The following is a 144,179-nucleotide window of genomic DNA, read 5'->3' as shown; positions in this document are numbered from 1 at the left end:
TAACAACTATGTACTAACATTTGAATTAATCATTTGATACAATGCACTTATTGTGTACATACATGCATTTACATTGTATTTTTATTTTTAAAAATACCTGCATATAATTACTGTTGTAAATAATTTATGTTACTACATTTTAAATTACAAAGTTGGCACTTCCCTTACACCTAACCGTACCCTTAAACCTACCCATACTACCACACCTGTCCCTAAGTTTACTCGTATCCCACCTCAATATCTGCAAAAGTGTTTTGCAATAGAATCTGAACACAAAAAGTACATTGTACTTACTCTTTGAGGTAAAGTACTTAGTATTTAAGGCCACCTAATATAAAGTGGGACCAAATACTGCAATGAAGTTAGATAAATGGCATCCGCTGTACTCCAATCCTGAAACATAACTAACTAATCCATTATATACTGTATATAATTGTGCAAATATTAGAAATTGTAGTGCTGAAGATCACACTATGGAAAATTAAAATGGGTATTAAAATGGTTTGTATCTAGTCATGAAATATTTTTAGTAATTGCATTCTTTGACCTGAAATAAAGGAAATGACTTGAATTCTTCAAAGTGTCATACAAAAGATAATGCACCGATCAAACGTAATTTTTATAAATATAAAATGTGTCTCTGAAAGAGTAATTGTTGTTTGTCTGACACTGGTAATTCATCTGTACGCCCCCATCTCATCTGCTGATGAGCAACACTTTACAGTCAAAGCACCTCATGATGTTGATTCATCGCTGTCCCAGTGTTAATTAGGGTCATTCTCAACATGCTTCCTTTATAATGACAAGAAAGATCACACACACACACACACACACACACACACACACACACACACACACACACACACACACACACACACACACACACACACACACACACACACACACACACACACACACACACACACACACACACACACACACACACACACACATTCTGTTCTCACATGCACACACATACATACATGTTGGTGCATCTATCATTATGAGGACATTTACATATACAGCACAAACTATAGTCTATCTTGTTGTTACACTAATCCTACCGCTAAACCCATGCTGACATTGTAATACCAGTGTAATACCATTGCCATTATACACATTTGTCATAAATAACAAAAACACCCACATATTCTTAAATATATGGTTTATGGTTATACTGTACATGTAGGGTTGTATACTGTACAAACTATATTATTTTCACTTACACTAACGCTACCCTCTACCCATCACAGAAAACTGTTGGCATTATTTGAATTTAAGAAAACACTGTTTAGTATGGTTTTTTTTTGTTTGTTTGTTTGTTTTTTTAAACCATTTGGTTAAGGTAGACACTGGATGTTCATTATACACATTTGTGTCCTCATATACAGGTCCTTCTAAAAAAAATAGCATAATATGAATAAATTGTGATAAAGTTCATTATTTTCCATAATGTAATGATAAAAATTAAACTTTCATATATTTTAGCTTCATTGCATCCCAACTAGGGATGTCAGCGATTAATCGATGATCGATTAATTCTCGATTAGACATTTGATCGATAAGACTTATCGATCATCGATTAAGCAGGGTCATGCGCGTGCGTGAGGAATCGGGAGGAAAAATGATGCGAGCGTGCCCGAGTTCTATTTGGAACCATTTTACAGCTGGAGTTACACCTTCATCATTACTGCAAGTTTGCATGTGCATTCGCAGCCTTTTGTTTTGTGCAAATGTAAGTTGTAATATTGTGTTTATTTTGTGCAGGCCAATCTTTAGCTGATTTATCTCATAAGGATGCATTTGGTTAATAATTAACGTTAGAGGTGAGCGGTAGTAAAAGCGTGGCTGTGATCAGCTTCAGTGTGCAGCTCCAACAGCACTAATAATGACTATGATTGGGACTTTCATATTACACCACATTAATGAGAACACTATTGTAGCCTAATAAAACATTGTGATTGTTAATTATTTGGGTTTATTTGCCGTGTGTTTCATTGCGTTGATCCAGGAAGAGCGCATGCACAACATGAGTCACGCATTCTGACTCGCGCATGTCGCTTAGTTCACTTGTGCATTCGCATCAGATTGTGCTGAAGTAATTTGTAATATTACATTTATTTTGTGACGTTATATATGTGATCAATCATATAGGATGCGTTTCTTTCAAGCGAAATAAAACGCACTAACAAATGGCTTCAGTCAGTGATGGCTACCGGTTTTCATTCAGTGTTTCGGCTTTAGCGCATGCAGAGCAATGCATAATAACGATGATTGGGACGATCATATTATATAACAGAAATGAGAACACTATTTTAATAAATGGTTGTAAAGTCATTGGGTTTAGGTGCCGTGTTCAGAGCGTTGTTCCTAGAGCGCGTGAACACCACGCGTCTCCCATTCTGAAGATGAATATCAGCAACTCAATTTAAGTTCACTTGTCCATTCGCATCATTTTGTGAAGATATATAATTTGTAATATTTTGTTAACTTTATATAAATCTGATTAATCTCATATAGAAAGCTTTTTGTTGAGTTAAATAACGTGCTAGCAAAGTTTCAGTGTAACCAGTGTTGATTCAGCGCATCCACTTCAGCTCGCGCAGTTCAAACAGCAACGCACGACTAATAATAACTATGATTGGGACTGTCACATTACATAACATTAATGAAAACAATATTTTAATAAATCCTTTTGAATTAACTGGGTTTAGGTGACGTTTCAGCACGTTGCTCTTGCAAGTGCGTCCACAAATTCTGAATAACAGATCTGAGGCGGCGTTCGTGTTGTATTACATGTTATATTTGGTTATTAAATAAGTAGCCTAATTTAATTAAATTATAAATAACATCGACTAATTTTACAATCCCATAGCCCTTTGTTTAGATAAAAATCCTTCTCATTCATTTGGTGAAGAACATGGCGTTTTGAGCAGCATTGCACTAAGGCCTACTATCATAGTGTCAGCTATAAGCCACTGCTGTAGACGCATATTTCAGTATTATGGTTAACGATTAATCGATTAATTGATCGTTAATTTAAACGACGATCGATCATGGGAATTTGTGAAAATTGACATCCCTAATCCCAATTGAAATATTTCAGGTCTTTTATTGTTTTAATACTGATGATTTTGGCATACAGCTCATGAAAACCCAAAACTGTCACATGCCTGTCCTGTCGTGTGTGCACTTGTGGGTTTTGTTATGTTGAGCATGTGCTCGTGTCCCTGTCAGTTCCCTCCCCCTTGTTATCTGATTATTGGTTAATTTGCCCCACCTGTTCTCCCTCATTATCTGCCTTGTTTGTTCCCTTTATAATCTCCTTGTGTTTGTCAGTCTGTGTTGGATCCTTGTGTAATGTCTGCGTCTCCCGTTCTCCCTGTGATTCTGTTGGTTTGTTTAAGTTTATATTTTATTATTCTATTGTGTGTTTTTCCCCCTCGTGGGTTTTGTTTTGAGTTTATGTTTATTTTGTAATAAATTATCTTTCTCTGCACTTGAGTCCTCGCACATTTTCCTTTGTCTGTGACGTGACAGAAGGATCCAACCATGTTGAGGACTCAGCAGAGAGAGGACTCGATCCCGGAGTCGCTCACCACCTGTCCTCACTATGAGCGGATTCTACGGTTTCGAGTCCTCCACCTACTTCACCAGGAGGGAATGGAGATTAGGAATTTTGCAAAGAAGTTCCTGGAGACCGCCAAGGGGCTGAGGCTCAGTGACTCTGCACTCAAGGACCTTTTTAATTATGCCCTAGATGAGCCCATGGAGTGGTGGCTCAGAAGGGCATATGACGGAGGCACATTTGAGGCAATGGTGGAAGCTATCGCCTGCCAGCAGGAGAGAGCTGCCAGGGAGATGGCCCCTGCCCTGGCAGTCCCAAGATCGGTGGTCCCTGCTCCAGTGGTCCTGAAACGGAGGAGGAGAAGGAAGTCTCCCTCCGTGCCTGTGCCGGTGGTCCCTGTGCCGGTGGTCCCAGTGCCAGCGGATCGTGTTCCGGTGGTCCCAATGCTGGCGGATCGTATTCCGGTGGTCCCTATGCCGGTGGACTGTGTTCCGGTGGTCCCTATTCCGGTGGATCGTGTTCCGGAGGTCCCTGTACCGGTGGATCGTGTTCCGGTGGTCCCTATGCCGGTGGACCGTGTTCCGGTGGTCCCTGCTCCGGTGGTCCCGAAACGGAGGAGGAGGAGAAAGGCTCCCTCCGTACCTGCTCCGGTGGTCCCGATTCCAGGGGTCCCAGTACCGGTGGATCGGATTCCGGTGGTCTCTTTGCCGGCGGATCGTATTCCGGTGGTCCCTATGCTGGCGGATCGTATTCCGGTGGTTCCAGTACCGGCGGAGCGTGCGCCGGTGGTCCCTGTGCCGGTGGATCATGTTCCGGTGGTCCCTGTGCCGGTGGATCGTGCTCCGGTGGTCCCTGTGCCGGTGGATCGTGTTCCGGTGGTCCCTGTGCCGGTGGATCGTGTTCCGGTGGTCCCTGTGCCGGTGGATCGTGTTCCGGTGGTCCCTGTGCCGGTGGATCGTGTTCCGGTGGTCCCTGTGCCGGTGGATCGTGTTCCGGTGGTCCCGAGTCCGGAAACGGCCTGGAGGGCTGTGATGGGATGCTTTGTGGTGGCAGTCCTGCATGCGTGGAAGGAGCACAGGGCTTTATCCGAAGCCCCGGAGGCAGTTCCGGTGGTCCCAGTTCCGGTGGATCGTGTGCCGGTGGTCTCAGTTCCGGTGGATCGTGTTCCGGTGGTCCCTGTGCCGGTGGATCGTGTTCCGGTGGTCCCAGTTCCGGCAGATCATGTTCCGGTGGTCCCAATGCCAGCAGATCGTATTCCGGTGGTCCCAGTGCCGGTGGATACTGCTGGACTGGAGAAGTTTCCCCAACGCCCTGCCTGCGCCGCTGAGGCGCCCTGCTCTCCCTGCGCCGCTGAGGCGCCCTGCTCTCCCTGCGCCCCTGAGGCGCCCAGCTCTCCCTGCGCCCCTGAGCAGTCCTGCTCTCCCTGCGCCGCTGAGGCGTCCTGCTCTCCATGCGCCGCTGAGGCGTCCTGCTCTCCGTGCGCCGCTGAGGCGTCCTGCTCTCCGTGCGCCGCTGAGGCGTCCTGCTCTCCGTGCGCCACTGAGGCGTCCTGCTCTCCGTGCGCCGCTGAGGCGTCCTGCTCTCCGTGCGCCGCTGAGGCGTCCTGCTCTCCGTGCGCCGCTGAGGCGTCCTGCTCTCCGTGCGCCGCTGAGGCGTCCTGCTCTCCGTGCGCCGCTGAGGCGTCCTGCTCTCCGTGCGCCGCTGAGGCGTCCTGCTCTCCGTGCGCCGCTGAGGCGTCCTGCTCTCCGTGCGCCGCTGAGGCGTCCTGCTCTCCGTGCGCCGCTGAGGCGTCCTGCTCTCCGTGCGCCGCTGAGGCGTCCTGCTCTCCGTGCGCCGCTGAGGCGTCCTGCTCTCCGTGCGCCGCTGAGGCGTCCTGCTCTCCGTGCGCCGCTGAGGCGTCCTGCTCTCCGTGCGCCGCTGAGGCGTCCTGCTCTCCGTGCGCCGCTGAGGCGTCCTGCTCTCCGTGCGCCGCTGAGGCGTCCTGCTCTCCGTGCGCCGCTGAGGCGTCCTGCTCTCCGTGCGCCGCTGAGGCGTCCTGCTCTCCGTGCGCCGCTGAGGCGTCCTGCTCTCCGTGCGCCGCTGAGGCGTCCTGCTCTCACCGCGCCACTGAAGCGTGCTGCTCTCACCGCGCCTCCCTGGCGCCCCCTGCACTCACCGCGCCTCTCTGGCGCCCTGCTCTCACCGCGCCTCCCTGGCGCCCTGCTCTACCCGCACTGCCCTGGCTGCCTGAACTCTATGGGCCGCCCCGGCCGCTTGAACTGGGTGGGCCTCCCGAACTCGGTGGGCCGCCCTGGCCATTCGAACTTTGTGGGCCACCATGGCCTCCTGAACTTTTTGTTTTCCTCGTTCCTCCCTTGTTTACCCCTCCCTTGTCTGTACCTTCTTTGTCTGTCCCTCCCGTGCCCCCCTGGTCTGTCCCTCCCGTGCCCCCCTGGTCTGTCCCTCCCGTGCCCCCCTGGTCTGTCCCTCCCGTCCCTCCCTGGTCTGTCCCTCCCGTTCCTCCCTGGTCTGTCCCTCCCGTCCCTCCCTGGTCTGTCCCTCCCGTCCCTCCCTGGTCTGTCCCTCCCGTCCCTAGTGGAGCGTCTGGTAGCCGCTCCTTAAGGAGGGGGTAATGTCACATGCCTGTCCTGTCGTGTGTGCACTTGTGGGTTTTGTTATGTTGAGCATGTGCTCGTGTCCCTGTCAGTTCCCTCCCCCTTGTTATCTGATTATTGGTTAATTTGCCCCACCTGTTCTCCCTCATTATCTGCCTTGTTTGTTCCCTTTATAATCTCCTTGTGTTTGTCAGTCTGTGTTGGATCCTTGTGTAATGTCTGCGTCTCCCGTTCTCCCTGTGATTCTGTTGGTTTGTTTAAGTTTATATTTTATTATTCTATTGTGTGTTTTTCCCCCTCGTGGGTTTTGTTTTGAGTTTATGTTTATTTTGTAATAAATTATCTTTCTCTGCACTTGAGTCCTCGCACATTTTCCTTTGTCTGTGACGTGACAAAAACTCCTTAAAAAATTAGCATATCATGAAAAGGTTCTCTAAACGAGCTATTAACCTAATCAACTGAATCAACTAATTAACTCTAAACACCTGCAAAAGATTCCTGAGGCTTTTAAAAACTCACAGCCTGGTTCATTACTCAAAACCACAATCATGGATAAGACTGCCGACCTGACTGCTGTCCAGAAGTCCATCATTGACACCCTCAAGCGAGGGTAAGACACAGAAATAAATTTCTGAACGAATAGGCTGTTCCCAGAGTTCTGTATCAAGGCATCTCAGTGGGAAGTCTGTGGGAAGGAAAAAGTGTGGCAAAAAACGCTGCACAACGAGAAGAGGTGACCGGACCCTGAGGAAGATTGTGGAGAAGGACCGATTCCAGACCTTGGGGGACCTGCGGAGGCAGTGGACTGAGTCTGGAGTAGAAACATCACGAGCCACCGTGCACAGGCGTGTGCAGGAAATGGGCTACAGGTGCCGCATTCCCCAGGTCAAGCCATTTTGGGCTACAGAGAAGCAGCACTGGACTGTTGCTCAGTGGTCCAAAGTACTTTTTTTCGGATGAAAGCAAATTTTGCATGTCATCCGGAAATCAAGGTGCCAGAGTCTGGAGGAAGACTGGGGAGAAGGAAATGCCAAAATGCCTGAAGTCCAGTGTCAAGTACCCACAGTCAGTGATGGTCTGGGGTGCCATGTCAGCTGCTGGTGTTGGTCCACTGTGTTTTATCAAGGGTAGGGTCAATGCAGCTAGCTATCAGGAGATTTTAGAGCACTTCATGCTTCCATCTGCAGAAAAGCTTTATGGAGATGAAGATTTGGTTTTTCAGCACGACCTGGCACCTGCTCACAGTGCCAAAACCACTGGTAAATGGCTTACTGACCATGGTATTGCTGTGCTCAATTGGCCTGCCAACTCTCCTGACCTGAACCCCATAGAGAATCTGTGGGATATTGTGAAGAGAAAGTTGAGAGACGCAAGACCCAACACTCTGGATGATCTTAAGGCCGCTATCGAAGCATCCTGGGCCTCCATAACACCTCAGCAGTGCCACAGGCTGATCGCCTCCATGCCACGCCGCATTGAAGCAGTCATTTCTGCAAAAGGATTCCCGACCAAGTATTGAGTGCATAACTGAACATAATTATTTGAAGGTTGACTTTTTTTGTATTAAAAACACTGTTCTTTTATTGGTCGGATGAAATATGCATTTTTTTTTTTAGATAGGAATTTTGGGATTTTATGAGCTGTATACCAAAATCATCAGTATTAAAACAATAAAAGACCTGAAATATTTCAGTTGGTGTGCAATGAATCTAAAATATATGAAAGTTTAATTTTATACATTATGGAAAATAATGAACTTTATCACAATATGCAATTTTTTTGAGAAGGACTTATACTCTATTTTGCCAAAAGATTTAGGACACCCCTCCAAATCATTGGATTCAGGTGTTCCAGTCACTCCATTTGCTACGGGTGTAAAAAAAAAATCAAGCATGCAAACTGCTTCTACAAACATTTGTAAAAAAGGGGTCGCTCTCAGGAGCTCAATTAATTCAAGCGTGGTACCGTGATAGGTTTCCACATGTGCTATAAGCCCATTCGTGAGATTTCCCCACGCCTTTTCCATGGTCAACTGTTAGCAATTTAATTTTCGAAATTGACAACAACTGCCTACAGTTCTAGTTTATGCATTTATATAATAAATAAATATAGGCTTGCATTTGCATGTAATTTAGAGAAATGCTGAATGAGAGTTTTATAGGCTAATTCAAAGGATCTACAATCAGTGTCAATTGCTTTTTCTGTTGCCTCCCAACCGGACGGAAAAAAGAAAAAAAGCTGTACTCAAATATAGAAATATATATCAATACCATAAGCAATAGCACTAATAAAAATAAATTACATTTCAATGCGTATGGACTGCTGACATAAATGAATTGCTGCCCAAGCATCCAGTGTATTCTTATGATGAGAAATATTTCAAAAAGGCCTCACAAATTAAATATCCTCATAAGTCAAATTAATTAATATGTTGCATTTTTATATAAAGAATTAATACACAACATGATTTCTCTAGATACATATATTACATTTTATACAGCTTTCATACATGATATAATGTATGTCCGTTTCTCAATTCAAACATTGTAATGAAAGGCTAAAGTTAATTGTGGTTCTGGTTCCAGTCTCAGAGAATAGTTGCTGCATTTTTTTGTTTAAAGAGAGGTCATGATGTCTGAGCAACATGCAAATGAATCAGCGGTTAGATCAGTGAATCTCAGTCTAATTGGTGCCTGAGATGTATGAGGATATAAGATATATTACATCTAATGTTCTCTCTCTCTCTCTCTCTTTCTCTCTCTCTCTCTCTCTCTCTCTCTCTCTCTCTCTCTCTCTCTCTCTCTCTCTCTCTCTCTCTCTCTCTCTCTCAACTGTAATTTTGCTATAAGAATATTATAGATATTATATATCTTAAATATTATCATATTTGTTTACTTGAAGAGTTAATTTCTGTATTCATATAAAATAATATAACTCAGGTCTGTGCCCGTCTTATCTCTGTCTTTCATTAAATACACAGATTAAATCTCGCCTGAAAATTAAATCTGTGAAATATTTTAATTTAATCTAGATTAATTTCACACTTCAATGTCAATACTGGTTATATTATCAGCAGGCACAAGACATTGTTGGATGATAATATTTGATTTTCAATTTGTAGTTTTATTGAGAAATTATGCACATTTATTAGAACATATTATATTTTTCAGTGACAAATCCATCAATCATTTTAAAAATAAGACCATTTTGATTAGCTTTGATAAACCCTCAGTTAGAGTGTTAGTGATAATTTGATGTGAGCATCATGCAGATATTAATATTTCTACAAACAGTATTAGGAAAAAAATAAATAAAACCAAAACATCTGCTAAATATATAACATTTGACAGTGAATCACTTCATCACTTCATCGCTTTAAAATGATTATTCCTTTTTAATAATAATCATCGTGCCACAGTGGTGTGTGCGTTTTGTGATTTGAAAACCCAAATGCAATGTTTGATTTAAGTCTGGCAGAAAGATGTCCCTGAAAGTGCTGAAGCAACAAACATGTGGCTGTTGTAATTAATCACTGGAGATAGATATTTAGACAGAGATGATTGAGCAATTATTTTGCCAGCAAATATCATGATCTAGAACGTTACACAACCAATGTGCTTTCCGACATACTCCATTTTCACATGGCCATGTTTCATCTCCTTGTAAAAATGGTTAGGTTTCAAGCCTCAATACTTTCCAAACATGAAAAAAATACCAGAAGTTTGCTTCAGAATATTACATTCGTTACACATTCGAGTTCAAAGTGAAATTCTCAGGGTATCAAACTGTGGCACGGTCTTAGCCAGTTCCCTTTCAAATCTCTCTGCTCCTTTGCTTCTTTCGAATTACACACCGAAAACAAAACTTGATAAAGAAATGTAGCACTTTACAGCTTTGAACAGGGAAGCTGTAAATCTGGCATTCTTGCCTGCGCAATAAAGCTTCATTTTCATTTTCCATTTCTTTTGGCCTTACGAGAGTTTTTTTTTTTTTTCTTAGTGATGTTTCACACAGTTTGACTGGAACTGTATTTTTATCAAGGACAGACCAGACCAAGTGCATATTTGATCCATCCCTGACTGGGAATCTTTGAAGGAAAATTGGATTGTTAAGAAATACAATATGTTTGTATAGCTGCCATAATACACAATTTTCAGTGGTAGATCATAGCAGCTGGTACCTATACAAATCCCTTCAGTGAGGTCACGTATGCTGTGTTCTATCAGAGCCCAAGACTCAGAGTCCATGAGTGTAAATATTTTCTGTTACATGAGTTTATTTCATGTTGACATTCTTCTCAGATGAGGGGATGGGAGCTTTGTGCTCTTGAATTAAAGATGATTTCCTCAGTGTTAAAGCAGCATGAAATTGCATCTGTTTGAAAGTGCTTCCCGAGACCTACATTTCTCCAGTCGATTCTCATGTCATTGCCCAAATGGTTCCTAGGGAAGCTGGGGGCATGGACTTTTTCAATTAGAAACTCTTGCTGGTTGCTGGTTTCTCAGCATTGAAAGGGCATGGCAAAGCCAGGTAGACCAAATTCATGATTAATTCTCTCTTCACTCTTAAAAATAAAGGTTCCAAAAGGGGATGTTTGCAGCAATGCCATAAGAGCCATTTTTGGTTCCCCAAATAACCTTTCAGTGAGTGTGTTTACATGCATGTTCTTAAGCCGATTATGCTTAAGAATCCGACAATGCAAGTGGTCATTTGAGCACGGTAACCCGTTTTATTTTATCGGAGTAAGATCATAAACGGCTTAAGCATAAACCGAATGACACAGGTAGATTTTTGACTCTTGCTCCGATATCACGCGGCATGTAAATACATTAACTTGCTTTCTGCCGTCTTATTAAAGTGCACATGTATGTTAGGTGACAAATACTTAGAGCAGATTTAAACGCATCCAGACAGAGTGAGCATTTTGCATGAAAGATAGGACATATATCACAAGCGAGGACTCTTTTACTCAGAAAATTATAAAAATGTGTTCTCATCTCATGCAGCAGAAGTAGAAGAGGTTCAGTCAAAATGCTGCATCTGCAACTGCATGAGGGATAATATGAGCCGTAAATTCCCCGCTGACATGTTTGCCAGTTTTATTTAACATCAAAACTGACATAACATTTGGAGTCAGATACAGAAATTATTATTTTTGACGTCACTAGGAAATAGGTTAAACTACAAGGTTTATTAATAAAGTCATGTAAACGTAGTTTACTTGCGTTGTCAAGGTTTGCATGTAAATGAGGAAAACTGATTATTTCAATAAGCTGATATTTGTGAGTTATCAGCGTTCTGGTTCTCTTTTCAACTCTTTTCAAATCAGATAACTATATTTAAGTTGCTAGTTAGCACCAGCCTTTTTAATATTTTGATACAAATTCTGTTGTATGTAAACATATTGAAATAAAGAACAAAGCATTGATCAATCAATCAATCAATCAATCAATCAATCAATCAATCAATCAATCAATCAATCAATCAATCAATCAATCAATCAATCAATCAATCAATCAATCGATCAAACGACCAATCGATCGATCAATCAACCAGTCAGTCTGTCCGTCCGTCCGTCCGTCCGTCCTTCCGTCTGTCCATCAACCAATCAACCAGTCCATTCATCCATCCATCCATCCATCCATCCATCCATCCATCCATCCATCCATCCATCCATCCATCCATCCATCCATCAATAAATCAAGCTAGCAAGTGAGCTTCATCCATTTTTATGAACATTTAAAGGTGGAAAAGTAAAAAAAAAAAAAAACAAACAAACAAAAAAATCTAAAAGCTGAGAAAGACCGGCTTAATTCAGAATGATGATCAGATGAAAAAAAGAATCAATTATGTATAGTCGATTAATGCTTGCATAGTCACATACCTCTAGATGGGATTTGAAATGTTTATATCTTTATTTATATGCTTTTGCATGTTTGGTGATCATGTTAGCTTAATAACGTAAATAACTTCTTTCTGCTCTTTTTTGGCTGCTTCTGAAATCACCCCTTGTATCCTTAAATAGGGCACTGTAGTTGTGTCTGAAACCATAGTGGACATTAATGCCCCAAAATAATGATTGTACAACTGATCTTAAAATATGCTAAATAATACCCATAATGCACTGTGAGGGTCAGGCTGAATTAATGCCAGCATCTTGCCAGAAGATGGTGTCTGCGGCAGAATCATCAATTCATCTTGACTGGGTAAACCCAGCCTGATCTGCCAGTGACTTGATTTTGCCCGGCAACTCAGTTTGGAAACCTGTACATTCATTTCTACTGCTTCTGTTACACTTTTGCGGTAACCAATCACAGACTGGCTTATCCACCTAGCTTGCTATTGGTGGGTTTAACACGATGACAGATTACATCACGCCTCCTGTGGTCTGATTGGTTGAAGGACTACCCAACTGCGTAGTTATTTGAATAATGCCAGTTGATCACACCTCTTGTGCAATAGAATATACATAGCAGACTCTCCAGACCAATTTTAAATTTAAAATTGTAATAATAACATGAAATAATACATTTTAAATTTGTATATTTTTTCAAACCACTGTTCCAATGTGGCTACAGCATAATATTGTAGGGTAAAAAAGAAGAACAAAAATACTGATTATTCAATTATTAAATTAACATATATAAATGCTAGTTTCCATGATATAATTAAATATAAATATTTTCATTATTACTGGAGCTGCCAATTTCCACTTTTCAAAAAATTATTAAAAAAAAAAAAACCCCCCCAAAAAAAAAAACGGTGCATTCACTCACTTGTTTTCAGTGAATTATGTTGAGTTATGTAGGGGGGTGATTGTGAACACAGCCCTTGTGAGAAACATGACAGAATATCACACTACTTAGGTATTTAGCAGTGAAATTGTCAGGCTTTTCTAATTACAGCAAAGTAAGCAAATTGCCTGGAAAATATGATAGCATTATGATATAACAATACAATATGTAATGATGAAGTTTACAGTGGCTTCATTAATGAATTAAAAACATAAAAAGCTAAACACACCTGACACATATCTCTTGTTAGTAAAGTTTAGAAACCTTGCTGTATTTTTTGTGTAATTAATTAAGAGAAATTACACCGCCATATTACTTCGATTAAAGGGACTGGAACACACCTGCCATCGCAAACACGACTTACCACCTGGTAAATACGAATTTCCCAGGAGGACCCATTATTTCAGAATACACTTTACTCGCTGGCAACTTGTCTTGCTGTATAAAGGGGCTAAACTCTGATTAACAAGGGGAGATAACTTTTATCTCTTTGTCACGTCACGTCTAGGACACAGTGTAAGGGGTTAGGCCAACAACTCTGTTTACACTTGCAGATATTCCCATTTCTGATAAGCTTAGAACATGCAGAACAATGCAGAGCTTGATTAAATGTTTGACAACTGGCATGAGACTGAAGTCATTTGTATGCTAATTGCATGCTACCTTTCTTGCCTATATTTGCATTTTGAGGAAAACATATCAAGAGTTTTATTATTAGCATGTTTTATTACTGAGGAAAAGTTTAATAAAATGATGAGCACTACGTGTTTGCATATTAGAATTTGCCAAAAGACATGCAAATTCAATCCATTTACATCAACGTAGCTATATTATTTGCTCGGATAAATTTCCTGAGACACACTCCCAGGACCTTGGCTGAAATATCAACCAAGAACTCACTCCAAACTTTAAAATAAAAAATTGTGATGGCCATGTCTCTGCCAGTGATGCCAATTAGACTCCCATAAAGCAGTTTGACATACAGAGAATGTCAATCCATCACTAGCAAGCCACCCCAAATGGGAGCCATCCTCAAGAGAGGCAAGCTGCAATGAGTTGAGGATTATGAAAAAAATATATTTATAAATAGTAATCTTGCCAAACTAAGCTGTCCTCTGGTGAGTTACCCAGCGGTATCTGTGGTGCCTTATCCAGATAGCTGGCTAACATGTCTGAGCAAGGCAATTAGCTGCTGCTCTAGAGAGCATTATTCTTCTCTAATAGATCTCTTTTTCTCCTTTTTTACTGTAAATACCTTACTTAAGGTTGTCTCACAAATGTTCATAATGAAAAAATGTGGAATTTATATGTACTCTTAAGTTCCAAATCACCGTAAAAAATGACGATTTGCAGGAATACATTTTAGTTAATCATTAAAACTTACAGGCATCATATGGAAAAGGTAGGCAGGGCCTTATATTTCCTGCAACTAAATATTGTATGGAACAGTTTTAGTTAAACCAAAAAGGACAGCCAAGCTATCTGTTGGTCCCCTTGGAATATGAGCCAAGCTCGGTGTCCACACTATAATCATTTTGTGTAACCAAAGGCAAACAAGTCCATTGCAGGTGGACAAAACTGATGACAGTGGGAAATTTTGAATAACAAGCAGTGCCAAAGTTTATAATAGTGAGTTGCACCTGTCAGTGGATGAGTTCGTGAAAATGTTGTTGGTAATGTTAAGTTCTGCTGGCAATGCTAAAAAAACAAACAAACAACAGTGCTAATTTTGTATGTAATATACAGGTACAGTGCCATTCAAAGCTTCGGTTTGGTAAGTTTTTTTTTTTCTTCTATTTTTTAAAAATGTTTTTGAAAAAGTGTTAACCTCGTTAAGGTTTCATTTATTTGATAAAAAAAAAAAAACAGTTAAAACAAGGCTAATATTTTTAAATGTTCAATTTAATATAATGTTTTTTGTTGTAATATATTTAAAAGTGTTTTTGTGTGTTTCTTTTTTCTGTCAAGGCTAAGCTACATGTTCAGTGTGACACGATCCCTCAGCAATCATTGTAATGCTGATCTGGTGCAAACAGGTGGCCAGTCAAGTCAAGTCACCTTTATTTAAATGGCACTTTTTACAATGCTGATTGTTTCAAAACAGCATCACAGTGTTAACTGGAAAATAATGCATCAAACGCTCTGGAGAGAACGGTGATGTTATCAGCTCATTTCAATTGTTAAATAGCGACAATGTGGGTGGATCGGTAATATAATTCATATAGTTAATTTAGTTTAGTAATTCAATTTATTTCAAAATTTAGTTGAAAATGCAGTGTCCCCAATTGAGCAAGTCAAGCCAAATGCAGACAGTGGTAAGAAACCAAAAGCTGTTTTTTTTTTTCTTTTTTTTTTTTCTTTTTTACAAAAGGGTGCAAACCTTGGTTTTGACACACACAAAAAAAGGTTTTACCATGTAGGGACACAAATCATGAATGTTATTCAAAAAGGTTCAATTTCATCTAGTGGGAACATGTGGTGCTGTGCCCAAACAAAATCTTACTGAAAACTAATTTTCTAAATTTCAACCTCAAATCTGGAGCACAACTTGTTTAAACATAGCACTGATTTTCAGTTTTACAGTAAGCATGTTTTGTCAAATATATATTTCATGTAAAATTAAATAACATTTTTGTTAATTATTTTATTATAATTTGTAGGTACCTAATAATAACTTTTTTTTTTTTTTATTTTATACTTAAGCAATAATCTGCCAAGAGTCTTCTCTAAAATTAAAATTAAGTCTGTGCTTCAAAGCAGTCAAGATTTACAAGTTTAAGTTGAAAATGTCCTTTTCAGTTAGCCTATATGCTCAAAAAGTGGTGAACAGGTAATACATGGATATTAACATAAATGTATTTAGTACCATACAATCTCCTAAAAGTACAAAATATTAAATAACAAAAAAAATAAAAATAAAATAAAAATAACATCATAATTTAAACTGATATGGCTTTAAAATGCATATCAGTTTGTTGTTTTGTTTGTTGTTAGTTTTTTGTTGATTTCTAATAATAATAATAATAATACAAAAAATGACTATTATTTTGCTTTTCAGGAACACTAAACCGTGTTTAAGAATGAAAAGGCAACAACAACAAACAAAAAAAAAACTTAAATATATGTTTTCAGTCTAAAATATTTATTTTCAACACATCAAAGAAAAGATGCTGCTAGCAAAGCACACCTGTAAAGCCAGTGTACTTCCACGTGGCTTGCAGTGCTATCCAACCAGAATAACTAAATTCTGCAATAATATCGTCGCCACCTGTGAGCTGCCTAGTTTGGGTCTCAAAGCTCTTGCCTTTCAAGAAATTTCAGGGTAAAACTGTTCCCTCCACGAGTGACTCAGGAGAGGTTGAATAAGTAATCAGTCAGTGCCAGAAGGACTTGTGAATTCAGCATTAATGAGTCTGCAGCTTGACTGTGCTCACTCAAGAGCAACCTTGCTTTGTGAAACAAAGAGCACTCTAATTCCTCTAGAATGGCAAATGCTATTATATCAATAAATGTCCTACATGCTGATAGTTGACTCACCTCTACACCTAGTCAAAGAAGACACGTGTAGCAAATTTGTATTATTTATATGACTGATGCCATGCACAAACAAGAAACCTGAACAACTGCAGAGCTGCTTTTTCATGTTCAATTACAAAAAAATGTGCCAGTATAATTTAGCTTGAATGTCTAATCAATTGATTATTTTTATTATTTTTTAGCTTGTCTACGTTCTGCGAGCGAGTTAGACAGCCCTTGAGGAGATGATCTGTAGGGTAATGAATTCAAAGACAAAGTTTTCTCTTTCATTGTCAAGAAATCCATGAATAAATTGTATTGTAGACAGTGTTGTGTACTAACACGTTTGACGTGGCATATGTCTCCTTTCACCTGAAAGCACAAGTCTAAACATCAATCAAAGTCCTTGCCTATTTTTGTTAAATAAACTTTCTTCTCCCCTTTGTTCTGTTTTCTTCTCTCAGGCAGGTGACAGCATCTCCAGGAGAACGGCTCAAGGAGGGGGTTCCTTAATAATGCAATGCTGAATATTTCACTCTTTCTTTATTATCCTTTTTTTTGAGTAGTAAATGGAAAGCTAAGCTTTTAGTCTAGAAGAGTATAATTAAATGGTTCAAAGTAGTTTTGTAGACCAATATAGATCAGCTGGATATTACGAAAAATGCGCATAAATAGTACGAGTGTGCAATGTCGTGGAATGTATACGCCAAAACTCATTTTGGCGTGCATATGATACGCTGTATTTCGCGTGCATATGATACGCACTTTATGCCGTATTATACATATGAACCCCCCACCCCACTACCCTAAACCTACCCAAGAGCGTGTCATACATATGCCATAAAGTGCGTATCATATGCACGTTAAAAACAGCGTATCATATGCACGCCAAAATGAGTTTTAGAGTATACATTCCACAAAATTGCACACTCGTACTATTCATACGCATTTATGTGTGATCGGGTTATATAGATAGTTCCCATACATTTTATTCATTTTATTTCATGTTATAAGCAGTTTCCATCCATTTTTTTCCAACAATATTGTTTACAAATTATTTCAGATGAAAGAATCTAAAATATATTCCAACAATTTCATGACTTTATGTTCTAAAAGGTGGAAAATAATGATGTGTCTAATAATTGTAATGTATGCTGGCCTTATCACAATTTTGTAGTCATTGTTTTATCTTGCCTTTATCTTGATGCCAACAAATTTTAAAGGCACAATATTGTTTTTCGCCGAGGTTGCCTATTTAAAACAAAGGCTTAGCTTAATGAGGCAAGATTGAGCATGGAATCTCTGATGTTGCCGTCCTCACCTCACTGGTAAATGAGCTCTGGCGAGGACAGTGATGATGGTATAAAACATCTGCTCAAACTGAATCCTTCCAAGGTCCAAACGGAAACGAAATGTTTATTTTTTTTCTTCTATAATTGTTACTCTAACTTCATAAGTTTTATATATTATCGCGACAGGTACAGATCTATCCATGTTAGATATAGATACAGGTTGCTAAATATGTAAGAATGTTTGGCGAAACAGTCATGTATTTTTAAAATTGCTTATTTCTCTGGAATTAAACATCTTGGTACATAATTTAAGGACACAACATTTTTAACACTGCTCTAGCGGTTTTTCGATATTTCAATCGAAAAATCGTACATATTGTGCCTTTAAATAAAATTGTGTGCTTATGGGAAAATGTTGTCAGTGTTGTGATTTGACTTCATGTTTACATGCAAATCAATCTAAGGATTGGATAAAAATTAATCATAACCCCATAATCTGCAAAAAGTCTCTCAATCTTTTACCATAATTCCATGATGAGAACATTTGCCTCTCAAATCTGTTATTTAATAACAGGATGAGAGGAGGATTTTCTTCAGTCTTCAAAGTGTAATTAATTTGTTAATATTGATTTCAAATAAAACATGAAGCATGTAACAGATGTGTGGCAGTGGAACAAAAGAGGGCTATTGTACAACACTCTTCATTTTATACTAATGATTTTGCCCTAATGACTTGAGATATTACTGATCATATGCTCTCATTTTTTTGCAGATTAGAGAAAATGGATTATGTTCAGTCTAACCTGGACATATTCTGCTCTAGGAAAGGTAGCCAACAATGGCAGAAGTTACAACATTTGAGGGCAGGCAGACATTGGACGTAACATAGAATGATTATATAATTACTAGGATAAAGCATGGAAAGCCATACATTTATTGCAGCATTAACTATCATCTATTTACTGTGTGAGCAAACTCTGACTTCCACCTTTCATATATTTCTAATAGAATTAAGCATATTAGTGGCATACGGACTCCTATGAAATGATATAAGATATTCCAGTTCAAAGCCCTCTGATTGATGCAGTCAAAGGGATCTAATTAACACAAGCCAACGATCCAAACTATCTTCATCCTTTTTATCCCGGAAGACTTTGCTTTCCCAGTGAGAGAGAAGCCTTGGGCAAGGACTTGGGTCTCCGTGGAGGATGAAAGTGAAGGGTACGGACTGAAAGGTGGGGGAGAGCCAGGTGGGGTGCCTTCCTGCCCTCTTCTCCCATCTTCAATAGCATACCCAGAAAGCTTTGATTGACATTTGTTGATTTTTCTCCTTGAAGAGCGACAAAGACAGGGGAGCTCTTCCATCATAGCATGACTTAGACTTTATGTGTATATTGCAAATGCAGTCCTGTGATCCAGACATACCCAGAGTGTACACTGAACTCTGCTTTCGTCATCATGCCTTGTCAGAATAGTTATTTTTATATATATCTGCAGAAATTAAATGTTTGAGAATGCAAAGTGCATGACTAATGATCATTTGGTTGTGCAATAGCACTTTTTCAAGTAAATTTCAAGCGCATTTTTTCATAATGACCTTTAATTAGTGTTCATTTACAACACATCAGTTCTAAAGCTCAAAAACATTATACATATAGTATTTAAAGCAATTATTTTAAATGCAATGTACAAAAAGATTCCAAAAAATTGGGACACTGTAGAAATTGTGAATAAAAAACAGAATGCAATGATGTGGACGTTACACATTTCAATATTTTATTTAGGTTACAAGGTAGATGACATATCACATGTTTATACAGAAAATGTATAATTTTATGGCAAAAATAAGTTAATTTAAAATTTCATGGCATCAACACATCTCAACAAAGTTGGGACATGGCCATGTTTACGACTTAGGCATCCCCTCTTCTTTTTATAACAGTCTGTAAACGTCTGGGGTCTGAGGAGACAAGTTTCGGAATAGGAATGTTGTCCCATGCTTGTCTAATACAGGCTTATAGTTGCTCAGCTGTCTTAGGTCTTCTTTGCCGCAGCTTCCTCTTTATGATGTGCCAAATGTTTTCTATGTTTTCATCTACAACCTATGTTGTAATTGATGCAGTATGTGGTCTGGCATTGTCATGTTGTGTTAGCCAACAATGTTTTCTGGAAGTATTCCTAAGCCCATGTTGTGATTTCCATTACAGTAGCATTCCTGTATAGCCCCTTTCACACTGCGATTCCGGCAAATACACGGATAATGCGACCCGGCATTTGTTCCCGGGCCGCTAGATTTGGTCCATTCACACAGCCAGCGAAATGCCGTAATATGTGCGGTTTCACACACAACGCTTAACGGTCCCGGATCGAGTTGACACGTGACATCCTGATGTGGCGTGTAATGGCGAGCGATCTCAGCTTCAGCGCGGATAGTAAGGAGCTCTGTGGTCTCGACTTGTGTCCAGTTTGTACACATTTCTGCTTGTTTAATTTTAGTTTATTTTGTATACGAACACTCTCTGCGTTTAAAACACTGACTAGCTCTTCTGGCACTGCAGGGTTGTATTATTGAAAAAACAAGCTCTAGGAGTCGCACGATAACTACGTACACGTTGCGGCATATGTTACGGCTTTTGTTCACACAGCGCTCGTCCCGGGTCGAATACCGCAATATTACTAGGTCTCCGACCCGGGTCGAATTCGGTAATCAATCCCGGATGTGGTTGCTTTCACACAGTAGGTGACCCGGCAATGTTCCGGGAATATTGCGGGTCTGACGTGCAGTGTGAAAGGGGCTAATGTGATGCAGTGCTGTCTAGGGGCCCGAAGATCACATGCATCCAGTATGGTTTTCCAGCCTTACACACAGAGATTGTTCCAGATTCTCAGAATCTTTGGCTGATATTATGCACTGCAGATGATGATAACTTCAAACTCTTTGAATTTTTTTCTTTGAGAAACGCCTTTCTGATATTGCTCCACTATTTTTCACCGCAGCATTGGTGGAATTGGTGATCCTCTGCCCATCTTGACTTCTGAGAGACACTGCCACTCTGAGAGGTTCTTTTTATAACCAATCATGTTTCCAATTGACCTAATAAGTTGCAAATTGGTCCTCCAGCTGTTCCTTATGTGTACATTTAAATTTTCTGGCCTCTTATTGCTACCTATCCAAACTTTTGTGGAATGTGTAGCTCTCATGAAATCCAAAATGAGTGAGACATTGTGTCATTTCACAGTGTCTCACTTTCAACATTTGATGTTATCTATATTCTATTGTGAATAAAATATTAGTTTATGAAATTTGTAAATTATTGCATTCCTTTTTATACACAATTTGTACAGTGTCCCAACTTGTTTTGGAATTAGGTTAGTAGTTTATTCATTAGTTCTGAAAATCTAACTAAATAAAAAATGACTCTGAAAAAAAAACAAAAAAAAACATGTTACTTTTTTATTATAAATGCATTAAACACGCTGATCCGACATCCATTCTCTTTGTTGTGAATATAGTAGGCCTATGTTATGAGACTTCTAATGGCATGGCTTATGAATGAATCCTTCCATGATCAAAAGATATTTCTGAAAATCTTGGAAATGGTTGTCAGCACTAATGAGGCTGGAAAGGGTTACAAAACAATTGCTACTAAAAAAGACTAAGGCATTCATTAATCCTCTGTCAAACATATGAGAAGATTTTACACACCACTCCTATTCGGATCAACTTCCAGCTAAAATCACTACAAGGACAAGTTGAAGGAAGCTTCAGGAGGATTACAGACATTTCATAAAATTCTACCCACGTATGTAGTCAAATCATGAAACTCGAAGTCTATTTGAGCATCATTAACAAATAATATTTTACAATCTGCACAGAAAAAGTACTGACATTACATGTACATTGATTTGCTACATACCTTTATTCTAATGTTAGGTGTGCTAGATTTAAAGGTGAACTGCACATACTTATTGGTGTATGACATCAAAGTATCGTGAGAGCAATTCGACACCAGTGTATATATAGATACATCTTTAGCGGCTGTTTCAGTCAGCCGCTGTACAAAAGCCATTTGCCATATTGGAAAAGTCAAAGCTAGTCCGTGAACACAAAAGATGACTGTGTCTTCAAGAGTATTTTGACACTAATATCTATATCTGCAATATATTTAAGCAGGTGATCTTGCAAAACTAACACAATACAACAAGAGGAAGGCATCAGCTAACACAAAAATTGTAGCATAGTCAACCTGTAATATTGAAAACTAAATCCAAGGTAATCTAATCTTACTCGGCTAATCTTATAACAGGTTTGTTTCTCCAACATTCATTTCTATGGTATCCCCAAACAGTGATTGACTGCCGCACAACTCTAAACGAAATGTAATGACCTCATTGCTGTAATGTGATTGGTTATCAAGGCACACGTGATCCAAGTTAGCCGTTAAACTTTCTCCAATGCATAAAAATGTATGAAACGTATCTGACAAATATTCATAGGTGATAAAGTATGAGCAAGCATGTGCAAGCATCACTACAGGAAGCAGAAACTGTCCGACTTGACATGTTTTGTTTTCATCTCCTTCCCAGACTGCAAGCGGCAAATCTCATTGATCGGTTACATCCAGCCGCAGCCAAAGTCAGACCCACCAGTTGACGAATTCTAAATGAGGGAGTGTGTGCCTACAGCTACTCATTTGCATAAAACACACCAAAACCATGTTCATATTCCTTAAAAAAATGAATATGCATATGCCTTTTCATCACTAATTCTTCCCTGTGTGTCTTTAGTAAATGCTGACAGCAGTTCACACCAAAAGAGGTAAATAAATCTGGCTCTTTCTCTTCTGCATGCTAACACTCTCTCATCCGATTTCAAATTACTGTAAGCAATATAATAGGCTACATGTGTTTCTGATCTCCCATTTTACAGTGAATTGCCTATCGTCAGTGTATGTATCATGCCATTTAATTTACTTTTACTCTGAAATAATTAATACTTTTGGAGAATCACATAACCGTTAAATTTTCGAATGCATTTTTAAAAAAATGTTTAATACTGCTTATATTAAGAAGATAAAAAGGCCATCGGGAGTATTTGGTTTCTGGCATACCTTAAAATGTTCATTAAACCACCAGGAGGAAACCCGAAGAGAAGTATACACAGAAGGATGTAATGAGGGAGAACATTAACGCATATCCCAGGACCCAGACAGCTTGAAATCTTTGAGGGAACAATTCATTCTGAACTGAAGCTTAGAATTAATTGTTAGTTGGAGCCAAAATGTGGGTCAAAGTTTGGCAATAGCTCTAAACAGACAAGTAGCAGCTGAAGAAGCAGAGGGATTTTCACATATTGGAAAGGCAGAGTCCAGACCTAAAGACATCTGAAATGTTGTGCCATGACCTGAAGTGAGCAGTTGATACAAGACAGTCTAAAAATATCTATGACCTGAAACAGTTTTAGAAAGAAGAGGGATGGGAACATCTGGTTGGAATCATGCCTTGAGCTCCAGCAAGTGCCACATGTCAGGTTTACATGTTTTGGTAAAGCCAGTTAGTTTTGAAGCTTTCTTCCAAAACCTAGTCACCTTCTGTGCTCCCTATTACCTACATAAACAGCGGCATTCTAAGGCAGCATCCTAACTACCATGAAACCTTATAAGTGTCAGTGCTGGAATGTGTTTCATAGGCAGCAACACTCTGCACACATATTGATTTCAAAAGAGTATGATGAGTGATGCTAAGCTAACTGTGCTAAAAATACATAGCAAACATAATAATCAATTTTTAAAGGGTTAGTTCACCCAATAGTTCAAATTCTGTTATTAATTACTCACACTCTTGTCGTTCGAAACCCGTAAGACTTGCCATTTTATTTGAGGTCCGGAAGTTCTGTTGTGAAGCAACTATGCTCTAACCAGAGCTGTTCGGACCAATCAAATTGTCAGGGCGGGCTTCATATGATGATTGACAGATGACCAACAGTAACGTTATAATTCACCACACCAAAAAGTGATTGGGTTTAATTTGCTCTAATCCTGAATGTAGAACTTCTTCGTATATGCATTCATCTTTACTATTTCTCTCAAAAATGATGATTGTGTTTGTATGTAGGCTACTCCGTGTATCCTTAAATTATTTTTACAACACCAACAAAGATCGTTTACACTCATTTTCTTCTTATTTCACTATGCATGCAGTTGAGTTCTGTTGACAACTATGCATTAGTGATGTGTCATTCTTTTTGAACTATTTTTAAATTTATGACTCAGGAACAACGAGCTGTCAGAGAGGTGACCTAATCAATTCTGTTTTCGGGACTGCATGAACTGCATATGGGCTGTCCCGGCCCGGATCATATACTGATGACGGAACTATCGACTCAAACCCGAATACAGGAGAGATGTACTAATCTTTCCAGGGAACAGACGTGATTAAATGCAAAGTGACAAATGAAAGAGCAACTCGGGTTCGGAGGTGAGATTACCTAACAAACCGCATAGCCGGAAGACTCAGCTAAGCAATTAATTAATAGAAAATTGAAAAGTTTGGCCTTGGCTGCATTAGCTTATAATAATTGTTTTATTCCAAATGTGATCAACATTTGCATAAGTACTAGATGTGTTTCTGAATTTGTATTGTATTAATTAGGCTATATTGTGCTGCAATGAACGATATGACTTCTGAGATCCGAGTCCGTAAAATCATCTTCTTACTACTATGCATCGCTCAACATATGTCACTTACTCCATTGCTCTGATTGGTTGTAAGTCTATCCAATTGAGTACAGAGGCATTTTCTTTCCTGGTTCGGTTGAAACACGCCCCATAATCACAGCCCAATCGAGCAGTATCAGACTCATATTCTGACTAGAATCTGAGTATGACAACGTCAGGCTATAGAGATGGTCTAAAATGCTGTATTTGCATGTCAATGTTGCTCGATTCCTCTGCTTCATTCCATTCAGCCATAAATACTGTTGAAAATTCAGCTCACAAGTCATTATGCAATGACGGTCATCTCAGATTATGTCAAAATAACCGAACAATTCTGACTAACTATCCGTCACAACTCCTGAAGTGACTGAATATCTTTACATTTTAAATAAATTCTGGGAGAAGAGAATCGCATGCCTCTATCCTGATGGTTAAGATGATTGCGTAATCTTGGCAAGTCTGTCTGTTTGGCCACCGCAGTGAGACATCACTGTCTGATTTTCACAGAATAAGTGTCAGAGGCACCTCTCCATTCCAGCCAACGCCAACCAAACAACTTTAAAGCAGGCTATCACCTGATAACAGATGACAGCTCAGAAAACCAAAGAGCCAACCCTCTCAGACTTAAATTAATTTCTCTCAGCAGTTCAATTATGCTGTATTAGTATTTTTTTTTTCTTTAATCTGCACAGAATCAAGGTTAGTAGGCTCCCATCACATTACCCTCCAATTCAAAACAACCATTCACGAGAGTTTAGCGCCACTGTCAAGGTTAGAGCATTTCCAATCAGTGTATTTTAAATTCACATCTTTATTTGGTTTACTTCTGCTTGAGTGGTAAATGAGGGACCTGTAGGGACTCTTTGAATTAAATGAGTGTGTGCTTTTAGATGCCTGTGTCTATCTGACTTTGTTGTAACCAGTGAAATGGCAAATACCCATGTCACTAAACAATTTGTTTATGCTAAAGAAATGAATTCCATTAAACCCCATTACCTCACGCAAGAACTGAGTGCACCACAAAAGGAACCAATTAACATTTCACAAAGAGTGTAAAAAGGTTAAGCGTTCTCCTTAACACTCCATAATGACACTGTACGGTGAAGTTTTTAAAGCCTGTTGTATACTGGGAAGTGGTTGAGGCAGTTACAGGGGCGGCAATTTTTAAATATGCCATGTTAAATCTTTTCCATCATTTAAAGGAGCGAAGACAGAGTCGTGACACTTAAAGGGATCCCATGGTGTTGAGACTTGTATGGCTTAATATAACATAAATGATGTCTCTTACTGAATTATGTGGTAGAAAACCCATGAAAGATCTACGTTATTTAAAAAATCGATTTTATATTTGGACCATGGGCGGCGCCATTTTGTTTGCGTTCTAGGTTGATGACGTAGAGTGGTTGAACTCCTCAATCAGCTGGCGTTACCCGTTGCTATTTTTACCACAACGCAACTCGAAAATTGTTTCAGAGTTAAACAAAACAAATGAATTGCTTTGTAATTGTACTTAAAACACATTCAAACATACATGTGCACACAAACTCACCTACACAAGTCACAAACAGATCGGCGGGCGCGCACACACACACCTCTGACAGACTGCTCTGTCTCAATCGCATGCATCATCACCAAAACATCCTGCCTCTCTTCCTCACGTTACTTTATCCCATCGTCCTACCTAGATATTTCCCTCTGCTGGTCACATTAGGCATTATAGTTAATCTACTATCAACAGTCTATCTAGGGAACAGGATGTGTTGAACAGGATCAACACAGGGAATAGATTGAGGGTTATGTATGCGCGCACGCAGTGCGTGCGTGTGTGTGTGTGTTCGCGCCGATCTGTTGGGGTGTGTGTGTGTTCGCGCCGATCTGTTGGGGGATGTGTGTGTGTGTGTGTGTGTGTGTGTGTGTGTGTTCGCGCCGATCTGTTGGGGTGTGTGTGAGTCTGTGTGAGAGAGAGAGTTTGTGTGCACATGTATGTTTGAGTGCGTGAAGTCGGACAGCTGTTTGTAAATCGGCTTTACAATCGTTATTGCGGTGGAACGTGAGACTGAATGACTGCACTCGAACATGTCCACTATGGTGTCGGACAACACTACAAATGTCCGTCCCTTCAAATAATGCCCTATTTAAGGGTATAGGGTCGATTTCAGATTCAGCCCCTGTCGTGGAGACTGAGCAGCCCAACATCTCGATTGAGACAGAGCCTGTCGTGTGCGCGCCCGCCGATCTGTTTGTGACTTGTGTAGGTGAGTTTGTGTGCACATGTATGTTTGAGTGTGTTTTAAGTATAATTACAAAGGAATTCATTGGTTTTGTTTAACAATTTTCGAGTTGCGTTGTGGTAAAAATAGCTACGGGTAACGCCAGCTGATTGAGGAGTTCAACCACTCTACGTCATCAACCTAGAACGCAAACAAAATGGCGCCGCCCATGGTCCAAATATAAAATCGATTTTTAAAATAACGTAGATCTTTCATGGGTTTTCTACTACATAATTCAGTAAGGGACATCATTTATGTTATATTAAGCCATACAAGTCTCAACACCATGGGATCCCTTTAAAGGCATCATTATTTGAAAAATCAGTCAGGACATAAATACAGCACTTACTCTGTACAATACACTCATACTGTGCATAATATATCTTTGGCTGTGGTCTTGAACCAATCCATGCATTTTTCATGTGACGGCAGATGAGATTGCAGTGACATAAATGAAAAAGCCAGGTGCTCCAGTTTAATAGATGTTTGTTTACTTTAAGTAGATGAAACCACAGCTTTCTATGCTCCTGCTTGAGACACTCCTAACATTCTAGCACTCCTATTCTTTTTTTAACTATCTAAACGAAGGACACCTCAAGTATTGTGTATGCATCTCATTTCTAATTTAACAGCTGGCAATGAATAATGCGACAAAGGCTCATCTCCTGCAAAACTCTTTGCTACAGGATTGTTGTGTATAGATGTTTAATATTTATTGGCAAAATTATTTGGACACCCCTCCAAATTATTGAATTCACATGTTCCAATCCCTTCCATGGCCACAGGTGTATAAAGTCAAGCACCTAGACATTCAGACTGCTTCTACAAACATTTGTGAAAGAATGACACAAAAGCAAGGTTTATAAAGACATGGATGAGCGAGTTTGATGTGGATGAACTTAAATGGCCTGCACAGAGTCCTGACCTCAACCCGACAGAAAACTTTTGGGATTAATTAGAGTAGAGACTGCGAGCCGGACCTTCGCCTCCAACATCAGTGACTGACTTCACAAACGTCCTTCTAGAAGAATGGTCAAAAATTCATAAACCTTGTGGAACGCCTTTCCAGAAGAGTCAAAGCTTTTATAGCCGCAAAGGGTGGGCCAACTCCATTTTAAACCCTAAGGATTAAGAATGGGATGCCATTAAAGTTCATGTACATGTAAAGGCAGGCGTCCCAAAACTTTTGGCAATATGATGTATACTGTTACTGTGAAGAACATATTAAACAGCTGCAATATCAGGACTTGAGTTGTTTACTGACAGTCTTAAAATCTGTGCATCAAGGTATTTTAAGGATTTCGCTATAGGACAAGGTCAGTTTGATGTCACCACCTTTCTAAGAATATTATATTCATGAAGCATATTGCACCATGTTTACAAGATGTCACTCAACGTCTGGTTTAAATCCTATAGTAATCTAACAACCTTCTAGCTTTCATAATAAATATTCCATCCATTAAATGTCAGAAAGAATAGTTTCATGGAACTATGTGTCCTGAAATAATAAAACAGTAGGTCTACTTTACCCTGCTATGACTGCCACCCTAGTCTTTAATCTATCTGGGCACAGTCGAGTCCCACAGGAGACATGTTGATGTCTAGGAATTCTTCAAAGTGCCCTTTATAATTATTTAATGGTGCATGCATTAACGCTTCTGCTTCTAATTGTGGCAAAATAGCATATGGCTTAGAGTGGCATGCAGCAAAGGCTTTTCTTTTCATTTCTGGTTTTATTTTGACAAAAGACAATACAATAAACTTGTTTTTCTTCTTTCATGTTTTCCATAAAAGAACACAAATTGTGTGAAGTAAAATAAGCCTGAGTGATAACAGTTCTCTTTAAAAGCTAATCCAACATATTTTTTTGTTTTTTAAAATAAATACTGCCTAAATCAAACACATGCAGGTGACATGCACATATTTCTGTCCATATTAAATATGCTCTATGTAATGTCTGAAGGATGACTCTCAATAAACATACGTGAATTACGAGCTTACAAGCGTGATTTATTATGCCTCCGAGAAATCAATATTGTGCAGTCCACAGTAAGAGAAAATGTGGACATTTTTCAGTTTTATTACGTAGCCACAGGTAAGAACATATAACCAGACATACTGGAGAATTTTTTATGTACTCCAAAGTCTGCTCAAAATATTGCACAGGCCTGTGATGTGTGCAATGACATAAAGAACAATTTCATCTTGACGACATATCAGCAAACCTCTGATGACTTCCATGACTCAAGAATGTTCAACATAGACTATTTCCATTACAGCTAACATATTTCTCACATTGAAGAAAAAAAAAAAAAACAACCTTGGAGAGAGAAAATGTAACCAGGTCTTTTAAAACAACTTTAAAGGTGTTTGTGAGTGATTGAATGATTGATGAGCTTAACTGTGTGTGTCCCCTGTTCTTCATTGTCATTTAGGAGATATGGCATGCTAAGTCAAGTCAATTAAATGATTGGGTAAAGGAGGTGGTTATCAGTCAGCCTGGGATTCCTAAAATATCCTTGTATCCTTATATCCCCGTTGCTTTGGTCCATCATTTGTCCTCTAATTATCTTTTCTTAAAACCAGCGCTGATAAAGGCACTGACCAATGAACACACTCTCTTATCTTTCCTTTCAATTACCCTGATCATTTGATGAGGGCCAAAGGGAGTATTGATACGTTTTCTTCGAATAAAATCATTTCTCATGCATTTTGAAGTAAATAAATTTTAAGAAATTAGTATCATAGCTATACTATTATAAAATAGAACAAGATACTGACACAGTTGTAAAATTGAACAATATAGCATAGTTCACCCAAAAATTACTCCATGGTTTACTCACCCTCAAGCCAACCTAGGTGCATATGACATTCTTCTTTCTGACGAATACAGTCAGAGTTATATCAAAAATATCCTGGTGCTTCCAAGCTTTATAATGGCATCCCAAAATATGAAGCCCAAAAGAGTGCTTCCATCCATTTTAAAAGTAATCCACACGGCTCTGGGGGTTAATAAAGGCCTTCTGAAGTGAATCAATGGGTTTGTGTAAGAACAATATCAATATTTAAAACTTCATAAAGTAAAATATCTAGCTTCCGGCGGACAGCCTTCTGTATTCAACCTGACGGAGAAAGTTTTACGCCTCTCACATTTCAAAATGCTTATGCTACGTCTGACGTCATAGTTATACCAGTTACGTTTTTTTTTTTCATAAGTTGAATACAGAAGGCAGTCTGCCGGAAGCTACCCTCTAAAAAAATGCTTGGTTAAAAACAACTGAAGTTGGGTTGAAAATGGACAAACCCAGCAAATTGTTTTTTTGTTTTTTTAAACTCAGTGATTGGGTTGTTTTAAGCAAACATTTAAACCAACCGCTGGTCTAAAACAACCCTATTGCTGGGTTTTCCATTTTCAACCCAACTTCAGTTGTTTTTAACCCAGCATTTTTTAGAGTATTTATATTTTACTTTATAAAATTTTAAATATGGATATTTTTCCTACACAAACCCATTGGTTTGCTTCAGAATGCCTTTAGCAGATTACTTTTATAAAAGATGGATGCACTTTTTGAGCTTCAAATTTTGGGCTGCGATTCACTGGCATTATTGGAAAAGCCTTAATATAACTCTGTATTTGTCTGAAATAAGAATGTCATAAATGGCTTGAGGGTGAGTAAATCATGTGCTAATTTTCATTTTTGGGTGAACTATCCCTTTATGGAATTAAAATTCCAAGTTTAGTCTTTACAACAATTTTAAGAAAATGAGACCCACCTTATATTAGGTGGCCTTAACAACTATGTACTATTAATAAATTGATACATGTTCTTATTGTGTACATACATTTTTACATTGCACTTACATTTTAAAAATGACCTGAATGTAAAACACATCAATAATTAATTTCTGTACTTACATTTTTACACCGTTGACAGCTACTTTAAACTTACCCATACCACCACACCTGTCCCTAACTGTACTCAAATCCCATCTTAGTATCAGCAAAAGTGTTTTGCAATACAATATGAAGACAATAGGTACATTTATTTTAATGAAAGTGCATAGTAGTTAAAAAAGTTTTTAGGAATATAATCATTCATCATTGATGGTTAAGAGATGCCCTGAAATCGGTTTGAGTTATTAATAATCAATATCTAGCCTAATGAATAAAATGTGTAATCTTATCTGTGATATTTTATCTGCAGTAACATTCTGAACTTTTATAAAGATGTGAACAGAACAAATAGCAGATCAGCACGCTACTTGTATTCTTTCCAATCCAGTGGGGATAATAGTTTGAGTGATGTAAAGTTAATTAAATAAAATGTACCGTGTGTATGCAAGGATGTTAACTGTGACAGGATGATTGACAGGCAGAATTCTCAGTGACAGAAGGCAATGTAATTCATATTTTTAGGGTGTTGTTTAAGTAGGCGAATTGTTGTTCATCACTTTGCATATTATCCAATCACCATACTTCAGCGAAATTATACTTCTATCGAAACCGACTGCTCTGAAACTTTCAGAAAGAGTGTCCTACTACAAATGCACTCTGTTGCACTATGCAACAAAACTAACAAAGCAAACTAAGAAACAGATCAGAGAGACATCAGAGAGATGTGGGAGTGGGCTTTTTTTAGGCCTTTATGCAACAAAGCATAACACCCTAACAGCTGCATAAAAATTCAAAACAAGAAAATCTTAGAAATTCTAGAGCAATGTCATAAAAAAACCCTAGCGACAACGCAACAGTAAGCTAAAACCCATTAGGAACTCTTTGGCAACTGTATAGCAATGCTAACCACTCACATTTCCTTCACTGTAAAAAAAAAAAAAAAAAAAAAAAATCAGGTCTCCATTTGAAAATTGTCTAGTGACTGATCACATCTAAATTGAACAGTTGGCCAAATTGAATTTCTGTGAATTGATGCAATTTATTTCACAGAAATTAAATTTTGCCAACTAAAATGTTTAGATGTGATCAGTCAGTAGACATTTTTCCTTTGGAGACCTTTTTTTTTTTTTTTTTTTTTTTTTTTTTTTACAGTGTTTAGAAAATATATTTGTTCTAGGGCCGGGACTTTAACGCGTTAATTAAGATTAATTAATTACGTGACTTTAACGCGTTAATTAATTACGAAAAAAAACAAACAAAAAAAAACATTTAAAAATTAACCACACTTATTTTTGCACCGCGGAACGTTTTTCAATGAATGAGTTTCGACGGACCGATTATACTGGAACACTAGCGCTCGCTCCGGAGTCACGGCAACAACAAACCATGAGTGCGTCTCAATCAGCTCCCTAGTTCAGTAGTCAGGACACTGATCAGGGAGTCAGCCCATTGACTTATGTCCTGATCAGTGCCCTGACTAGTGAACTAGGGAGCTGATTGAGACGCAGGGCATGAGTGAACATGAACGAAGAAGCTGATCAGACTGCTTTGCTTGGCCCCGTGGATGGGAAATTTTGTTTTAAAAAACGAAAGAATGGAAGCGTCGTCAAGAGCATGGTTGTGTGCAAGCTATACAACAAGGAATGAGCGTATCACCGCAGCACATCGAGCCTCAAATTTCACAAATATGCTTTTGCTATACTTAATGGCAAACATTGCGCTGGTCTTCTGGACTGAAATAAATAAACAATATTGTGTTGATTAAGCTTATGTATTCAGTCATTATTCAATGGTATACTAAAAATACATGCGAAAAAATACTTCTCATTGTTCTCAGGTCAAATATTTATATGCAATTAAAATGCGATTAATTTCGATTAATTAATTACAAAGCCTCTTAATTAGATTAATTTTTTTAATCGAGTCCCGGCCCTAATTTGTTCATATTGAAATAATATTGTATTTTTAAGTTAAGTTAAGTTTCTCAATGTTAAGTGGTCTCTTAATTTTTTCCAGACCATGGTGGTCATAAAGGGATGGACATGGTCAGAAACAATGCTTCAGGTAGGCTGTGGCATTTATATAATCCCATTTGGCACTAAGGGGCCCAAAGTGTGCCAAGAAAACATCCCGCACACCATTACACCACCACCACCAGCCTGCACAGTAGAAACAAGACATGATGGATCCATGTTCTCCTTCTGTTTACGCAAAATTCTGACTCTACCATCTGAATGTCTAAACAGAAATCGAGACTCATCAGCTCATGAACATTTTTCCAGTCTTCATCTGTTCAGTTTTGTAGTCGCCTATTTGTAGTGGAGATGAGTGATACCCATTGTTGTCTTCTGCTGTTGTAGCCCATCCGCCTCAAGGTTGTGCGTGTTGTGGCTTCACAAATGCTTTGCCGCATACCTCAGTTGTAACGAGGGGTTATTTCAGTCAAAGTTGCTCTTCTATCAGCTTGAATCAGTCGGCCCATTCTCCTCTGACCTCTAGCATCAACAAGGAATTTTCACCCACAGGACTGCTGCATAATGGATGTTTTTCCTTTTTCACACCATTCTTTGTAAACTCTAGAAATGATTGTGCATGAAAATCACAGTAATTGAGCAGATTGTGAAATACTCAGACCGGCCCGTCTGGCACCAACAACCATGCCATGCTCAAAAGTGCTTAAATCACCTTTCTTTCCCATTCTGACATTCAGTTTGGAGTTCAGGAGATTGTCTTGACCAGGATCACACCCCTAAATGCGTTTATATATATATATATATATATATATATATATATATATATATATATATATATATATATATATATATATAGATAGATAGATAGATAGATAGATAGATAGATAGATAGATAGATAGATAGATAGATAGATAGATAGATAGATAGATAGATAGATAGATAGATAGATAGATAGATAGATAGATAGATAGATAGATAGATAACAAGGTGATAATTAAACACAGCTGAACCTAACAAACTCATAATGAAGTGTGACCATGGAGACCAAAGACAGGCAGGACCTCAAAGGAATATATGTGATCAATAACAATCTAAAGGTCCATGAAAACTAAACTAAGAATGAACATAGCTGAACCAAGACACATTTCACAATACTAATAATTCTTAAGACAACAATGCCTGACACATGATCAGTGTCTTCTCTTTAGATCCACAGACCAGTTAGATTGCATGTTGTTCGGTGTGTTCGGTGTCATTTTTTACTATTATTATATAAAGTCACAATAAGTTGTCACTTTTATTTGTCTGAATGACACATCTAAGGTATTCTGTTCTGATTTATATAAACTGCAAGTGTTATTAAAATAAGAGTGCTTGGTTTTTAGATTACACTAATGACTATGCATATGAATCATTCATTAGTGAAGAAGGGATCTTAAAAGGTGAATCACACTGTGTGATCTAATGTTTGCTCGAGACTAATGATCTCAGATGCATTGTCCCTGTTGTTGCAGAGTCTGACAGGTTGCATCTGACTAAGAAAGAAGTACAAATGCTCTAATAAAATCAATGAATATAAAATGCTTTTTCTAGATCGTGTATCATAGTTATAACTTTAAAAAGATAAGTCCAATTCCATTCATCAGCTAACGCTGTGGCTTTAATTTCACTCCTGATAACAGCTCTTCCATTAAAAGCTTCAAGCCTCCATCAGTGTCCTCACATGCCATGATGCTGGAATTAATCACACAACTCACGAAAAAACAATTGAGTAAAACTAAATTAGCAAAGCAGTGAGAGAGGCTAACACAGCCTGTCCCATTGACACAGAGGCACTGATGTCAAAATAAACATATCTAGTGCTGAATATTCCCTCTTTGGCAGACCAAGTATTCATAAGGCTGAGCATCTGGGTCTGTGTTAATTAACTTGGCATTATCCACGTTCATTTTGTTTAGCACCAGGCTCATGGGTCTGTTTTAGAACTGTTAATTTAGGCCTGAGGAACATGGGGATGCCCATGCCTGATTTGAGGAGAATGCAGTCAGTCCTCCCAAGTGGCTTAGGCTCTCCTGGAATTTCGCAGTAATTTAACTGTGCTGTCAATCACGGTTTGCTCAACGTCCCTCTATGTCTCTGCAGTAACAGGAAAAGAGAATAACAGGGATGGGGAAGAGGAAACAATGGTCATTGCGCACATTTCCCAATGGCAGAACAGGTGTCTGCCTCCTAATGCCAACAAATTAATAAGGAATTGGATGGAATGCAATTGTGGCCTGATGTGATATTTTAAACACCAACATATTTGGAAAACTCCAGGAGAGCCCTTCTGTTGATTATGAAAGTATGTTTCTGTATTGCAGTTCTCAAACAAAAATATGTTAAAATTGACAATAATACATTTTTCAAAAGTGTGTAAAGGCCAGTGCTTTATTCAGTCACAATAACTTTAATGCATTATATTTAGTTTTAGCATTTTATTATCTATATTTTTTATAAATTATTTATATGTGCATATCTGGTGATGGAAAAAGGTCCTTTTAAAAATAATATATATTGTATTACTCCCTTAAAACGTAACTAATTGTGTTACTTTAGTAACTAATTGAGTTACTTTAATGGAAAGTAACTGTTACTTATTTGAAAAAGTAACTCAGATGTTTCGTTGTAAATATAAAAGTAATGTGTTACTTTAGTTACTTGAAAAAAAAGTTATCTGATTACGGAACTCACGTTACTTGTAATGAATCACCCCACAACAATGTGCACATCATTATTGTTTATAAAATATATCTGCCCTATACCATCCTCTCCCTCTTACAGAGACATCACTTCTCTGATGATCTGTTTACTGGGGCTAAGGCAAGACAACCTGTCACTCACATGAAATCACAGTAATCGCAAACCACAACGATCCAACGATCTAATTCCAGATAGACAAAATCAAGACCTGCCCTACATTTTTCTTGTTCGATAAGCTGTTTCACTCGGATATGCATCACGAAGACTTTCGCAAATTCCTTTTCATGCTGATTTTAATAAGAGACTGAATGATGTTTATCAACCAAAATGAAAATTCTATCCAGGAAGGACTACAAAAGGAAAACCCAACTAATGCGCACAACACAAGCAAGACAAGAACTTAACACATCAGCATGCTGTTCGCCCATTCAATGATCGGCACCACATATAGATAAGGATACATGTATGTATATATATATATATATATATATATATATATATATATATATATATATATATATATATATATATATATATATATATATATATATATATATATATATATATATATATATATAAATAAATAAACCTGGGTAAAGATGTAAACATGGAAAATGATAACAGAGGATTTTGAATGAACCCAGCGTTTAGAATGACCCGTCCCAGGCTTAACAATTTTAAGTGTGAAAAGCCTTAAAATCCAGTCAAGAACATCTTGAACATGCAGGTCGTATTGATTAATACATGTATTTAATCTTTTCAGCATGCTGCATTTCCTGCCCTATTATTACTTCTGCAAAGATGCACTTTACTAGTCCTGGCAGGTTTTCGTGTCAATGGCACATCTCAACCTTTCTTAGAAGCATGCATACTTTTAAATTTGAAGATGCAGCCAACCTATTTTCGATGAATTTCACTTTAATTTCAGAAGCTGACAATGCTGACCAGGTCTCCACATTGGAAGGGTATTGTTAAGAAAGTTCAAGCAGTGATAAGGTTAATAAATAGCTCCACAGCACTCAAATGCCATGTCAATTTGCAGTGTCTGCCACATCTTCGACTTGGAAGGTGAGCTGCCTTCATATTGCTTGAAAGTACAGGCAAAGCCTGAAACTGGTTGTAAATTGAATTTTAATGGCACCATATAATATGCTGAGCCATGCACTTTTTTGCCAGCTCTCTTCTCAACGTTGTCACAAAGCAGTCATTCTTATGACCCTGAATTATACCCGTCATTGCAGACTTCAAAGATTTATCCAAACAACCCCTGAAGCACACACAGCACTCGATTTCCATGTGTAATATGTGCATTTGAGGTTTAATTTAGCAATGCCAGATAATTTTGTTTTTTGTTAAAACCACTTCAATTTCAGAACCATTAGTTGGGGTATGTTTTAACTATATTAATCTAGAATAACATTTGTTTGTTCAGTTGTCAGGCTACCACTCAGACTATTGATCGTGTGTGTGTTTGTGAGAAGGCAGTGAACTGTGTAATTTTTTTTTCTCTCTCTAACTCAAAGACTATTCGCCTCCAGATAAGGACCACTGTAGCCTGCCGGGTTTCAAAATTTAACAGAAAATCCTTCTAACAAAGGTATGGTGAATCGCTCCCCTATCAGATCGTATTTTCAAGCTTTATATGCATCTGGCTTCCATTCCTCTGAAGTGTTTTTCAGGTAAACATGTCTCTTTATTTGTTGCTCATTCTTTACACATATGCTGATATTTAAGCCACTGTAATTACATATAAAGCACAATCTTTCAATTAAACTCCAGGGTTTCTACTGATACAATCGCTGAAGTAACCCTTTAAACAAAAGTAAGACCTAAATAACAAAATATTTAAAATAAAAATAAAAATAAAAAATAATAATAATTTGTTACTTGATTTAAAAAAAAAATCTAAATCATGTATTATTAAAATGAATAAATAAATATATAAATAAATATATTTAGCTTGAGACTGAATCTTTGACATTTCCATTATATCACACCTTTAATATATTTAACACATATCCATGGGGGACATTTTATAGTCATAAGCAGGGGTCTAAAAGCACTAAGTCACTGTACAAGAAGACACGTTTTTATGATGCGAAAGAAAGAAAAAAAACATCCTCTCAGCAAGGACAACTCAATGCCAAAATCAATAGGAACATCTCCTTTGAGGTAATATTAAAAACAGTATGAGTACATAAAAGTAGGAAGAGTTATAATGATAAAAAATAAATAATAAAACCTTCTGAAGTGATAGGAAGAGATGAGATGGTGCTGTAATTCACCCCATGAAATCATAATGACCAAAATGTGCTTTCATTCCAATACTTTACCCGGTAGAGTAGATGAGTCTATCATAAAAGAAATAGCATGTGTTAATCTGTGGGAGGTATTGTGTGTTTCTCATCAGCTCAGAGGGTACAGAATAATTCTGCCTGCTTAAATGTAAAACAGATAACAGCTCTGGATGGTGGTATTCTGGAAAGTGATAAACCAGGACGAACAGACCCGGGGTGAAACAGTGCTTAGTCCAACAGAGCTAAATTCATTTCGCTAGCTCACGAAATGGAGTTATCTGAATCAACTGTCTTCTATATTCACCACAGGATATTGAGGAAGGCCAAGGTCAAATTACATCAAAATCTGAGAGCATTAGACTCCATTGCAAAATAAAGTTTTCCAACTCAGTCAGAGATAATCTCAATCTCCAACTGTGCTCAGCAGGGACTAAAAGGCTTAAGATCTGATAGGATAGGATAGAACCACGTAAAAATGGGTTCAATGAGAGTCTCAATAATTTTATTTTAAGATGCGATGCAATTCCATTGCTGTCTGTAAAGTTTAGGGTCTACCATAAGCACACTATGTGAATTTTTTTAATTTATTTTTTACCTAAATAAGTAATTCCCACCTTATCGTAAATTTGATTCAGTAATATTAAATAATATTGTATTATTTAATTATTTATTTATTCATTTATTATTTATTTATCTATTATTTATTACATACATTTTTTGATATTATTTGACTTTATTATGCTTCAGGACTTTATTAGGTTATTTGAAAAAAAAAAAAAAAACATTATAATGTGTAATGTGACATGACTGGTGCAATACTAACTTTCTATACTCTTAAAAAGATACACAAAATTTGTATTCTGTCTTCATTTACTTGCCCTCGTGTCATTTCAAACCTTTATACATTCCTTTCTTTAGAATAACATACAATAAGTTTGTTCTTTTTTTGTCAGTCACTTCGACGTGTAGAACTACTGACACTAGGGGCCACTCTTGGGAGCCAGTGGAAAATGCCAGTGGAAACCGGAAATTGGAAATTCCATGCCACTCCCCCATCATATAGATTTAAAAGGAGTGGCGTGCATCCACTCATTCAGCCGAGCCGAGCAAATGTTTTCTCTATACAAGCTCATTTTCGTTCACCTATGGGAGAAGCAAGTTGCTGGTGTTATGGCGCATTTCAGCAGTCTGTCTCCAGGCAGCGCACGGGTAGGTGCAGAAAGAGTTCCCCAGGGTGTTTCAGCAAAATAAAATAGCATCTTTACTCTAAAAGAGCAAAAAACAGATGGTGAGTGACTTTTTAAAGATGCCTTTCTGCCTGTGTATTTCTGGGTGCAGTCAATAGCGCTTGTTCTGCCACGACCACGATCACTGCCTCGCGAGAAAGCTTTTGTGGAAGGATGATGTTCTTGCTACGAGAAAATTGCCATGGCAAAGTTATGTTCACAACTCTCTTTTCTGGCGAGAGAGGGAGAGAGAGAGAGAGAGAGAGAGAGAGAGAGAGAGAGAGAGAGAGAGAGAGAGAGAGAGAGAGAGAGAGAGAGAGAGAGAGAGAGAGAGAGAGAGAGAGAGAGAGAGAGAGAGAGAGATCAACTCAGCTACTCCCTGTTCCTGCTGCAATGCATAAGACTACTTTGGCTAGCAATGAGGACTATATGAGGGCAACAATGAGACCATTCCTCGGGTCCATATTGTCTTTGATGGCAAACGCTTACATTGCTTCTGGACAGGCCAGAATCTTTGGTTCCCTTTTGTTTTTGTTTTGCAGCTGTCTAATGGGGTAGCGGTACACATATTTTTAAAGAAATAACAGCTTCCGCACTCCCTGGGTCACAGAGCTGGATTCAGTCAATTCAGTTCACCAGGTTCCTCTTTACCTTGGTGGCTGGCAAAGCCGCCCCTGTCCCGCATTAGGAAATTGTGGTCTGGTTGGCGAAGGACGCAATAGAGCCTGTCCCTCCAGTCGAGATAAAGAAGGGTTTCACCAGCCCTTACTTCATTGGACCAAAGAAAGGTGGTGGGTTAAGACCAATCCTAGATCTGGGGGTTTGGAATCGGCTCCCATTCAAAATGTTAATGCAGAAGTGCAGAGGTGCATTTTGACATGCGTTCACCAACAGGTTTGTGACAATAGATATTAAGTCATTAAATGTCTCGATTCTGCCTTGACACGGACCATTTTTTCAGTTTGCCTTTGAGGGTCGGGCATGTACAAGGTCCTCCTGTTTAGGCTGTTCCTGTCTCCTCACATCTTCACATCTTCACAAAAGGCATAGAGGCTGCCTTTGTCCCACTAAGGGAACTGGGTATCCTTATTCTCAACTATATTGACGACTGGCTGATTCTAGCTCACTCTGGAGATTTATTGTGTATGCACAGGGATCTGGTGCTCAGACACCTCAACTGATGGGGGCTTCAGGTCAACCGGGAAAAGAGCAAGCTCTTCGCAGTGCAGAGCATCTCTTTTCTCAGGACAGAGCTAGACTCAGTTGCTATGACAGTGAGTCTCATGAACAAATGTACACAGTCAGTGTTGAATTGCTTGAAGTAATTCCGGGGGGAAACAGCTGTTTTACTGAAGTTTCAGAGGCACCTGGCGCATATGGTGGCCTCTGCTATGGTAATGCCACTCTACACCTTATACCTTTGCCAGATCCTACAATCTCCGGTTGAAGCCAGTTTCTTCCTGTGTGTGTTGTCTGGTACGAGCAGGTAAGTTGCGGGCAATTAGCGGGGTACTCTACTTTCACACAGTATTTTTCTCCTCCCTGAGGCGATAACATGCACTTTTTTGTCCACATGAGTTCCCCAGACCGCCGAACCCTTCATGCCTTTTAGCACCCTGTGGCAGTCGAATTTGGCAGAGGCTTGCCCTTTCTGTGCTGCCAGTTGCTGCATTTGTAGTAGTTCCTTCCATCTCCAGGTAAGAACTATCCACAGGAATTTATTTCCTTCCTCAGTATGCTGGTATATCAACCTGTGTATACCAACCTGTATCCCAAAAGCTTTCTCCCCCCATAAAAATATAGAACAGAAAAGGTCAAGAAATTCTGGCTTAATTGACCCATTCCCATTATAAGTACTGTCCTTTCACGGCTTTCATGCTTTTCCACTTTGGCTAGCACTAAGGGCTATATGAGAGCAACAACGAGACCATTTCTCGGGTTCATTTTGTCTTTGATGGCAAAGGCTTACATTGCTTCTGGACAGGACAGAATCTTTGGTTCCCTTTTGTTTTAGTTTTGCAGCTGTTCAATGGGGCAGCGGGACCCATATTTTCAAAGAAAAAACAGCATCCACACTCCCTGCGTCACACAACTGGATTCAGTCAATTCAGTTCACCAGGTTCCTCTTTACCTTGGTGGCTGGCAAAGACACCCCTGTCCTACATGAGGAAATTGTGGTCCGGTTGGCGAAAAGGTCAAGAAAGTCTGGCTTAATTGACCCATTCCCATTGTAAGTACTGTCCTTTCCCGGCTTTTATGGGGTGCTGGGTAGGGCACGTTGCTGCAACTGCTCTTGTTACCCGACACACAATGGCTTGCAGACATCTGCATCGTCAGAACCTTGTAACTCAGTTCAGTGGTTGTGGTGCTTTCCATAGGGAATGGCCGGGACACATTCTCAGCACGTTTTGATCCCATATGACGGGGGAGTGACATACAAATTCCACTTGTCAATTCTCTGGACTTTTCTGAAGTATTGGAGTTTTGACACCCCCAGGGAAATTGAGGTTACATCAGCAATCAAGACATTTTTAATATAACAAAAATTCAAATCAAGTTTTAATATGCCAACAAACTTGTGCATATCCACTGGTTTTAATGAGACTCTGCCAAGTAGACATATTTCACCCACTTGTTTTATTAATTTGCACATAAGGATAGATCGTAGTTGGTACTACAGTTCAAACACCGAGAAGCTATTTGCACTTGATTACACTTGAAATGTAAGAAATGAGCCTTCAAATGATGGATTGGCAGACATACAACATGCCATCTGTTACCATGTCTTACCAAGAGCTATGACTTGATGTCCACACATGCCTTTGTTTACTGGACATGCATAATCAATTATTTTGTCAGTAGATATAGTACTTTTGATTAATTATTAAATACAATAAATGACTCAAACATTGCTGGGTGCAGTACAATGGCTATGTGGCAGTTCAGCCCCTCGGACAGTTCCAGCGCAGCGTTGCGTTCAGGGAATGTCCACTCTGGACATTGCCCATGTATCTAATCCATCAAAATCAGCTCCCTGATAACACACACAGGACTGATGCGTGTTCCAGCAGATTGCCAGAAGACAAACAATCTCACTTTGCCAACCTCTGTAATGGATTTGTGCTGCATTTGTCCATGGTTAGAGAGCCATTTTGATTGGTGTCAGCATTGGGTTTAACCAATACTTTAACACCAATGAAAAAGGAGCTATTCCCGGTCTGAAATCCTATCGGCTACACATCAAAGCATGGCTGTAGTGAATTCCTGTTGCTGGAATGTAGCTCGTCTTTTTCTGATTTATACTGATAGTAAAATTTGGACATTGATGCAACGGACGGAAATCAAAAGTATGATTTTTATTAGCTGCCACTTCAGTCTGAATCACTCCTACTGCAAAGATATACAGGGGATTTGGGCCAGGGATAGACTTCAGCACCCACACATGCTGCTAACATTTCAGAATAACCTAAAATGAATCAGGTGATACATTTAAATGCCACTCTGTAAAAAGATTTAGAAAAATGCAAAGTAAATGCTACAGCAAAGACCTTGGCTGACTGTTACCTTCCCACATACAGCAAACATATTTTAAAAGACTAATTTTTATTGTAAAATATTTTTAGTCCAAAAAAAGTTTTAGAAGTAAAAAGTATGACATACCTTATAAATTATAGTTTATATATGTATATATGTATATTTTATGAGAATCAATGCAATCCAATATACTATTACATGACATACTATCTATTTTCTGTTACTTAAAATGTATTATGTAATATGCATTCCAATTATTCCCTGTGTGAATCATCATCATCATCATCATCATCATCATCATCATCATCATCATCATCATCATCATTTTTTTTTCTTTTTAAATATCATCATACAGTACATTTGATTTTTTTTTGTTTTATGTTGCATGCTATTTTATTTACCTTTTTATTTCAATTACATTTTGTGTAAAAACACTGTGTTCTGTTTTATGAGTAACTACATTTGCTGGAGGAAAATTTTGATGAACTTTGGCTTTTTATTGGACAGTTATAAAAGTACATTTTTACAAACAAACACATATTGATAGCTCATTGGTTGTTAAAATAGCATTTAATGACTATACAATATACAGTCACCAAAATGTCTTATCATAATGCTTGTAACATTGTCACATCATTTTTATGGCAGCAACATCCATGGGGGACAGTTTTTTTAAATGTACAACAACATTTTAAAGTGCATTCAGTTTTATACTGTTTGAAAAACATATAAGAATTATTCTATTATATTAATAATTGAGAAAAGGTGGTAGACACACCCTTATAATAGATAGCATGTGGTTCTGCCATGCTGACCCAGTGGAGGTAAGCAGAAGGCTTTATTAGTAGTAGCCTATGCATTTTAAACTTATGTGGAAAATTATGAAAAAAAAAGGAAAATTGTGTTTAAGCACTTACTGGATTATCTAGATTTTGTAACATGGTCTACTTATAATTCCACCATCGTCTCGGGTTTTATGCATGTCCTCCGAAAAGCTATTACAGAGGGCTACTTGTGTTTTAAGCATGTGACTTGGGTGAGAGAGCGCGCGCGCTTGCGTCTGCCAGCGTCTATCCATTGAAATTTTGCTCTGTCTCACACACACACACACACACACACACACACACGGACAACGATGCAGAGAGTGGGAGGGTCAAGCAGAGCTATGTGATGGGAGACTGACTTTATAGAGGAATATCCACAGGCACTTCCAAAAGAGACTGAGAAACCTCGGTGTCGCAGTCCGTTGGAGGATGTTAAACTGAACCACGCGCTTTACAGCTGCGGTCTGTTTCTAACTGTGCTGCTAGTGGATTTATATTCGACACTGTTCGAATAAATGCGGTTATTTCTTCTTCAAGGAACAATTCAGAGCACTACACGGATAACCTTACCTTCGTTTTAGAATGGGAACGATTTGTTACCGAAGTTGGACTATAGTGAAGTAGCACCGAATTAAATATTTAGGTGCTGTCCGAGCGACCTTTCGTCCGTTTTCACCAAACAATTTCATTTACTTCTGTGGGTTTAACGCTGATTCACGCAAAATACTCACATATAGAAGAAAAATAAAAAATTGTTTAAGCGAAGAATGAGAGGTGGTCTGATGAAGTTTCAACACTGACCTACGTTGTGGTGAGTTGCATTTTATTTATTTTTGTATTGCTGGTACTGTCAATATGGTTTAAATTGTTGCCAGTAGACGATGCACTGCAAATATAGTCGTTGCCTCAAGCTGCAGCGGGACAACTTTGAACAAATGCAATCTGATCGTCACATGATCGTTCCCATGAATGATGAGCATACAACAGCCCATCAAGACTACACTGATCCTTACACGAGTTACAACTGTGATCCCCCATGACCATTCATGTATTTATGCCATGGAGCTTGATCTCTCTCTCTCTCTCTCTCTCTCTCTCTCTCTCTCTCTCTCTCTCTCTCTCTCTCACTAAAAGCACACCAAGTTGGTATTTTTGCAATACTGCCGACATATTTTCTTAATAGATATATTTTATATATTTATAAACTTTTTATATAATTTCATAAATATATTTATAAACTTTCTCAAACAAGACACATTTATTTCAGAGGCAAATATTTCTTTCAAATAACAGACCTATATATTCAATATTTTTTTCTTCTTCTTCGTGTTTTAGGCATATTTTGTCATGAATGCTTGAAGATCGAAGATTTTATTCAATATCTCTAAAACAAGTCTAATATTTTAATAAGTGAATTTTATAAATATTCACTTATTAATCAGGTAGTAATTAAGTATGTCTTATTTTGGGGTTATTCAGATATTTTCCTGGAAAGAAGACTAAAAATCCAGATATATAATATAATCTCTCTCTCTCTCTCTCTCTCTCTCTCTCTCTCTCTCTCTCTCTCTCTCTCTCTCTCTCTCTCTCTCTCTCTCTCTCTCTCTCTATATATATATATATATATATATATATATATATATATATATATATATATATATATATACAATTATTTATTAATTTATTGTCATTTGAGGTTGACATTTCAGGTTACAGCTTATTAGAATTAATCAATAATTAATATTTTATATGATTCTGTAACTGCCAGTGATGTATAATACCCATGAACCACTTTTCAAACAGTTAACAATTACAATGTGGGACAGTGTCAGTGTGTGAAGCAAGTTTAACACCCCACAAAGTTGTATGCTTACGGAAAATCTATAAAATCGTATAAAAGTTTGCCTAGTGAAACAGCTGCTAATATATTACTAAAATTGGTGTCATTATCAACTGCACCATCTGTTATTAAAATAGCATATCAATTGCTTTAAAATAAATTACATTTAATTATAGCAAAATCCAAGAAGAAGGAGGAAAAATACTCCTTACATGACAGCTGTGAGGGTTCTGATGAAGAAATATGTTGTGTATGTAGTGTACAATACAGTTGAAAGCACTGTGCCAGCACCCATCTTCCTTTGACCAATGGGGAGAGTGCAGAAAAAAAAAAAAAAAAAAAAAAAACGATTTTGGCAGAATAGTGTTACATGACTCTTCATTATCCACAACAGACATGCTGGAAAGCATTTTTCTGATAGAGTCTGCATAACAAACGTTTAATGCTCTGCTTATAAATGGATGGTTCAACCAAACATGTACATTCCGTCAGGATTTACTCGCCCTTATGTCATTCAATGACTTTCTTTCTTCTGCAGAACACAAAGGAAGATATTTTTTTTAAATGTTCATAAACAAAGACATTTGGTGACCATTGACATCCATTGTAAGGATACTTTTTTTTTTTTCAAAATATCTTATATCTTACATTTAGAATATGTAAGAAAGGAAGTGATACTGGGGTTTAGAATGACATGAGAATTATTATTATTATTATTATTATTAGTATCATTGTTGTTGTTATTTTACATTTGTGAAGTATGCCTTGAATGTATACATGTACTATGCATACAAATAAACTGCAAGATTATTTGCCCCCCGTCCCCATTTTTTTAAACTTAAAATTAAATTAACTTAACTTAACTTAACTTAACTTAACTTAACTTAACTTAACTTAACTTAAATTTCTAATTGCAATGCGACTGGTGGCCCTAAGGGGAATTGCATTCTTGTGTCCTTTTTTAATTATTTGGGTCAGAAAGTAGATCTTGTAACTGCACATTTGGAAAATACATTTCTAATTGTGGTTCAATCGAGGCTCACGAAAGTTATGTATTATGAGTTACTACGGAGTGCTGTTACTCTTGCACTGTGGATGTCTTTGCAAAACAGTGACTGGCACCACAACACTGGCAATCTGAATGCTGCATTCACATTTCCCTGTGTTAAGGGTCTAAATAAGTGTGTGTGTGCCTTTGTATCCCAGCTGTCTCTCATCATTGCTATCTGCTGGCACAGTTTTTGCCATTTTCCAAAAACACCATTTAGAGCTTTTGGCGGCGACATAAAAGACAAAAAAGACCTTTTAGCGTGCACACACACAGACAATTACACAAATAAGCGCAAACATCAGCATCCGGTAGTGTGCTAGCTCAATGGCTCATTCATCCTATACTGATGTGCGATATAGCCACGGATGAGAGCCCAAGAGAGCCGGTGAAACCTTTCCCAGTCTTGTAAATATGCCTCAATGGGGCTTTTTTTCTTCAAATGGCTGTCTGCAGGTAAAGTGGCTCCCTAACAAGTCCTCAAATTAATGAATGACTCATGCATGAAGGCCCTTCTGCAGCAATTCCAGCACATCAGAAATTTCACAGCAACGACTGATTGGTTGAACATGCAGCAAGCAGACAGACCCGAACAGGATTGAAGCTTTATGATGGTGAGCCGTAGCTCATTATTTTATGATAATGAGCAGAATCACCAAATCCATCCTGATGCTGAGATTTCCACGAGACAAACGCGTGAAAAGACAGGCGCACGAACATTGGCTCCTTGATTAGAGCTTGAAAACAAAGAGACCCTCAGGAGTGTGCAGTTGAAAAGAAGGTAAAGATGTGACATGACACCTTTCAACTAGGCAAACAAAAACATTGATGCGTGTGCGAAATGACAAGCAATAAGAGATATGCAAGGAAGCAATGCTGCTAAAAGGTTTCAGCTGTCATGGGGACTTTTTTGACACAGATTTTGTTTGATTTTTACAAAACTTTTAAACCTCAGTGTCACATTGCGTCCTAACTAAAAGTGATACAAGCAACAAGCATTCTTATCCATTGAAATTTGTGTTTCTGTCCTAACCAGTGGTAAGCGTCAGGCGACGGGACAGATCATCTATCATGCAATTCCATTGGTTGCAACTGGCTGGGATTGTGTTGTATTGCACAGCATTTTTACTTTCAATGTGGACATTGTGTCAGATGTGCAACATTGATTTATCGTAACTCTCAACTTTATGTATGCCGCAACATTCAGATCATTAAATCCTACAGATTTCTATAAATGTTTTAGCTTATTTATGGCTTTAAGTTTAAATGTAAAGTACTTCGGGAGGCTTTTGTTTTCATAATGGCCTTTGTTTGAAGAGGAGACTCTATGTCTGGCTGAATTGAGAAAAGAAGACCATGGGTTGGTTTCTAAGATTAATTGCTGCTTTTTCCCCCTGTATTGCGCTGAGCCTTATGTGGCCAAATAAAAATGTAAAAGTAACAACTTTACGATCAAAAAGGCAATAATTAAAGCAGCAATTAAATCAGCACTGTACATTATCACTGCTCTGTGCATTATTACTGTGAGCTTTATTTCTAACCTGTAATCAATTCTTTGTTGGGATTTATTTGTACCAAAAGACATTTTAATGGAATGTACCCCTCTGTTTAATAGTTATGGTTAACTGATTTACTAGACACCTTTGAATACATGTCTTATTAGCAATAGATATTTAAACTGGACGACTCATAAAACGAATTAAAAAAAAGTTATAGCCTTTTTACATCACGGGTCATCCAAACATGATAATATTCACGATCAAAAGAATGGCTACCTTTTTGTTCATGCTTCCAACAAGATCAAAGGCTTTATTAATATAGATTTGTATTACAATTAGTCTTCTCATATATATAAAAAAGACCAATTATTGCTCCCTAGAGATATGAGTGTTTTCAAACCCTCATATTAAAATGTGTGCCATGTCCATAGAGACATTATACTCTCAGGGCCATTTTATATTAAATGTGGCTGCCAGAGTGTTGGTGAGCAAACAATGCAAAATGTATTCTTTCTTTTTCACTCTTGTGTTTCTTGATCTCTTTGCTTGCTTTTCCACAATACTTCGGGTCCGCCATTGTCCTTTTGAGTAATGCTCTGTGTAATGTGCAAAGACATGCGTATTCATAAGATTGTCATTTATGGACCTGGAGGATGCAACGAGATAGCATATGACATGTACATTTGCTCAAGTGTATTATGGTTAAAGTTTGTTTGTGTTTTTGGATATGGACACACAAGGTCAGTTGTATGTTATCAGCAGTACACTAAAATATACCTGAACATTCAAAACAAATTGATATTATTTTGTGTGATGTTCAGCGTTTCATCTAGAATCTGACAATTATTTTACTTTCATGGCTTGTCTGCTCCCAGAGGTCCATTTCTCATTGTGACAGCAAGATTAGAGGGAATATTTGATTTGCATTTAACACTCAACACAATGGCTGTCATTCCCTTTTCCCCTTCTGGTTCCGTGAACTGATATAAGCTAGTATTTCATATTTCTTTTATTGCCTAGGATATTCTCTTTGATACATTACAGACCACAAATCTCTTTGTACACATCCTTTTGTTCTCAAACGAAACACAGATAAATAATTATGACTTCCAGCCACATTATTTCGCTAAGCAACCTTTCACCCTCAGGCAAATAATGAAAAACACTGTTGATTGTCATGGGTTAGAGAATAACATAGCTAATTAAGAGTAAAAGCTCATTAGTCAGCAGAGAGAGGAGGATGTGAGGTTTATCGGTTCCTGCTGCAGACTTTGAATGTGGTTTCAGGGATGACTTGAAGTCAAGCCTGAAAGAACTAGAATTACAAATAGTGGGATCCTACTGTAAAAATTGTAATACAACCCTGTAATCAACTCTCACCCAAGATACACACTTTTGCAAGCAGCCAGACAACCCTCCATCCACCCTGCGGACACAGATGTAGAGCAGGAAATATCTTAGAGAATGTAGCTTCATTTGCATGCTTCCAGCAGAGACAGCCAAAGCTCATTGCAGTTGCACAGGTTAGGGTAAATGAAAGAACTGAACAGATGCCCTGAGTCCAAAGTGCACACTTGAATCTATCCTCTGAACAGGGTTGACTCAAATGCCATTAGGTCTCAAGTTTGAGAAATCCCAAATCTCAACATCTCAACCTTTCAGTAATACTTCCCTTTGAGCTTGGTCTTCCTTAGTTGTAATCAGTGTTGGGGAGTGACTAGTTACATGCAATTTAACTAGTTACATGCAATTTAACAGAGCTGATTCTCTGTACAAGGCATAAAGGTCTGGAATTGTTTAGATACTGAACTTAAGGGAGAGTCAAACTGGGTCACTTTTAAACACAAACTCAAGGACACTTTAATCAGAAGTCAAATATGTGACCACTGATTGTCAGCTTTGTTGCTATTGTTTTATATTGTATTATTTTTTTAAATTTTACTGTGTATTGTTTAATTTTGTAAAGGCTCACTAGGGACGGACATTGAGAATTAGCTTCGGCTAAAATGTTGTAGTATGTAACATTTGTTCCCTTTCGTTCAGTCACTCCGACGTAACGTCAGTGACTGACGAATGGGGGTTTCGCTTAGAAGCCTGTCATCTCCGAGACTAGAAAGCGCCCAATGGCAGTGCCAATGCCATGGGCATGCGAGATTTGCATGCGTAACTCCGCCTATCCACGTGGGTATATAAGGAAGTAGCTGGCATCATCGCATTATGTTTTAATGCTTCGGAGCCAAGGGTTACATACCTTTCACTCCTACAAGCCTTCGGAGTTAAGTCAGTTCTTCGAGACAATCAGGATCTTCCAGTCGGTGTTGGTGTTCGGCGCGTTCCAGCGGTCACATACTTCCTGCCTGCTGGTCAGACGATTGGTTTCCAGTTGGTGTGTGGTCCCCTGGGCGCTTCGGCATCGACTGCGAGGTTAATCCTCTCACAAAAAGAGCTCACACGTGGCACGTCCTTTTCAGGATGTCTCGCCCGTGTGCTTCTGGGTGTGGCCGGTCTCTACACTCTTCTGATGGGCACTCGCACTGTCTGGCATGCTTGGGCTTCCAGCATGCTCAGGCGGCGCTTGTGGATGAGTCATGTTCTCACTGCGGGAACATGGCCATCTCCGTGTTGCGGTCGAGACTCAATGATCTCCGTGCGGCCGCCGGAGTGAGAGTCCCCTCCGTCACCCCCCGATCTGACGTGTCCGCGGCCTCGGTCTCATCCGGTCCGCGGGGCGTCTCTTCGGCTGGTGGCCAGGGTGACCTGAGGGTGATGGTGTGGAATACAGCTCCGACGCTCACGCCTCGGCCCACACCCCCTTCTGTTGCACCGGTACCCGCGAGCGTTGTGATGGAGCCCGCGGCCTCGGTCTCGGCCGGTCCGCGGGTTTCGTTCGGCGCTCCAGAGGAGGATGAGATGTCGGTGACCGCATCGCAAGGTGGGCTAGAGTCCTCCGAGGATGAGGATTCGGCTGTGCTGCCGCCTCCGGGCGCGCCAGCATTGTCCGAGTCGGACCCGGAGTTGACAGCCATGCTTGCCCGGGCTGCCGCGGCGCTCGGTCTGGAGTGGAACCCTCCACCCCGGCCGGAGCGTTCGCGGTTAGATGATTGGTTTTTGGGTGCGCCACGACAGGACAGCCGTCCTGCCGTGCCCCCAATTCCTTTCTTCCCGGAAGTGCATGAGGAGGTTGCGCACTCGTGGAGGGCCCCCGTGTCTTCTCGCGAGCGTTTGGCAACCTCTTCCGCCTTCTCCGCCCTCGATGGGGCGGCGGCTAGAGGGTACACTGGGGTCCCCCCGGTGGAGCGTTCTGTGGCGATGCAACTGTGTCCCCAGAGCGCCTCCTCCTGGTGTGGCGACCCTAAGCACCCCTCCAAGGCCTGTAGATTCACATCTTCAATGGTGTCGAAGACCTACAGAGCTGCGGGGCAGGCCGCCGCTTCTCTGCATGCCATGGCAACCCTCCAGGCCTACCAGGCCAAGTTGCTGTGCGACATGCACGAGGGTGGAGCCGACCCAGGGCTCAGAGATGAGCTGCGTGCCGCGACCGACCTCGCTCTCCGGGCGACGAAGGTTACCGCACGCTCCCTGGGCCGGGTGATGTCCACATGCGTGGTCCAGGAGAGACATCTATGGCTCAACCTGGCCGATATGCGGGACGCCGAGCGGACGCCGAGCGTTTCCTCGACGCCCCCATATCCCAGGCTGGGCTATTCGGCGGTGCGGTCGAGAGCTTCGCCCAACAGTTCTCGGCCGCCCAGAAGCAGACTGAGGCTATTAAGCATATACTGCCCCGGCGGCCCGCTGCTGCACCCCAAGCGCCGCCGGCACAGTCGCCTCAGCTGCCTCGCCGCCGAGGGCGGCCTCCTGCGGTCCCCCCCGCTCCCGCGTGGCCACAGCAGCAGCCTTCACCCGGGCCGCGCCGCGGAGCGCGCCGCAAGAAGCCGCCCCAGTCCGCGCCAGCCCCGCGGCCCGCTAAACGCCAGGCCAAGCGGCGCTCCTGACGCGGACAGCTCAGAGATGGGCAGTTCTTTCCAGGAGACGGCAGCAGGGCCGCTCCTTCCCCCAGTGGAGGGCCGGGGGAGAATCTTTCGTTCCGCTGCCGCCCCCCGGGGTGGCAGCACCCTAATGTGGTTAAAGAAAGAACTGACATACCCATCTCTGAGCACACAGAGACCGGTGACGGCAGTGTGCGCCGCCCCCGGGCCACGCCGCTCTCGTCCCTCTCTGTCGCCAGCCCCCTCTCAGAGCAGACCCCAGTGGAACGCGAGTCCTTCCCTGGTCTCCTCTGTCAGGGCGCAGCTGTTACCCGCCTCCCCGACACCGGGCCGCTACGCCACCCGAGTCCGGGCCGGTAACGCTGCCTCGCTGCCCCACCGAGGGTACGCCGGTGCTCCGCATGACCCCGTTGGTACACTCCCTGGGAGCGTGGCTACAGCTGCCGGGACTGTCCCGCTGGGTCGCACGGACCATCCGGCTCGGCCACGCGATTCAGTTCGCGCGAGCTCCTCCCCGCTTCCGGGGTGTCCGGTACACCGTGGTGGGGTCCAATGCCCCAGTCATGCGTGCGGAGATCGCTACCCTACTGGCGAAGGGTGCGGTCGAGCTCGTCCCTCCAGCCGAGATGAAGTCCGGCTTCTACAGCCCTTACTTCATTGTACCGAAGAAATCCGGTGGGTTACGACCGATCCTGGACCTTCGCGTCCTGAACCGATCCCTTTACAGGCTTCCGTTCAGGATGTTGACTGCGAAACGCCTTTTCGAATGCGTTCGTCCATGCGATTGGTTTGCAGCGATCGACCTGAAGGACGCGTACTTCCATGTGTCCATCCTTCCGCGACACAGACCGTTCCTACGGTTTGCGTTCGAAGGGCGGGCATATCAGTATGCTGTACTACCATTCGGGCTAGCTCTGTCCCCTCGCGTCTTCACGAAGATTGTCGAGGCAGCCCTTGCGCCACTCCGGCAACAAGGGGTTCGCATCCTGAACTATCTCGACGACTGGCTCATACTGGGCCACTCTCGGGACCGGGTGTGCGAACACAGAGACCTGGTTCTCCACCACTTAGCTCGTTTGGGCCTTCGGGTCAACTGGGAGAAGAGCAAACTCTGCCCCGTGCAGAGGATCTCTTTTCTCGGTATGGAGATCGACTCGGTCGCCATGTGCGCGCAGCTTACCGGCTTGCGCGCGCAGTCGCTGCTGACTTGCCTCAGGCAGATAGAGAGCAAGCGTGCGGTTCCACTGAAACTGTTTCAGAGGCTCCTGGGGCATATGGCATCTGCAGCCGCGGTAACGCCGCTCGGATTGCTTCATATGAGACCGCTTCAGCACTGGCTTCGCGATCGAGTCCCGAGATGGGCATGGCGGTCTGGCATGCTCCGGGTCCCAGTGACTCAGGCCTGCAGACAGACACTCACCCAGTGGTCGAACCTCAGTTTTCTACGGGCAGGAGTGCCCTTAGAACGAGTTTCCCGGCATGTTGTTGTGTCAACAGATGCGTCCACCACGGGTTGGGGTGCCATGTGCAATGGACATGCAGCCGCCGGCTCTTGGTCAGAGAGCCAGAGCCGCCTGCATATCAATTGCCTCGAGTTGCTGGCAGTACGGTTCGCCCTGCACCGCTTCCGAGCGTTGCTGAAGGGTCAACACGTACTAGTCAGATCGGACAACACGGCCGTAGTAGCGTACATCAACCACCAGGGCGGTCTACGCTCCCGCCGCATGTCTCAACTCGCCCGCCATCTCGTTTTATGGAGTCAGAAGCGCCTGAGGTCCCTTCGTGCTGTCCATATCCCGGGGATCCTGAACCGTGCAGCCGACGAGCTCTCACGGGTTCAGCCAATCCCTGGGGAGTGGAGACTCCATCCCCAGTCGGTCCAGCTGATTTGGGATCAGTTCGGGGACGCACAGGTAGATCTGTTTGCCTCCCACGACTCGTCCCACTGCAGCCTGTACTATTCCCTGACCGAGGGCACGCTCTGCACGGATGCACTGGCGCACAGCTGGCCGCGGGGCCTACGCAAGTATGCGTTTCCCCCAGTGAGCCTTCTTGCACGTGTTCTGTGCAAGGTCAGGGAGGACAAGGAGCAGGTCATTTTGGTCGCCCCGTACTGGCACGGCCGGACCTGGTTCCCAGAACTAGTGCTCCTTGCGACAGCCCCTCCCTGGCCAATTCCTCTGAGACAGGACCTACTCTCTCAGAGACGGGGCACCCTGTGGCACCCGCGTCCCGATCTTTGGAACCTCCACGTGTGGCTCCTGGACGGGACGCGGCAGGTTTGAGTACCCTACCACCTCCGGTGGTGGCTACCATCACTTCCGCTCGGGCCGAGTCCACGAGACAGGCCTATGCGTTGAAGTGGAACCTCTTCGTCAATTGGTGCTCTTCTCGCCAAGAAGACCCCTGGAAATGCCCGATCGGGTCTGTGCTCTCTTTCCTCCAGGAAGGGTTGGATCGAAGGCTGTCTCCATCCACCCTGAAGGTTTATGTGGCCGCTATCGCCGCCTACCATGACCTCCTGGACGGGAAAACGGTAAGTAAGCACGACCTGGTCATCAGGTTCCTGAGGGGTGCGAGGAGACTACATCCTCCTCGTGCTCCTCTCGTACCCTCTTGGGACCTCTCAGTAGTTCTAAGTGCTCTGCAGAGGGCCCCATTTGAGCCTTTGCGGTCAGTAGATGTTAAGTTCTTGTCTATGAAGACAGCGCTCCTGACCGCACTGGCCTCCATCAAGAGGGTAGGGGACCTGCAGGCATTTTCGGTTGACGAAGCGTGCCTGGAATTCGGGCCGGCCGACTCTCACGTGATCCTGAGACCCCGGCCTGGATATGTGCCCAAGGTTCCCACCACTCCGTTCAGAGACCAGGTGGTGAACCTGCAAGCGCTGCCTTTGGAGGAGGCAGACCCAGCCTTGGCACTGCTCTGTCCAGTACGCGCCCTTCGCGCTTACGTAGACAGGACGCAGTGTTTCAGGACCTCAGACCAGCTCTTTGTCTGTTATGGTGGGAAGCTGAAAGGGAAGGCTCTCTCAAAGCAAAGGCTGTCTCACTGGATAGTGGACACCATTGTTTTGGCTTACCAGCAGCAGGGACGCCCATGTCCCCTTGGGGTCAGGGCCCATTCCACCCGGAGTGTGGCCTCCTCTTGGGCTTTAGCACATGGCGCTCCGCTGACAGACATCTGCAGAGCTGCAGGCTGGGCGACACCAAACACATTCGCCAGGTTTTATAACCTCCGAGTGGAGCCTGTATCCGACTATGTACTCGCCTCTACAAGTGGCCGGTAATGGATTGGCTCAGGTGTCTTCGCTTGCTCGCCATTCCACTCCACGGACTGGATACGTGCGATATTCTTCTCAGGTGAGTTCCCCGAGAGCCCTGAGCTCCTCCAGCACTGACGACGCCGACGCCAGTAAGTCTGCCCTTAGCCCAGACACTCGTGTCCGGCCAGGTGCCCCATGTGCATGGTTCCCCTCCGGCGACCCCCACATGTGTATTTCCACCGTAAGCCTCCCTGAGCGGGTGTATTCCCTTGGCAACCTTGCCACCTCCTGGGGTTAAAAATCCACCTTCGGCTGGTACCCCAGTGATCTTCCGTATGCAGCCCCCCGGGGTCATACGTGTATCCCTAAGTCCTCCCTACGGGTAGGCATCTTGGCGCATATCTCCTCCTGGAATATGCCTCCCAGTGTACCTTGGTATTCCTGCGTTAAGTAGAGGCCTTTGACCGTCCTAACTTGCATCAGGGTTCTCACGCTTGCGCAGGGCACTGGAAGACAGCCGAGTGGCGTTATTGCATTGGGACCCCCATTCGTCAGTCACTGACGTTACGTCGGAGTGACTGAACGAAAGGGAACGTCTCGGTTACGTATGTAACCCTCGTTCCCTGAGGAGGGAACGGAGACGTAACGTCCCGTTGCCACATCCGCTGTACCGCTGGAACGGAGTTCAACTTGGCTCCTCAGCAGGTAAAACATAATGCGATGATGCCAGCTACTTCCTTATATACCCACGTGGGTAGGCGGAGTTACGCATGCAAATCTCGCATGCCCATGGCATTGGCACTGCCATTGGGCGCTTTCTAGTCTCGGAGATGACAGGCTTCTAAGCGAAACCCCCATTCGTCAGTCACTGACGTTACGTCTCCGTTCCCTCCTCAGGGAACGAGGGTTACATACGTAACCGAGACGTTTATGTGACATACTTGTCCCTACTCAAATAAAAAAAAAAAAAAAAAAAAAAAAAAAATGTTACAGTTAATGAGAAAAAATATGTGTAGTAAAATTACAGTTACCTATGAAAATGTTTAATGATTACAATGGGGGTTACATCTGAATATTTTCTGGAAAAAGCTAGTATATGTTGAATTATATGAATTTGTTGCTTTGCCTGTTTTTGCCTCCTGCCATTTAAAGGCCATTTAGTAAAGCAATGCTGTTCTGATTCTTTTAATTGGTTCTCTTGTTTGAATTTTTCTGAAAAGATTTAGGCTACAATCTGTCTAAGAAGTGCCACCATGGTGAGTGATAAAAATGCATTCCAGTGCTGGAAATTAGAAAAGTACTCAAATGTAATCCGTTACATTACTTTAATAAAGTAATTGAATAGTTACACTGCTTATTACATTTTAAATAGGGTAACTTGTAATCCAATTACATTTACAAAGTAACCTTCTAAACACCAGTTGTAATTTAAGTCCATGGCTGGAGATAGTTGGCTATATGGAGTTGTAGATGGCAATTAAGGATTGATTGTTTTCTGAGGAAATACATTTATTTAATAATATTACAATTGTATTCAGGTTTTAATATATGTGTAATTTTTTATAAATAATAATTTTGACTGGAAAAAATGGAAAAGTCAAGTAAATGTAGTCTTTTGTTTCGAGGAAATGTGAAGCTCATGATCTTTAAAATCACATGAACTCTTTCCCTGCCAAACACTGAATTTTCCGTTATTTGTGAGAAAACGCTTCCTGGCCAAACACAAAATTTTCTGGGTTTCTGTGTTTTCACTGCTAGACGCTAGGGAGTTGCTTTACACATCTTCTGAATGAGTATTGCATCTCTTAATCAAAACACACACAAGGAAGACGGAGTAAAACAAGTTATCTTATGTAAGCAAATGCATATGAAAAATAACATGATCATCAACATTAAACATAATATAAATCAAAACTATCTAATGTTAGCAAATTAAATGTGGACCCAGGATGAGCTACAAGACCGTGAAGCATTAGGGGTGTTGATGAACTCGATCTACTCCATCTGTGTTTAATCATCCCTCTGAATCTGATCTGGATACAGTCTTTCACAAAAACTTGATTTTCTCAGCTTTTTGTTGCTTTTTTTATGAAACTTAACCATATTTAAGTGTTGATAAAAAAAAAAAAAAGGAATGCATGAAGCTAGAATATTTTTTATTTTTTTTTTTTTTTTTTTTTTTAAGAAGAAGTTTAGCTCTTTCTTTTCATACATTGCATGCTCAGATATTCATAAAGCAGAATACTCTACGGGATTTTTTATTTTGGTGAAAATGGTCAAAAACCATGGCGGTGGCTGGCAACTTTTTAAAAAAACGCTGGCAGGGAAAGAGTTAACTCATTTGTGTATTATTCAAGCTGTTTATTATTTTAATAATTTATTGGGTTTATGGTGTTATGGTGTGTTGCAATTGTAAAAACATTATACAGAAAAGCAATTTTTTCTTTCTTTTTTTCTTAAAGTTAGAGTAGGCAATTTTGGAGAGGCTAGCAATAGCAAGCTAGATATGAAAGCACAAGATCTCTCAAATCCTCCTCAATATTACTACTTCTCCAAAACACAAATGCACACAGTCAGAGCAGAGTCTGCAAAGCGTCATGAGTATTTAATCACCTCATGTGTCAAAGCATATACCATTACAATAATAATGGACATAAACAACTTAGAGCTCTGACTTGTACCACCTGACTGCTGTAGATTAATTTCGATGTTGATAGTGTTGCTGTGGAAACATGATTCTGAGTCCAAGGATGTGAACAGCTCCTGGTAGAACGCCATGGGTTGACATCTCTTAATTATGGTAATTTAGAGCAAAAGCTTGTTGTTTTGGTCGAGGAGGAACAGTAAAAGATAAAAGGCTGTGTTTTGTTTGTGGTGCTGGGCAAGAGAGTCTACAACTCTGCAGCCTAATGGAACATTGTCACATGCCTGTCCTGTCGTGTGTGCACTTGTGGGTTTTGTTATGTTGAGCATGTGCTCGCGTCCCTGTCAGTTCCCTCCCCCTTGTTATCTGATTATTGGTTAATTTGCCCCACCTGTTCTCCCTCATTATCTGCCTTGTTTGTTCCCTTTATAATCTCCTTGTGTTTGTCAGTCTGTGTTGGATCCTTGTGTAATGTCTGCGTCTTCTGTCCTCCCCGTGATTCTGTTGGTTTGTTTAAGTTTGTATTTATATTATTCTATTATATGTTTTTCCCCCTCGTGGGTTTTGTTTTGAGTTTATGTTTTATTTTATAATAAATTATCATTTTCTGCACTTGAGTCCTCGCACCCTTTTCCCTTGTCTGTGACGTGACAGAAGGATCCAACCATAGAGGACTCAGCAAGAGGATTGTTTATTTTTGTTGTTTGCTCTTTGAACTATGGAGCTAACCAGGCACGTACAGGTGATGCGGCAGGTGAACTCTAAATACATCCGCCAACAGGGGGCGGGTGTAAGAGAGTTCGCCTGCAAATTCCTTATTGAGGTGCATCACCTGTACCTCAATGAGACAGAGAAGGCAGAGGTGTTTAACCTCTGCCTGGACATGCCTCTCAGCCCCATGGAGGTTGAGAGAATGGGAACCCCGGACTTTTGGGAGTTTGTGGAACAGCTGGACTCCAGTCCCTCTAGGACCAGGGGCTGGATAGCTCCGGTGGTTCCTGTTCCAGTGGCCCCAGTTCCAGTGGCCCAAGCTCCGGTGGTCTCTAAAAGGAGGAGGAGAAGGAAGGCTCCCTCCGTGCCTGTTCTTGTGGTCCCAGCTCCAGTGGTCCCTGTGCCGGTGGTCCCTGTGCCGGTGGATCGTGTTCCGGTGGTCCCTGTGCCGGTGGATCGTGTTCCGGTGGTCCCTGTGCCGGTGGATCGTGTTCCGGTGGTCCCTGTGCCGGTGGATCGTGTTCCGGTGGTCCCTGTGCCGGTGGATCGTGTTCCGGTGGTCCCTGTGCCGGTGGATCGTGCTCCGATGGTCCCTTTGCCGGTGGATCGTGCTCCGGTAGTCCCTGTGCCGGTGGATCGTGCTCCGGTAGTCCCTGTGCCGGTGGATCGTGCTCCGGTGGTCCCTGTGCCGGTGGATCGTGCTCCGGTGGTCCCTGTGCCGGTGGATCGTGTTCCGGTGGTCCCTGTGCCGGTGGATCGTGTTCCGGTGGTCCCTGTGCCGGTGGATCGTGTTCCGGGGGTCCCTGTGCCGGTGGATCGTGTTCCGGTGGTCCCTGTGCCGGTGGACTCCGTTCCGGTGGTCCCGAGTCCGGAAACGGCCTGGAGGGCTGTGATGGGATGCTTTGTGGTGGCAGTCCTGCATGCGTGGAAGGAGCACAGGGCTTTATCCGAAGCCCCGGAGGAAGTTCCGGTGGTCCCAGTTCCGGTGGATCGTGTGCCGGTGGTCTCAGTTCCGGCGGATCGTGTTCCGGTGGTCCCTGTGCCGGTGGATCGTGTTCCGGTGGTCCCTGTGCCGGTGGATCATGTTCCGGTGGTCCCAGTTCCGGCAGATCATGTTCCGGTGGTCCCAATGCCAGCAGATCGTATTCCGGTGGTCCCAGTGCCGGTGGATACTGCTGGACTGGAGAAGTTTCCCCAACGCCCTGCCTGCGCCGCTGAGGCGCCCTGCTCTCCCTGCGCCGCTGAGGCGCCCTGCTCTCCCTGCGCCGCTGAGGCGCCCTGCTCTCCCTGCGCCGCTGAGGCGCCCTGCTCTCCCTGCGCCGCTGAGGCGCCCTGCTCTCCCTGCGCCGCTGAGGCGCCCTGCTCTCCCTGCGCCCCTGAGGCGCCCTGCTCTCCCTGCGCCGCTGAGGCGCCCTGCTCTCCGTGCGCCGCTGAGGCGTCCTGCTCTCCGTGCGCCGCTGAGGGGTCCTGCTCTCCGTGCGCCGCTGAGGCGTCCTGCTCTCCGTGCGCCGCTGAGGCGTCCTGCTCTCCGTGCGCCGCTGAGGCGTCCTGCTCTCCGTGCGCCGCTGAGGCGTCCTGCTCTCCGTGCGCCGCTGAGGCGTCCTGCTCTCCGTGCGCCGCTGAGGCGTCCTGCTCTCCGTGCGCCGCTGAGGCGTTCTGCTCTCACCACGCCTCCCTGGCGCCCCCTGCACTCACCGCGCCTCTCTGGCACCCTGCTCTCACCACGCCTCCCTGGCGTCCTGCTCTACCCGCACTGCCCTGGCTGCCTGAACTCTATGGTCCGCCCCGGCCGCTTGAACTTGGTGGGCCTCCCGAACTCGGTGGGCCGCCCTGGCCATTCGAACTTTGTGGGCCACCATGGCCTCCTGAACTTTTTGTTTTCCTCGTTCCTCCCTTGTTTACCCCTCCCTTGTCTGTACCTTCTTTGTCTGTCCCTCCCGTGCCCCCCTGGTCTGTCCCTCCCGTGCCCCCCTGGTCTGTCCCTCCCGTGCCCCCCTGGTCTGTCCCTCCCGTGCCTCCCTGGTCTGTCCCTCCCGTCCCTCCCTGGTCTGTCCCTCCCGTCCCTCCCTGGTCTGTCCCTCCCGTCCCTCCCTGGTCTGTCCCTCCCGTCCCGCCCGGGTCTGTCCCTCCCGTCCCTAGTGGAGCGTCTGGTAGCCGCTCCTTAAGGAGGGGGTAATGTCACATGCCTGTCCTGTCGTGTGTGCACTTGTGGGTTTTGTTATGTTGAGCATGTGCTCGCGTCCCTGTCAGTTCCCTCCCCCTTGTTATCTGATTATTGGTTAATTTGCCCCACCTGTTCTCCCTCATTATCTGCCTTGTTTGTTCCCTTTATAATCTCCTTGTGTTTGTCAGTCTGTGTTGGATCCTTGTGTAATGTCTGCGTCTTCTGTCCTCCCCGTGATTCTGTTGGTTTGTTTAAGTTTGTATTTATATTATTCTATTATATGTTTTTCCCCCTCGTGGGTTTTGTTTTGAGTTTATGTTTTATTTTATAATAAATTATCATTTTCTGCACTTGAGTCCTCGCACCCTTTTCCCTTGTCTGTGACGTGACAAACATGCTGATGATGTTTGCTTGTGCAGGGTGAGCGGAGGGATGGAAAAACATTGCCTACCCTACCTTGTTACTTTTGAAATGTTTATGGATCTTCATCTTCATTCTTCCATTTAAAGTAAAGGCATTGAAATCCTAGATATTTGCCTTTTTTTAAAAAAATAAGTAAAGTAGAATATTTTTTTAATAGTAATTAAGATTGTGGCATAAAAACTCAGTGAAGCTTGTACTTAACCTGGCATTTTCTTTTAATATTAGTTTGAGAATAATACAATTGTTTTGAACAAGCTAGCAATCGCCCTGTTGTGGAACTTGTGAAAATAGGTGTGGAGAAAAAGAATTTCAAACAAAGATGAAAAGTTCACAACATCCTGTGAGATGCATGACTAATCACAATCTTAGTGGGGTTCAAACAAAGTTCGAAGTAGCAGCAAAATCAGTTCCATTTTCATCTCAAGTAATTGTCATCTCCACAACAAAACACAAGGAAACATGGCAATATAGGTCAGATAAGCGCACCTGTAGAATTTGATAAAATACCTCACTGTTAAAAGCACGTTCTAAGAAAGTGTGAAAGACGTTTATTCAGCTAGTTCGAACACCTAGTCATTCCATTCTAAAGATTCTTATTTTAGCGACCTTGCAGGGATGTTCATCTTCATTGAAGACAACAAAGGGAAAGAAATAGCACTTTCAATACATAAAAGAAAAAGAAAAAACACTATTTCTTGCTAACTGGATATTCTTTGTATTATCTCTTTGGTTTTAGTCAGTTATTTATTTATAATCCGTCCACAATCACTTTATGAATATAATCTAAAATGACTGAGTTGCACCGCTGCTTAATGAATATGACTCAATGTGCTTGAGCAAAATGCTATACCGTTTAAAACAGATTGGCTTTTTGTCATTCAGACAGCTATTTTGTCTAGTCTGTTTCTCTCTTATTACTAGGCATGGCTGTAGTTTTAAAATGATTCGTCCCTCTAGGTGAATACTCAGGACCTTGTCATATTCACCATTTACATGATAAATTACAATACCAGGGTTTGTATTGCTATTGCAGGCCCTGCAGGTTATGATACAAATACTCTTGCAACATCTAGTTTAAATGAAAAATTGCCATGTCATGTAGCAAGGCCTGGATGGTCGTGCAAAACTGTATACATAATTTTCTCTCTATTAAAGGCTTAAAACACCTTTTTATGAGTTCTACAGTGGCAACACAAATTTTAATCCCACATACCTCTAAATAATTATTTTCTCTTCATTCCCCAGAAAACTAGCTACTGGTTTGATGTTCTCTCCCACCAGACCTTTGCTTAATTTGACGTATGCAGATACTTATTACATTTCTTAATTATCCTCATTTATATGTTTACACTTTCTCCCCCATCATTTATTTCTGTTCATCCCACACATTTTATACATCAATTTTCTTTCATTCCCTCCACACGTCACACTTGTCAAGTCGAGTCAAATCTAATCAGTTTTATTTGTAAAAGCGTTTTTCCTAGTACATATTGTTTCAGTGCCTCTTTTATAGAAAGCTGTGGTTTAATCAACATAAAGTTGTGTAGGAACCAACAGAATTGTCAGTTTTATGATATTTCATACCAGCCTGAGGATATTTCAAGCCAGTTTGCTTTTCAATTATATTTAAGTGGCACCATTGGTGCTTTTCATGCGTCCGCAGTTGATGATAAAAAATACATTTCTCTCTCAGGCTAGATGTTTTATTTGTGGTATACATCGGCTTCTCTTTCAGGGTGGATCGGTTTAACACCATTTGAAGAAGTGTATTGTTTTTGTAACCACATATATTGTCTGATGATGCCCCTGTAAAAAGGGAATGACACATACCTGATATTATTCCTGCAGATAATAACCAAAATCCTGTTACTGCACTAGGTGGGGGAGATAATGTGATTATAGCAGCAGATTGCTTTGAAATGAACAGTGCCCTCAGTTAATACATATTTACATGTTGGTGTATGAAGATAGCATGCAGGTGAAGATATGTTGAGTTAAAGTTGCGGGTCTGATCTCAAAGAACTGGAGAGTTAAAGAGATCACAACCCTGCTCTTGAATAAAGTACTTAACTACAAGTTGCAGTGAAATGTATGGAAGCCTGTTTTCACCACAGCTGAGTAAAATATATAATTCTCAATATAATATTAATGAGAAATTTTAGTATCTCATTTATATTGAGAAAGTTTCTCATAATAACAACTTAGTTTCTCATAATAATGAGAAACTTTCCCGTAGTAATGAAAAACTTTTTGTAATTATGACTCAGTATCTCATAATAATGAGAAACTTTCTTGTGATAATTACTTTTTTTTCTCATAATAACGAGAAACTTTCTTGTAATGAGAAACATTAGCAACATCCGCTAGTCAAACTAAGCCGTGTGAGAGTTTGAGAACACTGCAAACATGGCACGTTCTGCAAAACAGTTATTTTTGTTGAAGTCACTGTAATCTACAAAGTGCAATCTATAGCATAAATAACATCAATGATAAATTATCACTGTAACGATGTTCTTAGATGGGAAGGAAGGAGGCGGGAACCGGCGAATGTTTCACAACTTTTTAATTCAAAATAAACAAAACGAAAGTAAAACCGCGGGCAGCCCCTCACGGACGACTGCCCGCAAATACCCACAAAATAAAACGTGGGCAGCCCCTCAGGGACAACTGCCCACACAAACATAATAGAACGTAAACAAAACTCAACATAAATCCAGGCCTGGTCCTCTCTCGTCTTCCACTGCCTTGGCTCCTCCTTTTATGCTCCCGTCACTTGGCCGCGAGACGAGACCGGTGCGTCACGCAGCTGGTACTCATTACCACTCGTCACCGGCCCGCTCTCGCGGTCCCTCGCTGCTTGCCACACCACAATCACTATATCTTCCATATTTTACATGAGCACAAGAAGATGGAATGCAGAAGCAAAGCGGTAACAAACGGCACCTGCTTGTGCTCACCGGTGGATATTAGCATGAGTGCGGTGGCCTACAGCCAAACGGCAACCTTCCTGTCTCGCTTAAATTCACCACAGAAGTGACTTAAACTGCAATTTGTCGACTGACCGCTAGAGACAGGCTACACATGGGAGAACTTTACAACATAAAAGCCTGGTTCAAAATTGGTATTGGTCTATAGCTAAATTTGCCCTTCGTGGCAACTGTGAGGAGTTATAACTCACCCATTTAAGTTATATCAAGCCTTAAAGGGTTACTTCATGGATTAGCATATGGCTTTGTATAAGAAGAAACCCTGAAGTATATTCAAATGATTGCGCTTTCCCCCCTTATATCCCCCTGAGACAAGAGATTTATGCATTTTATTTCTGGAAAAATTCCTCCTATGATGCAAATTGACGATATTTGCATCATAGGAGGAATGTCTGGCCAAAGGCTAAAGACTACAGCCAGCAGAGGGAGCCATTTCCGCATGTTTTGAACCCGTGCATGGGGGATGGGAGATCACACACTCAGAGCTCAGCTGGCAGCTACAGGCACTCATTTAAATGGAGCTATGGTGAGCAATGTAAGTCTTTTAACTTCTCAAATTAATTTCTATGAAAGTTAAGCTTGCAAAGGCATGAACTGAAACGCGCCAGACTGAACTCGCGTTGTGAATGTATGCCGCGAGTGTAGTCGCGATTACCTCAGCTTTCATCATGAGAGCTCATTCAGCTCATTTATCTCACTCCTGCAGTTATTGCTCAGTGCTGTGAGACTCGCGCGGCGACTCACTCATTATATTGAACAGACACGTTCAGTTGTTAATTGTAGTGTCTTCTCCAACTCAGTCACAGTAATCAAGTGGGTGGCTTTGGTAATGGCCTCACAGGGTAGCAGAGCATTCTGGGAATTGTAGACTTTCATCCCCATGAGACAAAAATACATTTTCTCTCTTTTCTCACTCTAGAAGGCACCAAATTAAAAACTAATTTCACATTTCTATTACATTGATGACTCAGTTTAAATACAGATTCATCTTCCCAGCGCTGAAGTACCCCTTTAAATTCTGCATAATTGAGGGTGTGGCTAATTGAGTGACAGGTGGATTGCCACTGCTGTTGTTTTGTCTGTTGTCTGTTAGTCCAGCCGTATACTGCCTCTTTGCCTATTTTCAGTTATCTGGGAGTGATGGCATGACAGTGACAGCCGGCTCTGCCTACTTTTGAGCTTTAAAAATCTTCTTCAGAAAACTACCGGTGACATCACGGACATTTCTTTTAAATCGCTTCCTTTCCTTGCATCTTAGCTCCACCCCCTTAGGATGCAAGGGAAGGATACACCTGCGTATCCTCGCTCAAAACTCCTCAGGATCTTCCTCGCAACCCAATCCTTGTATCCTGGTGGTGCAATTAGAGAATTGAGATGTCCTTCAAGAGGACTGACTTTGATCGGTTTCTGGGTCACAGGATTGAGGACTTAGGAGCGAGGAAACGAGGAAGCATCAATTTGAGTATTGAGAAACAGTCATTATTACGAGAAAGTTTCTCATTATTATGAGATACTAAGGCCCCGTCCACAGGGAGACGTGTTAAGCTGTATACGTAAACAGTTTGTATCAGTATTTCGTCCACACGGATACGCTGTTTTAGGAGCCATATTGAATTACCATATATACTGAAACCAATATATTTTTGAAACCCTAGTGGAGAAATCTGAAACTGACACTCTTGCACTTTTGTGTGTACAGCCAATCCATGTATTATTTGAAACGGTGATGTCCTCACACCACGTCTCACGCAGTAAGACAAGAAGGAATACAGTTACGGGCACTGGGCATGCGCAGATCAGTATTGCGTACTTTATTCACATTTGGGGTAGGTGTAGGCATTAATAGAACACATATTTTATCCTGAGAATTTGTCTCTCTTCCTAACCTCTTCTAGCCACAACTCTCCTTCTCTGTTTTTAATGCATTTATTTGGCAGAATTAAAGCGCCACTTACTGGCCTGGCATGTATACTACATCGTTTTGAGTCGTTTTAGTGGTTTCAAGTGTACGCAGATAAAGATATAAGGTAACCTCTGGCTTCGTGTGGATTTGGCCTAAGTCATAATTAGGAGAAAGTTTCTCATTATTACGAGAATGTTTTTCATTATTTAGAGAAAGTTATTCATTATAATGACTTACTAAGCTGAAATAGCTCAACATTATGTTCAGAAGAGAGCATGAGCCAGCAGCCCCATCTATCTCAAAGCTTCACTCTGCCCTCGTGACTAATATTACATGCCTTTTAATCGTCATTTTTTTTCATGTTGCCACCTTCCAAGCAGAGCTACCATCCAAAAAAAAAAAAAAAAAAAAAAAAAAATTTGAACTAGAACACAACACATATAACAATGGTTTGCTCTTGGGAGAAATGTAAACAGTGATTTTACACAAAAGCAAAGTGCTTGTTACTCAAGGCAGAAAAATAGCAAGTCAAAAGAACTGCTGATGGAAATGTGGAGATTGCGGCATTTGAAAGGCCCCTTTTTTTTGGTGGTGCACTGTGGCGCTGAAGCGCAGCGCATTGTAGGATCCCTACTGAGTGGTTACTGTGTTCCACCGAGACTTCCTCATCAATATGCATGTAGAAGTACGGATGTCTGCGTTGAAGAATTAGATGTCATGCAGCAAAAGCCTTGCTTTTAAATCTGCTGTAATCACAGCAGAAAGCGTTGTAGCCTGGATCAGGGCTATATTCACACCGTTATGAATGTGTGTCAGCATGCAACATACATTATATAGTTGTGTTGAAGATAAGGGTGTTGATCATGTATGAAAGACCTCCTATAGGAATAAATGCCAAAGGTGGACATCTTATGATTATGACTCGAAATGTTAAGCTTGAAAATATTTAATGATTTGAAATGCTGACCAACACCTTTCCCATCACTATATGCACTGCAATGAATATAGGCATAATAGCGCTTCTGTTTTTGATATGCACATCACAATAATTAGGGGTTATACTAAGCACTGATGCGCAAGTCAGTGTGGTGCATTTATGTTGCATGTTTTAAATTTAGGTTCTGTATTTTCATCTGCATTTGCATCTCTTTTCACACTGTTCCATGTAAGTATGATGGTTTTTGAAAGTCGCCCACACATGGCACACATGACTTGACAGACTGGCATCAGAATACAGTAATGAGACTCTTTTCCAACATCTGGTTTGGTCACGGCTGTGAAAAATGATTGACAGCACTTGGTGGAAATATAGAAATAATAACAGGGTTAGAACAAGGGGCGGAACTGCAGGAGACACTGAGAACTATACTGAAAGAGATGTTGAATATGTTCTCATGGTATCTATGTACCACGGGACTGAATTGCAGTACCTGCATTTAAACTGTAACTATTGCCTTTTTATAAAGTTTGCACTGGAAGTGAAAAGCTTGTGGAGAGTTAGAAATAATTTGGATTAATATAAGAAGTATCTTTTTTTTTTCTTTTTTTTTTTAATGGGGAATTTCTCTATCTCATATACCAGCGCAGTTGCACAGCGGATGCTAAAAATGGAAGCATGTGCACAGGAGGATCTTATTATTTCACTTACATTCTTTTATTGTTAATTTGGTGATACTTTGTTCCTCTGAAGTACTAAAGCACTCATTACCATGCAGAGAACATTTTATGTGAATACATTACACTTCTCACTTACAGACAATTAGTAGATTATTCCCACAAAGAATCCTCATACTTTTCTCCCCTGTCTATGTTGACAAGATCTCTCCGGAGTCCTAAATAGTTTTCGTGGCCTCAAGGAAACAGAATTTCCTGCTAATTGCTTCTCTATGTTTCTTTCTCTGTGTGTGTGCACTTTTCACTTAAATGAACAGTTGTTTTGGTGAGTTTGTCTGAGTGGAGGTGAAGGTGACTAAGTGTGTACTAATGTATCTTTGTCCTTGCTGTGTGATTCTGTCTGCTGTGTGCGTTTAGGTGAGCGTTTGTGAGACCGAAGCCATGTTGATCTTCAGTGCCGGGTGGTGGAGTGTGGTCTTGCACCAGAGCCTGTGCTGCTGAAGGCTTGTGCTGCTCCCCCATGGCTCTATGGGAGCTGCTGCTGCTGACTTTCAGCCTCCGCTGCTGGCTGACAAGCTCTGTCAGTTTAGCTGAAGATGGCCCTGCAGGACCCCTGGACTGGCTTCTCTCTGACAAGGGCCCCTTTCACCACTCTCAAGAGTACACTGAATTTGTGGAGAGGAATCGTCACGGATTTTCCACGAGATACAAAATCTACAGGTTAGTTGTAAACGAATTGAGGCCTGTATGTAGTTACGTACGTTTTGATCATGACCCACTTCCTGAGCCATTGGTACTATATATAGGCCTAATGTATATTCACTTAAACATTAATTAAACATAAAACATGTACATTTATCAATCTAGACATTTGGAAGCCTTGATCATGTCAGAATGGCCACACGCTGTATTTTATTGAACTTTGTTTCCCAGGATGCATTATTTGAATTCCTTAGAATCGGAACAAGTAGTAATTTCCTCTTCTGTCATTCTAATTACATTTCCTGTGGGTGTAACTCAATACAAAATCCAACTGATGAATCAGAAGGGAGGATATTATTAATAATTTGTTATGTATTTTGCCCAACTCAGTTATTCTGGTTTGTTGTTTTTATAAAATAATTCTGTTACAATCAGTGCAGATATCAGAACATGTAAAGAACGTTTAACAGGCAGGAATGGGACATTTTATTTACAGTACAGAATTATATAAAGTAACGAGATATATCATAATAATATAAAAATACTTATATTATCACCAGACTGTATCATATTTAGCATGCAACACCGTATGTATCATGAATATTGATTAACTGCATCTTAACTACATCCTGTTCTTCCAGTCGTTGCTATTCTAAGCAATACAGACAATGCAAAAAACAACAACATAATATTTTATAAAGTATAAATATCTGAAGCTCTGTGTATTTTCTGCTGCTATATAACTGACCTGTCAACAGACTAATTATTACAATTTATTTGTATTATGAGTCTATAAACAACAAATGAATGGGCTTGCTGGAAAATAAAAATATTTTGTCAATACATAAACTACACATCAAAAGTTTGGGTCATATTTGATTTTTTTTTGTTGTTGCAAACAATCATTTCAAATAAACACTGTTCTTTTGAACTTTTTTATTCATGAAAGATCTCTGAACATATCTGTCATGGTTTTCACAAAAATTAAAATATAAGCAGCGCTGCTGTTTTCAACGTTGACAACAATAAGCAACATTAGTTGAGCAACAAATCAGCATATAAGAATGATTTTTGGAGGATCATGTGACTGAAGACTGTGTCGTCTAGCAACTCTCAATGCACTTCTGAGCTGTAAAAACCAGACTCTGGTCAGGCCAATCCCATCGTGTATAGCGTCGGTGGGCGGGGCTTAACATAGTAAACACAGAAGCTGGCGAACGGCGGTCTTTCGAATCAGCTTTGACCGCGACTCTGGAAGACTTGGAGTTAAGCTTTTCTCTGAGAAAAGAACAAAGAATGACACTGAAGTCATTCTTAAAAAGGGAAGATGTGTTCGGAGTTTTACCGACCAGATACGGCAAAAGTTTAATCTATCAACTAGCTCCGCTTCATGTTGCTCTGGTTGGTGTAGCGCTCTCCAATTGTGTGCAGAGTGAGTTTGAAAGACAACCGTTTATCCCGCCCCTCGGATTGAGCCCTGTGCCCCGGTGAGTTTCCAGACCAAACATCTTCATGTGGGTCTGGCTTGTCAGGCTTGAGTAATGCCACTTTTCCGACACAGAAATAAATTGCATTTTAAAATATATTCAAATAGAAAACAGTTATTTTAAGTGGTGATAATATAACTGTATTGTCAGTTATTCCCTCTCATCCTAAGGGGGAGGAGCTAAGATGCAAGGAAAGGAAGCGATTGAAAAGAAATGTCTGTGATGTCACCGGTAGTTTTCTAAAGAAGATTTTTAAAGCCCAAAAGTAGACAGAGCCTGCTGTCACTATCATGGCATCACTTCCAGATAACCGAAAATGGGCAAAGAGGCAGTATGTGGCTGGACTGTATCATATAAATGTAGCCTTGGTGAACACAACCCCTTATTTCCAACCAAATCTACCCAACCCCAAACTTTTGACCAGCAATGTATTCTAAAACCTTAGATTTGCTCAAGTGGACTTGTTAGCAGTAACATTATATAAAAAAAATATATGCTGAATTGCATTCCGGGTCCAATAGAAGGTGAGCAGACATCCTATCTCTTAAATTATTGGTGATTTCTCAAACATAATTTTCATCATTTCAGGGACAGTTATCGAATATTCATCTGTTCTCAGAAGGCACAGTTGACATCTTCTAATTTGTGGGAGCTACTTCATGGCTGCTCTATTGGCCCGTCATCAAAACATTGGAGTTTTTTTTTTTAGTCTGTTAGCTAAACCTGGTGCATCAGAGGCTCAGCACACCCTCTGCAAGATTAATAGTCTTATCATGTGGCCAACTGATTAGTGGGCTCTTAATTCTTATTACTCTGCATTATCACCTGCTCCCTTGAGATGGCTACTGTCGGCAGCAAGGCTGTGTTGGGGGGAGATTACAACCACTCCTTGATTTAAATAAGTGTGTTATAACAAAATACTAATTGAAAAGGTGCAGCTTCCATGTGCATGCCAGAGTTTAGCTAAGACATTTAAATATAGTCATTAAATAGACAAAATATTTAAGCTCTTAAAAGCTCTAAATACAACTAGGGCAGTGTTTCAGTTATTATATTATATTATGTTATGTTATGTTATATTATATTATATTGTATTGTATTGTATTGTATTGTATTGTATTGTATTGTATAGTATTAATTATATTATATTAATTATATTATATTATATTATATTATATTATATTATATTATATTATATTATATTATATTATATTATATTATATTATATTATATTATATTATATTATATTATATTATATATAACCCGGACAGTGAGATTCTGCAATGACAACTGCTGGATGTGCATTACCCCACTTATTACATTGCTACTTGCCATATCAGTAAATAATTAGATGAAAAATATTGACTTGAGTTGAAATATTTTTGTGTCACTCTCTCACACCACATGGACTTTAGTTTGCAGTCAGTACTGTTTTCCCTTAGTTAGATTGTTGTCTTGGATACTCATTAGTTTCAGCTGTGCACTAATCAATTATCTCATTATCACCACTAAACTCCTGTTTTGTTTGCGCTTCACTGTTGGGTCTCGTACGTGCTAAGGTTTTGTTGCTTGCTCGCTCGCTTGCTCGTAGTTGGATTTACCCTGTTCTGATTTTTAAAGACTGCATTTGCTCCTTGTCATCGTGTGTGTTTCACAACCACAGCATGACTGAAGACCATGCCAAGTTTAGATAAGTGGCGTGTGTTTTGAAGCTTTTTTGTTAGATTTTTTTGGCTTCATGTGTTTTGTTCCTTTCTGCACCATGGACCACTTGGAAGCAGTTAAACTGTTATGTCTTGAGCAGAAGGACCATAGAGGTTTTCCATTTGGAGGTCCATTTGGAGGTATTCCTCAGACTCGTATTAGCTACATCGATCTGGGACAACTGCCCTGCAGCTTTCTGCATGCCCGCCTCAACACTGCCACAAAAAGGACAGCTGGCCTGCCAAAGAGCAAGAGGCCTATGAGGGAGCTTCACCAAATACAGAGTGTGTGCTGCTGTCCTGTGATTTGACGCTTACAGTGGACGTCATCGACAACAATATAAGCCCCACTCCCAATCTCACGTCCAGCCAAGCACTACCAGACTTCTATGAGCTGCAGCTTGAGCCCACCGCAGACAATGTGAGCCAGCACCATTGCAAACAGCGCAAGTGGAACAAACAGCGCAAGTGGAGCCTGAGTGGAGCCAGGTGTGCCTCCTATTGCTGAGGGAGTGCTGTTGGAGTTTCAGGGAATTTAGTAGAGTCCTGCCCTCCTTCCTGTCAGTGATTGTTTTAATCTCGGCACTGTTAGACTGTGATCCTGGAGAGGATGTTACCCTGGCCCCAGTGGTTCTACCTGAATCTGTCAGTTATTTCCGTCCCTGTCCAGCCCCCCTTTCCCACCACCTCTCCATACCACTTCTAATGACTTAGCATTTCTCCTGAGCATCTGTCTATCCCTGCAGTCTCTTCTTCAGTTCTCAACCAATCCTGCAACCCTTTCATCATTGTCTCCGGTCAGCTCCTCATCACCCCCTCAGTCTCATCTCAGTGGCATGGCTATACCGTGGACATGCTGGGAGCAAATTCCTCCTGCACGTGATGAGCCTGTGGCTCTTCCTCCAGCTTCGGAGTGCTCTGCCCAGCCGACCCATCATCCTGGCTCCTGCTGTCCTTCCTCCCTCGACTCAAGAGTGGACCATTTCCTGATCTACCTCGTAGGTCTCCCTCAGACTGTTAACTCCACCTGGGTCAGACTTCACCAACTCATTACTGTGGACTTGTAGGCAATCTGCTACCCTGCGACCCCCCCCCCCCCATTTGACCCCGGCAAGCTCCGCACTTCGGTCCCATCAGCTCGTTCTCAGGATCCCCAGTTCCATCTCAGGGGGTTGTCACTGTGGCTCTGATGCGGCCACCCAGATCATCAGTGTCCCATCTTTTCCTCTGCTCTATGACTGCACGGTAGGCTCCACCTGACATGTCATCATCATCACCTGAGCTCGTCTCCATGTCAGTATCATTACCTTCACCATCGTGGCTTCCATTCTGCAACGATGGAGCACAGTCTTGGATGTGTTCTGGATCATCTGCCACCTGACTCTGCTCAAGGCTATTCATCGGTTGTCACCTCCATCACCACCCTGGATATTTTTCAGTTCTGCCTGCTCCTTTCATCCGTCCTCTTCCAGAGCCTCCTCCTGTATCCATCTGCCTGTGTGTGCCATCCCTTTGCCTTCTCCTCATCTTACTCATCTCCTTGTCACCATGGCGTGAGGATGCGCCTTCTGGGAGGGGGTGTTCTGTCACACTCACACCACATGGACTTTCGTTTTCAGTCTAAACCGGTTTCCCTTACTTTTTTGTCATGGACACTCATTAGTTTCAGCTGTGCACTAATCAATCATCATCATCCTCATTCACCACTTGTTATCAATACGTAAGTCCTCTTTTGTTTGAGTTTTACTGTTGGGTCTCAAATGTGCTAAGTTTATGTTGCTTGCTTGCTCATAGTTGGATTTACCCTGCTCTGGTTATTAAAGACTAGTTATAAGGTTTGTGGCCTGTGGACTTGCAGGCCACAAAGAAAGCAGTTACTTGAGTTGAAACTAGACAGGCCTTTAAGGGATACAGTACTCTCATACCACTTATTACATTGCACAAATAATTATGGGGATAAGAGATATTGATTTTAATAATTGTACACAAAATATTGATTTGAGTTTCCAAATGTTATTAGCTCAACTTCCATGAAGAAAAAAAGGTTCTTAGTAAGCATATACTGCTGACTTCAGTTACCTGGATGAGCCTGTTATCAGTTCTTACCAGCTGTTGTTGGGGAATAAATTATATTATATTATGTTTACGTATGATTTAAAATTGTATTTCAACTTATATAGGACTATACCTAATACATCTAAATGCAGCTTTTCTTTTATGATATACTTTCTTTTGGTTCAAGTAGGCCTAACCTGAAAATCATGTATCATATCAGTCCCATTCACATCCTTACCAAAAATGCACTGGCCTATGAATAATTACAGTTGGATTGTTTGACAGTTTTGCCACTTTTAGTCACACAGTTGTTGTTGATCGTGTCATTAAGTTATTTGTTGCCTTGTGATGTCGAGATGAGTTTGTTCCTTCACTCAAAAAGATTATTTTGTTGATAATTACTCTAGTCATGCTTCATGTACGACTGTTCATTTGATGTTATCTTGTTATTTAGCATAATGACGGGTTCAGACTACACTATATTTTGGTCTACCATAAAAGTCTCTGTGTCAGATTATGCAATATGACTTCCTAAATTGTTGTTTCGTGGACAAGAAACAGTTTAGAATAACATTGCTTCCCGGCCAATCATCTCTGCCCATCTTTAGCGACGTGTGATGTCTTGCAAAACTAGCAACTGACTTCCGGAAACAAGAGCGTAAACAAACAATGGCTACTGTAGCAACATGTTAGCTTAATGCTAATTCCAGTACTCTGAATCTGCTGAATCACCTCTGCTATGGTTCGTCAGCCTTTATCTTTTTTCACTCTATCATGGTAGTCCCTTGTGGAAACATCATAAAGGCAGTGGTATTGTTGTCATAGCTCCACAAAACTTGCCTCCATTGCATAATTCCATCTATAGCAGCAGCAGTACCATCATCTCTCTTTTGTTTTTCCATGTTTGAATGCTGTGTAAAGAAGATTTTCTGTACAATTGTGTTGTTGTCCACTATGACACACTATACAAGATAAAACAATTGATTATTGCGGCCCAATGCCTATTGTCATGAAAATCTGGCTGATATTTTGTCTGAACATGGCATAAGAAAAACAGCACTTTGCTAATAACAGGTGCTGGTCATATAATTAGAATATCATAGTTGATTTATTTCACTAATAGCATTCAAAAAGTGAAACTTGTATATTTTATTCATTCATTACACACAGACTGATATACTGCAAATGTTTATTTCTTTTAATTTTGATGATTATAACTGAAAACTATGGAAAATCCTACATTCAGTATCTCATACAATTTCAATATTATTTAAGACTAATACAAAGAAAGGATTTTTAGAAATCTTGACCAACTAAAAAGTATGAACATGCAAAAGTACAGCACTCATTTTGCCTGAATTACTGCAGCAATGCAGCGTGGCATGGAGTCGATTAGTCTGTGGCACTGCTCAGGTGTTATGAGAGCCAAGTTGCTCTGATAGTGGCCTTCAGCTCTCCTGCCTTGTTGGGTCTGGCATATCGCATATTTCTCTTCACATTAGAAGGCCAATTAAGAACAGGGATAGTTAAACCAGGTACTGGTTGCTTTGGCACTGTATGCAGGTGCCAAGTCCTGTAGGAAAATTAAATCTGCATTTCCATAAAGTTAGTCAGCAGCAGGAAGCATGGAGTCTGCTCTAAAACTTCCTGGTATATGGCTGCTTTGACCTTGGACCTCATAAAACTGAACCAACACCAGCAGATGACATAGTACCCCAAACCATCACTGACTGTGGACATTTTTTAATGGACCTCAAGCAATGTGGATTGCGTGACTCTCCTCTCTTCCTCCAGACTCTGGGACTCTAATTTCCAAAGGAAATGCACAATTTACTTTTTTATCAGAGAACATAACTTTGGACCACTCAGCAGCAGTCCAGTCCTTTTTGTCTTTAGCCCAGACGAGAAGCTTCTGACACTGTATGTTGTTCTTGAGTGGCTTAATATAAGGAATGCAACAGCTGAAACCCATGTCTTGCATATGTCTGTGCATAGTGGTTCTTGAAGCACTGACTCCAGCTGCAGTCAACCCTTTGTGAATCCCCCCCACATTTTTGAATTGGTTTTGTTTCACAATCCTTTCCAGGGTATGGTTATCCCTTTGAGTTAATTAGCTGATTAGATTGTGGCACCAGGTGTCTTCAATATTAAACCTTTTTCATAATGTTCTAATTTTCTGAGATACTGAATTTGGGATTTTCCTCAGTTGTCAGTTATAATCATCAAAATGAAAAGAAATAAACAGTTGACATATATCAGTCTGTGTGTAATGAATGAAAATAGTATACTAGTTTCACTTTTTGAATGGAATTAGTGAAATAAATCAACTTTTTGATGATATTCTAATTATACGACCAGCACCTGAACATGTACTGCACAATTCTTAAAATAAATAAATTAAATAAAACATGAGCTATCATTGAGCAATTTTAAATAATAAAGGAAAAAGGTATGCAGATAACTTTTGAAATCTTATTCTCAATAGTTTATGACATTTCATTACACCGAATACATCTACTTATTAATAGTTATAATTCAGCTCTGCAGCTTATTTAGAATAATTGGTGCAGAGTTGAATCGGTTAATGTTAAGTAATTAATTAAGCTATAAAAAAAAGCAGTGCAAATTGTTGATAGTCGAGAGGTCTGCAAACCCAGGGCACGGAGCTTGTAGAGTGTCTTTTTGAGAAACATGAATTTCACACATATCTTATACCATATGTTTTTTAAGTATTTCAAAAGCTAACCAATAGTTATGTTGATTTGGTTATCAATTGCTTGTTCTTTGACGTGTGAGACTGAACGGGAAAAGATAAATGCGGCATAACTTAGTCTCTATAAAAGTCTCATATTACACTTGTGACATCTGTAGATAAGATTGCATCTTTTAATGCTAGTCAAGATTCTCTGTAATATGTTGCAGAGCCTGGAGCATTTTATTTAAACAATCTCTTTTTTTCAGTGCATTTTCTTTCCGATAACAACATATGCATGTAGCAGACCTAGAGAGATTAAAAGTGGCAATATTATATTGGGGATAGCTTTTCCTCCTTCAAGCACAGCTTTGTTGCGTTGCTCAATTCAAATAATCTACAATGACAGGTAGAAGATGAATTACCAGAAGTGCTTCTCCTGCTTACAGTGGTGTGTAACACTGTCATCCGGGTAATGAAAGTGCACCATCTCATCCCTCCTTCAATTTCCCACGTTCTTCTTGATTGAATTTGAAAGAATTTTAATGAGTTCTTTGTTGGAAATAGCTCCTTTTTATTTGGGAGATTTCACTTTGTAGAATATTGGGAAAATGTCATAACATTCAAAAATGGGGTCCAAGTATACCACCTGCTTTACTGAACTACTTCCCCGAGATAGCTTCCAGAGATACTGAGGTGCGCACAGACTAAGGCTATTCTCTCTCACACGGTCTTAATAATGTAAGTGGGAAAATCATTTTGAAATTGCTTATAAAAGGTCATTTCATAAAATGCTATTTCTTTTCATGATGACAGCTGCCCTTATTTAAAGTTTTCTCTTCCATGGTCCACTTCCTTCTCGTATGATATTCAAATCATCTTTTTAATACTTATCTTAAAGGCAGAGATAAAAGCTTATGACATAAGCCTCGAGTACTTTTTGTTCTGCAACAAAAAGCTGAGAAACAAAGCACAGAAAGCAGAGTCTGTTTCCGTGCTGTTGTGAAGACTGATGACTATGGTCGTAATGAGCATTTCATATAGCACAGCAGAAGTGCTTCCTAGAGAAGCCTTTAAACTGCTCCCACACAAAGCCTTACCTGATAAGACAATCCAAGCTTATCTTGCTCAGTGGTGACGGGAAAGAGAATGACAGGGAGGATTTTCCGTCTTTACTTTCCTCTTTGTGGACACCTTTGAACTCCTGAAGGCTAGCTCATCACAGCTCCCAAAGAACTGTCCAGTTTAAAAACCGGCTTATCATGGTGCTATGTGAAATTGAGAGAGATCATCGAAATTCAAGCGAGCAGCCATCATCCCATTTGCTGCTATAACACATGCCAAATGCAATATTACCATGTTTTACAGCAGCTGAGGGCGTAGCTTACGAAATTACCGAAAATTGTATTCTGACAGAAATCCAACAACAGCTTCAGCCATACATTAATAATGTGTGTTTTTGTGACATAATTTTGACATAATTCTATCACTTTTGCCCCTTATGAATTGCAAAACAGCAGATGGAATTAAGGGCGTTTGCGGGAATGAATCAATCAAACATCTGGGTCGGGAGGCCTCTGTCATTATTCCTGATTTAATGTGATAGAACACCTTTCAGAAGGCCACCCCAGCTCCATCCATCACCTGTGCATGAGGTTACTCACTATTTCTCAGCTAACTGAGAGGACGGGCTCTCTTAAGAGAGGCGCATAGTGATGGAAGGTGTTTTGAGATACATTGAGTGTGAGATTGAGCCAATGCCTTTGTAGAGGCATCTGCCTATTTTAGCGCATGTATAATTGCATGACGCAGTGCTTAAAAATAAGGACTGGGGGTTGAAAGAATTATAGAGAGAACAGGCTCGAATACTTAATTGCCTGTAACTGCATGAATTAAATTCGTTATTTTTGTATGCATTGTGAGACAAAGAAGAGCATTAGTCTTGACCTGTCGCTTAAGAAACGAAATAGTTTCTGTCAAGGCTAATTAAAAACAAGTTTTTTTAATTGCTTCATCGGCGACTCATCTTGTAATAAATGGCACAAATGCTTTTAGTATTTTGCTCTGAGGGAGATCTATTGGTTTACTAGGCTGTGTTTACGTCAACTATCCGGTTCCAGTTTATTAGCCCGCATACCATTTTTCAAACAACAATTTATGTCTACTTTGAAAGGTGACTTGGTGCTTGTCTAATGTATGTCTTAGTCTGCATTAATGTCTCACTACATGATATATAGCTACGGATGAATGAAAGGCATGTTTGTTTTCATTGTGAACAGTTTGGATTGCATTAATCAGCTTAAATAAAACTGTGCTAAGAACTAATTTAGCATATGAAATGTAAAATCATTTTTTTTGGTGCACAGAACAAGCTAAATATTTGAAATGCTTGCCAAGCCTGCTGTATCATTTCATATGTTACATTAAAATACATTTTAAACATGTATTTCATAGACCTCAGGCAAATATGACATAATATTTAGATTTCACCGGTGGACATAAGTGGAGTATTGTTACTTTCTACTCAAGTACATTTTTAAGTATATACTGTATCAGTGTTTTTCTTTGGAAAACTTTTAATTCACCACATTCCAAAGCATAATATATAATGTCATACTTTTTATTTAACTACATGTCATAAATAACATTTTTTTTTTACCTTTAACTCTTAATTACATTAAACATATAGTACTTTCTTACTTGTACTCAAGTACAATTTTAATAACTTTTACTTGAGTAAAAGTATACAGCACTACATTTTTAATGCAATTTAGTATTAAATTATATTCAATATGAAACGTAGAGCAGTAAAAATTACAATATTATGTTTTTGAATGTTTTGAAGTAAATGTTGTCTAAAGAAGAACATTTCAGATTTATACTTTATTTTCCTCAGGAGAGGAAATATGCTTACACAGACTGTACCAGGTGCAACATTCAGCACACATAACACACATACTTCACGGAATACACAAATTATTGGTCACATAAATATGAACATACACAGATGGCATCAGCAACAAACCTATAAGATCTGAGAATTAATCACTAATGTAAATTCAGTGCTCTTATTGCTGAAAGTACAAAACTTTTCCCTAGGCTGGATTTTTTTTTATGGGGTATAAGAACACCGATAAAGTACATATACTTGAAAAATAAAATGAGTTGAAAAGCAAAAATACTCCACTACTGTCTGCCTTTGTTAGATTTATATGCATCAGCAGTTAATGTGTCTCTAACTCATATAAATATCAATCCTATACATTTAGAAAAATGTTGTTTTTCATATGAATTATATAATGAGTCAATTATATGTCATGTGGTTCTCTGGAGGAAACCTAGGAGTGGCAAAAATTACAAAACTGCATGAGTCACCAAAGTTTAAGGTATTGTTTGCCTGTCTTTTTGCCTTGAAGGATTTCAGAGCTTTGTGGTGGCATATTTTTTTTCTTCTTTTTGTTTTTTCATTTAACTTTTTTTCTCCACCCCACTTTTATGAAAGGTATTGGTTGTCACCACAGGGCAGGCTTCTGTCTTTCTGTCAGGGCAGATTTCTGTCAGGAAGTGTTTATTGAGCATAGCACCTGTCAGCTGCACATTCGGAGGCAGCGCCCAACGCATCCTCCAAATGTAACCTGCTCAGAGAACCTGAGGCTAGAGATGCAGCTTGGCAGGAGCTCTGGTTGCCCTGCAGGCCTCCTTCTATCATGTCCAAAACAGCCGAGAAATGTTAATGAAAACAGATCATTAGGGACATGACTGTTTACTGTCTCTGTTTTCCTCATGCAGGGAATTTGGCCGGTGGAAAGTGAATAACTTGGCTGTAGAGCGACGGGATTTCCTGAACTCCCCCTTGCCTCTCACCCCGGAGTTTATAAGGAACATTCGACTCCTGGGACGCAGGCCCACTGCCCAGCTAATTACTGACAACCTGATCAAGAAATATGGGACCCATTTTCTACTGTCAGCTACACTAGGAGGTAGAAATATATATTTTGTATGACATATCCTCCTGGTGGTTTAGCACAAAGTTCATAATACCTAATTTGAGCAAGCTTGAAAACCAACTGGTGTTGTTTTTCCTTTCAAAAGAAACACAGATAGATCTCATGCATATTTACATCTCAATTTCCATACTTATCAAGCCAAGGAAAATCACTTGTGACATGCTTTACCTCCTACTGCCTTATAATGTATTACTTCTTCCACTGTGCGTTTGGAAGGGGGAGGCAAGTGTAAAAAGATGGCATCATGTCCACAATGGGTTACCTTTCTGAAATCACACACATTATTTCACTCAGGTCTCAAACCTGCAAAAGCCTCCACTTACAAGTTGCTTCACGTAATGCCACAGTATTGGCTGTACACAACTGATGGTGGCCTTCACTGCTCTGGAAAACAAGCAATATCGTGTAAGGTTGAAGCATGAAAATGGAGATGCAAGTCATGGCTTTGCAGCAGAGATTTGCCTGGACTACAATCTGCCGGAGAGAATCACAGACCATATATAGAAGCACACAATCACACTGATCTGATTTATCTGAAAGGTCCTGAAATTTAGATACAGATTTCCTGATTAAATACTGCCTTACAAGTTCTCAGTTCATTTTTGATCTATTTTTAAAATTAAAAGGTCCATTATGCATGCATTATCTGCCAGTGCTGTAAACGATAAAATTCAGTGTTTCAGCTTTATTCAAACTAGTAACTAATCATTTTGATCTGTTCTTTAAAATAACCAGCTCATAAGAGTCATTCGTTTTGGGAATCAGGCTACACTTGTTGTGTACAGGATTCAGATTCACTAAAAGAAGCCAGTAAAATAAATCGGTAACACTTTACAATACAGGTGCACTAATATGCATTAATTCATGCTTAACTAATGCACAGATAATCATGAGTTAATGTATTACTAATGGTGAACTAACCCATTTATTAATGATTACTGCATCAGCAATTAATTAAGATTCTACATGATTAATAGATTAAGTAATCATTAAATTGTTATTATTTCAATATGTCATATAGTATTAATTCTGTCACATTTACTCCTGTTCCCGGACTCCATCTCCCATGATCCTCCTTGTCGCACACCTGAACTCACTTCCTCATCATCTCTCCCGCTCTCCCCGGATTCCCTGCACCTGGTCTTCGTCATTAGCGCACCTTTATGTTTGGACTCACTCCCTTCACTCATTGTCGGTTCTTGTGTTTGTTGATAGTGTGTTTATGTAGTTCAATGTTCTCTCTAGCGTTGTTAGTTTCTGTTTTGAGTTGAATAAACAAACCCGTTTAGTTTTGGATGTCTTGGATCTCTCATTGCCTGACTACATCGTAGCAAATTCCTTAATAGCATATCATATTAACTAATAATTTAAATTGATGTGTTTATTACCACAACGGGTCAAAGCTATGCTTTTTAACTTCCAGTTGTCTGCTTTAATTAATCATTAGCTAATGATTTATAAAGGTGTCAGTATGTTATGACTTGTTGGGGCACATGCTATTAACTAATTAATTAAGTAATATGTGATTGTGGTTATGGTTTTTGAATATATTTTTAATTAGTTAATAGTAATGTTACCGTAAAATCATAACATTTCTAGCCATTAATTTGGAGTACACGCTGTCTTTTTTATTGCTTTGCAAACTGTGAACTCGCATTCCCAATTCAGCCCAAGTTAAGAAAAGAGTTATTTTGCTGTGGTGCTGAAAATTAAACAGGAATCTTCAATGCTAGAAACATTGATACTTGATACAAAGCCACCGAGAATAACAGTAAGGCTCGATCTTAGGATTTTAATAATCAACATAAATCAGAAAATCTGTATTTTTGCTTATCCCTGTATAATAGTTATCAATCACATAGAAGCACAGCTAGACATATAAGAACAGAGCAGCGCACAAAGAAGAACAGCTTGCATCAGAATACTTAATATTTTCTGCAGGTGCACAAAATAAATAATTCTTACTGTAAAACATTTCTATCAATAAGCATGGTCTCTTCCCAATTTCCTCTAGGAGAGGAGGCTCTGACTATATTTGTGGACAAGAGGAAGTTGAGTAAGAAAGCAGAGGCGAGCGACTACACAAGTAACAGCACGGCTGTGACTCTGGAGGCCCTGCACCAGCTGGCTGCCTCCTATTTCATAGACAGAGAGAGTACTCTGCGAAAACTGCATCATATCCAGATCGCCTCCACTGCCATCAAGGTATGTCATTAGTCAAGTCGGAGCTTCGTTCTTTCAACTCCTCAAGAATAATAATGTTCAGTTTAACAAAGTGCTTTTTTTCACTATCCCTGTTGCCATTATCCTGCTATGAAAAGTGTAATTTGCTATAAATGGTTTTCTAGAGATGTCCATTCACTGTTGTATATGACAATTTATGCAACGTGAGAAAAGTAACTTGGTTGTATGGTCAAGAATTATATATATATATATATATATATATATATATATAGCATATGATGCAGAGTATGGGGCTGTTTCAGTGTTGCAGTAACAATAGTTTTTAGTAAATTATTCAGCCAAATTACTAATCGGCTGCACAATAATTGCAGCGTTTCACTAATTTTGTCTCTATAATGGGTCATCAATTTTGACAAAATGTCTGTACCACATCTTGCCTTTGCTGCAGCGTTTTGACGTTTTTGTACAGCGTTTTTGTCTGTATTATGATACAGAAACAATGATGGAATTTTGGATCACTGAAGTCTCGATAGTTACAACCAGAATGCCAGAGTAAATTACACACATGCATGCACGCACGCACGCACGCACACACATGTATACAAAGGAAAACCTATTGAATTATATGGTTTTACATATCAGGACATCATTTAAAAAAAAATCATCCGGTCCTTGTCAGGTCTTAAAATGAAGTAAATACAACCTCAGATGAACAACAACGCATGACATATTTCATCTTGTCCTTATTCATTTAACAAAAACTAGGCCAAAATAAAGAAACCATGGGTGACAAATAAGTACACCCTTACTGCTTCCATAGGAATTAAAAGGGTAAGTAGCAGTCAGGCTCAAATGCCTTTAATTAATTGATCATCAGCAAGCATGTCCAAATCTTTAAAAGCAGAAGTTTTGGCTGTTTGCTGATCTGGAGCATTCAGGTGTGCGTTAACACAATGCTAAGGAGGAAAGACATCAGCAATGAAGCAATTGTTGCTGCCATCAATCTGGGAAGCGTTATACAGCATTTCCATTTGAAGCCCATCATCCTACAGTAAGGAAGATTATTCACAAGTGGGAAACGTTCAAGACAATCTTTCCAGGAGTGGACATCCCAGCAAAAAAATAAAATAAAAGTCACACTTAGCAAAGCTCAGAGAAATTACAAAACCCCAAGAACTACACCTTAGACTCTACAGGCCTCAGTTAACATGTTAAATGTTAAAATTCATTGATTTAGGCTTGATTTGCAGCCACAGGATCTGGGCACCTTGCAGTCTTTGAGTCAACCAGGAACTGTATGCCAAATTATTCTAAAGTTAATTGTGAGACTATCAGTCCGAAAGCTAAAGCTTGGTCGAAACTGGGCCATGCAACAGGACATTGATCCCAATCATACCAGCAAATCTTCAACAGAATGTCTGAAAAGAAAATAATCAAAATGCAATATCTCATTAAAAGACTCATCCAGACCTCAAACATATTGAAATTCTGTGGTGGGACCTTAATGGCTAGTTTCCACTGAGCGGTACGGTTCAGTAGGTTTCGGTGCCGTACGAAATTTTTGCTGTTTCCATTGTCAGACGTTGTGAACGTTACCCTAATTCTGAACCATGCTTTACCGATTTTTTGGCACCCTTATGTTGGGGTACCTAGCACAGTAGTCCGGTACTAAAGGGTGGAGCTACACTCACTGGGGAACGCTGATTGGTTGACAGAAAATAGTCCGTGAAGCTTGCAGCCTTGGCTCAAATAAAGTGTGTCTTCTTGTGACAAACAGCCACAGGCAGAGAAGAAGAACAAGAGCTAATGAATGTCGTTCATTGTTGTTTAATATGATGCTTTCTTCAGAAAAAGCTGCAGATCGCTACACAATGCCAGTCATAAGGGCATTGGCAATAATAATACCACTGTGTAATATGTTATGTTGTTGGTCATATGAGATTGTATTTACCCATTTGTAAAACCCATTTGCAAAATTAAAACTACACTGTAAAAATAATAATAATAATAATGTTTCAAATGTCTTGTGACTGATTACATCTAAATTGTTTAGTTGGCTAAACTGAATTTCTGTGAACTGATGCAATTTAATTCACAGAAATTAATGTTGCCCATTTGAAACATTTTTCAATTTGAGACCTGATGTTTTATTTTTATTTTTTTACAGTGTAACACTTGGACATATTTGTTTCCTAAATTATTACTGGAAAGGGCTCAGCAATACGTGAACATAAAACAGAATAACTTTAATAACTTACCCCTTACAAGTTATTAAAGTAATTAATGAATTAGTTAATTTAACTACAAGTAATACATGTGACCCGTGCTGGCAAAATGAGTTGCAATGAGCTAATTTTCACACGAGTTATTGTCTCACATCCTTTATTAATAACCTACAAAATAATGTATGATTTGTCGGAACTGGACAAATGACTGAGCAACATCGAGTCAGAAGTTGATAGAGTCAACAAAATTGAATTTTGCTGGTCACAAAATGTTCTTTATAACATCTTAATATAATGTTGCCATATGCCATGCCTTACTTTCTTAATATTTATATTAAGATAATAATTATTATCACAGGTCTCGTTTTAAAATCCAAAGAAAGCTTCATGCTTCATATCTGTCAATTAATGATTCAGTCAATGCACTATTTGCGGTTGCTGTTACAATTTTGCTGACTGCCATTCAAATTGGTCACACAAATCCCCCAAACAGACATGTACTTTATCACAGCAGCGCACAGTTTGACACGTATATTTCAGAGCACACTTTGATGATACCCCCCCCCCCCCCCCATCCCATTATATACAACAACGCTTTCCCTCGGCACACAACCGCTGCAGTGCTTAGACGGTTTTATTACAGTTGGGAGGGCAGATCTCAGGTGTCAAGGCTGTGTTTGTCTATTGCTGGTGAGAAAAGCAAAAGAGCTCTGTGAATGACGGAAGCAGCCTGCCAGGCAGGACGGTGCAGCTCAAACTGTGCAAGAGAATGAATCGCAGAAGCAGCAGGGGCTTCTGACACACGCATCATTTCCACAGGGCGTTGACCCATGTCTACATTTCACGGGACAGACTGAGGCAAACGTTCCTCCGTATGAATTCCAGATTAAACAGAGCTTGAGTACAGAATGAGGTTTCTAGCTCCCCCCACTGGGCACCGTGGTGGGGAAATTTTGCTATTTCCTTTCATTGGAAAAGCCTATTAGTGTGGCAGTGTGCTGGGACTGTGAGAGGAAAACACAGGAGCGAAGCTATTTACAAAGTCAGGCTTTATCCTACCTTTGTGGTTCTGCTCAGGTTGTTTGTCTAATGCGTGCAAACTCGAGACATTTTGCAATCGGCGGGGATCATTTTGCTCATGATTTGACAATTTCTTCATACCAGATCAGCTTTAAGCGAAGCCAGAATTGAATTTACAGCTACACTATCTTCTGCAACACACACCATGTCAGATTTGAGACACAAACTCTTTTTAATAGAGTTAACTGTTGTTTTATTAAGCCATTTTTTATCCTTCCCAGGCAAGCTTGCAGCACAGGTCCTAAAAAGTGAAGCCAAAGCACCTCGATCACCCCCTGATTGTTAGTCCTAGTATAGGTCATAAACCCCACCCTCTCCGTGTAACATGGGACGAGAGACAAACTAAATAATCAAATTAAACTTCACATTTTTCTTTTTTTCAAAGATGGATTGTGTCATTTTAGGTTGTTTTTATCACACTAATGGAAGTTCAAGTGTTAATGGTATTAAAGGGATAGTTCACCCAAAAATGAAAATGTGATCCCCAGTGCATCCAACATGTAGGTGTCTTTTGTTCCTTCAGTAGAACACAAATGAAGATGTTTAACTGTGTGCCAGTCATATAATCATGCGAATCAATTACAAATCTATGAGACCAAAAAAAAAAAAAAAAAAAAAAAAAATGCTGCTCTCATAGAATTGTTACCTATCCACATGCATCATATGACTGTCACACAGAAACGGTTGGAGTTAAACATTTTAATTTGTGTTGACTGAAGAAACAAACACACCTTACATGTTAGATGCACTAGTGGTAAACAGATAAACATCAAAATTTTCATTTTTGGGTGAACTATCCCTTTAAATACATTTGGTTTTAGTTTAGTTTGGTTTTAGATTCTAATGTGATGATTGAGCTGAGGTTGACAGCTTCTCTGCGGCACCAACAGACATTTTGGGCGATTTTTGGGACGATATTGGAACTTTAACTTTCATTTCTACATTTACACAATGAGTTGTTCTGCTGTAAACTGTGCTAACCGATTCTGATTGAGTGTGGGCAGGGCTTTGATACCACAGACTCAGGGAAAAGGAACTTTGGCAAATTTTCTAGGATGGTGCTCTCAATATTGTGAGAAACCATTCTTCCAGTAACGTTAATAGAATATCCTGTCATGAAGGTAAGAGGATCACACAGCAGATGCGGAGAAACAATGCAAGTTTTAATTCAAAACCGGGCTTGCCAGAGAGTTCAATACAATACAAATAAAGTCATTAAAGCAACTCAGGGTAGTTGTAGTAGAACAAAGTCTAAACTCAGGTCTCGGCTAGTAGACAGCGCAACCGCAGTCAGCCCGGGGGTAACGAGGGAGGTGAGAGAAGACTCCGTGAGACAGGGAATGAGAGCGGGCAGGCCCTTCCTAGGGAGAGGTAGCGGCGAGTGGCGCTTCTCCGGCTCAGATGAGTTCCCCTAACATAAATCAGCCTCCAACACGACAGGACTAAGACAGAGACACAAGGTAAACGAACGTTCTTACAAGCAGGAAAAATGCAAATTGGTGGTGGTGTGTGTGTGTGTGTGTGTGGGGGGGGGGGGGGGTAGAGACCTTAATGAGAGGAAAAAGGCATCAGGTGAGAGAGAACAAGCGACAGCTAATCGCCAAAGAGAAACAGCTGAGGGGAATAATGACCAAATGAGAGGGTGTGTGCGTCAATAAGGAAAATGACAACGAAGAGAGAGAGGGAGAAACAGGATTGGGACATATCCATTCAAAGTCTTTAATAACATTCTCAAACTGTTAACATTATTTATGCAGTCTTTATTGAAAGTGTTTTTTTCTTTTCTTTCCTGTAACATTTTAGTTGAACATTTTTTAAACATTAAAAAAAATGGACGTTTTGAATGGCCAATAACTTACGGCCAATAGGAGGTAACTTAAACTGCAATTCCTCGACTGGCCATACGACAGGCTCCAGAAGGGAGCAGGATCTCGTTGAGCCCAATGTTAAAACTCGGCAGAAAAAAAAAAAACATATTTACAGCCTGCTAAAACATGTTTTATAACTCAGTCGTTTACATTATATAAAGCCTTAAAGTTCTGCATAATTAAGAGCGTGGTCACTTTGAGTTACAGGAGAATAGCCATTTATCCGCTGTCTGTTAGTCATATCGTCACCTAAGCTCCGCCCACATCCGGCCTCTTTGCCCATTTTCTGTTATCCGGACGTGACACACGGTGACGCGTTGCCAAGATGGCAACACCCAGCTCGTCTCTACTTTATGCTTCAGAACGGCTCATTGGAATCCTATGTTTGACGTCATGGACACTACGTCCATATTTATTTACATTGTTTAAATAGCAAATACACTCACGCCCATTTATTCGCCCATGGGTATGCTGGTCAGAAAACAAGTTGGGTTCATGAGCGTTGTTGGACCATTGCTATTTTGAGGTAATATAAATCGACTGCTCCGTTGACCAGCAGCATTTTTTTTTGTGTTATTTAAAGTTAGTAAAATGTCCTTAGAACACATTGTGTCAACTGGGATGCTACTCTCAGCCATTGATACTTCCTTTTTCCAGTCTGTTTTTGAGTTTGTTTGAACGGCATCTTTAGTCAGGTGGTCTCTTCCTGTCTTCCTTTTGCCACAGGTCAAAATGCTGGCTGTGCGAGACATCCATTGAAAATACGGATATGTAGTCTCTTCTAGTGGAGTTTTCAAAAAGAAATGCTGAAGCTGTGGTATTGTCCATCTATGAAATTGGAGTAAAAAAAATAACAGAACCTATAAGCGGAACTTGGTGGGTAATACCTCCTGTCAGATTATCATTTTAAGGCTATGAATGAGATATTTGACTGATCCTTAATAGCTGCTCGCTATGCCGCATGAGAATCAACAGCAGACTGTTGATGTTTCACATTAAGCCAGAACAGCAGAGGATCACGCAAGTCCAGGTGGCCTATAATTTGCCATTACAAGGTATTTTGTGACATGCAAAGTATTTGGTTTGAATAACAGCTGTTATCTGTATAGGAAATCTAATATCATGCTCCACATCAATCAGTACTCCTTTACCATATGGCACATCATATGGTGCATTAAATAATAAAAGCATATAGATGTATAAGCTGATTGCATCAGGAATGGTCGTTATAAAAAAAAAAAGAAGAAGAAGAAAAGAAAAAAAAAATCAATTGCTGCTGAGCTAAGCATAGTGCTTTATTGCAGTTCAAGCTTTTATTCAAGCCATGGATTCAAGCCATATGTTGTGGTAATGGGTAATGGTAAAATTACCCCATGATTTACTCACCCTTAAGCCATCCTAGGTGTATATAACTTTCTTTTTTTCAGACGAATACAATCAGAGTTATATTAAAAAAATGTCCTGGCTCTTCCAAGCATTATAATGGCAATAGGAGCCCAAAATTTGAAGCACCAAAAAGGTGTATCCATCCATTATAAAAGTAATCCACAGGGCTCCGAGGGATTAATAAAGGCCTTCTAAAATGAATCGATGGAGTTTTGTAAGACAAATATTCATATTTAACATGTTATAAAGAAGTGTTATGGCAGTCCGCCGGGAACTCGCCGGGAAAGAATTAAATATGGATAAGTTATCTTTCACAAACACATTGCTTTATGAGATATGGGAAATGTATGAATGATATATTTCTTATTATCAATGATAATTTTCTAGCCCTTTAAGTAAAATTCTTAAAATTATACATTTAAATTGTTTGATCAGTAAAACAGTATAAAAATAATTTAAAAAAGAATACTATTTATAATTATATAATAATAATAATAATAATAATAATAATAATAATAATAATAATAATAATAATAATAATAATTATTATTATTATTATTATTATTATTTAAAATGTAATTTAGTTATGTGATGGCAAAGCTGACTTTCCAGCAGCCATTACTCCATTCCTCAATTTCACATGATTCTTCAGAAATCATTCTAATATGCTAATTTGCTGCTCAATAAAAAAAAAAATATTTATCGCAACAGTTCTCTGCTTAATATTTTTGTGTAAACTGTGAAGCATTTTCTTTGTAAGATTATTTAAAAAAATGATTTTTAAAAACATAAATTGTATTAATCTAAAAGTCTTTACTTGTACTTAGTATTGTAATACATCCAAAACTTTTGAACAGCAGTGAAAAAGTGTATGTGTGTGTATATATATATATATATATATATATATATATATATATATATATATATATATATATATATATATATATATATATATATATATATATATATATATATACATAAAAATTGAACACCCATATAGTGCAAATCTGCTTGCTGCAGAGTCTCTGGTTACCAACGCTGGACTCTTCAGTGGGTTTGTGATGGAGTGGCAGAAGACAACCTTGTCTTACCTTGTCTAACTGTCAGCCTGGAAAAGATACCGTCTGACAGGCTGAATCGAAAGAGATCACTGAATTGATGAAGGTTCACTGGCACCATAAGAGAGAAAAGTGTGAATCAATTATGCAGGCTTCTGCGTGTCATGAGGAGAGAAGGATGACTAGAGACGAGGAGGAAAAAATCGAGTGTGATCTCTTATTGCAAATGCGGATAATAGTGGGGCTAGCTTGCACTAAAGGTCAATTGAGATACCTGAGTCAATACGGATACACAGAGTCTGACCAACATTAAGTACCCTCAGCTAAGGATAGATAATGTTTTGCATTGTAGAGAAAAACGGACTTCTGTTTTCTGTGTGGGTGTGAAAGAATCTCTGAATAGGGAAGTTAATCAATTAAACATTTCATAACGGAAAGAGGGGGGGGAAACTGCTCAACAGCTTGCTTGGCTCTCAATAAGATGAGAAGAACAGTAAGTGATTATCTGTGAGAGGACCACCACTGCATGCGCATTATCACCATGTCTGAGAGAAAGTGACTCAGCAAGCACAGGAAGTTCTTATAATGCATCTGTTCATAGACAGGCTGCTTATTATCCCTTTTAGGAATACAGGGGAAAGGAGTTTATTACACACATTTTTTTTTTATTTCATGTAAAATACCATGGTACTGTAACCATAGGGTAAAAGTGATAATTATATGGTCTTAATTTTGTTTCCCAGGTAACTGAAACGAGGACTGGCCCTCTCGGCTGCAGTAACTATGACAACCTTGATTCTGTCAGTTCTGTGCTGGTTCAGAGTCCCGAGAACAAAGTCAATTTGCAAGGTATAAAAATGTGCTCAAATCTAGTATGCCAAGTTGTGCTATTGTGATGGACATCATTTCTATTTATTTTTATGTGAAACACAAAAGGCTCTTTTCCAAAATTTGCGCCCTTCAAATTCTTGCTCTTGACAAGACAAATCATAATCTAAGATACCTGATTTTGCTCATAAATAATTTTTGACATGTGTGCATATATCAGGCAGTGAGGCAGCTCACTAGGTTTTGAAACCACGTCAAAATCTTTGTAATGGCAGAATTTTTGGCATGTGCCACATTTCAGGCACCCTGGCACATCAAAAGTTTTAGATCTGTAAGATTTATTAAGGTTTAAAATAAAATAAGTAAGTTAATATAAGAATAAGTATTTTCTGCTTACAAAGGCTGCATTCATTTGACCAAATGATATTGTGATATAATTTTACATTTTAAAATAGCTGTTTTCTATTTGAATGCATTTTAAAATGTAAGTTTTCCCTTTGATCAAAGCTGAATTTTTTGGCATCATTTCTCCAGTCTCGGGTGTCACATGGTCCTTCAGAAATCATTCTAATATGCTGAACATTTCTTATTATTATCAATGTTGAAAACAGTTGTGTACACTTTTTTTATCCCATTATTTGATGAATAGAACGTTCAAAAGAACAGCATTTATCTGAAATTAATACTGAAAGCTTTTTTATGATCGAACAGTATTGTTCAAAAGTTTGGGGGCAGTACAATTTTCTGGGAGAGAAATGAATACTTTTATTCAGAAAAGATGCATTAACGTAATCAAAAGTGCCAGTAAAGACATTTGTAATGTAACAAAAGCTTTCTATTTCAGATAAATGCTGTTCTTCTGAAATTTCTATTCATCAAATAATTGTTTTCAACATTGATAATAATACAGAAATGTTTAATGAGCAGCAAATCAGCATATTAGAATGAATTCTGAAGGATCATGTGACTCTAAAGACTAGAGTAATGATGCTGAAATTCAGCGTTGGCAATGCAGGAATAAATTACGTTTTAAAATATATTCAAATAGAAAACAGTTATTTTAAATAGCAAAACTAGTTCAAAATATTACAGTTTTTGCTGTATTTTGGATCAAATCAATGCAGCCTTGGTGAGCAGAACTTTTGAACGGTAGTGTACGTATGTGACCATACTTTAACAATATCATAATCTTTCTTTTTTCTGTATCTGAAGGCTTGCAGGTCATTTTGCCAGATTATCTCAGAGACACTTTCGTCCAAGCAGCTCTTAGTTACATTGCCTGCAATGGAGAGGGAACATTTGTCTGCCGAGACAATGATTGCTGGTGCAAGTGTGACCCCAAGTTCCCAGAGTGCAACTGCCCCTACATGGATATTCAGGCCATGGAGGACAGCCTTTTGCGGATCTCTGAATCTTGGGCTCTTACCTACAAGGAGTTTGAAGATTCAGGTGAGAGATTAAATTTGTTATGTTTCAGTTGAATACTTGTACCTTTTATTCTGTTTCATTTGTCCTTAGGAACGTCTCAGCATCTCAGTTTTTAAATGTTCTAAAAACATTTTTTTTTCTTGGTTATACGAACATTAACATTACATTTTATCCTTTTGCAGACATTATGGCAACGTTACTTTTAAACGTTCTCTGAGCATTCGGAAACTAGTAGTAACATTTAACCCTTAAATGCATTAACGTTTTGCCAATCATTGTTACCTATTCTTTAGAGATGTAGATCTATATATCTTGGAAGGGTTTAGTTTGAGCAGGCGTGTCCTCGTCAGAGCTCATCGCCCAGTACATTCAAGCATCTGGCTTATGTTTGTCAACTCAAACATCTTCTCAAAATCAATATTTTGAACGCTCTTCTTCATCAGACCCACCATCAAGTGACAGTAATTTTTGATTACGTTCAGTACTTGCTCTGCAGTAAATCACTGAGCCATTTCAAGTTTTGCTGTACGTCACTTCATCATTGTGCCACTTTGTGGAATAAAGTTGAATTACACTTTTTCAGTCATTAAAGTTTCAATTATTGTGGTAATGAAAAAAAAATGCTTACAATGTTACCAGAATCAGACTAGGCATGTTTGACATATTTGTATAGTCTAAAACAACAAAGATTTACTTACAAAGAACTTACAATTTTAATTTGTGATAAAATGTAAAACTTTAGAAGTTAAATTAGTTAAAACAGGTTTATAGAGTTCAGCCTTTTTGCAGCTATATGCATCCATTGGATACTTTATTTGCCATATAGTGGCTACTGATATTTTTTATATATTTAATTTTTGTACCAACATAGGTCCACCGGATTTCACAAAAATCACATAGATCACATCACATAGAAAAATCACACACACACATATATATATATATATATATATATATATATATATATATATATATATATATATATATATATATATATATATATATATATATATATATATATATATATATATATATATATATATATATATATATATACATAAAAAATATGCTACTTTTAGTGGTAAATAAATTCAAAAATACATAAAGAAAACTGCATAAATTGATATTTTTTATATGATTAAACTAATTGATATTCCCAAAAGTGTCCACGAAGGACCAAAGCAGGGCTGTAATATGGAGGTATTTTGAGGACTAAGCTGGTCAGGGGCCCCTAGGCTGCTCTTTGTGTAAGGCTCCCCTTAATCATCATGCGTTACTGGAAAATTGTATTTAGTCCCATACATGGCCCATATGCAAATATGGTGAACTGGCATACACACAAACATTGAGACAGCCAATACTACAGAGTTTCCTCAACATTCTTTCAAGTGGTGGGCCACCACAGTGTGAGAATTACCACCAAACCACATAGGTAAATGAGAAATTGAACAAAACACAAATACAAACGAGCCCAGTGGTCCACCCAGTGATTAGAAGGAACCCTTTCATTAAAAGAGATTGTGGAAAGATATTACCCTCTGCCACCACAGCAACAAAACAATTATAAAGGAAATAAGTAACTATAAACAGCAAAGCAACTGAATTCCCTGCATTCACAGTTCAACTGCAAGCTGGTTTAGCTTTATAAACCAACAGGTAGACTACAGCATCTGCTTCAGTGCAGAACATCCTGTTTTACCGAGGCAAAATCACAACACCATTACTGAGACACAAACCACTGTGCAATACACTAAACTGTGTTAGAATTGTAACTTATATCAAACAGAATGGTAACTTAAGGAACGGTTACAGTTGTGTTTCCACTTGAGCCTTGTACAGCACGATTACAAACCATTATTGGCCTGGAATTCTTAGGTACTAGCTATTCTGGGCCAAGTACTAGCTTAGGTACTATCTTAGGAATTCTAGCTAACCGTGCCGGTAGAATGCGTGTAGTGAACTCAACTGGCTACCAGTTTCCCTGTAGCTGGCTAAGCGTACTATTTGCACGATGTAAATGCAGATTAATAATAAAATTTTAAAAAATACCTTGATCGCCTTCCATAATGTGAAATAGCATAAAATAAATAGAATCAAGTCTTAAAAAGCCGTTGCTAGCTGGCAGTCCGAGGACCTGCTGTGGATGAAGATTCAGCAGCCTTAAAGTATCCAGTCAATTTAGGGATTTTTTTTTTCCTGTGTATCTCAGTTAAGTTGTGTTTTACCTTTGTATTTTCCGTTTTTGTGCTCCACTATCGTACTCTCTTTTGGACATTTTGCCGCTATATGCTATCTTGCCCTTCTAGGATTAGCAGTGACGTAAATGAAAATTATTGACTTGACCAGCAGCTGATTGGACAGATGTGACCTAAGTCACATCTATCCAAATCACCTGCTTATTTGTTATGGGCCAATGTGGGTCTTTTTTTTTGTTAAAATAATGAAACAATAAATAGTCTGGCCAATCCGGGGCCCCTTCACACGTGGGTCCCCTAGGATATAACTGAATGCCTGTTTTCCCATTAACACATTAGCATAGGCTGTAGCTATGCTAATGTGTTAATGGGAAAACAGGCATTCTTTTATAATTATATATATATTTTTCTTGTTATATTTTTTATAATGAATTGATTGAGGGATACCAAGAAGGTTGATGTCTAACTATGGTGGGTAATGAATAATGTCCCAGAGGTATGCATTTATGGGTAAAAAAAAGAAAAAAAAAAGAAACAAAGATGAGCACCCAGATTTTTGGGAAAATAAATTAATAAATATTGTTTTTGTGCCAATGTTTTGGGAACATTATTATAGTTATATTATAGATGACTGATGGATGACTTAGACTGAACTTTCTATTAACATTAATAAAATATTTTTTGTTCATAATTTTGAGAGAACCAAAACATTAGTCAAAGTTCTGAGAACATGTTAGCACCATCGACTGCACAGTCTTTGTTTTAAAATTAAAGCAATGCATTTCAGCTGAGATCTTACAATATCCCAAATGTTTCCAACTATTTGTAAATTGTGTAAAAATTGCTATTTTAACCAAGTTAAACTGAGGCAGTCACTTGACAATTGTGTCATATATGCGTTACCCTCAGTTTCCGTTTACAGAAATGCTTTACTCTTAGCAGTGTGAACAAGTGTCTGATCATTTTAAACACACTTAAATGTATCTAATGTGATCAACAGAGCTGCGTTCCCTTATACTCATGACTGGAAAAGCAGTAATGGTGCGGGCAACTGCGTCCTGAATAATAAAAGTCCTGTTCCAAAAATCGCTCCATTGGCCTTGGTCAGCTACACAACACTCTGTCCTGGTCTGCTTCATACTACAGTAACGTTAATAACCACATCCATGAACATGAATTTTGCCAGAGTCAAATCCTGATTCTTTTCCACCGGCTGTGAGGTGAAGACCAGATGTCCCAAGATTTTAAGCTCAAACTTGGCATCATCAAACTATGCCTTTGTTTTGAATAGGCGCCGCGAATGAAAAAAATGACATAGTGCAGCTTTAATTGTAGCATATTAGTGTATTTTGAAATTGTATTATTTATTTATATAACTATTTAATTTACTCCTGTTCAATAATCGCTGATGATTATTGCACTTAACTAATCATTTCTATAAAGTGTAATTTCTTTGTAATTTTTCCACTCTGATCTATAGGCCAGATATGAACCACATAAACATGAACAACTTTTAGTGAATCCTGACATTCCCCATACAATGCCCTTCAGAGACCGTGTTGTATTAGAAAAAAAAAAGGATCCTGCTCAACATATTGCCTTACAGTATGTTGAGTAGGATTAATCACCCATAAAATGCTTTATTGCCGGTCCAGCATCTTTCATCAAGCATATGAATGAGAGCACTTAGCATAATGTTTAGGTGCTGTATTACTGCCTGTCGAGGTCACCCCACAGTGACCATTAATGCTTGAGCAAAATTAAAATGCATGGATTTTTTCTTCGACGCTGTCATCTTTTTTTTCCCGACTTCCCAAAATATCCCTGAGTTCAATTGCTTTCAAAGTTTATGTTATTAGAGCTATCAGGAAGTGCCAGGTATACATATTTTCTCAGGTATCGTAAATCTGTCCTTCTGTTAGACATCAAAGGCATTCAGCGTTCTGCCCCATCAGCTCAAATGAAATGCTTTGAAGGAACTGCTTAAAAAAATGTCTTTTCAGTGAAACGATTCCTTCTTATTGTCAAGCCGAGTGAAGCACAAAGGCAGCGCATCCAGGCATTTACCCATTGTTCAGTCAAGTTTACATGACAACACTCCTAAATCTGAAAGAACATACTCTTTCTTCAACAGATGAGTTCAAAACATTTCTGATGAGGCTGCCGCAGAATTTCTTCCTCAACTCCTCAATGATCCAGCATTTGTGGTCACTGGATGGTGTGTTTCAGCGGCGCTATGAGCAGCTGGAAAGCAGCATGAAAAATCTCTTCAGGCGAGCCCAGCGAGTGGTTTACAAGCTCTTCAGCCTCAGCAAGAGGTGCCAAAAGCAGCCTCACATCAACTTACCGCGTGAAAGGTGAACACAACAAACTCATTATCTCCTCATTGTTGTGATGATAAATACACTGATACTTAATTCCGGAATGGAATAATGTCCCCATTTACTGTATCAAGAGAGGAAATGTCACATAGTGTTTATCATCATTATTACTTGTGTTTTTGAGTGGCCCGCATTTCAGACTCCATGGTTTGCAGAGGAGAATGTTTGTCAGCGTGCTTCAGAGTGAAAAGGAGCACAAGTGTTCCTGTCTCCAGGGAGACAACTTTGTGTTTACCCACAATCAATAAGACTAGAGTTAGCATAGTGGTTCTCAACTGGTTTTGCTTCAGGGCCTACAATGGATACTTCACACCAACATAGTCTAAACAACATGCAAGTGATCTACAACAAATGTAGTCAAGATCGTATTTTCTTTTATACTGTGTAGTTTTGTTTTGTTCTGGTGTGGAAGTTTGAGGGCAGCCTGTCTGTGTTGGCATCTGCCTAATTTGTCTTTTGATGCACAGTCTCTGACATCAACAAAAGATATAGGAAGTGTTTTTCCACTCTTTTAAAATATTTACCAACTTAAAGTGATAGTTCAGCCAAAAATGAAAATGTGATGTTTATCTGCTTACCCCCAGGGCATCCAAGATGTAGGTGTGTCTGTTTCTTCAGTAGAACACAAATGAAGATTTTTAACTCCAACCGTTGCTCGTATAATGCATGTCAATGGGTTTTTTTCTAGGAGAGAGAGAAAAGAAATATGTACTATGAGAGAGAAAGAAAAAAAAAAACACAGACATACGAATCCATATTAAACACAGAGGTAATTTGTGTCATTTGACCTCACATGCTTGAAGTGATGGCGCGGTCGCAGCTTTTATACATAGTGTTGTATTTGAGGTAAACAATTATATAAATACTGTTCGGTATCGTTTTGTGTCTTACGACATCAGTGTGTCACCACAAACTGCAGGGTTTAATATGGATTCGTATGTCTATGTGTTTTTTTTACTCTCATAGTGACTCTCATAGAAAAACAACCTTGACATGCATTATACAAGCAATGGCTAAAGTTTAAAAAAAAAATCTTCATTTGTGTTCTACTGAAGAAGCAAAGACACCTACATCTTGGATGTTCTGGGGGTAAACAGATAAACATCATATTTTCATTTTTGGGTGAACTATACTTTTAATTATTGTGCTATCCTAACTATACACAATTATATTTAAAAGAATGTTTAAGGGATAGTTTACCCTTAAATGAAAAGGAGTTAATCATTTACTGACCCTGGTGTTCTAATGCCGTATGCCCTTCTTTATTTTATGGTCCACAAAATATTTTTTTTTTCTCATTTGCTTGTTACGTTCTTATTAATGTTGATTTCTCACAACGTGTGTGCTTTTTCTGGGTGACAAAGAGCAAACGTCTCGGTTACGTATGTAACCCTCGTTCCCTGAGGAGGGAACGGAGACGTAACGTCAGTGACTGACGAATGGGGCTTTCGCCTAGAAGCCAATCATCTTCGAGATCTTAGAAAACGCCCAATGGCAGTGCCAATGCCATGGGCATGTGAAATTTGCATGCGTAACTCTGCCTACCCACCTGGGTATATAAGGAAGTAGCTGGCATGAATCGCATTATGTTACCTGCTGAGGAGCCAAGACTGAACTCTCGGCCGTTCCAGCGGTACAGCGGAAGTGGCAGCGGGACGTTACGTCTCCGTTCCCTCCTCAGGGAACGAGGGTTACATACGTAACCGAGACGTTCCCTTTCGTTCAGTCACTCCGACGTAACGTCAGTGACTGACGAATGGGGGTCCCAATACAATAACGCCACTCGGCTGTCTTCCAGTGCCCTGCGCAAGCGTGAGAACCCTGATGCAAGTAGAACGGTCAAAGGCCTCTACTTAACGCAGGAATACCAAGGTACACTGGGAGGCATATTCCAGGAGGAGATATGCGCCAAGATGCCTACCCGTAGGGAGGACTTAGGGATACACGTATGACCCCGGGGGGCTGCATACGGAAGATCACTGGGGTACCAGCCGAAGGTGGATTTTTAACCCCAGGAGGTGGCAAGGTTGCCAAGGGAATACACCCGCTCAGGGAGGCTTACGGTGGAATACACATGTGGGGGTTGCCGGAGGGGAACCATGCACATGGGGCACCTGGCCGGACACGAGTGTCTGGGCTAAGGGCAGACTTACTGGCGTCGGCGTCGTCAGTGCTGGAGGAGCTCAGGGCTCTCGGGGAACTCACCTGAGAAGAATATCGCACGTATCCAGTCCGTGGAGTGGAATGGCGAGCAAGCGAAGACACCTGAGCCAATCCATTACCGGCCACTTGTAGAGGCGAGTACATAGTCGGATACAGGCTCCACTCGGAGGTTATAAAACCTGGCGAATGTGTTTGGTGTCGCCCAGCCTGCAGCTCTGCAGATGTCTGTCAGCGGAGCGCCATGTGCTAAAGCCCAAGAGGAGGCCACACTCCGGTGGAATGAGCCCTGACCCCAAGGGGACATGGGCGTCCCTGCTGCTGGTAAGCCAAAACAATGGTGTCCACTATCCAGTGAGACAGCCTTTGCTTTGAGAGAGCCTTCCCTTTCAGCTTCCCACCATAACAGACAAAGAGCTGGTCTGAGGTCCTGAAACACTGCGTCCTGTCTACGTAAGCGCGAAGGGCGCGTACTGGACAGAGCAATGCCAAGGCTGGGTCTGCCTCCTCCAAAGGCAGCGCTTGCAGGTTCACCACCTGGTCTCTGAACGGAGTGGTGGGAACCTTGGGCACATATCCAGGCCGGGGTCTCAGGATCACGTGAGAGTCGGCCGGCCCGAATTCCAGGCACGCTTCGTCAACCGAAAATGCCTGCAGGTCCCCTACCCTCTTGATGGAGGCCAGTGCGGTCAGGAGCGCTGTCTTCATAGACAAGAACTTAACATCTACTGACCGCAAGGCTCAAATGGGGCCCTCTGCAGAGCACTTAGAACTACTGAGAGGTCCCAAGAGGGTACGAGAGGAGCACGAGGAGGATGTAGTCTCCTCGCACCCCTCAGGAACCTGATGACCAGGTCGTGCTTACTTACCGTTTTCCCGTCCAGGAGGTCATGGTAGGCGGCGATAGCGGCCACATAAACCTTCAGGGTGGATGGAGACAGCCTTCGATCCAACCCTTCCTGGAGGAAAGATAGCACAGACCCGATCGGGCATTTCCCGGGGGTCTTCTTGGCGAGAAGAGCACCAATTGACGAAGAGGTCCCACTTCAACGCATAGGCCTGTCTCGTGGACTCGGCCCGAGCGGAAGTGATGGTAGCCACCACCGGAGGTGGTAGGGTACTCAAACCTGCCGCGTCCCGTCCAGGAGCCACACGTGGAGGCTCCAAAGATCGGGACGCGGGTGCCACAGGGTGCCCCGTCTCTGAGAGAGTAGGGTCTCAGAGGGATTGGCCAGGGAGGGGCTGTCGCAAGGAGCACTAGTTCTGGGAACCAGGTCCGGCCGTGCCAGAACGGGGCGACCAAGATGACCTGCTCCTTGTCCTCCCTGACCTTGCACAGAAGACGTGCAAGAAGGCTCACTGGGGGAAACGCATACTTGCGTAGGCCCCGCGGCCAGCTGTGCGCCAGTGCATCCGTGCCGAGCGTGCCCTCGGTCAGGGAATAGTACAGGCTGCAGTGGGATGAGTCGTGGGAGGCAAACAGATCTACCTGTGCGTCCCCGAACTGACCCCAAATCAGCTGGACCGACTGGGGATGGAGTCTCCACTCCCCAGGGATTGGCTGGACCCGTGAGAGCTCGTCGGCTGCACGGTTCAGGATCCCCGGGATATGGACAGCACGAAGGGACCTCAGGCGCTTCTGACTCCATAAAACGAGATGGCGGGCGAGTTGAGACATGCGGCGGGAGCGTAGACCGCCCTGGTGGTTGATGTACGCTACTACGGCCGTGTTGTCCGATCTGACTAGTACGTGTTGGCCCTTCAGCAACGCCCGGAAGCGGTGCAGGGCGAACCGTACTGCCAGCAACTCGAGGCAATTGATATGCAGGCGGCTCTGGCTCTCTGACCAAGAACCGGCGGCTGCATGTCCATTGCACATGGCACCCCAACCCGTGGTGGACGCATCTGTTGATACAACAACATGCCGGGAAACTCGTTCTAAGGGCACTCCTGCCCGTAGAAAGCTGAGGTTCGACCACTGGGTGAGTGTCTGTCTGCAGGCCTGAGTCACTGGGACCCGGAGCGTGCCAGACCGCCATGCCCATCTCGGGACTCGATCGCGAAGCCAGTGCTGAAGCGGTCTCATATGAAGCAATCCGAGCGGCGTCACCGCGGCTGCAGATGCCATATGTTCCAGGAGCCTCTGAAATAGTTTCAGTGGAACCGCACTCTTGCTCTCTATCTGCCTGAGGCAAGTCAGCAGTGACTGCGCGCGCAAGCCGGTAAGCTGTGCGCACATGGCGACCGAGTCGGATCTCCATACCGAGAAAAGAGATCCTCTGCACGGGGCAGAGTTTGCTCTTCTCCCAGTTGACCCGAAGGCCCAAACGAGCTAAGTGGTGGAGAACCAGGTCTCTGTGTTCGCACACCCGGTCCCGAGAGTGGCCCAGTATGAGCCAGTCGTCGAGATGGTTCAGGATGCGAACCCCTTGTTGCCTGAGTGGCGCAAGGGCTGCCTCGACAATCTTCGTGAAGACGCGAGGGGACAGAGCTAGCCCGAATGGTAGTACGGCATACTGATATGCCCGCCCTTGAACGCAAACCGTAGGAACGGTCTGTGTCGCGGAAGGATGGACACATGGAAGTACGCGTCCTTCAGGTCGATCGCTGCAAACCAATCGCATGGACGAACGCATTCGAAAAGGCGTTTCGCAGTCAACCTCCTGAACGGAAGCCTGTACAGAGATCGGTTCAGGACGCGAAGGTCCAGGATCGGTCGTAACCCACCGGATTTCTTCGGTACAATGAAGTAAGGGCTGTAGAAGCCGGACTTCATCTCGGCTGGAGGGACGAGCTCGACCGCACCCTTCGCCAGTAGGGTCGCGATCTCCGCACGCATGACTGGGGCATTGGACCCCACCATGGTGTACCGGACACCCCGGAACGGGGAGGAGCTCGCGCGAACTGAATCGCGTAGCCGAGCCGGATGGTCCGTGCGACCCAGCGGGACAGTCCCGGCAGCTGTAGCCACGCTCCCAGGGAGTGTACCAACGGGGTCACGCGGAGCACCGGCGTACCCTCGGTGGGGCAGCGAGGCAGCGTTACCGGCCCGGACTCGGGTGGCGTAGCGGCCCGGTGTCGGGGCGGCGGTAACAGCTGCGCCCTGACAGAGGAGACCAGGGAAGGACTCGCGTTCCACTGGGGTCTGCTCTGAGAGGGGGCTGGCGACAGAGAGGGACGAGAGCGGCGTGGCCCGGGGGCGGCGCACACTGCCGTCACCGGTCTCTGGGTGCTCAGGGATGGGTTAATCAGTTCCTTCTTGCAAAGGTTGCTGCTGACCCGTGGGCAAGCAGCTGGACAAAGGATTCTCCCCCGGCCCTCCACCGGGGGAAGGGGCGGACCTGCCACCGTCCCATGAAAGAACTGCCCACCCCAGAGCTGTCCGCTTCCGGAGCGCCGCTGGCCTTATTTTCAGCAGGCTGCGGGGCTGGCGCGGACTGGGACGGCTTCCTGCAGCGCGCCCTGTGGCATGGCCATGGTGAAGGCCGCTGCTGTGGCCACGCGGGAGGGGGTCGCAGGAAGTCGCCCTGGCGGCGAGGAGGCTGAGGCAACTGTGCCGGCGGCGTTTAGGTGCAGCAGCGGGCCGCCGGGGCAGATGGCCTCAGTCTGCCTCTGGGGACAGCCAAGAACTGTTGGGCGCAGTCCCTGACCGTGCCGCCGATAAGGCCGGCCTGGGATATGGGCGAGCTGAGGAGGCGGGCTCACTCAGCCATCCCACATCGACCAAGTAAGGCCAGTTGTCTTTCCCGGACCACAGCTGTGGACATCTCCTGACCCAGGGGGCGTGTGGTCACCTATGCCGCGCTGGGCGGGATCGGTGGCGGCACGCCTTTCTCGAGGCAGTGTTACCGGCCCGGACTCGGGTGGCATAGCGGCCCGGTGTCGAGGCACTGGTAACGACTGCACCCTGACAGAGGAGACCAGGGAAGGACTTGCGTTCCACTGGGGTCTGCTCTGCGAGGGGGCTCGTAAGCCCTGGATCAGCTCTGTCCTCGTGCATACGCATCGGGGCGGCAGCTTACCCCATAGCACTGCTGGACTACGCCACCGAAGTAGACGAGCCAGCAGGCTTGGGAGGGCGCTTAGGATAGCCTCACCGCGTCAAGTCAAAGCACTCAGTGGACACCGTAGTGCGCAACAGAGCACCTGACTGAGGGGGAGGGACCCCAGTGTACCCTTAGGCCGCGACCCCTCGAGGGCAGAGAAGGCGGAGGAGGCCACCAAACGGTCGCGGGAAGACCCGGAGATCTCCCGGACCGCGTGCACTCCTCATGCATCTCGGGAGCGAAATGGCATTGGGGGCGGGGCCCGCAGCTGTCGGGTGCCACCCCCAAAAACCAATCGCCCAACCGCGAGCACTCGTGACAAGGTGGAGGTTCACACCAGCCCGAGGCTCGCGGCTGCCCGAGATAACATGGCTGTCAACTCTAGGTCAGATTCTACAGTGCTACCACACCCGGAGGCGGAGCATAGCCGAATCGTCATCCCCAAAGGACTCTAGCCCACCTTGAGATGCGGCAATCGACCTCTCGCCGCTATCTGGAGTATGAACGAAACGAACGGGGCGTCAGCAGACGGTCCCGCTGCTTCAGTCCAACACTCACTGGAAGCGATGTGCAAGAGGGCGGGAGTGGCCCGAGGAATGATCGTCGGGGTTCTTAATACCACAGCACCGCCCTCAGGTCACCCTGGCCACCAGCCAAAGTACCACCTCTCTCGGAGATGGTAGATCGGGGTGTGGCAGAGGGGACTCTCTCTCTTACAGAGATCATTGAGTCTCGACCACAACATCGCGATGGTCATGTTCCCACAGAGGGAACACAGCACATCCACAAACACTGTCCAAACGTGCTGGGCCCAAACACGTCGAGCAGTGAATGCGTCCCAAAGACAGCAACAGATATCGACCGCGCCCGGAAGTGCGCGGGCAACCCGTCTTGAAAAAGACGTGCCACACGCAAGCTCTTTTTGTGAGAGGAAGCTCTGCAGAGTGCCGAAGCGCCCAGGGAAAACACACACAGCTGTTGCAGATCACTGCACAGATCAGCAGGCAGGCAATGTGAGATCGCTGGAACGCGCCGTTACACCAACACCCTGGAGAACCGCTCGTCTCAAAGACTGAAGAGAGGACTTCAGAATTCAGGCTTGCCGGAGTGAAGAGATGCTCTTGGCTCCGAAGCAGAAACATAATGCGATTCATGCCAGCTACTTCCTTATATACCCAGGTGGGTAGGCGGAGTTACGCATGCAAATTTCGCATGCCCATGGCATTGGCACTGCCATTGGGCGCTTTCTAAGATCTCGAAGATGATTGGCTTCTAGGCGAAACCCCCATTCGTCAGTCACTGACGTTACGTCGGAGTGACTGAACGAAAGGGAACTGCAGTGCTAATAAAGTCTCACGAACATGCATGTATAATATGGCAAGGGCCAGAATTTTTGTTAAATAAAATATTAGGTTTATTTTTCACGAAGCTCTGCCATATACCCCCGGAATAATTGGAATATGTGGCATGTTTTGCATGGGATAACTCTATGATTCTTTTGCGTCTTTAAAAAAAAAGGGGGTTGATGCTGGTTGCGATTCACTAATAGTCCCTAAAAGAAAGACGGGACAACACCAGGTTGAGTAAATTAATTACTTAGTTTTCAATTTAGGGTGATTAAAAAATAAATAAATAACTTTTATAATATGACATCTGTTTTTACTGAACAAAAGTCCAAAAAGAAAACAATAGTACGGTATACCGAATACATAAAAGTAAAGCCACTCTTGTTACAGAGAATTATTTCTGATACATAACATAGATGGGGTTTCACATCAGATGGGTAAATTAAGAGTTACAAATATGTAATGCAGTATAAAAACTAGTATATAATTATCAAATTCCCAAGTGATCTAATACTGTCTTCCATATTTTCCAAAATATATCTAGCTAGTCATTATTAATAAATGGTAACTTCTCAATATTAATAATGCTCACAAGCTCACTCAGCAGCACATTGAATGTTGGAACGATATCCAGTTTTTCTCTACCTCTGATAGAGAACAAATCTCTTTGCAAGAACAAAAAAATAAAGAAATACACTGTTTTTCAAATTTACGAAAGAAGGTACAGAAATCACCCCCCAAAAATGGCAATCATTGGATCTAACAATCTCTTTTTTATACACTTTTGAAAGTCGAAAATATCAGTCCAGTACTTGTGAAGGTTGCAACATGTCCACAGTGAATGGAAAAGTGTACCCTCCGCTACCTTGCATTTATAATATACCGTTGATACTTTAGGGAAAATCTTATGCAATTTAGGTTTACACATGTATAATCTATGTAAAGATTTTAATCAGATTAAGTTGTGTATTAATCAAAAAATCATGCAAGTTCTGTATGCATTCCTCCCATAGTGCATCCTCAATAGTGAAACCTAAATCCTCCACCAATGCTTTCCTAATTGTACGTGTGTCACTATCAGGGTGATTTTATTCCAATCACACAGTTTTCTGTGATTAATCACAAATTGCGCCTAACCGTAAAATGCACAAATACATCATATTTAATACCAAAATTAATCAATTAAATAATTTTAGCGTTATTTCATCATTTGTCAAAATTGACCTGCGACCCATTTTTGGAACCCACCATTCTAGAACCTGCGGTTTAAATCAGTCTTCTTAGAAGTATCATGAACTGACTTTTTTTTTTATACTGTTGTCTGAGGTCAACTAATGACATTTGTGTGTTTTTTACATTCAGAAACATCATAACTAATAAGTAATAGGCTATTTTCTACACTGGTTTTGAGGCTCTCCCCTGAACTGGGTTTTTATGGTCATGCCACACTGGAGACTTAGAAGTAAACCCCCATGGCTAGGATTGGATAAGATTTGCATATTTAATGAGCTTCAGCTTCCCTGTCAGTTCATATGTGGGAGGGATTGTTTTGAAAGTGGCAACCAGAATGATTATCTCGGCCACAGGGCTCATAAACGTCTTTATCAAACAAACACAATAAATTATTCATCATCCACCTGCGATTTATTGGCATATTTATTTATTTATTTATTTATTTTTATTAGCTCACCCGATCTGTGAATATAAAGTGCGAGCTGTGCGCTGACACACACACACACACACACACACACACACACACACACACACACACACACACACACACACGTGCATGTACCCAGATCAAGAAATGAATATTATTTCACTATTTGACATTAACCACCTGCCGACGGACTTACGTTTTGGTAGCTTGCCTGGAAAACACAGCCCCAGGACCTTATGTTTTACTCACATAAGTTGGTTGTGTCTGCAAATCCAGCACCTGAGACTTGTTTACAAACAATTCCACAGTGAAGTGAAGCGAACATGCATACCACACATTCCTAATATTAGGATCTGAAGGAAGCTTATGCAGTGACTGTGTTCTTCCACACTATCTTGCTATCTTCGACATGTGTATTGCTGCTGGCTAGCACAATCTGTACACCTCCATGAGGCGGTGGGCAGGGCTAAAGTATTACAGGTGCTTATTATTCTGTAGAGGCACGTTTCATCGCGCAATGATGTATAGATGCGCACATGCTCGTTTTCTGGGCCTGGTATCTAAAAGCTTTTCTTTGACTAACAAGTAAGTTTTCAGCTCTGAAACTTACAGGATATTCTTATATTACCATGACCTTTTCTATATCAAAAGCTCAATGGAAAGTTGATTTCTTAGTTCTTCGCCGCTTTAATGTTTAGACTTTTAAATTCCTTTGGTATAAGAACATAAAAAATTAAATCAATTATGAGATGCTAATTAACATTTTTGCCATATTGGCCACTTTATTCAAAGGAACAATATATGCCTGTACTTTCTTTGTACCTACCAAAACTGACTTTTTGTGAAACAGAATTCTGTTTGTGCTATTTTTAATCTTGTCATCTTCTGCTGTCTCCGGTTTTGGATACATGACAATTGAATCTCAACAATCAGTGTTTAGGCAGACTAACTGATATTTATCTTATCTTTCCTAAAATATAGGCCACATTCGTATTGGCTGAACTACTTCCAGTCTTTACTATACTGCTCCGAGAACAACCAGCTCGGCTCCTTCTCAGAAGAGCTGCACACCTGCATTTGTGCATATGACCACAGTTCCTGCCAGGTTCCTACACCATGCTCTGTGGGCGAAGGTGCCGCTTGCGCCGCTTGTGCTAGCGACAACCACACTCGCTGCGGCAGCTGTAACGTCGGCTACATGTTAAGTCAAGGGTCCTGTCGACCAATGGTGGCAGATTCCACAGAGAACTACCTGGGCTTTGAGACTGATCTTCAAGATCTGGAGCTACGCTACCTCCTACAGAGAGCCGATCGGCGCTTGGAGGTCCACGCTATCTTCATCAGCAATGACATGCGGCTGAATAGCTGGTTCGATCCTTCGTGGAGAAAAAGGATGCTGCTTACACTAAAGAGTAACAAATACAAATCCAACCTAGTCCATATGCTCTTAGGCATATCCCTGCAAATTTGCCTTACTAAAAACAGCACTCTGGAACCTGCGCTCACTCTCTTCATCAATCCCTTCGGAGGGAGCCACTCAGAGAGCTGGTTAATTCCTGTGAACGAGAACAATTTTCCAGACTGGAAGTCTGCTAAGCTGGATCTTCCGTTAGAGTGCTTTAACTGGACCTTGTCTTTGGGCAACAAGTGGAAGACCTTCTTTGAGACGATCCATATTTATCTGAGGAGCCGCATTAAAACTCCAGGTGCCGGGGTCAATGAGAGCATTTACCTTGAGCCTTTGGAAATGGCCGACCCTACTAGAAATCTGGGGTATATGAAGATCAACAGCATTCAAGTGTTCGGTTACAGTATGCATTTCGACCCGGAAGCAATCCGGGACTTGATCCTGCAGCTGGACTACCCGTACACGCAGGGCTCGCAGGACTCGGCCTTGCTCCAGCTTCTGGAGATCCGAGACCGGGTCAACCGACTCTCTCCACCGGGCCAGCAACCTCTGGACCTGTTCGCTTGCTTATTACGCCACCGTCTCAAACTGACAGCTAATGAGGTGGTCCGCATTCATGCCTCTCTCCAGTCCTTTAATTCCCGTCTCCCTAATTCTCTGGATTATGAGACGACTAAACTCTGTAGCTAACAGCTAAAGCATCATAGAAGACAGCAATAGAAAATCTGTAAAAATGCAGAGTAGACTGTTAAAGTCAAAGCTGCAATGACTTTCAGTGCTAGAGACACTTTTAAACACTGACTTTTTTTTTTTTTGCGATTTAACGTTCACTAGTAGATCACCTTGCTCAAAAGAACAGACTCATTTTTATTGTATAGTACACTGAGATCAAAGAGGAGGTTTGAAAAATATATGGAGTGTTTGTTTGTAATTTTTATATGTTTCTTTTTCTTTCTTTTGCTTCAGTGACAGTGCACTTTCCTTGTTTCCTTGGAAAGAATACAGTGATGTCAGTCAGTTTTGTAGATAACTTGTTATTAAATCATCATGGTTGTAATGGAGTAATGGTTGCATTATTTATCAGCATATTTTTTATTGCTATGTGATAGTTTAGTTTATTGGAAAATTAAACATTTTATATTTGCAATTGAGTGCACTTATAATGAAGAATTCAATACACTGAACATGATTTACATCTTTGATAAAATAATAATGAAACAGATTTATTAACATTATCATGCTTGTTAGGTTCATGTTCATTCTTTTTACTCAAATTTCATTGGAAGACAGAGTGTAGTTTTCTTTTACTATAAATGTTACAGCTTTTTTAAAAAATCATTATAGAAACAAAGTCCTGTACATTAGCAGTACATATAAGAATGATTTCCTCATTTGTTTATGCTGATGTTACATGTCCGCTCTATATGTGATCAATCTGAAACACACTGCCACAATTCATCATTTATAAGTTGGCCTGTAGAATATTTTAAACAAAAAAAGTTCAACAAAAGACTGGCGATTGCTTCTGAAATCAAATACTCACCTACTATATAGTATGCAAAAAATAGCACGGCATAAAAGGCAGTAGGCGAAAAATACCTGTATGCACTGCTTCCGCCAAGATTATGGATTGCGCATTCAATGGACATGAGGCTTTGGGAGAGGAGCAGTAAAGCAACGTAACTGACACTGGTAGGTCATGCGACACCAACAACATGGAAGTTTGTCTGAAATTAATTCATACTACCCATATTCATACTATATATAACATACTTTTTAACAGTCACAAATTTAAATTACAGACAGTATGCAATTTCAGATGTGACGAAGGCAGGCTATTGGAATATTTGTTGTTGTTGTTTTTTTTAGTTAGGGTAATTTTTAAGGCATGGAGGATGGTTTAAAATATAAAGGGGTCTGTGAATATAATATTTCTAAAATTTGAATGGAGCCGCATACAGTATATGCAATTTTTGGGTCTGTATGGTTTTATTCATATTCTGGATTGAACTAAACCTTGTTTATTTTCACAATATTTCATATATTATTACAAATGAGCCTTATATTGGAATGTAACAGTGATGCCAAAATGGGTCAAAGATTGTGAAATTTGTGTGCCTTTGTGAATACACATTATACAGTTTAGCTTTACATATTTTGAGGATCTCAGTATATAATACACCAAATTTTTATTTTATTTTTTGCTGTTCACACTTGTCAGAAATGAAAATTATTGTTTTTTTCCCCGGCTATTTCTCACTTTTTCTTGCATTACAGTACATTTATTTAGACTGTTTGAATGCTAATTATTTCGAATCAACACATGATGACAGATTATGTTAATGTGAAAAAAAGAAGAAGTGTCAATCGCCTCTTCATAATCTGTGTTTGCACCTTTTACCTAGAATTAGCACAAATAAAATGAGCCTTACCTAACTCACTTAGCTATATCATTTTTTAAGGTCATGTATTCTTTTGCAAATGTTTCAAGATGCACAGAAAAACTAAATATAAATTGCAGACAAAGGAAAGTTTTCTGTGAGATTTGCACTGTTTGCATAACATACAGGTAAAATGATTGCTCGCCAAAGGAAATTGTGTGCTGTTTGTAAGGAAGTTGGGCATAATAAGGTCTTAGAGGTACGCTGTAAAATCCAAAAGAGTAAATGCTCTACAATTGTGCTTCCAGAGATAAGAAGCTTCTAGGAGTGAAGAACCTTACTTTTATGTCTTCCTCGAGCATCTAACCGCATTGCAGCTACTGCAACATTTTCACATGTGAAACACCCCACGCTGTAGCAATTACTCTGCGAACACAAATGACCAAGGGAGCAGTTACTGCCAGAATGCATACACAAATCACCTGCTCGCAGCACCGAGAGCCTGTAAAATGAGAGCTTGACAGTTGTGCTGAAATGAGTTGACACGTTCTTGTAATGACAAATATGACAATAAGAAATGGCAAAACATTACACAGGCAGTCGGTCATTCTCGCAGCCTGACAAACAATTCATCATGCTGCTGTATTTGTGTAGAAAGAGCTGTGCAAAAGGAAAGACTTAGCATTGCATTATATTTACTGTGATGCTCCTCTGATGAAGATGGAAACTCCAACACAGACAGAGATTAAAGAAAGAGCATACATCAACTTAGTAGTTTAGCTCTTTATACACTAAGCACCCAGAGGCAGTGCGCCAACGCTTGATCAATAGTGGCTATGTTGCCTCCTTGATCTCTTCAATGTAAACATTGTTATGCTCTTGTGATTCACGATGAAGATGCATTGCTAACTTGACACAAACTTTGTCTTGGGCCTCACTGAAGGTTTCTAGAGGGCCAGATGCTGCAGTGAAAAGGAGGCAGGCAAAAGGTAGCCGTCTTCTGCCAATAAATCAATGTGCAGCTTTATTACCTGAAAGAACAAAAGGATCCGCAGGGAGATCAATGCCATCAAGAACCACCGACTCACAAACCAGTGGTATTTTGTTGTCCAGGGCCAGGACCGTATCAACATCAATTTATTACTCACACTGTCCTTTCCACTTGATGCGGTTTGTATGAACACAAATCAATCACGATTTTACATCCAATTAGATTTTACCGTTCGATTGCATCATTGTAGTCCCTTTGCTCTCAGTGTGGCAGAACTTTATATGCACTAGGGCTGCCATTGACTAAAGTTTTTTCTAGTCGACTAGGTTCATTTAAGCATTTCTGTCAGGTCTATTAAGTCAAGAACAAATAAAAATGATTTAGGATTTTTTTAATAAATTGCAATTCAATTTGATAATTCTGAATTGAATGTTTTGGCGGTATGGCGCTGTTCAGTGAGTCCTCTGACCTTTCATGAGCACCATGAAATAGCAGAGAGTCAGAGGACAGCAGCAGCATTAGGGAACGCTCGCATAGTTCAGGGCTGTGAGAGCTGAACTATTCCCCCTATGAACAGAACAGCAACGATGACAAAGTAAAATGCCACGTTATACACAACATGAGCTGGGTAGGTGGTGGGAAGCAAAGAGCTAGCAACAGCAGTTTAGGAGCGAACTGAATCTGTTTGAAGATGCACGCTGTTTATATCATGGCCATTAGGAGCGAGGGGAGTTTGAACAGCTGATGCAAATCAGCTGATGCATCTCAGCTGAGCAGAAACAGCTGATGAGACCAAATAGCGTTAGCAGCGTCTTGACTACCTAGCCTGCCAGAACTGACGCTTACACTCAATTTAGTCGACTAATCGCACGTTTATATTAATAAGCCATAAATCATAATGAGTCTTCAATTGCCTTTACAGACTATAGCCTAATCAGCGCACAAATTCATGTATAAAGCTTGTCACAGACTGGTAAAAGTACACTAAAAAATGCTGGGTTAAAAACAACCCAAGTTGGGTTGAAAATGCACCGACCCAACAATTGGGTTGTTTTAACCCAATGGTTGAGTTGTTCTTACCCAGCAATTGGGTTGTCTTAAGCAACATTTAACCCAACCACTGGGTTAAAACAACCCAACCACTGAGTTAAAACAACTCAACCACTGGGTTAAAACAACTCAATTGTTGGGTCGGTGCATTTTCAACCCAACTTGGGTTGTTTTTAACCCAGCATTTTTTAGAGTGTAAGAATATGTATGCCATGAAAAAACAGAAGGAGACAACATGGTAACACTTTACAATACGGGTGCACTAATATGCATTAATTGATGCTTAATTAATGCACAGATAATCATGAGTTAATGTATTACTAATGGTGAACTAACACATTTATTAATGATTACTGCATCAGCAATTAATTAAGATTCTACATGATTAACAGATTAAGTGATCATTAAATTGTTATTAGTTAAATGTGTCATAATGTATTCATTCCTTAATAACATATTATATTAACTAATAATGTAAATTAATGTGTTATTGCCACAAGGAGTCAAGCCATGCATTTCAACTTCCAGTTGTCTTCTTTAATTAATCATTAGCTATGATTTATAAAGGTGTCATTATGTTATGACTTTACTTGTTGGGGCACATGACTATTAACTAATTAATTAACTAATATGTAACTGTGTAACATAATACCTTTATAAATAATTTGCGTGATTGTTTTCCCACCCTTCAATTCAATGCTGTAGCTTCCAGAGCATGATTTGTATGTATATATATATATATATATATATATATATATATATATATATATATATATATATATATATATGTGTGTGTGTGTGTGTGTGTGTGTGGGGCGTAGGTGGGGCGTATATATGACACGCGCTTGGGTAGGTTTAGGGTGGTGGGGTGGGGGGTTCGTATGTATAATACTCCATAAAATGCGTGTCATATGCACGCGAAAAACAGCGTGCCATAGACACGCCAAAATGAGTTTTGGCGTATACATTCCACGACATTGCACACTCTTACTATTTATACACATTTTTGTGAGAATACCCTGCAGTAACGGATGTGGTTTAAAATGTAGCGAAGTATAATACTTCAAACAAAACTTAAAGGGTTAGTTCACCCAAATATGTCAATTATGTCATTAATGACTCACCCTAATGCCGTTCCACACCCGTAAGACCTCCATTCATCTTCAGACACAGTTTAAGATATTTTATATTTAGTCCTAGAGCGAATCTAAGTGTAGGCACACTATACAGTCCATGTCCAGAAAGGGAATAAAAACATCATCAAAGTAGTCCATATGTGACATCAGTTAGTTCATTAGAATCTCTTGAAGCATCGAAAATACATTTGTGTCCAAAATTAACACAAACTACGACTTTATCCAGCATTTTCTTCTCTTTTGGGTCTTTTTTTAAATCTGCAAATAAAGATTCAAACGGTTATGAATCAGCGTATTAATTCATCATTCGTATCGCATGTCAAACTGCAGAAATCACCTAACATTGGCGATCTGAAGCATAAATCAATACGCTGATTCATAACTGTTTGAATCTTTGTTTGTGGACTTCTCATCTTTTTTTTTTTTTTTTTTTGGGTGAACTATAACCTTTAACTAAACAAGTAAAATGACAGATTTTTAAAACTACTTAAATCTACTTAAAAGAGCTACTCAGTTACAGTACTGCAAGTAAACGTAATCCGTCACTTTCCACCTCTGCTGCATGATTTGCTTATCCAAATAAAGGCTCTTAGAGCTGGCTCGTTCACGAACAACATATCACTAGTTTACTTTAAACTATCTGTATGACAGAGTATTTGAAGTTAAATGCAAGAGATCACACTGGCACCTGTAATGTCATGCTGTAAGCGTGCTCTCGGTACAAACACATGGATAATAGCGCACATTTATCTAGGTTAAAATTACAGTGTGCAGGCATGTAAAGTTGCTAATATTTACATGTTTCAAGTCATAAGCCATATTTGAGGTCGATGAACAAAAGGCGAATGTTTGGATTTCCTGCCATTAACAATAGAGGGGTTAGTCAACTTTTTGGAGTAGCAACAAACTTCAATTTAGATTTGAGATACTAAAATATTAGTGTCATATTGTCTAGTATTTCACATCTGTGAAGCCGGTTACCATGGCAAATTTCATATTTTTACACACAGGGGATTTAAATAGATACTGTGACTAACAGCAAATACTTAATAGGTAGTAAACAAGACTTAAGTCTTAAGGACAGAGAGAAAAAAAAGGTATTATCCTTATAAGCACACAAGGTTAGGGAAATAAATGAGAGAGGCCACTTATATTAGATACACTGAATGTATTGCCTTCAAAAAACAGCCATTTTGGGAATCCAGGACACTCTGCTTGCTGACATACGTTCAAAAATGTAAGAAGCTGCTGTGCTAAAAGCTGTGGTCGGTTGGACTTGAGAAAATAAGTGACTTTTAGTGACAACATTCCCGCTTTCAACATTAAAAACCAGCAACATACGCACAACCCCTTTAGGGCCAAGATATAACTATTCCCAACCTGCACAATTTCATCTTTAAACTACAACCTCGCTAGTTTTTCTACATAAAACTAAAATGTTCCGCTCCTGAAGGATTATGTAGTCCTACATTATCCCTCTTGATCACAACAAGTGAAAGCATTCCCTTAGGGGAGAGTCTACACCTGCTTCAAACTGAACTGTTTGATGAGCTTTGCTGTAATGAAGAGCCAGAGGAATTAGAACATTTGCATACAGTTCCCAGAATGCAACTGCATCACAAATGAATTAAGTTAGATCTAAGGAGTAAGGCAGATTTAAGACAAGCTTCTTTGTGTATTCATGCGTTCTAACTCCGCATTCCAACATCAGGCAAGCATGATCATTGAATCGTTTAAAGATTTGCATTTTCATTTAAGTACTCCTGGCACTATGGTTATGGTAGCCGAGTAACTTACTAAATCAATTTAGGGGTCATTCTGTGAGTGCAAAAGCACAGGAGATTGATACCTGATCCATTGTGTTGATCTCAGAGAGCCGAACACCTGGTAGCTGAGGAGGGGATAGTAGGACAAGTTCAGCCTGACAGAAACAAATAGGACCCAATCAGCCCCAGCTCACAAGAACCAATCTATGCTGCATTTCAAATTGCCAACGAATTGCTTTTGGGGATCCCTTAGCTGGGTTCTAAATGCATCTCTTATTAGATAATCCCCTTATACACCAAATACTCATCCGGGACTTTTAGTGGCCAGAGCAAGAGCCATTTATGACTTAACAGGACTAAAACACATTCTACAAATGTCTTTTATCAAGGGGCCTGTTTGAGACTTCTGTGTCATTGTGCATGTGCATTAGTGTTTGAAAATTTGATTCAATGAAGCACTTTGGTTGAGGTGTGAAAGAATATCGACTTTAAAAAGACAAACCCATTAGCCTCAAATGTGCATATTTTAATGGTAAGTTGAAACAACAAATGATGCATAAACACAATGCGTTGGTGGCTTTATAAATTCAGTGGAATATCCGCAGAGTATATGATAATACTACAAATGAATAGACAAGTAAATAACAAAAAGTTTTTCCTGAATTTCTGTGACTTAGACTCAGCACAGAAATGAATTCAAAAGGTCTAAATTGATCCTTTATTGTGTTCCAAAATGTAACATCATTTGATGATGACACCACAGGCGCGTTGGCACAAAAAAAAAAGTGCATTATTGTTTATTTCACTGGTATTCAGGCTACAGGCTGAATTACATTTCAAAAAGGCATTTGTTCATTTGTTGTTATATTCAATGGGATCCAAGAAGCACATTGTCTTAGATTCAGCTTTTCATAAGCTGCTTCACAGGCTTTTGAAATCAAATAAAGAGTAATGTTTTGTGAAAAGATAACCCTAGATTTAATGCCGTAAATAGAATGAATTGTAAAAGAATGAACAAAGCTTGAAAGACTTTGTGAAAATGCTCATCATATTACTGATGGTATTTTAAAGAAGCCACCAATATAAGATGGCTATGACTATTTATTTAAAAACAAATAGTTTGACATCCAAATCTAAACAGACGGTTAAATGTTTAACAGAGATTAAGTTTAAGCCTACAGTCTAATATTAGAACCAGTGCTGTCAAAGTTAAGGTGTTAACAGATGCAAACAAATGTTCAACACGAAACGCTTTTGTAAACGTCCTCAGTGCACTCATTTAATTTGCCATTACCAATATTTCATTCTGGTGTGTGATTTTTAAAAGCTGATATCAGAACTGGGTTCCATGCAGCTTAAAGGGCATGCTTTTATTGCTAAGGGGAGAAACATATTCTTTACAGATCATTTATTTATAAATAAAATAAAATGTATGAACTCGGGTGGAATGTTCTGAAAAACATAAAAGAAAAAGAAAAAGAGTTGGCTTTAAACTTTAATTATGGACAGTTTTTGGAAGTTGAAAATAAGTTCTTAACATGACTATGATGGGCACTTAAAAAACAGCTTCATGAGTCTTCAAAACCTTTTGAATTAGTGGGTCAAAGTACAAAATTAAAATCGGCAAGTTGTGATTTTGAGCAAATCAGGCTACTGTTTAAACCTTGGTTAAGGGCAATGGACTTATTTGATCATGTTTTTTCGTGGAATCGCGGAAAACTGGAGGGACTGACATACATTTTATATTTGTTAGGTTTTTTTTATTTGCAGATTGTGTTTAATTTAATTAGACTTTTGGTAAAACATACAATTGGTTTAAAAACTGTTGGTCAACTAGAAGAGGCTTAGTCGACCAAAATTGTGTTAGTCGGTTAGTCACAGGAATACAGATTAAGAGTAATGCAAACTATAAAGGGTCTACTCTTATTTCTGTAAACTAACAACAACAACATACTCTGTGCTTTTGTAAAATAATGACAACACACAACGCTTTCTGTCATCTCATAGCATCTTTAGAAAAAGCGACACAGAATCCAGATCAGAATTTTGAGTAGACTCAGAGCCACTTTACAGAAAAGTTAACTTTCAGTGAACTTCGGGACGTCACACATAAATAAACCGAAACTCATAATTGCCTCACAGACATGAAGAAAATATCTAGAAAGTGAAATGTCTTCTTTTAAATGAACCAATCCGCATGAAAAATAAATACTCAGATTATGTAATAGTCCGAAATGTGCACATAGGCACGTCCACAAGCTGAGATGACGAGTCAAGCATTGTTGACTTAGTCTCTGGAGCAGGAAACAATACTAATAAATTATTAAAATATTTAGACAGTCTCCTGTTTTTTCATGACATATATAATGATTACTTTTGCCAGTGCACTGTGACAAGCTTTATGCATGCATTTGAGCGCTGCTTAGGCTATAGCCTACAGTATATAAGCAATTAAACGCTCATTTATGGCCTGTTTATATAAACATAAGATTAGTTGACACATCACTTAGATGAATGTGACGGATGCCCTAGTGTCTATTTATTCTTGGTCAGAGCTTTTCACTACCAAAATTGTTACTTTTAGTTACTCATAGTTACTTAAAGTGTTTTATAGAAAGTAGAAAACAATGTATCTGTATATTTTACACTTCAGCAATACAATGCAGGAGTTCTTAGCATGTATTTTTCAAGTGCTATTTGCACTGTTGCTTTTGTTCTCATTTCGGTTACTTGTTTTGTCTGTGTTCCAGGGTATTCTCACAAAGATGCGTATAAATAGTACGAGTGTGCAATGTCGTGGAATGTATACGCCAAAACTCATTTTGCGTGTCTATGGCACGCTGTTTTTCGCGTGCATATTACACGCATTTTATGGCGTATTATACATACGAACCCCCCCACCACCCTAAACCTACCCAAGAGCGTGTCATATATACACCATAAAGTGCGTATCATATGCACGCCAAAATGAGTTTTGGCGTATACATTCCTCGACATTGCACACTTGTACTATTTATACGCATTTATGTGTGATCGGGTTGGGAGTTCAGTCTTTACTCAGAATGAATAAGCCATTTATTGTTACCATTATTATGTTCTGTGTATGTGACTAAATGTTTCTGCTACTTTTACTGAACATGCATTTTAATCAAGAAACATTAAATGGCTTCAAAACTTACTACCGAAAGGTTTTATTAATTACAGTTGTTGTTTTTTGGGGGGGATTACTTTAGCACGATTTTCAAACCAGGGCCAGTGGTTTCAAAACACTACACACAATTAGCACTACCACACACCCACTTAGCAAAACACTACAGATTCTTTGCATAATTAAAACTCTTGTAAAAACTACACTTCTGTTTAAAAAACACACACGTTTCACATTTCTATACTCTCTTTGCAAGAGTTACACTCTGCTGTGATAAACCTAAAACACTTTTATCACTACTACTTCTCTATAATGTAAATCAACCAAACACTACACAAGTCCAATGTTGCAGACTGAAGAAACTCATTTCTCAACACACCCAAAATGTTGACATGGACAGTCATAATACTGTAACAAAATGTCACTTTACATATTGGACTGTACACTGTAAAAAAAAAAAGTCTGTAAAAATAGGGCACAAGTCAATGTACAATATGAAGAAATTGTATGTTTTTTTTTTTATTTTATTTTTTTACAGGTGTGTAACCTGTATTTTGAATTTCACATTGCATTAGTTTGGGTTAACATACATTTCCATATATTTACTGGATAATGTACTGGCAGAAAATTACCAGTACAATTTCCATTTTTATAAAATATATATATATATATATATATATATATATATATATATATATATATATATATATATATATATATATATATATATATATATATATATATATATATATATATATATAGTGTAAGCTTACTGTTATAAAAATTAAAAATAAAATAATAACTACATTGTCTCTTCACCTAGCTGGATCTGGCCAGAGATTTTCATCAACAGCACATGTTATCATTAGCAAGACACCTTAGAAAGAAATGTTTTGAATGACGAATCCAGCATTGCATTGCTGCTCCTCCGTCTGGTCACAGGCCTCCTCCTTGTCCTCTTCGTCGTCTTACTCTTTCGCTGACTCTTTCCATTGTGCTTGAAGACTGATGAATTCACCTGCTGCTTTTTATAGTGCTTATACACCTGATTGGTGTGTCTACAATTAAGCAAACAACTGTTTGCACAGCTGATGAATGTGTTGAACCAATTTGTTGGACGTGCGTTAATTTGACAGTCAGTGCTTTGATATTGCAAGGAAGTGACTTCATAATAGATTTTTGTGTGTAATGTATGTTAAGTGTGTTTAGTGTTTTGCAAGTCACTGTGTGTAGAGTTTTGCAACAAGTGTTAGGTTGACAATGTGCTTATAGTTTTGCAAATATGGGCTGATGTTTTGCTTCTTGAGTGTAAGGTTTTGCTAATAGTGTACTACTTTTAATTTTAATGTGAAAGCAATCCAAAAAAACTGTAACTACAATTTTCTTAAAGGGGCAGTGTTTCAATTTTAGCTGCATCTAGCGGTGAGGTTGTGAATTGCACTCACCGACCGCTCACCCCTCCCTTTCGAAGCACATAGAGCACAATGTGTTTGTAAAATATAGCACTTTTTGACTAAATTCAAAATGGTCGACTCCCAAAATGGTTGTTATGGGAAAATTGGGTATGCTATGGCTCAGTGTGATGCCCTGAATCTAAAGAGACCAGTTTTGTGATTTTTGGGTAAAGCAATTAAAAATGTCACATTTTGTATCTCTGGACCAATAGGTGGCACTGCGCCAAAACTCTGCAGGCAGCCTCAAGTCATGGTTGGCATAAAACATACTAAGTTCAGTTAGAATATGCTAAAGCATTGCAGAGATATAGCCTGACTTTCATTTTTGTGGACATTTAGTCGATTTCATTTGTGTGTTTTTCGAAAGCAATTTGACTAATCATCTTGATTCTAATATAATTTTGTCAGCATAGTCTGAAGATGTTGTGGTTCAATTTTCGTGAAAATTGGGGCTATGCCCTAGAAGGAGTTTGCAAAAGTAGGTTTTTCAGAAAATTCAAAATGGCAGGAAAATTGTCATGACGGAAAATGACGTCATAGGTTGCAATCGAATTCTCATGAGCTCAGGAATCAGATGAACAAAGAATTTTTTTCTTGCCCTTAGTGTTCAAAAGTTATTAGCATAAACATAAATCCAAATTTGGACAGGTGGTGGCGCTAGAGGGATTAAGTTAGAGACTTTAGATTTGTTTTGGTGACAGATTAGACTGTCCTCTAGGAGTGTGCCAAATTTCACAACTTTTCATCAAATGGTTCTATGGGCTGCCAAAGACTTCAATGGCGGAATAATAATAAAAAGAAATCTAACAATTTCAATAGGTCCCTCCGCACCTTCAGTGCTTGGCCCCTAATAATAATAATAATGAAATTGATCATGGTTAAATGTTTTACTCAGTTGACAGCCCTAATAAGAATATAGTGTTTGAATTGTGGTGTGTAAAAGTCTCATTACATTTATAAGTCATGCTGTAAAGTGGAGCCTCCGGTCTGCTGAACTGTGTTAAAATGTTCCCATGCGGTGAGTCATCAGCAACTCGCACTCTCAACCTGCACGCAGTGTATATTTAGGGGATGTCAACATTAAATCCACAGTACAGGCTTGCAGGATGGTGAAAGGGTGAGAATTCTCCTAACATTCTTCTGACATTGATGTTTCTCGATAAAAAAAAATAATTATTATTTATAAATACATATACATATGTATATATAGTTTGGTGTGTTATCAAAATGACATTCGTTCAATTGAAAAATTAACAGGAAAAACATATTTAGCTTCAGAGACATCACTCAAGCTGAATGAAATGAGTTTTTATAAACCTGATGACCATGTTGTCCAGCATGATTTGAAAATCTACAGAGCATATTATGCTTCAGTGGAAGAGAGAACATGTCACCATCTGTACTAAAGCAGTAAACAAGATCAATGTCACATATGTGCTTATTTGTTTAGTGACCTAGAAATAGAGCAGAATCAAAACATCTTTTATTTTTTATTACATTTTTATTTTTGTTGTTTTCAGTTGTTAATTTTTATGTTTCTAAAACAGTTGGCTAATACTGATGATCTAAACTCATTGATTACATGACACAAATACCTTTTTGACTGTTCAAAACATACCTTCACTTTTGTAAATGGAAGCGAAACAATTAGCATGTCTTTTAGTATGCATAAAATGTAACATTTTAATGGCATTGTTCATGCTGTCACAGCCCACGTTTCCTGTTGAAGTTGTACAGACTGCTGAATGTGATAAAAAAAAAAAAAAAAAGACAGACTATGATTCACTTTTTCCTTGAATGCAATGCGCAAACATTCATCATTGGGGTTCTGATTTAACATGCTCTTTGTATGTGACACTCTCTATGTGTGAGGCGTATTTAGTCTCTCTTGAGAGCACTGCAATAGCTGCTATGTTGAGTCCAAATGGAGGAGATGACATGATAGCCCCTGGTGTGTGCAGCACTATGACATCTCAATATGCAGGAAAATATACTAAGGCATTTACAAGGAATACATTAAAGCTGTGTAACCCAGTAATATATGCGGAGTCCGGCACTAAATTATGTCAACGAGAATACTCATTATAGATGTAGCCCATAGTTTCCTCTATTTAATAATCAGCAGGGACAAATTATTAAAAGAGCCTGTCACAAGTGTTGAAATTTTGTGTGTTATGTTTGTAGAAATGACATAGTCAGACAAATCTCATTTCAAAGGCAAAATGGGCTGATATAAATCTGGATACTAGACAAGCATCCATTACAGCAAGCGCTATAGATATAACCTTAATGACAGGACTGGTTAGGATAGCATTTTAGTTTGGTTGTAAATAGTGTAACTGCAACATCTAGCACCAAGCAGTTCATTTTCTTTCCAAGGACATTGACAAATGATGATGATGAATTGATTCTCTTCTTAAAGGAAGCTTTATGTTTTCATGTACAGTATAAAGTGCCATTTATGGTGTATGGGAAGAATACGGTGATAAATTGTGATATTGTCACACTTGATATGTATATAATACAAAAGATAAGAGGAAATAAAAACAAAAGGACTGACCGGCGTAATACAATATAGCTATCAACTTCAACATAAAACAAAGGATTAAAGAAAACGAGGGCTTAAATACACAGGGACGGCAATCAACAGAACGACAAATAGGTGAGGACTAATCAGGAACCAAAACAAATGGCGGAAAAAATTATAACAAAGAACCAAAGCACAAGGACAAGAACTCAGTAAATCAAAATATAAATGTGACAGATAGAACAAATAGAATCCATTTACAGTACCAAATCTTTTTAGGTATTATAGAAGTTGGGCCAAACAGATTCTCCCACCCCAAAATTCATGTTATTGGTTTTGGGAAAATTGCTGTTTGGGACCACTCAAAAAAACAAGCAATGTTTTGATCATTCAAAAGAGCCTCCACAGACCTCAGTGCATATTACTTTCAGATAAGACCATGTATTGAGAATTTAAATATGCTCTTAAAAAACATTCAGACACTTTTAAGAAGGCACAAAAGAGAGCCTTGAAAATAATCAAGATGAACTGAGAACAGCTACCTGATTTGGAGGTTTGGGGAAAGCAAACCGTTGTGTCACTGATAAAAACAGTGATGTTCCAGACAGATCATCCACTTCACAGGCTCTCACTAACCAGAAGTGAAGGACACAAACAACCTGACTTTAAGACAAGGACAAATGGTTTCAACAACCCCACAATTCCAATAGTTATCAAGATTTTTTATATCATATCTTAAAGGTACACTCACTTTGTAACTTTTTGTTCAAAATTCCAACAATTAAACAAATTGGTGAATATATCATCAATATTTAATCCAGAACAGTTTATTTATTTTTTTATTTTATTATTATTTTGTGTCTTTCCCTGATTCATTAGGATAAGCCTATTAAAAGTGTTTATATTTTAGCCTGGACGGGAAATTACATGCATACCTGTGCATGTCTCCACATTATTTGCTCTTGATTCTTTGAGAAGTGTACAGTGTAGCAGTGGCATAGATTAGTTGTCACAGCATTTTAATTTACATTTAATCATTTAGCAGTCACTTTTATCCAAATCGACTTACAAAAAGGGGAGAGCAATAGAAGCAACTAAACAAACAAGGCCAACAACCTGCAAGAGCTGTACGAATTCTCAGTTAATAAAGCTCAGTACACAAACTGTTTTTTTTTTTTTTTTTTTTTTGACAAACAAACAGAAAATGTAATTGGATAGTTAAGTGCTAGTCTTTATTGGTCAGGTGCAATTGTAAAAGATGTGTCTTAAGATGTTTTTCTAAAAATGGCTACAGACTCGGCAGCACAAATTGTCATTCCACCAGGTGGGAAAAGTCCAGGAAAATGTCCATGAGAGAGATTTCATGCCCCTTTGGGATGGAACCACGAGGCGCCATTCACTCGCAGAATCCAAGCTTCTGGAGGGTGTGTAAGTCTGAACAAGCGAGTCAAGGTATATTGGTGCAGAGCCAGTGGTTGGTTTGTAGGCGAGAACTAGTGCCTTGAAGCTGGCAAGAAAGGTTGACATGGAGCACACTAAATCTTGAACCTCTAACCCATTTTAAAAACACAGAACAGAGGAGAGTGTGCTGTCAAGAAGAGACATTACAGAGCTTGTAATAAAACAAGAATCAACATTGGCTTGTGATGTGTTAATCAATGTATTGTATTGTTTTCACTATTGTGAAAAGAAAGTCTGAACTGTTGTGTAATGACGTAATGTGTGTGAGAATGGAAGTGAAGAGTAGACAAGATGACATTCACTACTCCTGTGGTGTGTGCTTTATTGTTGAATAATGAAGATACAATACAATACACAGAATATTTATACAATACAGACTCACAGACTGGTGTGGAGGATTTTGGTGGTTAACAGTGTTTCTTTTTCCGTATCTGTCCTGCCCTACAGCATTTATGCATGACATTTCAGAAAAATTGTGATGTGCCAACCCACAGCCAGGCTTGTGACATATTCAAATGCCCAATTCTTGTGGTTGAATGTTTGTCAGTGAACATTTGCCTACATCACCTCTCAGTTCCTCCTATGTTCTTCAATGTGGACAAAGGCGAGGGATCTAGTGTCTGCACTGCATGTGAGGATTGAAAATAATCGATTCCTGCCTCCTAATTCCCTTCCTGTGCCTGCTTCTCCTTTGCCAGTCTTTCAGTCTGTTGTTGCTCAACTGAGTTTCGATGTTCTAAAAACTTTATTCATCTCATGAAGCTGGATGAAACCATTACATCTGTGCGTCACTTGTTGTTATGCAGAAAAAGTCTAGTAAATTTGGGGACTGTGTTGACCTCACAGAGTCAAATAAAGCAGTAATTGCGTGCTGTTTTCCATTGCCAAACATAGATGAACTAATCTCTGCTCTAAAAGGTTTTATTGTTTTCTTTACCATCGACCTGACTAATGCTTATCAAGTGCATGAGAACAGTCCCCTTGGCCTTTATTGCTCACAATGGTTTAATTTTTGTTGTTTTCCTTACGGATTGGCTTCATCGCCCACAGTATTTCAGAAGATGATGACCATCATCCTGACTGCCCAATTGTCAGGGGTTGAAAACTACAACATTATCATCCACTGGTGCGACATCTATGCATGAAAAAGCACTTAAAGCCATCTTACGATGACTAGAAGCTGCTTGTTTTCAGCTCAATAAAGACAAGTTGCACTTAGTTCATATTGTTTCAGAAGAGGGTCTTCTTCCTGATGAATCCCATGTACAGCCGATTCAAAATGCCGCTGCTGATTATCTGTCATGCCATTGCATGCTTCTCATACAGATAATGCTGTCGCTTCAGCTGTTGATCAATTGTTTCTGTTTTTCTGTCTGTTGCCTGTACTTTTCAGTCTGCTGCTGATGATTGCATATATGCTTCTTGTTCTGCTCTTAACTTCAAACTCTAACTCAAACTTCATACACATATTTCCAATGGTTAGCCTCCTTCAACCAAGATACTGAATGTTGAGTTGTCGTACTATAAACTGTGGCTAGATCTGTCTGTTGAGGACAACTTTGTCTTCCTAGCCTCACGATTGATTCCACCTGCTGCTCTTTGTGCTATGGAGACATGTGCTGGTCTCCATGGCACACAAAGGGCATCAGGGAGAGGCAAGAACCAAACAACGCCTTCACGATCTCTATTGGTGGCCAAGGATGGATGCTCAGGTTCACAATGCTGTCTTTTCCTGTCACGTGTGTCAGCTCAATGACAAAACTTTCAAGTCACATCCTGTTCCTATCCAGCCGGTGTTGCTGCCAGATGGACCATGGCAGAAAGTGACTGATATAGTTCGGGCCATTTGACATTGCTGCATCCGACTGCAGGTTTGCTACAACATTAACTGACTATTACAGCAAATGGCCTGAGGTCTCCTTTACTCACACTGGGCCTCATTTATCAATTTAACATAGTAACGAGCGCAGATCCAAGCTCGGAAATCATCTTATGACACGGTTTACGTGTGATTCATGAAACATTCATATGTTGCCAAACCCATTGTATGAATTATATTATGTTGACAAATGTGGTAGTTGGACACAATTCAATGTCATTACGACATGGATAAACAAATCTCAGAACAGAACAAGAATGAAAAATAAGTAGGTATAGTTATAGATTATAGTGACATTGTAAGGGACATACAAATGTCAACTCAAAATCTATTTATTTAAAGCGAAACTGAAATGGCATTTGGTGTAGACTACCTCTCTCAATCAAATATTTTTACATTCACAATCTAACATTTGGTTGCCAATCTATATTTATTATGTAAACAAGGATGTGCTACTTCATTTGTGTTCAAATATCAATGTAAAACATAATTCACATGTACAAAAATGTGTTTGGTTAGGGCACTGGACACGCTGATCTTACAGAAGACCATTTAATATGAGCAGTGTCATTTTTATTTTTGGTTGACTGCATTTTAGTTTGATGATAAATGGCTGAAATGTCAAGTTAGCAATTCTAGAACTGATATGTTGTGTGCAGCACTGTGCGCAATTAAGGCACCTGCACATTCAGTTGGGATTAATAAAATAAAGATATAATTAACCCAAGATTCACCATAATTTTTCTCTCTACTACCGACCCGCCAGCTAATGGTGCTGTAGAGAGGTTCAGCCATGTGCTCAAACGCACTGCCCAAATATTCATCCAGCAAAATCAGCCATGGAAACCTTTGGTAACTGACTTCTTGCAGGTGTACCATATCTCTTTAAGCTACACTATGTAACTTTTCTGTCCGCTATAGAGCGCTTATTCAAAACAAAGGCATAGTTTGATGACGCCAGGTTTGAGTGCTGAATCTTGGGACATGTGGTCTTCACCTCACAGCCAGTGGAAAAGAATCGGGCTAGCACTGAGATATCATGTGCAAGGATGCGATTATTGATGTTACTGTAGTATGAAGCAGAGCATAATCGAATGTTGAGGGAGCTGAGCAAGGCCGCTGGAGCGATTAATGCCGAACACACGGCTCGTGAGCAGAAGGACTTTTATTATGACAGGACACAGGCGTCAGCGCCATTTTCGCTTTTCCGGTCATGAGTATGAGGTAACGCAGCTCTGTTTATCATCTCAGATACATTTAAGTATGTTTAAAATTATGTTATGACGTTACTCTGTGCATTCGCTCAGCGGCTGTTGTGACACTTGTTCACACTGCTATGAGAAAATCGTTTCTGCCAAATAAAACCAAAAACCGAGGGTAACACAGATATGACGCAATTGACAGGCGTCCCTTGGACGTTTCGGCTCCTTGGTTAAAATAGCATTTTTCTCACCATTTCACAAAGAGTTGGAAACATTTAGGATAGTGAAAGAACTCAACTAAATAAAATATATAACACGGGCCTGGTGGTTTTTGGCTATTTTACTGCAAACATACTACATAGTGCACCTTTATTTCTAGTAGTGATTGTTTTATCATCAGTGGGATAATCCAATCGCTCTCCTTTTGTTTTGTTTTAAGAAATAACCATATTCATCTGCACAGTCACGCAGAGACAAAGCCCAGCCAAAACAATGTTCTTCTGAAAAATGCCTGTATCTTTTTTTTTTTTTTTCAGTGTCTATTTACAATAGTGCAAACTAGCTCCATCCACCAATGCCTGGTTGTGCCACCAAGATTTTATAGTTCAGTGGTGTTGTCAATAGAACATAAGGTTCATGAAACTAGGTTTTGATGAGATTGAACTAGGTTCGAATCCACCTTTTGCAGAGCTTGCTCTTCTCCCTTTACCCATCACATATCACATCGGGAAGACAATTATATACTGCAGTTAAATGAAGCGAACAGGTGTACAATGTCTTCCCCACGTGAGCTGGAACTTCATTAAAATAATATTCCTAATATTAGGATTGTGAAGGAAACTTTTGCAGTGACTGTGTTCTTCCACAACCAGGAACAGCGCAATAACTCGCAATCTTCTGCGGCATGTTTATTGGTGCTGGCTAGCGTGATCCAAACAGCGGGGGCGGGGCTAATGAATTAGACATGCTCATTATTCTGTAAAGGCGGTGTTCATCTCTAAAACTTACAGGATATTCGTATATTACAATGACCTTTTATATATCAAAAGCTCAAGGGAAAGTTGATAAATAATTAAAATAATGTATGTTATTACATTAACATTAATAATGTTATTGTTGCATCCTGTTAATTTACAGCAATACTGAGCTGAAATAGTATGTATCTGCCAAAATAATGTATAAATAGCATCTAACTACTATTGCCAAGAACTGCTACTTTTACATGGTGCAAATAAAATATATCGCAATTCTGACTTAGTGTAAATAGCATCGCTAAGAATATGCTGCTATTGTCACTTGTAAATATAATATATCACTATTTTCTGTGTCAATTCAGTCACAAAGCAAAGACAAACATCCTCAGTGGTTGCACTCAGCATACAAACGGCTTACTTATAGTTGTCCCTGCAAATTAAGCTGGAACCGAAAAAAAGTACTTTAACACTGACACAATTACTGACTTCAACTTTAATCTCAATGAAAAGGAATGCATCTTAACAAAACAGCGAAGCTGCAGGTATGTGGCAACAAAGCAATGCCCAGATAAATCATCCAGTATGATGACTGATTGGCAAGTGAAATATATCAGACTTGCGGCCCGAAAGAAAAAAAAAACTTCTTTGATGTACCCACCTGGGTGATCAATGTGCTATAAGAAACTGCTTGACTTTCATCACTGGAGGATATATATTTCCTGTGTGCATGCTCTGGGTCCAGAGTCAGGTTTCACAAAGTCATCTAAAAGGAACTTTAAATATATACTGACTCTAAAGAACTGAAAGGGGGTTATTCAGTGAGAGGTTTGGCTGACTTTCATTGGCTCCTAACATAGTGATGCATACACAATTGTCTTTAATGTCAAGTGCTTGTGTCACTCAAGACAAATGATGCTCTCAGCCGAACAGAAGGAGTTTCTGCAGAAGAATAGCAGACAGTGTTCTGTGACTCAAAAAGACCCCTAATCATCATTACTTTAAACTCTACTTGGATTCTACATGGTCTAGATTTATTTGGTGGTTATCCTTTGTGTACATTCAGAGCCATCGGCAACCTGCAAGTATTAATTATAGGTCCATTAAAGGGAAAAAACTAATCAGAAATGTAGTCATTATCATTCTCTTCTCATATTTAGCATGTGAGGGGCGTAAAAACCCTTCTGTCTTTATGTTAGGAGAACACAAATACCATCTGTTTATAGGAACTTTTCAGTATTTTCATGTGCCAAAACAGTTTGCATCTGATATGTGGGATTAGGTAATCAGCATGCAGTATGCATTTTCTTTGAATGTAGAATGAAGATCACCTGAAGGAGTGAGATCTTTTTAATGTCAAGTCTGCATGTGTATCACATCACTTTCATCTGCTTTTGCTTAAATGGATTTATTGCTAGAGTCAATTTAAAAGCTACATGTGAATGATGTAATGTGATTTATTTTCATTTTGTAATATTGTCCCTGATGCAATTTAGTATTGGGATTTTGTGTGACACACACAAAAAAAATGCACAAATGCCTTTTCAGACAGCCAATTAATTTTTGATTTCAATAGGGCACACTTTTGGCTTAGGCCCAAGCATTACTTTGTCCATAATTAACTCAGCCCTTAAGCATGAACAAGGTTGTTTTGAATGTGAAATATAAGCAGGCTTGCTTTTCCAGGCTTCCTTTGATTGGTGTTTTTTTTCACGGAACACTTTTTGAGTTGTTAAACTGGGGGTTTCTTGAAGTCGAGCTTGGTGCTAAATGCTTAACACTTCCCTCTGAAGGGCTGTTACACTTGTGGTTTAAAGTTATAGATTTTTTTTTTTTTTTTCAAGGACAAGGCTATTTTAGTTACCATAAATCACACATCACCTTTGATTAGGCCAGATTTGTAACCAGTAAGTCAAATGTAAGCCACTTGACCTTTAAGAGTGTTAACATTGCTTTTAAAGGAATAATCTCTATATTTGAGATGTGTTCTTTTTCATGCTCTGATCCTTTTTGTTAAAAGAGACCAACGGGATTAAAGGTATAAAGGTGTAAAGACCCTGATGTTATCAGGCATTTATCATTGCCAAAAAGCATTGCTGTCTGTCTTCAACACATTCAAGGGCTTACATAATCACTTTGCTTTTCAGAATATAATTGGAATTAGGAATTTCATATTTCAGCTACATGCACATTTTAGAATTCTTGAAAGTATTATATTATTTTCTTAATGAATTGGATTTATTCATCATAATATATTTGGCATATTTGACTGAAGAGTCACCAGAGGGGAAGAAGCCCTGGTGTTGTCTTTTATTTTACAGCTCATTTATATTTAGCTTTTGATATTGTGATTCTGTGTGCAATAAACAGTCTGAGTTAATGTTGCAAATCTATCACATCATCAAGTCACATCATGTTGTTCTTTGACAGATATCTGATATCTTCTTTTTTTTTATAAATAATAAAACGATAAAATGTCACATGGAGTGACTTTTACTTGATAAAACTAACAGCAGGTGATTATAAAACAATGCATAGGATCCAGCAGGGTTTATCATTACAGCACCTCTCTGTGGCAAAACTCTTGCATAACAAGGTTCCGGAGCTGTTTTTTTCAGACCTGGATGAACCTTTCTGACTCGTTTCAGAATAAACTACTCTGCCCCCTCTTCAAATGTTAATAGTTATACCCTACAATCTATATATCTACTCAAGTGTATCTAAAGCAGTTCAATGTGGCTAAGAAGAAGAAGAGGAATTGTTGCTTCCATTTTATCGATTGTGTTATCACAATGAAAGGGAAAGCTTTTAGGCTGACAGGCCAACTCACGGTGGAAGTGTTTGGGTGTTAGAAACTCTTAGGCAAGAGGAAGATGGATATGACATTTCTGAGGTGAGCTGAAAACGACATCCCATTAAAAGGTGGTGGGGGTGGGGGTGGGGGGGTAGCGCAATTCTGTTGAAAACCTTTCATTTTCTCCTGTTTGATCAAGTACATGCAAGCTGTGCTATAATCGCTTCACTTAGGTTTTGGTGTAATTTAAGAATTTGAAAATTTGTATCAGAATTGTGAGTACCAAAAGTCCAGCAGTGGAAGGCAGCCTATCATTTATTTCCTTTCAATCGAGGACATTTATTAAAAATAAATGTGTCCCATCAAGGTTGAACTCAACATATTAATTAGATCCTACGGCTGCATTTTAAGGAGCAGCGCTGTTCGTAACCCATAGCGGAGACAACTGAGGGTGGTTATCCCAGGACTCCTGTGGTGAGAGAGTGTCTGGCTACATTTTTGGACTTATTAGTTGCACACCACTGCAGAGCCCTACACTCTCACTTGAGAGGGTCAAGACCAGAAAAGGGTACAATGGATTTTCCTGCAAACTGAAAAAAAGAATAGAGATTGAGGTTCTGTATGACATATGTATTGATTTCTGTGTTATAATGTGCGAGATATGGCATTTATTTCCTTTATATGAACTGGTGAATAAAGAAGACATGGCAATTGATTTCGGATGTTTGGACATCTTGGAATTTCCTTATACAGTAGTATATTAGTGAGACATTTGTCTTCTGGCATTTTTAGACATTTTAGAATCATACCATCCAGAGTAAATGACCTCAATATGTATCCTGAACTGAGTAATGAGGCCATTGGCGAGTGGTGTGTCTCTGCATTTGCATTGAGTGATGTAGACGTGTTGTTGACTGATGAAGCCCCATACGTCCACCCAGTGGATTCTGGGAGATCACTTTTCATCTCCAGAGTTGAGATATTGCATTGACCTCTGCAGTCTGCAACCCAAGATTACCTTGACATCTGCTGTGTGGGTCTCAGAAAGCTAATTAATCCCTGCTGACCTAAGTTTTCGAGGGACTGTTCCAAAAGTGTCCAACCCCTGACATCTCCAATTCCCTCTGACTCCACATATCACTCCTCTGAAGTCTGAAATGTATCAGAATGGCATATGCAACAGACCTCATCAATAAAATCATCTCATTACCAATGCTGTTTACAAATAATCATTCACTGTTGTGTGAACTGTTTTACAAGTAGAAATGCTTGATTCAAAGAATATTTAAAGGAAGAATGAGAGTTTATTACAGAGAGAAAAGAGGAAAGAGAGTTTATTACATTCACTTCAGTTAACATTGCACAAACTATCTAGTTCACAACAATGGACTTCTAGGACACAGTTGCCTATACTTTATTTAGAGGTGCCACACTACTAAATTTACAGCATGAAACATCATATACATTGGTCATTAATCTTTTTTTTTTAAGTTTTAGTTGGACAGTCAGAATGTGTTTTCTTTTTTTTTTCTTCAGAACATTCAGAGAAATTCAAAAGTTACATAATGTTTGCAAAGTAATCAAAGGAAGTGTACATATGTAAGATTGTGGCCAAAACTGGTACTGCAATCACTTTCAAATGACTGTAGAGCGGTCTACCCCCCTCTTCCCCCCCCCCCCCCCCACCGCCCCTTAAAGGAACACTCCACTGTTTTTAGAAATAGGGCTTATTCAATTTCTTTCCTACATTTAGATATGTGGGCAAATGCATTTTTGTCTCAGTGCATGCATTGTATTAGTTTGGCAGGGTCACAGCTAGGTTAGCTTAGCATAATGAATGGTTTCCAGCTAGCATGTCCTGAGTAAAAGTCATCCAAAAAAACAAACAAAAAAGCACTGCTACCTGGGCGCAAAGATATCACGGCTCTCATCCTCACGTCCTCCGGCTGTTGAGCGATCGAAATGCGTTGCGTGATATCTCTGGACCTAAGTAGCATTCCCACACCTGTGCTTACCCATAATACAGTCCCAAGTCAGTGGATGATCTAAAGTGGTATTATCTAATTGCGTACATACATTTGACAGCTGATTGGTTGATTATAATCCATTACACACCTTTCTGTCAAATTTATCTGACATTATCAAGATGAATTTGTTCTGACACAGCTTAACTCTTTCGAGTGTATTACAGTTTCCCAAACTATAGCGAATAAACTGTGATAATGTGAGAAAATATTGAAGATGTCTGAATATATTTGGGTTTGACTGTATTGGTTAACTGGGTAAGAGTTGTTAGTTCATGCATCATACTATACCTTTCACCATTAAGTGGATTTCAGTGGCAACCAACATATTGACCAACATTTTGTCTCAATGCAGCTTCAAGGGGCTCTACATGAGGAATAAGGGTCTTATAGTGAAATCATCTGTCATTTTAAAAAACAAGAAAAAAGCTAGTGTATATACTTTTTAACTTTACTTGTCTTGCTCTGTGATGCGTCATGCATTACGTAATCCCGTCGGAAAGGTCATGTGACCTACCGACCAAGTGTTTAGACAGGGAACACTGAAATAGAGAAGACGGCGTGAAACTCTAGTTGGTAAAACAGGAACACTCGCCCCAGCCGACAGATCACCAAAGACACAAATATAAATTCCACAAAAAGTATGCATTTATTTAAGGTGGAAAAAGTAATTAAATAAAGGAACAATGGCTTCAGGGTGCCCCAAGGCCAACATAAAAACAAAAGACACTTATAACTAAAACATGTATAAATTATTTTATGGACAAAACAAAAATTAAATCCCCCTAATAATAAACAAATCAGAAACAAAGTCAAAATAAATGGCAGGACACCCCTCCTAAACCATAAGATGAACACAATGAAATCATTAAAATCAAACAAATATGGCCAATGCCAGAATGAGCTCCTCATCTCTGATAAGCGCCGCCCTTTAAGCAACACCTCAGTAGATCCGCCAATCAGACTCCTGCAACAACAGCCAATCCTTGCACACATAGACAAAGAAAAACAACCCACACAAAAAAAAGATACAGAGGATAGTACACAGAAACATTGAAAATGTCGTGTTTGTCAGGTAAATTAGTAATAAAATGTCTACTTTTTTTTGTTGATGTGAAAATTAGAGATAGTTTCGCTAGATAAGACCCTTACTCCTTGGCTGGGATCACTTAGAGCTCTTTGAAGCTGCAATTAATTTGCGATTTGGGCATTCCACCAGTTTTTTGCCATTGAAGTCCGCTATATGGAGAAAAATCCTGCATGTTTACCCCCCCAAAAAAAAACATTATTTATTTTCGGCTGAAGAAAAAAAAAGACATCTTGGATGACATGGGTGTGAGTTAATGACATCAAAACATTTAATTCTGAATTAAATTAATCAAAAACATTGCTGAATCCTTCGGCCCTTATTTTCATATCTGACTCAAAATGGACTACAAACTGTTACAGTTTTATGTTGTATAATCCACTAATCAGTGGTAATTTATAAAAATGAAGGAATGAATGAACAAATTTCTTCCTCAAACGATTGAACAATCATTAATGGAACTGTTAAATTTTATTGAATTATTAAGAATTATTACTTTTCTTACAAATCCCATGATTTAATTGCAGTCCCCGGTTCTCCAAGTCTCTTTTTATGTTGTTATAACCAGGTAACATAAAAATAAAGAAATTATAAAATATGCATGCTGTTTTCACAATGTCACCCTCAACTTAATTACCTGAGGCTAAATGTTGTTTATGATGTTTTTTTTATTGCTTGGCATTTGTAAATGTTATTATAGGGCAAACAGAGAATCTCACTAATATTTTTTTCAGGGGTCATTGTGGGATGTGGCAACTCCCAAGGTCATATATTTATTGCAGATTTTTGAAAACTGCGACTTTTGTAGATATTTGCTAATTTATTGCACCTGTTTGTCCAAGTGAAGTCTGCTCTGGGCAAAATTAGTTTTTATCATGAGTTCGCTTGTAAGCTGTTCAGAAGGGACCAAAAGCCCCTTCTCGCCTGTCATTTTACACAGTCTAGTGTGTTCAGCTGTTCTATCTAGGGAAATCATCTAAAAGTTGTCTACATACAAAATGCACCTTTTGAAGCGAGAGGGTGTGATCTTCAGACAAACATTTGTCTGGCAATCTTCTGCTTTGGGGAATTGGTTTCATCAAACCGAGAAGAAAAGGTGGAGACTTGGGTCAGAGATAAAGTAATGCCCAAACAGCCTCCTTTTTGGTTGAAGGTGTCATTTATTGCACATGTTCTTGTTGTGTCCTCTTTATAAAATGATTGCCTTCAAGAAAAAAACTATTGTATTAACTGTTGATAAATTTGAGCCCAAACCTAATGTCACATTCAGAATTTAATAACAGATTTCAGTCACAGTATTTGCAATCAAATGAATGGACCCATTTCACAGACAATGATGATGCATTCATGTAATGATTAAACATAAAACAGTGACCCAGAAACTCAAAACTCTTTTACACTTAACAACAAGTTCCCATTAGTTAATGCATTAGCTAACAATGAGCAATTTATTGATTAGTACAGGACTTGCTCCTACCAATACATTCTTGCTACTGTTGTGAGCAAGTAAGACATGCTGCTGCTGTACAATAGCACGTACACAAATTACCCGTAGCAGATCTGTACAGGTGGAGCTGGGGAGGGTTTCTGAATACATGCTGCACTGCTACAGCAAATGCTCATTACGAATTTAAAGATTGAGCACGCAAGCTCATAGGCTACTGATAAAACTGGAACCAATCAGGTGTGCCCTATAAAGAATGATGTGATTGCAAGCAGGTTAAGAGTCGTTTGAGAATCATTGAACAATGTGGTAATGTGCAATGCATATTCAGTAACACTTTATTTTGATATTCCACTTTAGATATTCTTCTAACTATAAGTAACTTTGCAACTACATGTCAACTAACTGTCATTAGAATATTTGTAGACTGTCTGAATAATATATACTAAAACGTATTGGTTTTGGTCTCCCAACAGACATTCTACTGACTATAAGTATCTTGGCTAAGTAACTACAATTCAACTTATTCTTCTAATCCGAACCCTAAGATCTATACATAACCAGTCTACTGATAGTCTACTTGTCAGGGTGTTTTACTGTAGGTTCATGTTTCATGTTTTTGAGTTTATCGTGTTCACAGTCTTGTTTTGACTCCAAGCCCCCCATATGTTCCTGCCATGTGTTTCTGTCATGTTGTCATTGGTTTATGGGTTGATCATTGTTCACAGGGGTCCCTTTTCATAGCCCTTGTGTATTTAAGCCTTCATGTTGCCATAGGGTGCTTCACAATTCTTACTTGTGCATCCTTGTTTCCTTTCCTAGCTTCTTTTCCTTGCGCCATAGCTCCATCCCTTCAGGATGTGAGGGAAGAACGTGAGGAAAAGACGCGAGGACGGAGGAATTGAATCAAGTGAAATGATATATCCTCACTCCCTTTAACATCACTTCAAAGTGGCGTCAGTTAATGATAACTCTGCAATGCTGGATTTAGTTGGGATTCTTGAACATTAGAGATACCTTATTTATATTGTAAGCTTCAGCCTCCACAAATTACCCCGTTTGTCCATATTTTAATTAATATTACCGGTTATTATTAACAACAATCTCCAGTTATTAACGGCTTTTTATTCATTGTATAGTATTAGTTTTTATTTGTTTCTCTATTTGTTTCTTTCATTTTCTTTGGCTTTGATATAATTCTGCAACTGTCAGGTGTTGTTATTTGACAAACATTTGTGTCTACGATGTGAAGGGGGAGGAGAATTAATGCTTGCGTCACGTTTAGTCGATAAAACACTTCCGCAAAGGATACACCTGTGTATCCTCGCTCATAGCTCCTCAGGAAGCCTTCTCACTTGCAGTGCAATTAGAGAATAAATTGAGCACCCATACGTAGTCTTTGTCTGATATTGATTGTGTAACCCAGTGTTGGTGAGTCTTTGTTTATGTCCAGTCAAGTCAAGTCTTTTGTTTGTTTTTGCCAAGTCTTTGTTTTATGCTTTTGGATTAATAAAGAAGCTGCACTTGGGTTCTAAACCTCGCCTCCCAGTGGAATTGCATTACACTACTAATACTCTAATGAGAGTTAGTTAACACGTAGTTGTAAAGCTACTTATAGTTAAAGTGGACTATCAAAATAAAGTGTAACCGTATATTCTGAGAAAATCAAAGTGTTTTTTGACCTGTTATCCATTTAAACCTGTTGAAGGAGACATCCAAAAGAAAACCAGGAGCCTTTAAAATAGCATAATAGTTTAACTCATGTCCCATATTGCCTATATTTCTCCATCATTTACACTATGCTCTTCTGACATCAAGATCTAAATCTGTTAGGTAAAAAGGAATGGCTAGCATACTCTGCTCCTTTACACAACCCTGTAATGATCCTCAATACTCTCAGGAAACAGATATAAGCAAGGTCAACCCCTCAAACTCCAGTCTCCACTGTGACCTTTCACCTTCATCCTGCTCTTTTCATCATTACATTCCCATGAGCCCAGTCCTTCCTGCTCTCTCCTTCCTTACCTTTCCTGTGATCCCTCCATCTCCCTGCCCTCCACCTTATCCCATCCATTCCCCTCCAGCAGGGCTTTTTGCCCCCCAAAGCAAACCTCTTTTCGACTACATTCGTTCTATCACCTGCACCACAGCCGCTCTCTGATTAATGGAGCTTTGATCTAGCCCCTCTCAAATGACAGAAGAGAAATTTCCCTTCTGTCATCTATGCCTGTACTTTTCCATTATCTCTCCAGTCGACCTGCCATGTTTACCAGCCCCGATTGCTCCCTTTCACCCACACCACAGGGCCTTCATCTGCAGGTTTTACTGCGACACGAATACGTGAGAGGTTAATCTTTCGTAAAGGAAAATATTTATTTCAGCATTTTCTTAATCCCTATCTGATTTTGCAGATGAGCAGATTCATTTGCATTGCATTACAAAAACGCTATTAGCCGTGGACTCATTCATGCGTGCGCAAAATGATAATGCATGGCGACTTGGAAGGTGTGTTCCTTGCAGACTGCCGAAGTGTTAAATAACGTTAGGTTATTGTCGCAAACAATATATTATATAATAAAAAAAAGATAAAAAAAGACAATTTACAATACAAAAGTTATTAGTCTTTCTTTGCATGCCTGGGTGATCAATGTGTGTGATATTCTTTGTTTTGTAATTATTATTATTTGTAATAAAAAAACACCACATTCAAGAAATGAGATCAGTGTCAACATGCTATTACAATTACATGCATGATCAGCATCCAGTGTGAAATGTTTAATGCAGTATGCTAATGTCAAGGTCTACCAGATGCAATCACACCGTTCCTTTTCTTATTACATTTTGAGGCAAACCATTCTAATTTTCAACGCTTGCTCCAAATAAATGTCTTTTTTTTGCAGCTTTCACTACAGCATGCTCTTTGAGACATGCCATGGTAATTAAAATGAAGATTATCACTGCATGAAACACCCCCAAGTGTGTTATCTTGATGAGGTGGGTGTCACAATACAAAGCAAGGGTAATGTTCTTGGCCTTGCTCGTTCACTGCATGCTCTAATACACAAATAGAGCACCTACCACCCTTTAAAGACCCGCAGTCACCCTAGTGTGTAATGACGCTTTGGGCTTTAGACCAAATTACTGTTGTGATGCATCCCCACAATGAAGATTAATTACATTTGATTTGCAATATCAGATATGGGCTCTCAATAGGTCTAAATGCACTGAGCCTTTATCAGAGATCGTTCAGTTCGATATATACTGAGCACACAACCAAACTGGAATTTCAAACCTGTGCACCAGATAAAGTGCATTGATGTTATTTCTCCGTAATTGTGAGCGGTGGCACTTTGCAGATGCCCTGCCTGCATATCTTATATCATCAAGAGGTCAAGTCTCACAAGACAGCCGTGTTAAATTACTGCTCAATCATTTTGATAAATTGTTAAATAATGGCAGGCCCGGCTAATGGAACAAAATGTTTCAAGAGCATTTTCACAGTCTCAAAATGAAAAGCTTTCATTTATCATTTACATACCTATCTCATTAAAATTCAGCAGGAGCATGTCCATTACAGAGGTTAACCAACATCTCGCAGGTCAAAAACACGCTGCTATTTTTTAGTCTCCATTTTAGTAGCAGTAGCTGGAGATTCAGAAATTGATTCAGAAATTGATAACTGGTTTATATTGTAATTTCAGTCAACATGAAATCAAAACAGAAATTGTTAGAATCCTGGACTCCAGTGAATGATATTTCAAATTGCAAATGGCCAAAACAAATATCTTGTTTAATATTCATGTTGTTTTTGGTTGAAAATGTTTTAATCAAAATTATGACACATTACTGTAATAAACTGTTTTGTTTAAAGGTCAGAGTTTCCTGGTTATCATCTGTATGCATGTCATTACTGCACCATCTGGCAGCATCTTTCTCCATTGATGGTCGTTTAAAAAAAGAAAAAAAATGTATTATAATGTGTCTGCAAGACACATTATACCATTATTTTATAAAAACAGTTTCACAAGTGCCCAATTGTTTTTTGGAGAGCTCAATGGGACTTAATGGGAATGCAATAGAATTTTGAAAAATGAAAAATTTTGTTTTATGTTGAGTGTGATGCTTACATGACATTTTGAATACTGTTCTGTCATTAACGAATAACTACACAGGAACAAATGACTAATGCATTATTAACATTATAGTAACTATTAACTATCAATAAACTCTAATTAATAAATTAGTAAGTAAGCTTAGTTGAAGGCATCAATATCTACTATTTATTTCACACATCCTAGAGGACTACTAACTATACAGATTCATAATATAAATGCATGTGCTACTTTTAACATACACTGGTTACACATCTGATTTTAGGGAGGTCATAAACCTTAACACATACTTTAAAGTCCTCATGAAATTAAAATCGATCTTATTTACTTTGTTGGCACATACTACAGGTCATAGGGTGAACAATCTGTGCAAGTTAATACACTGAAAAAAAAAAAAGTGTTTGCCATGATAATCTTTAATCAAAATCTGAACAGTTACTTCCGGTCTGGAAACGGCGTTCCTTCTCAGCTGATGTCAGTTTGACGGTTTGAAATGCGTAACCACTCCCCTCTACTGTTCGTCTGCTATGAGCGTGAGATGGAGAGGAGGCGCGCTGAGGTAAAACCCTGCCCTCTTTTCAATACTCTGTTTCACTTGGAAATACGTCACAGCACTGAATTAAACTCACTCGCTACTTCCGGTTCACTGGGACTTTAAACCACTTAATAATAAATAAGGCAGCCACAAACTCTTTCTTTGTTTTTATATTAACCCCAAACCAAATTCACCTCAAAGAAACCACATTCATTTTGCACCCCAAACAAACAGCACCAAAAAGAAAAGAAAATGCACAACATGACATACGCATCTAAGAGATTACTTTCCAGCAACACATCACTCAGACTATAGCAATTGTCCTATTGGGTAAGGCAAGACGCAGGCAAGAGTTAAAGAGTCAGAGAATGTCTTTTCTGTTACTATGATCGGACTATTGCCTGTCCGATGACAATGATAGTCACTAAAAAGGCAATCCATGAACAACCTTATAGGTCCTCCTGACTTTGCTGATTTCCACAAAAGATTTTCTCTTTTGAGCAGAATATTTACAACATTTAATAATATTGTTTAACATTTAATAACATTTACAATATTAACAACTTTTTCCCAACAAAGACATTTGTAAACAAAAACCAGCAAAGCATGTTGGCATGCTACCTGAGTGGTAGCCACACTTTCTTCCTCTACTAACTAACTAACTAACTAACTAACTAACTAACTAACTAACTAACTAACTAACTAACTAACTAACTAACTAACTAACTAACTAACTAACTAACTAACTAACTAACTAACTAACTCGATTAACGCTATGGTGAGGAATGAAATTGCAGCCTATCAGAGATCAGGTAACAGGCTAGAAGACTGTTACAATAATTAAATTGAATAATGTGTACTATATAAGTGAAGGTCATAGTAACCTACTAGTAATGTCTCAAATGTTATCAAATCCTTAAGAAGTAATTACTACTTATTTGGAAAAGTATTCTACAGTAAAAAAATACCATAAATACTCTCTAGTAATGACTGACGTCATTGTAAGCTTTTGAGGTTTTTGTAAGTTTTTGGATAGTTATGGCATTTGACAAATTTGGTAACACTTAATTACTGATTACTAATAATTAACTAATTATGAATTAATTAATTGATTAATAATTAGTAATTGCTAGTGGGTTACCATGACCCTCACTTTAGAATACTGGTCCAAATAATTAGTAATTACTTTAGAAGGATGTTTAAACATAAGTCATTTCCATCCAAAAACTTAGCTGAAAATGACTTCAGTAATTACTAATGGTTTGTTGTTTTTTCCACTTTAGGGTTAGGGTTAGGGTTATGGTTATTTGAATACTCATTGAAATAATTAGTAATAACTTCTAAATTCTTTGATAATACTTGAGTCATTTATAGTGGGTTACTATTGTATAGTGGCTTAAAAATAAAGGTTCTTAAATGGTTATTTGGCAGCGTGTGATTCAATGAAGAACCTGTAATATCCAAATAACCTTTCTATTGCACAAAAGGTTATTTGTAGTGCAAAACGGTTCTTTAGACTATAAAATGGTTAGAAAAAATGGATCTTTAAAGAACCTTTCACAAAACGGTTGTTTGGGGAACCAAAAATGGTTCTTCTATGGTATTCCTGTGAAACCCCATTTATGGTTCTTCCTGGCACCTTTATTTTTAAGGGTGTTTGACAATCACTTTAGAATTGATTATATATTATGAATTAATCACATTTATTATGAATCTGGATTTACTAGTTCTTATGTAGTCCTCTGGAAGATGTGAACAAATTGTAGTTATTGATTAACTAATAGTGAATAGTGAACTAATTCTAATTTGTTAATTAGAGTTTCTTGTTGGGTAATAGCAGTAGAATGTTATTAGTGCATTACTCATTTGTTCCTGTGTAGTTATTCATTAATGATGAGACAGTATTCTAAAGTTTTACCCATTCCATGAATGCTGCCCTTTCTTGTCATTCACAGCCAAGTCATTTTGACATGTATTCATGTTGTATTCAGCCAGAAAAATACAAATAAAATATAATGTAACCATGATTCCCGAATGAAAAGCTTCAGGATGAAATGCATCACTTTTCTTCTTAGATGGAAATAATAATGGGACAGAACAGGAAATATTTGCATAATGAAAGATGGATCGGCAAGCATCAGCTTGCCCAGAACAGCAAAAAAATAATCACAGTTGGTCTGAAATATTCCACGACAGTTTCATTCCAGTGCTCAATCTATAGAGGTGCCTGATTATATCAAATAACAATGTCAAAGTCAAAAAGGTGTGTCGGAACAGAGGATGACAAGCTCTCTTTGCTTGTTGTTGAACACAGCATGACATTTGGATTAATAAAACTCTGGCTCTGTAGATTTCAAAATCATTTTTATATTCTGTTCTCATTTCTTTTTCATACTTATGTTTGCTCCAGTGGTATGTGGTGGGCTTCTGCTTTTGGGAATTTTTAGCCTAGTGTAAATTCATAAGCCAGTTTAATTTGAGGTTTACACGGTTTATGAGTTAAAGCAAGATGCATGCAACACCATTTACCTCATCAACAAAAAAGACACAAAAAAAAAAAAAAAAAATACGATATTGTTTTTTACCAATAACAATTGTATTACCTTTTTTTTCAATTGCTTACACGCCTTTGTCCAATCTGTAGTCACATTTTCAAATCTCTAAACACAATTAGTCTGTTGTGACCATACCATTACAGTTTTTTTTTTTTTCAATCGATTTGACACATTTCTCCGAATGAATCTAGTTGGTCTCAAAACTATTAACACAGCAAACTAAACAACATTCTTATGTTGGCAAAACATTTCGGCATGCATGAATGGCATGCATTCACTGCATAATGAAGCACTGCAGTTTATTCTATTAATGAATTTATCAAAAATAAATACTACCATTGAAACTAAAAGTGTGTTCTCTTTTGATTTAATAAAAAATTCCGCTGTAGATACACAAATACAATAAATGAAAATACACATTTTTCATGTTCTTTAATTGTGTTATTTAAAGTTCTTTAATGATTTTACAGTTTTTCTCAGATGCTTTGGTACATTTCTCAGATCAGAATTGAAATTCTCAAAACTACCTGTTCAATTCTCACATCATTTTGCCACTTGTGCACATCAAAAAAGCAGTTTCTCATTTCTTTGAACAAGTTGCAAATGCTTTGGTACATCCATACAAATGATTATGTACAATTATGTTGTTTCATTATCAGTTGCTTATGTCATGTTGATCGAAATGTATCATAATGGGTCTCTGTTGAATAGTCTCACCCCCCACAACATTTAGGCACAAGCTCATAGCATAAGTCTTTACATGCAAAATGGTTGGACAAGTTACCATAATATGTCAAGCATATTTCTATATTTCCATTTGATTTTTTTCTTTTCTAAATCAGTTATTCAGTGCTGTCTTTTCATTTCTGTATCTCAATGACATGTTCTGTCAATAAAATACAATACAAACCATTCTCTTGCAATTACACTCACACATACACTAAGATGTAACTTACAACTGACAATAATTGTCATGAAAACTTTAGCCATAGTTTCCATCAGAACATCCCTCCAGAGTAAACTGGTATATTGACAACATGAATTAACAATTTGACTGTCTCAATGACTGTCACAATGACACAAGGACTTGTCATTCTGATGGCACTGACATGTTCATTGACACAGATATTTACTTTTGAGAGATGAACTAAATATTTTGAGCATGAGAGTGGCTTTTGCAAGTTATCCATGGTGTTTTGCTATTTGTACAGATTGTTTTGAGAAATGCACTTACTGTTTTGCAAATTGTTAGTTTGATTCGAGAAATGTACCAAAGCAACTGAGAAAAACTGTAATTGTATAGCCTACACATAAAGATGTTGAACTAACTGTGTTAAGAGCTCAGGAAAATTGTTAAAAGTATTGGCAAAATTGTCATGGCTATTAGCTGTAATAGCAGCAATTTAATTTCTCATTTCAGTAAAAGCTACACATGAAGATTTATTGAAATGAAAACATGAAATTGCTGCCAATTGCTACAACATTTCCATAGATGCAGAATGTAGGGCACTAAGGATGCACCATCAACATCCCACCTCCAGAAAGCAAGGGTTTACATGTAAGTATTTTACTTTTACTGCATGAAAAGGAAATGTAATTATAAAAACAATAAATTTCATATTGTCTGCAGGTAGAACTGAATCATAGTAAGTAAGGCAGTTTGTGTAATGCTATCATCTGTTAGTACACTGTAAAAAAAATAAAAATAAATCGGGTCTCCAATTGAACATTTTCAAGTGACTGATCACATCTAAATTTTTCAGTTGGCCGAATCAAATTTCTGTTAATTAAATTGCATAAATTCACAGAACTTCAATTCGGCCAACTGAACAATTTAGATGTGATTTGTCACTAGAAAATGTTCTACTGTCTGGAGATTTTTTATTTGTGTGTGTGTGTGTGTATGTGTATGTTGACAGCCATTCCAGACATGATTGATTATATGTTCATGTTGGTTAGAAAACATCTCGGTTACGTATGTAACCCTCGTTCCCTGAAGGAGGGAACGGAGACGTACGTCAGAACTGAACCGACGAATTGAGATCTGACTTTAGAGACCAATCCTACTTTGAGTGTATGAAAACGAGCCAATGAAATGTGGCATGCAATCCACGCATTCCAAGCTCCACCCTGCAGCGCGGGTATAAATAGGAAGTGGAATGGTAGATCAGAGCTTTTTCTGCTGAGGAGCCGACTAGTGACTTGGACTCCTAGCGGAAACACAGCACCTGGCGACGGGACGTACGTCTCCGTTCCCTCCTTCAGGGAACGAGGGTTACATACGTAACTGAGACGTTCCAATTCAGTCGGTCACATTCGACGAACGTCAGAACTGAACCGTCGAATTGGGATCCCTATTGAAAACGCCAGGATGCTGGCCCTTCCAGCGTCCTGCTTGAGCACACTGTATTGTCTAGTATGGTACGGAAGCCAG

General features: G+C 39.9%; 1 protein-coding gene across 1 annotated transcript; it reads left to right on the top strand.

Moving 5' to 3' along the window:
* The first annotated feature begins 43,492 nt into the window (after positions 1 to 43,492).
* On the top strand, positions 43,493 to 108,037 carry brinp3a.2 (bone morphogenetic protein/retinoic acid inducible neural-specific 3a, tandem duplicate 2). The gene is made up of 8 exons (XM_067459907.1): positions 43,493 to 44,053; positions 67,747 to 68,049; positions 79,758 to 79,948; positions 81,990 to 82,180; positions 90,520 to 90,625; positions 91,817 to 92,053; positions 96,362 to 96,584; positions 106,802 to 108,037. The coding sequence occupies exons 2-8, from the start codon at positions 67,850 to 67,852 to the stop codon at positions 107,916 to 107,918; spliced, it is 2,265 nt and encodes a 754-aa protein (XP_067316008.1). The 5' UTR covers positions 43,493 to 44,053; positions 67,747 to 67,849; the 3' UTR covers positions 107,919 to 108,037.
* Positions 108,038 to 144,179: the final 36,142 nt, after the last annotated feature.

This window comes from Pseudorasbora parva, chromosome 12 (genome assembly GCF_024679245.1).
Source record: "Pseudorasbora parva isolate DD20220531a chromosome 12, ASM2467924v1, whole genome shotgun sequence".
Taxonomy (NCBI): Eukaryota; Metazoa; Chordata; class Actinopteri; order Cypriniformes; family Gobionidae; genus Pseudorasbora; species Pseudorasbora parva.
This window is presented reverse-complemented; position numbering and strand designations above follow the sequence as displayed.

What these genes read in the sequence shown, in the direction of transcription:
- brinp3a.2 (XM_067459907.1), top strand. Translation starts at nt 67,850, where the DNA reads ATGGCTCTATGGGAGCTGCTGCTGCTGACTTTCAGCCTCCGCTGCTGG. An exon ending in ACGAGATACAAAATCTACAG is followed by an intron (nt 68,050 to 79,757) that starts GTTAGTTGTAAA and finishes TTCCTCATGCAG; the next exon opens with GGAATTTGGCCGGTGGAAAG. An exon ending in ACTGTCAGCTACACTAGGAG is followed by an intron (nt 79,949 to 81,989) that starts GTAGAAATATAT and finishes AATTTCCTCTAG; the next exon opens with GAGAGGAGGCTCTGACTATA.